Source organism: Staurois parvus, unplaced genomic scaffold, assembly GCF_062004578.1.
Source record: "Staurois parvus isolate SC_StPar_1 unplaced genomic scaffold, SC_StPar_1.0 ptg002225l, whole genome shotgun sequence".
NCBI lineage: Eukaryota > Metazoa > Chordata > Amphibia > Anura > Ranidae > Staurois > Staurois parvus.
Window position 1 is genome coordinate 294 of NW_028320021.1, and position 144,179 is coordinate 144,472.

Genomic DNA, 144,179 nt, shown 5'->3' on the forward strand with positions numbered 1-144,179 from the left:
GCTTTTGGAGAAACTTTTGTAACCCTTTCCAGCTTCATGCAAGTCAACAATTCTTGATCGTAGGTCTTCTGAGAGCTCTTTTCTGTGAGGCATGGTTCACATCAGACAGTGCTTCTTGAAACCAGTAAACCAGTGTGTTTTTTAAGGGCAGTACAGCTGTCAGCAACACATCCAATATCATCACACTGATTGGAGTCAAGGTTGGCTCACTCCTGGCTCCAATTAGCTCTGGGAGAAGTCATTAAGCTAGGGCTTCACATACTTTTTCCTCCCTGCACTGTGAATGTTTACATGTTATGTGCAATTAAACCATGGCAACATCTAATGTTTGTGTAGTATTATGTTCAGCAGACTGTGTTCTTCTATTGTTGTGACTTAGATGACGTTCAGAGCACATTTTATGCCCGATTCATGCAAAACTCCACGTAATCCCACGGGGTTCACATACTTTTTCTTGCAACTGTACATCCTTGATGTAATTAAAGGTTTCACTCGTATTCCCCCCTTTCCCTTCTTTCCTAGAGCCTGGCAACGCATCAGAAAGGAGGAAACCTAGTCTTTGGTCATGTCCATGGGTTCCAGACTTCAGGCAAAGCATCAGAAATGTGGAAACCCAGTCTTTGGTCGTGTCCATGGGTTCCAGGCTTCAGGCAAAGCATCAGAAAGGAGGAAACCCAGTCTTTGGTCATGTCCATGGGTTACAGACTTCAGGCAAAGCATCAGAAAGGAGGAAACCCAGTCTTTGGTCGTGTCCATGGGTTAGAGACTTCAGGCAAAGCATCAGGAAGGAGGAAACCCAGTCTTTGGTCATGTCCATGGGTTCCAAGCTTCAGGCAAAGCATCAGAAAGGAGGAAACCCAGTCTTTGGTCATGTCCATGGGTTACAGACTTCAGGCTAAGCATCAGAAAGGAGGAAATCCAGTCTTTGGTCATGTCCATGGGTTCCAGACTTCAGGCAAAGCATCAGGAAGGAGGAAACCCAGTCTTTGGTCATGTCCATGGGTTACAGACTTCAGGCAAAGCACCAGAAAGGAGAAAACCCCGTCTTTGGTCATGTCCATGGGTTATAGACTTCAGGCAGTCATTCCAAGTAAAGGATTCTCAACAAAATATTAAAAATTTTATTTATGATTCTATTCATTTGTCCAATTACTTTTGGTCCCTTGAAAAAGGGGGGATGGCTACTCTTAAGAGCTGTAATTCCTAAACCCTTCCTCCGATTTGGATGTACATACCCTCAAATTACACCAGAGAGTGCACACTGTCCACCCATATTCATTACAGAACTATAGCTTGAATATGTTTTGACAAATACCTGAAAAAAATCTAAAATTGTGCCTGTGTCCAAATACATATGGACCTAACTGTAGGTGCAAGGCATGGGTTGTGTATAGGGTTAAAGCATCTATTGCCAGCATCCCGTGGATTTTCAGAATACCCTCCAACCAAATGTTGATTAAAGTGATCACATCATAGCAGTAATACCACTAAGTTTCAGGGCCACACAGGACCTCTTCATCAGGCATGTGATATCATGTCATATAAAGGGGTCCTGCATGGCCCCAAAACATTTTTGTTGCTGCGGTGATGTGATCATTTTAATGGTTGAACATTATTCTGAAGATTGATGCGGTGATGATGTATGCTATTTGTGTTGACATGAGTTCCCAGCTAGTAGCTGTTACAGCACTCACTTGCTTTCCAGAAAAATGTGTGATGGGAATATTCTACTTGATATGTTTAGGGTTAGGGAATTGGTTTAGAGGTTAAAAGTGGTTAGTGTTGGGCTGAGGGTTATGCTGGCCATACACTCACCGGCCACTTTATTAGGTCCACCTGTTCAATTGCTTGGTAACACAAATTGTTAATCAGCCAATCGCATGGCAGCAACTCAATGCATTTAGGCATCTAGACCAGTGGTGGGCAACCTTTTTTTTCAACTGAGCCAAATCTCGCCAAAACCATGATTGAAATTTATTTTGAGAGCCACATTTTTAAAACTGAAAATACATCTCCCATATAGTAATTCATCCCCCATAGTAATTCATCCCCCATATAGTAATTCATCCCCCATAGTAATTCATCCCCCATATAGTAATTCATCCCCCATAGTAATTCATCCCCCATATAGTAATTCATCCCCCCTATAGTAATTCATCCCCCATAGTGTAATTCATCCCCCATAGTAATTCATCCCCCATAGTAATTCATCCCCCATATAGTAATTCATCCCCCATCGTAATTCATCCCCCATAGTAATTCATCCCCCATAGTAATTCATCCCCCATATAGTAATTCATCCCCCATATAGTAATTCATCCCCCATATAGTAATTCATCCCCCATAGTAATTCATCCCCCATATAGTAATTCATCCCCCATAGTAATTCATCCCCCGTATAGTAATTCATCCCCCGTATAGTATTTCATCCCTCATATAGTATTTCATCCCCCATATAGTATTTCATCCCTCATATAGTATTTCATCCCTCATATAGTATTTCATCCCTCATATAGTATTTCATCCCCCCATATAGTATTTCATCCCTCATATAGTAATTCATCCCCCATAGTAATTCATCCCCCGTATAGTAATTCATCCCCCGTATAGTATTTCATCCCTCATATAGTATTTCATCCCCCATATAGTATTTCATCCCTCATATAGTATTTCATCCCTCATATAGTATTTCATCCCTCATATAGTATTTCATCCCCCCATATAGTATTTCATCCCCCATATAGTAATTCATCCCCTATAGTAATTCATCCCCCATATAGTAATTCATCCCCCATATAGTAATTCATCCCCCATAGTAATTCATCCCCCATAGTAATTCATCCCCCATATAGTAATTCATCCCCCATAGTAATTCATCCCCCGTATAGTAATTTATCCCCCGTATAGTATTTCATCCCCCCATATAGTATTTCATCCCTCATATAGTAATTCATCCCTCATATAGTATTTCATCCCCCACAGTACTATTCCCCCCCCTTCTAGTAAGCCAAGTCCCCCGTATCAATTCACTTACCTTTGCTCCGCGCGTTCCTCTCGCTGTCTTCCTGCGCCGTTCGGGTCTTCAGGGCGGACTGTGAGAGGAGCCTAGCTCCCCTCCCCTCACGTTCGTCATGCTGCCCCGCCTACACACATCCTGACAGCCACATCCGCGGGCCGGATTAAAAGGTCCGCGCGGACTTTTGGGGCGGCCGACCGAGAGGAGGCAGGGGTGCGGCCGACCGAGAGGAGGGAGGGGAGCGGGCGCCCGACACACAGAAGAGCCGCATTAGAGTGGGTAAAGAGCCGCATGTGGCTCGCGAGCCGCGGCTTGCCGACCACTGATCTAGACAACTTGCTGAAGTTCAAACTGAGCATCAGAATGGGGAAGAAATGGGATTTAATTGACTTTGAACGTGGCATGGTTGTTGGTTCCAGACGGGCTGGTCTGAGTATTTCAAAAACTGCCGATCTACTGGGAGTTTCACGCACAACCATCTCTAGGGAAATCGAGACTCATCAGACCAGGCAACGTTTTTCCTTCTTCTTCTGGTGTCCAGTTTTGGCGAGCCTGTGCGAATTGTAGCCTCCGTTTCCTGTTCTTAGCTGACAGGAGTGGCACCCGGTGTGGTCTTCTGCTGCTGTAGCCCATCTTCTTCAAGGTTCCATGTGTTGTGCGTTCAGAGATGGTATTCTGCATACCTTGGTTGTAACGAGTGGTTATCTGAGTTGCCTTTCTATTATCTGGAACCAGTCTGCCCATTCTCCTCTGACTTCTGACATCAACAAGGCATTTGCCTCCACACAACTGCCGCTCACTGGATCATGCCAATCACATGGCAGCAACTCAATGCATTTAGGCATCTAGACAACTTGCTGAAGTTCAAACCGAGCATCAGAATGGGGAAGAAAGGGGATTTAGGTGACTTTGAATGTGGCATGGCTGTTGGTTCCAGTCGGGCTGGTCTGAGTATTTCAAAAACTGCTAATTTACTGGGATTTTCACACACAACCATCTCTAGGGTTTACAAAGAATGGTCCGCAAAAGAGAAAATATCCAGTGAGCGTCAGTTGTGTGGACGAAAAATGCCTTGTTGATGTCAAAGGCCAGAGGAGAATAGGCAGACAGGTTGGAGATGACAAAAAGGCAACAGTAACTCACATAATCACTCATTATGACCAAGGTATGCAGAATACCATCTCTGAGCGCACAACATATCGAACCTTGAAGCAGATGGGCTACAGCAGCAGAAGACCACACCGTGTGTCAGTGTCCTCATCTTCTGATGGCTCCTTCCAGCAGGATAATGCATTATGTCACAAAGCTCGAATCATCTCACACTGGTTTCTTGAACATGACAATGAGATCACTGCACTCCAATGATCTTCACAGTCACCAGATCTCAGTCCAATAGAGTACCTTTGGGATGTGGAGGAACGGGAGATTCGCTTCATAGATGTGCAGCCCACAAATCTACAGCAACTGCGTGAAGCTATCAAGTCAATATGGGCCAAAATCTCTGAGGAATGTTTCCAACAGCTTGTTGAATATTTGCCAAGGAGAATGAAGGCAAAAGGAAGTCCAGCCTGGAACTAGGAAAGTGGACCTAATAAAGTGGCCAGTGAGTGTACATGGCATGGACGGTCCTGATTTTTTGACTGGCACTAAAATGATTTTGATGGATAGCCACCCCATTGTAGGTCATTTGGTTATTAGTAGAGATGAGCGAATCGAATCAGGCGAAGTGGAATTCGTTTCGAATTTCAGGAAAAATTCGATTCGCATCGAATCCGAATTTTTGCCAACTTCGGATGGTCGAATCGAATTTTTCCTGATCGGCCGTTTTCATCCCTTCTACAGCCGGCAAAAATGTCCCTGCAGAGAGCTCCGCTATTTCTGACAGCTGTCTGACAGTTCCTTCACATTTCCAGCGGTTGAAACATTGTATCTATTTGTTTCCATTTAGGATACAGATGTTTTTATTAGGAAACAAATAGATACAATGTTTCAATCGCTGGAAATGTGAAAGAACTGTCAGAGAACTGTCAGAAATAGAGGAACTCTGCATATACACTTTTTGCTTTACTGGAATTATTCTTATTTTCATTCTTCTTCTTCTTATTTTCATTCTTCTTTTCATTCTTTTCATTCTTCTTTTCATTCTTTTCATTCTTCTTTTCATTCTTCTTCTTATTTTCATTCTTCTTTTCATTCTTTTCATTCTTCTTTTCATTCTTCTTCTTCTTTTCATTCTTCTTTTCATTCTTCTTGTCATTCTTTTCATTCTTCTTTTCATTATTTTCATTCTTCTTTTCATTCTTCTTCTTATTTTCATTCTTCTTTTCATTCTTCTTTTCATTCTTTTCATTCTTCTTTTCATTCTTCTTCTTATTTTCATTCTTCTTCTTCTTTTCATTCTTCTTTTCATTCTTCTTCTTCTTTTCATTCTTCTTTTCATTCTTTTCATTCTTCTTTTCATTCTTTTCATTCTTATTTTCATTCTTCTTCTTATTTTCATTCTTCTTTTCATTCTTTTCATTCTTCTTTTCATTCTTCTTCTTATTTTCATTCTTCTTTTCATTCTTCTTTTCATTCTTCTTCTTCTTTTCATTCTTCTTTTCATTCTTCTTTTCATTCTTCTTCTTATTTTCATTCTTCTTTTCATTCTTTTCATTCTTCTTTTCATTCTTTTCATTCTTCTTCTCATTCTTTTCATTCTTCTTTTCATTCTTTTCATTCTTCTTCTTCTTCTTTTCATTCTTTTCATTCTTCTTCTTCTTCTTTTCATTCTTTTCATTCTTCTTCTTCTTCTTCTCCTTCTTCTTCTTTGGCCCCGTGACTGCCCAAATGAGTGAAGTGTGCGGTGATTCTAAGATCGACGGCACTCATCTGCATGTCATACTGACTGACAGTATTATTTCTCTTCCCCAGCAGACTCCAAGGGCATTTAAATTAAAGGTACAGTGTTCTGCACTAATATAAAGGCTCTCTGAAGCCTAGAAACCCTTTTTATAAGTTAAATTCGCAGCGAATATATTCGAATCGAATTGAATTTTTTCGGAAAATTCGGCAAATCAGGCGAATCGAATTTTTGAAAAATTCGCTCATCTCTAGTTATTAGAAACTAGTAGACATTTGCAGTCAAAAGTTGACTGAAGGCTACAAACTTACCAAAAATGCCTAGTTTATGGTTAGAATTATGGTTGTGCCGGTGCAACAGTTTTGTGCTAAGAATTTGGTTAGAAATGTTTAGGTTTTGTTTGAGGGTTAGAAATCAGGAGCAGGTGTAAATCTTTAAAATGAGAGGTTGCATTTTAGGGCTAGATTAGGAATCGTGCTACAGTTGGGGGCTGGGGATACATTCAAGGGTCTAGGTAAAGGGTTAGACGATAGAGGTAAGTCAAGCGTTAGAATGAGAGATAGGAAACAGCAGTTGGTTGAGGGTTAGGGTTGGATTCACTGGAGATTGGGAAGCAGATCTTGACTGAGGATGAGAGGTTGGAGGTTACAGTTAGGTTTAGAGTCAAGTATTTAACCACTTGACCTCCAGAGGATTTACCCCCCTTAATGACCACGCCTCTTTTTGCTACTCGGCGCTGCACTAATTCAACTGATAATTGCGCGGTCATGCAGTGCTGCACCCAAATGAAATTTATGTCCTTTTTTTCACACAAATAGAGCTTTCTTTTGGTGGTATTTGATCACCTCTGCGCTTTTTATTTTTCACACTATAAACAAAAAAATACCAAAAATTTTGAAGAAAAACAATATTTTTTACTTTCAGCTATAAAAAATATATAGTAAACTCAAAGTTGGTTATAAATTTAGGCCAAAATGTATTCTGCTCCATGTTTTTGGTAAAAAAAATCCCAATGAGTGTATATTGATTGCTTTGTGTGACAGTTATAGCGTCTACAAACGATGGTATAGATACTGCAATTTACGCCATTTTTCTGCTATACAGCGCTGCGCTAGTTTAACGGACAATTGCGCGGTCATGCAATACGGTACATAAATGAAATTTACATAATTTTTTTTCACACAAATAGAGCTTTCCTTCGGTGGTATTTGATCGCCGTTTTTGCGGTTTTTATTTTTGCGCTATAAAAAAAAAGGCTGACAATTTTGAGGAAAAAAAAACAATATTTTGGACTTTTTGCTATAAAACATGTCCAGTAAAAAAAAATTAAAAAATCAAATTTAGTCATAAATTTCTGCCAAAATGTATTCTGTGACATGTCTTTGCTAAAAAAAAACCCAATACGTGTAAATTAATTGGTTTACGTGAAAGTTATAGCGTTTACAAATGGCGGGAAAGATACTGGGATTTTTAATTTTTTTTTATACTAATAATGGCGGCGATCAGTGACTTATGGCAGGACTGCGGCAAACATTCTGACACTGGGGGGGGGAACTGACTTGGGGTCACTGACAACCCCAGTGACACCAATACAGTGATCAGTGCAAAAAAAAACACTGACACTGTACTAATGGCACTGGGGATTAAGGGGTTAACTTTATTATTTACTGAAAGGGTTATCTGTGTGAGGGGAGTGTTTTACTAGGGGGCGGGGGTGTACTGCACAGGGGACAGCTGATCAGGAGAGATAACCTCTTCTCTCTGGCTCAGCATGTCAGGAGCTGTCAGGGAACTGACAGAGAGCAGAGCTATTGCAGCCCTGCTCTCTGTCAGTGATTGCCGCTAATCACCGGGACACAGCCGGTAACGACCGGCTGTGACCCGACGACTGACATCCGCGGCCGTGATTGGCGGGAAAGGTTTTAAAACGTGGTTTTTCTCAGCCGTGCCACCCTGCCACCGTGTTTCTACAGTGGCTGGGCGGCATGTGGTTATACAGGTGCTTTCTGCCTGCTCTTCTGCCTTAAATGTATGGAGGCCAGGCGCTGGAAAAAAAAAAATTAAGAGAAAGCTGCAAATGAGCTCCTCCAAGCTCTTAGAGGTATAAGCCTACAAGTTATGATATGCAGGCTTGGGTAGTAAAACATAACTGTTTTTTTATGGGGGAACTGGAGGCTCTGCAGCAAGCTAGGGGGAACTGCAAGGTGATGAGTGGCACTGTAGGAGGTTGGGTGGGTGGGTGGGTGCTGTGGGCATCTAGGGGCACTGTGGGAGACTGAAGGGCACTACAGGCCCAAATGGAAGGTTGAGGAGCACTATGGGAGCTACAGTAGGAGGCATTGTGGGACATTAGGGAATCTGCAGCTGGCTGAAGGTCCAGAAGAAGGGAAGCAAAGGCCTTGCATTTGAAAACCTCTTATCGAGAGAATAAATACCTTGTGACTCTTTAGCATCATCTGGAAGGCTGGAAGCCAGCTCACTGCCCTGTTTGCTGATGTTCTCCACAGCGACTCCCAGTTTCTCCAGCTCAGCTTGAACTTGAGAGTTTTCTTGCAGCTGTTCCCGAATCCGAGAGGGCTCCCCGCGCACAGATGTAGAGATCTGCATCCGGTCCCTGAGCCGCTCCAAGCTCTCCGACATCATATCTATTCTCTCGCTGATCTATAGGGAAGGGTACAAAACTTGGCTGCTTACTTTATGGCTATGGAGAACCACACATTAGATAGGTAGAACACAAGTCAGACATACCAGACAGTTCTGGAAAGAATTAGGTTTTTGGTTGGTGTTGGGAGATTATTGCAGAAAATGAAGAAAACTGCACAGACAACTGACCTGGCTGTATCGGGGAACGGTATCCTCAAGGACAGCAGCTGCTTGGCGGACAGCCTCCCGAATGGCACAATACCGCTTTTCTGCATTCTCAAATCTCTGCTGGAATACAGAACTCTCCTCTGGACACAACTCAGACAGCTTACAGGCGACTCGGTGTAGTTTGGTGACAAGCGGTTTATGTTCAGCAACCACCTCCCGCAGAGCCTGGTACAATGACCAACAAACAGAAGTAAATGGCTCTATGTTTTGGATGTATTCAGTCTATAAACCAACAACTATGGGTATACCGTTGGATAAATGGCTCTATATTTAGGATGTATCCGGTCTATAAACCAGAGGCTCTGGATGGACAGTTGGATAAATGGCTCTATATTTACGATGTATCCAGTCTATAAACCAGAGGCTCTGGATGAACAGTTGGATAAATGGCTCTATATTTACGATGTATCCAGTCTATAAACCAGAGGCTCTGGATGGACAGTTGGATAAATGGCTCTATATTTAGGATGTATCCAGTCTATAAACCAGAGGCTCTGGATGAACAGTTGGATAAATGGCTCTATATTTACGATGTATCCAGTCTATAAACCAGAGGCTCTGGATGGACAGTTGGATAAATGGCTCTATATTTAGGATGTATCCGGTCTATAAACCAGAGGCTCTGGGTGCACAGTTGGATAAATGGTTTTATATTTAGGATGTATCCAGTCAATAAACAAGAGGCTCTGGATGGACGGTTGGATAAATGGTTCTATATTTAGGATGTATCCGGTCTATAAACCAGAGGCTCTGGATGGACAGTTGGATAAATGGTTCTATATTTAGGATGTATCCAGTCAATAAACAAGAGGCTCTGGATGGACGGTTGGATAAATGGTTCTATATTTAGGATGCATCCGGTCAATAAACAAGAGGCTCTGGATGGACGGTTGGATAAATGGCTCTATATTTAGGATGTATCCGGTCTATAAACCAGAGGCTCTGGATGAACAGTTGGATAAATGGCTCTATATTTACGATGTATCCAGTCTATAAACCAGAGGCTCTGGATGGACAGTTGGATAAATGGCTCTATATTTAGGATGTATCCGGTCTATAAACCAGAGGCTCTGGGTGCACAGTTGGATAAATGGTTTTATATTTAGGACGTATCCGGTCTATAAACCAGAGGCTCTGGATGGACAGTTGGATAAATGGTTCTATATTTAGGATGTATCCAGTCAATAAACAAGAGGCTCTGGATGGACGGTTGGATAAATGGTTCTATATTTAGGATGTATCCGGTCAATAAACAAGAGGCTCTGGATGGACAGTTGGATAAATGGTTCTATATTTAGGATGTATCCAGTCAATAAACAAGAGGCTCTGGATGGACGGTTGGATAAATGGTTCTATATTTAGGATGTATCCGGTCAATAAACAAGAGGCTCTGGATGGACAGTTGGATAAATGGTTCTATATTTAGGATGTATCCAGTCTATAAACCAGAGGCTCTGGATGGACAGTTGGATAAATGGCTCTATATTTAGGACGTATCCGGTCTATAAACCAGAGGCTCTGGATGGACAGTTGGATAAATGGCTCTATATTTAGGATGTATCCGGTCTATAAACCAGAGGCTCTGGGTGGACAGTTGGATAAATGGCTCTATATTTAGGATGTATCCGGTCTATAAACCAGAGGCTCTGGGTGGACAGTTGGGGAAATGGATCCCGGGAATGGGCAGGTTGTATGTTGTAAGGGTTACCCTTCCAGGAAGGACAGGTTGTATATTGTAGGAGTCATCCTCCCAGGAAACGGCAGATTGTATATTGCACCCATGAACATCACCCCATACTGTACATCAGGGGTCTCGCTCTCACCTGCAGTCTCTCTTGCTGCTCCCTGAAATCTCCAGAGAGGCCGCAGTTTGGAGATCTTTGCGGAAGGTCAGACTCTGTCTCTTCTATCCAGGGCAGTAGCTCCTCCTCGGCTTCTGAAAACTGGGCAAGCATGGCGAGGGTGTGCTCCAGGGCAGCAGGCGAGGAGGTCACCTGGGCTGCTATCTGGGGACACTTATCCTTCAGGGACTCTAGAGATGCCTGCGGGGGGCAGGGGGGCACAAACAAGACAAATTTCATGAAGTGTTATTCCCATCCAAATCAATCACACAATGTAATGTCAGAAAACATCTTCTTGTGAAAAACACTTTGATTGGATGAGAGGTGAGTGGATGACATCATGATCTACACCAATCAGAGATAGCCTTGTATTCATTCATAAAAATACAAGGCTTCTGTAGAATCTTGAAATAACATTCATCTACAACAGAGCCTTATCCTAGACCCCCTCCTGAACCATAACTGGCCACATGCCTCCAACAAAGGGGGGAAGGTGAAAAGTATCCTGCCATGGGGGGACCCCCCTGGCAAAGCACTCTATTGATTAGGACAAAGGCCTCTTCCCCACAGCCCTGTCCCGGTGCTTGAGAGGGTCTGTGGACCCAATCATGATGCCAGATGTCCATTGACAGAGGAAAAACCTGCCACCAAGCCAACCACGTCATATATGGCCAATTATGTCATGGGGATCTCCACGATGAGGAAGATAGGAAGAGGCAAAAATAACCGTGTTGACATTCATCCCTTAAGAACATTGCTGAGGGCTGTGCCAGTCTGTGCCACATGGTAGACATAAAATGGGGTAAGAGTTGGCTTTAAATACGGTCCTTTCAAAATACACTATAACCTTCATATTAGTGGAAAAGACCAGATGGAACAAAGGTGGGAAGAATGGAGATTCTGGGTATTTACATCCATAACATCACCCCCCGCTATATCACCAACCTTATCTGCAGATATCACCCAAATTGTCCTCTCCACTCCTTCCAAGACATCTTTCTATCTAGCTCCCTTGTTACCTCCTCCCATGTTGGCCTCCAGGTCTTTTCCAGAACCTCTCCCATCCTCTTGAACTCCCTACCCTAGTAAAAACTCATTTATTCAGGAAAGCCTATAACACCTCCACCTAAAAAGCCATACTTGAGCCACCTCTATCAGATCATCCTCTGCAGCTGTTACCTTTTGTCCCATCTCCCTTTAGATTGTAAGCTCCATGAGTGGGGCCCTCCTATGTCTTCTGTATTGAGCTGTATAGTAATTGTACTGTCCCCCTTTATATTGTAAAGCTCTGCACAAAAAATCCTGTATTATAATAATAATTTACACCTTCCTCACCTGCAGCCTCTCCTGGGTGGCCCTCGGGCACAGAGTGAGAAGAATGTCGGAGATACCCAAGAGCCTTTCAGTGATGCCACAGTGTTGTAGAACATCCACCGCCAGCAGCTGTCAGAGGGAGAGAAAAAGCCATTGCTTTGGTCCAAGCATGTACATAGAAGATGATGTTCCCCCCTATAACCTGTAACAACTTCCCTGCAGACTCGTCCCAGGCCTGCCCACCTTCCTCACCTTATGATCTCTCATCTGCGCCTGTAGGGTCTCCACATCCAGCGTGACTCGGTTCAGCTCCTCCAGGCGTCGCTCAGCGTTTCGAAGATGAGATAACTCGGTCAATACAACCTGATCCAGCTAAAACCAAGATGGAGAAAGTCAGGACAGTCATAACAAGAAGGTGAACCCCCCTTACTAGTTAATGGTCACCCACCTTTTCCTTGTCGCTGTTGCTCAGCATGCTGCGTTCTCCATCACCTTCCCCACTCGCAGAAGACGCCACCTTCTCCATACGGCCCAGCCACAAGGAAATGTCCTCCTGGGAAGGGTCCAGGTGTTCTGTGCCTGCAATGTTTGTTCTGTTCGCTGGAGCATATCACCAGCGCTCTGAGCTACGATAATATACCGGACCCGCAGAGCATCCATCTTTTCTTGGCAAAGCTGAGATTCTTCTCCTAAAAGTTGTTACATGGAAGATATGAGATCCCACCACTCAATAATAACCCCTAACCAAGAGCAACCTGAACACTCCTCAATTATAGATTGCACCTCTATAACATAGAGCATCCCCCCAAAACAAAACCCCACTAACACAGAGCACACCTCTTTAAAAAGAGCCTGTGACAAGGTGATGCAAACCAGATTACTCGTGCAGATACACTCACCGGCCACTTTATTAGGTAACACACTAATCAGCCAATCACATGGCAGCAACTCAATCCATTTAGGCATCTAGATGTGGTGAAGACAACTTGCTGAAGCTCAAACTGAGCATCAGAATGGGGAAGAAAGGGGATTTAAGTGACTTTGAACATGGCATGGTTGTTGGCGACAGACAGGCTGGTCTAAGTATTTCAAAAATTGCTGATCTACTGGGATTTTCATGCACAACCATCTCTAGGGAAATTGAGACTCCTCAGACCAGACAATGTTTTTCCAATCTTCTGGTGTCCAATTTTGGTGAGCCTGTGCGAATTGTAGCCTCCGTTTCCTGTTCGTAGCTGACAGGAGTGGCACCCGGTGTGGTCTTCTGCTGCTGTAGCCCATCTTCTTCAAGGTTCCATGTGTTGTGTGTTCAGAGATGGTATTCTGCATACCTTGGTTGTCATGAGTGGTTGTCTGAGTTGCCTTTCTATTATCTGGAACCAGTCTGCCCATTCTCCTCTGACCTCTGACATCAACAAGGCATTTTCCTCCACACAACTGCCGCTCATTGGATATCTTCTCTTTTTCGGACCATTCTCTGTAAATCCAAGAGATGGTTGTGCGTGAAAATGTCAGTATTTAAGCAGTTTTGGAAATGCTCAGTCCAGCCCGTCTGGCACCAACAACCATGCCACGTTCAAAGTCCCCTTTCTTCCCCATTCTGATGCTCGGTTTGAACATCAGCACGTCGTCTACGCCACATCTAGATGCCTAAAGGGATTGAGTTGTTGCCATGTGATCGGCTGATTAGCAATTTGGGTTACCAAGCAATTGAACAGGTGGACCTAAAAAAAAGTGGCCAGTGAGTGTAGGTGTGTGAAGGCTCTCATATATTTCATACATCCAGGTCATGGTAAATCTAGTAGTACTTGGTCAGGTTCAACTGGACTTGTTCTGTATTGTCTAAGACTGAGCTACTCAGTTCTATTCAGTGTCAGGAAGATCCCCCAACATTTAAATTCACACAAGGAGCACCAACACCTTCATCCAATCACCATGGAATGTGGAGATGTTGATTGTCCAAGAACAGGATGCTTGCAAATGCTACAAAACTTCTCCAACATTACAGAACAAGTCCAGTTGAATCTGACCAATAACTTCTAGTCACTCCTGAAGATAGTTAGTCATCTCATGGTGGCTCCATACCCCCACGGCCACCAACAGGAAGATCCCCCAACATTTATATCCACACAGGGAGCACCAACACCTTCATCCAATCACCATGGAATGTGGAGATGTTGATTGTCCAAGAACAGGATGGGAGGTATGAAAGTTGTGGAACCCTTCTGTTCTAGTTCCATCATCCCATCCTTGGTGTCACAAAGTCAAGATAGGTGTTAATTCATTGACTTAGCTGGCTAGAGGGTTGAATTGTTTATACATTGTGTGGATATAATTGTTGGCGTATGTTCCTGAGACTGATTGAAATTAAATAAGTGGCTTGAAAATGCTACAAAACTTCACCATTACAGAACAAGTCCAGTTGAATCTGACCAATAACTTCTATTCACTCCCGAAGATAGTTAGTCATCTCATGGTGGCTCCATACCCCCACGGCCACCAACAGGAAGATACCCCAACATTTATATCCACACAGGGAGCACCAACACCTTCATCTAATCACCATGAAATGTGGAGATGTTGATTGTGCCAGGAAGATCCCCCAACATTTATATCTACACAGGGAGCACCAATACCTTCATCCAATCACCATGAAATGTGGAGATGTTGATTGTGTCAGGAAGATCCCCCAACATTTATATCCACACAGGGAGCACCAACACCTTCATCCAATCACCATGAAATGTGGAGATGTTGATTGTGTCAGGAAGATCCCCCAACATTTATATCCACACAGGGAGTACCAACACCTTCATCCAATCACCATGAAATGTGGAGATGTTGATTGTGTCAGGAAGATCCCTTAACATTTATATCCACACAGGGAGCACCAACACCTTCATCCAATCACCATGGAATGTGGAGATGTTTATTGTCCAAGAACAGGATGGGAGGTATGAAAGTTGTGGAACCTTCCTGTTCTAGTTCCACCATCCTATCCTTGGTGTCACAAAGTCAAGATAGGTTTTAATTCATTGACTTAGATGGCTAGAGGTATGAATTGTTTATACATTGCGTGGATATAAAAGTTGGCGTATGTTCCTGAGACTGATTGAAATTAAATAAGTGGCTTGCAAATGCTATGAAACCTCTCCAACATTACAGAACAAGCCCAGTTGAATGTGACCCTTAATTTCTATTCACTCCTGAAGATAGTTAGTCATCTCATGGTGGCTCCATACCCACATGGCCACCAACAGGAAGATCCCTCAACATTTATATCCAACACAAGGAGCATCAACACCTTCATCCAATCACCATGGAATGTGGAAATGTTGATTGTGTCAGGAAGATCCCCCAACATTTATATCTACACAGGGAGCACCAACACCTTCATCCAATCACCATGAAATGTGGAGATGTTGATTGTGTCAGGAAGATCCACCAACATTTATATCCACACAGGGAGCACCAACACCTTCATCCAATCACCATGAAATGTGGAGATGTTGATTGTGTCGGGAAGATCCCCCAACATTTATATCCACACAGGGAGTACCAACACCTTCATCCAATCACCATGAAATGTGGAGATGTTGATTGTGTCAGGAAGATCCCTTAACATTTATATCCACACAGGGAGCACCAACACCTTCATCCAATCACCATGGAATGTGGAGATGTTGATTGTCCAAGAACAGGATGGGAGGTATGAAAGTTGTGGAACCCTTCTGTTCTAGTTCCATCATCCCATCCTTGGTGTCACAAAGTCAAGATAGGTGTTAATTCATTGACTTAGCTGGCTAGAGGTTTGAATTGTTTATACATTGTGTGGATATAATTGTTGGCGTATGTTCCTGAGACTGATTGAAATTAAATAAGTGGCTTGAAAATGCTACAAAACTTCACCATTACAGAACAAGTCCAGTTGAATCTGACCAATAACTTCTATTCACTCCCGAAGATAGTTAGTCATCTCATGGTGGCTCCATACCCCCACGGCCACCAACAGGAAGATCCCCCAACATGTATATCTACACAGGGAGCACCAACACCTTCATCCAAGCACCATGAAATGTGGAGATGTTGATTGTGTCAGGAAGATCCCCCAACATTTATATCCACACAGGGAGTACCAACACCTTCATCCAATCACCATGGAATGTGGAGATGTTGATTGTGTCAGGAAGATCCCCCAACATTTATATCCACACAGGGAGCATCAACACCTTCATCCAATCACCATGGAATGTGGAAATGTTGATTGTGTCAGGAAGATCCCCCAACATTTATATCTACACAGGGAGCACCAACACCTTCATCCAATCACCATGAAATGTGGAGATGTTGATTGTGTCAGGAAGATCCCCCAACATTTATATCCACACAGGGAGCACCAACACCTTCATCCAATCACCATGAAATGTGGAGATGTTGATTGTGTCAGGAAGATCCCCCAACATTTATATCCACACAGGGAGCACCAACACCTTCATTCAATCACCATGAAATGTGGAGATGTTGATTGTGTCAGGAAGATCCCCCAACATTTATATCCACACAGGGAGCACCAACACCTTCATCCAATCACCTTGGAATGTGGAAATGTTGATTGTGTCAGGAAGATCCACCAACATTTATATCTACACAGGGAGCATCAACACCTTCATCCAATCACCATGGAATGTGATGATGTTGATTGTGTCAGGAAGATTCCCCAACATTTATATCCACACAGGGAGCACCAACACCTTCATCCAATCACCATGAAATGTGGAGATGTTGATTGTCCAAGAACAGGATGGGAGGTATGAAAGTTGTGGAACCTTCCTGTTCTAGTTCCACCATCCCATCCTTGGTGTCACAAAGTCAAGATAGGTGTTAATTCATTGACTTAGATGGCTAGAGGTATGAATGGTTTATACATTGTGTGGATATAAAAGTCGGTGTATATTCCTGAGACTGATTGAAACTAAATAAGTGGCTTGTAAATGCTACAAAACTTCTCCAACATAACAGACAAGTCCAGTTGAACGTGACCAACAACTTCTAGCAGGGGCGGACTGACAACTCATGGCGCCCCTGGGCAATAGGGGATCATGGGGCCCCTGTGTCCTTGCCCACACTCAAACCACACCCAAAAAAGCCTATGAAAGGTACCAGGGACATCTCATAGGGCCCCCTACTGACCCCCACTGAGTTCCCCAATGGTCAGTCCGCCCCTGACTTCTAGTCACTCCTGCAGATAGTCATCTCATGGTGGCTCCATACCTCCATGGCCACCAGTCACATGTGCAACTGTTGACACCAAATCATATGCAAACTTCCCAATATGCTGGAACCACGCACAGTTCTCTCATATCCCACAATGCAGCACCTAGTGTCTGAAGGACATGCCTGAGCACCATGATATGAGGGTTTGTTTCACCCCTTGTTGCAGTGGAAGAAATAACGCAACCAATTTTATTTGGCAGATAACATCACAAAGGTATAAATACTTTGGGGTCTATATTGTGTCTAATATGTTTTTTTCCTATGATAGTCAGCTCTGTCTAGTGGCCATAAAGAGATATTTTCCCGAATTACTTCAATCAGGAAAATACCGATTTATGGCCACTAGATGGAGCTGGGGATTATAGGAAGTAAAAATATTAGACACATTACGGGGGATTATTTGTGATTTTTGTTATTTTTTTTTGTTATCATTTCACTAGAATTGACTAAACCAGACAAAACCTGAAGAAAGAACTTTCCACAAAGCAGAGTATTTTTTTTTTTTTGTTACTTTTGGCCATTTTGTCTACCGGTAAGTAACTTTTTTTCTCTTCATTGGGACATTACCACTTTCCATGTAGAACCTTATTCTGTGTTCTTTACAGTTCTGTTCTTCCTAACACACAGATTGTTAGCTCTGCAGTCCAGTGACACTGGAATCCCCTTTGGACATCATCTGCTCCAATCAGTGACCCTCTGGTTGTACACTTGCTGTCAGTGCTATCATGGGAAACATCTGCTGATGATTGCAGGATGAATCCCTGACTTCTTCCTGAATGTATCTTCTGCCTGGAAAAGTCAACGGGGCTCAGGAGGTGAACCCAGCAGCCAATCAAAATTCCTCTCTTACGTCTATCAGCTTTCACACTGGTCTACATTTCCTCCCGGTCGGTCCATTTACCTGATATCAGTTCCAGGATCACCTGACCCTTCTCTAGAACCTTCTCCAGATCTCCCGGCTTGCTCTGGATTTCCCTGCACAGGTCCTGGAAGGAGGAAAAGATTAGTAATTGTGTCATGACAGTTTCGTTGCCTGAAATGTCTGCATATAGATTCTGTATACTGTATATAAATGACAGTATATACAATAGGTTAGCCTGAGGTCAACAACTGGTTTCTTAACCACTTCCAGTCCGGACACTTTCCCCCCCCTTCCAGTCCGGACGCTTTCCCCCCCTTCCAGTCCGGACACTTTCCCCCCCTTCCAGTCCGGACACTTTCCCCCCCTTCCAGTCCGGACGCTTTCCCCCCCCTTCCAGTCCGGACGCTTTCCCCCCCTTCCAGTCCGGACGCTTTCCCCCCCCTTCCAGTCCGGACGCTTTCCCCCCCCTTCCAGTCCGGACGCTTTCCCCCCCTTCCAGTCCGGACGCTTTCCCCCCCCTTCCAGTCCGGACACTTTCCCCCCCTTCCAGTCCGGACACTTTCCCCCCCTTCCAGTCCGGACACTTTCCCCCCCCCTTCCAGTCCGGACACTTTCCCCCCCCTTCCAGTCCGGACGCTTTCCCCCCCCTTCCAGTCCGGACGCTTTCCCCCCCTTCCAGTCCGGACGCTTTCCCCCCCTTCCAGTCCGGACGCTTTCCCCCCCTTCCAGTCCGGACGCTTTCCCCCCCTTCCAGTCCGGACGCTTTCCCCCCCTTCCAGTCCGGACGCTTTCCCCCCCTTCCAGTCCGGACGCTTTCCCCCCCTTCCAGTCCGGACACTTTCCCCCCCTTCCAGTCCGGACACTTTCCCCCCCTTCCAGTCCGGACACTTTCCCCCCCCCTTCCAGTCCGGACACTTTCCCCCCCCCTTCCAGTCCGGACACTTTCCCCCCCTTCCAGTCCGGACGCTTTCCCCCCCCCCTTCCAGTCCGGACGCTTTCCCCCCCCTTCCAATCCGGACGCTTTCCCCCCCCTTCCAGTCCGGACGCTTTCCCCCCCCCCTTCCAGTCCGGACGCTTTCCCCCCCTTCCAATCCGGACGCTTTCCCCCCCTTCCAGTCCGGACACTTTCCCCCCCTTCCAGTCCGGACGCTTTCCCCCCCTTCCAGTCCGGACACTTTCCCCCCCTTCCAGTCCGGACACTTTCCCCCCCCCTTCCAGTCCGGACACTTTCCCCCCCTTCCAGTCCGGACGCTTTCCCCCCCCCCTTCCAGTCCAGACGCTTTCCCCCCCTTCCAATCCGGACACTTTCCCCCCCTTCCAGTCCGGACGCTCTCCCCCCCTTCCAGTCCGGACACTTTCCCCCCCTTCCAGTCCGGACACTTTCCCCCCCTTCCAGTCCGGACACTTTCCCCCCCTTCCAGTCCGGACACTTTCTCCCCCCCTTCCAGTCCGGACACTTTCCCCCCCCCTTCCAGTCCGGACACTTTCCCCCCCTTCCAATCCGGACACTTTCCCCCCCTTCCAGTCAGGACACTTTCCCCCCCCTTCCAGTGCGGACACTTTCCCCCCCTTCCAGTCCGGACACTTTCCCCCCCTTCCAGTCCGGACACTTTCCCCCCCTTCGAGTCTGGACACTTTCCCCCCTTCCAGTCCGGACACTTTCCCCCCTTCCAGTCCGGACACTTTCCCCCCTTCCAGTCCGGACACTTTCCCCCCCTTCTAGTCCGGACACTTTCCCCCCCTTCCAGTCCGGACACTTTCCCCCACTTCCAGTCTGGACACTTTCCCCCCCTTCCAGTCCGGACACTTTCCCCCCCTTCCAGTCCGGTCACTTTCCTCCCCCTTCCAGTCCGGACACTTTCCCCCCCTTCCAGTCCAGACACTTTCCCCCCCTTCCAGTCCGGACACTTTCCCCCCTTCCAGTCCGGACACTTTCCCCCCTTCCAGTCCGGACACTTTCCCCTCTTCCAGTCCGGACACTTTCCCCTCTTCCAGTCCAGACACTTTCCCCCCTTCCAGTCCGGACACTTTCCCCCCTTCCAGTCCGGACACTTTCCCCCCTTCCAGTCCGGACACTTTCCCCACTTCCAATCCGGACACTTTCCCCCCTTCCAATCCGGACACTTTCCCCCCTTCCAATCCGGACACTTTCCCCCCTTCCAATCCGGACACTTTCCCCCCCTTCCAGTCCGGACACTTTCCCCCCCTTCCAGTCCGGACACTTTCCCCCCTTCCAGTCCGGACACTTTCCCCCCCTTCCAATCCGGACACTTTCCCCCCCTTCCAGTCCGGACACTTTCCCCCCCTTCCAGTCCGGACACTTTCCCCCCCTTCCAGTCCGGACACTTTCCCCCCCTTCCAGTCCGGACACTTTCCCCCCCTTCCAGTCCGGACACTTTCCCCCCCTTCCAGTCCGGACACTTTCCCCCCCTTCCAGTCCGGTCACTTTCCCCCCCTTCCAGTCCGGACACTTTCACCCCCTTCCAGTCCGGACACTTTCCCCCCCTTCCAGTCCGGACACTTTCCCCCCTTCCAGTCCGGACACTTTCCCCCCCTTCCTGTCCAGGCCAATTTTCAGCTTTCAGCGCTATCACACTTTGAATGACAATTGCGCGGTCATGCAACACTGAACCCAGATTAATTTTTTAGCATTTTTTTGAGACAGATAAAACTTTATATTGGTGGTATTTATTCATCGCTGGGATTTTTATTTATTTTTTGCTATTTAAATTAGAAAGTCCAAAAATTAAAAAAAAAAAGTGTTTTTCTTATAAAATTTTGCAAATAAATAATATTTCATCATAATTCTTGGCCAAAATGTATTCCGTTATATTTTTAGTAAAAAAAAAAACCAAATTAGTATATAACCAAAAATTATAATTTAAAAAAATTTTTTTTACATTTGTTATTTTTTTTATATTATTATTTATTTATTTTTTGTTGTTTTACATACTGTCACCCTAGCAGTACAGTGTCACTTGTGGGGGTGATGAAGATTTTTTTTTTTTTTCTTACATTGATTGCTATTATACCCATAAAGGCTGTAAGAGCAATCATTTCTCCTCTCTGGCTGCATTCTTGCAGCCATTGAGAAATACTGTGTGAGCTGTGATTGGTCACAGCTTGTCACATGGTACAAGGCTGTTGTGAATAGCCCTGTACCATGTGATCTCTGTGATCATTCACAGATTTCACACGTAGTAAGCAATGATGTCAGAAGTTACATCTCGCTTACTACTATTCATGTGATCACTGATTGGCCAATCAGTGATCACATGATCGGGACCTCGGACAGAGGTCCGTCCCACAATCGGTGTTCCACTGTGTCCAGGGAGCGCGCACAAGCAGGGGGTGGAGAAGCTGTTTATAAACGGCTGGACGGGAAGTGGTTAAATCCTCCCCCAGCCTTCCCTTCAGTCTTGCCCAGTTGTACCGGCTCCTCCCCTGGACTGAAATGGCTTAGTCCGATGTCCCTGCATACTGTGAGCTTTTCACAATGTGCATTAGAAGCTGCAGAAAGTCAGAGTCTGCCTCAATTCCTGGCTGGAGAACGTCCAGCATCATCTAGGCCTTTCCTCCCCATCCTGGCTGCCCCTGGCCTCTGGCCTGCCCCTTTCATTGAATTTCAGTTCTTTCACTTATGTAAGCTCAGCATCACATGTGGATGTTACATAGGGTGCTCTGCATGAAGACTCCCTAGGAAATGCCCACTCCTCCAGACTGACACCCACCCATCAAGTCATATCGATATTTGCAAAGCTCCTCCCAAGAGCCAGCCCACTGCTTGCATCAGAGCTGAGGGCTTCTGAGAAGAGTACTGAGGCTGGGTGCTGTGATGCTTTCAGGAAGCTATGTACAGCACCCTGCCGGCCCCTCCCACCAGCCAAGATCTGCCTGTGTTCAACAGTGAAGCACAGAGACCCAGTGGTGACATCATAGAGAATTACAGAGACCCAGTGGTGACATCATAGAGAATTACAGAGACCCAGTGATTACATCATAGACAATTACAGAGACCCAGTGGTGACATCATAGAGAATTACAGAGACCCAGTGATAGCATCACTGGATCTAAAATAACATAGGAAAATTAAAATGGAAAGGTTTTATTTAATAAAATTAGTATCATGTTGATGGGGGAGGGGGGGAACAAGTTCAAGTTGAAATCGTTTCCCATGGTCAGTCGACTGTTCTGGAGTTGCGGATGTTGTGTTTAGCGGAGCAGGAAATACCTGGACTTCTATATGGGCGTCTTTTATTTGGTTCATGGATCTGTTGGTTCGCCAGAGCTCTGCCAGTCGCCTCTCAGTGGCACTCAGCCAATCGTAGAAGGTGTCCAGAGATTCCTGGAAGTTCTGGGCGGCGGGGGTGATCCTCTCTAACTGACGGTGCCTGTGAAGACAGAGGATAGCCATAACCACTACAGATACTGAGAATTCCACCCGGCATCCAGGACAGGAGAAGTGGGACTGTGCAGAGTCCATCCATACAGAATAAGGACAGATACCGAGAATGACACCCGGCATCTGGGACAGGAGAAGTGGTACTGTGCCTTGAAAAAGTCTTCACACCCCTTGAAATGTTCCCCATGTTGTTATGTTACAACCAAAAACATAAATGTATTTTATTGGGATTTGATGTGATAGACCATCAGAAAGTGGCCCATACAGTAATTGTGAAGAAAAATGATAAATGGTTTTCAAATTTTTTTTACAAATAAATCTGTGAAAAGTGTGGCAGCATTTGTATTCAGCCCCCTTTACTCTGATACCCCTAACTAAAATCTAGTGGAACCAATTGCCTTCAGAAGTCACCTCATTAGTAAATAGAGTCCCCCTCTGTGTCATGTGATCTTAGTATAAATCCAGCTGTTCTGTGAAGCCCTCAGAGGTTTGTTAGAGAACATTAGTGAACAAACAGCATCATGAAGGCCAAGGAACAAACCAGACGGGTCAGGGATAAAGTTGTGGAGAAGTTTAAAGCAGGGTTAGGTTATAAGAAAAAATCCCAAGCTTTGACCATCTCACAGAGCTCTGATCAATCCATCATCCGAAAATGGAAAGAGTATGGCACGACTGCAAACCTACCAAGACATGGCCATCCACCTAAACTGACAGGCCGGGCAAGGAGAGCATTGATCAGAGAAGCAGCCAAGAGGCCCATGTGAACAGGAGCTGCAGAGATCCACAGCTCAGGGGCGAGAATCTGTCCTCAGGACAACTATTAGTCGTGCACTCCACAAATCTGGCCTTTATGGAAGAGTGACAAGAAGGAAGCCATTGTTGGAGGAAAGCCATAAGAAGTCCCATTTGCAGTTTGTGAGAAGCCATGTGGGGGGCACAGCAAACATGTGGAAGAAGGGGCTCTGGTCAGATGAGACCAAAATTCAACTTTTTGGCCTAAAAACAAAACGCTATGTGAGGGGGAAAACTAACACTGCACATCACCCTGAACACACCATCCCCACTGTGAAACATGGTGGTGGCAGCATCATGTGGTGGGGATGCTTTTCTTCAGCAGGGACAGGGAAGCTGGTCAGAGTTGATGGGAAGATGGATGGAGCCAAATACAGGGCAATCTTAGAAGAAAACCTGTTAGTCTGCAAAAGACTTGAGACCGGGGCGGAGGTTCCCCTTCCAGCAGGACAACGACCCGAAACATCCAGCCAGAGCTACAATGGAATGGTTCCGATCAAAGCATCTTCATGTGTTAGAATGGCCCAGTCACAGTCCAGACCCAAATCCAATGGAGAATCTGTGGCCAGACCTGAAAATTGCTGTTCCCAGACGCTCTCCATCCAATCTGACAGAGCTTGAGGGATTCTGCAAAGAAGAACGGGCAGAAATGTCCCTCTCTAGATGTGCAAAGAGACATCCCCAAAAAGACTTGCAGCTGGAATTGCAAAGGGGGTCCTACACAGGGGTGGACTGACAACTCATGGGGCCCCCGGGCAATAGGGGATCATGGGGCCCCTGTGTCCTTGCCCAAACTCAAAAAAGCCTATGAAAAAGGTACCAGGGGCATCTCATGGGGCCCCCTACTGACCCCGGGCCCTCGGGCAGTGCCCGAGTTTCCAAATGGTCAGTCCGCCCCTGATCCTACAAAGTATTGACTCCGGGGGGCCGAATACAAATGCCGCCACACTTTCCACAGATTTATTGGTCACAAATGTTGAAAACCATTTCTCATTTTCCTTCCACTTCACAATTATGTGCAACTTTGTGTCGGTCCATCACATCCAATCCCAATAAATACATTGTAACATGACAAGATGGGGGGGATACATTGTAACATGACAACATGGGGGGGATACATTGTAACATGACAACATGGGGGGATACATTGTAACATGACAACATGGGGGGGGATACATTGTAACATGACAACATGGGGGGGATACATTGTAACATGACAACATGGGGGGGGATACATTGTAACATGACAACATGGGGGGGATACATTGTAACATGACAACATGGGGGGGGATACATTGTAACATGACAACATGGGGGGGATACATTGTAACATGACAACATGGGGGGGATACATTGTAACATGACATCATGGGGGGGGATACATTGTAACATGACAACATGGGGAACATTTCAAGGGGGAGGAGAAGGAATACATTGTAACATGACAACATGGGGGGGTACATTGTAACATGACAACATGGGGGGGATACATTGTAACATGACAACATGGGGGGGGTACATTGTAACATGACAACATGGGGGGGATACATTGTAACATGACATCATGGGGGGGGGGTACATTGTAACATGACAACATGGGGAACATTTCAAGGGGGAGGAGAAGGAATACATTGTAACATGACAACATGGGGGGGGTACATTGTAACATGACAACATGGGGGGGGATACATTGTAACATGACAACATGGGGGGGGGGATACATTGTAACATGACAACATGGGGGGGGGTACATTGTAACATGACAACATGGGGGGGGGATACATTGTAACATGACAACATGGGGGGGATACATTGTAACATGACAACATGGGGGGGATACATTGTAACATGACAACATGGGGGGGATACATTGTAACATGACAACATGGGGGGATACATTGTAACATGACAACATGGGGGGGGATACATTGTAACATGACAACATAGGGGGGATACATTGTAACATGACAACATAAGGGGGGATACATTGTAACATGACAACATGGGGGGGATACATTGTAACATGACAACATGGGGGGATACATTGTAACATGACAACATGGGGGGGATACATTGTAACATGACAACATGGGGGGATACATTGTAACATGACAACATGGGGGGATACATTGTAACATGACATCATGGGGGGATACATTGTAACATGACAACATGGGGGGGATACATTGTAACATGACAACATGGGGGGATACATTGTAACATGACAACATGGGGGGGATACATTGTAACATGACAACATGGGGAACATTTCAAGGGGGAAGAAGACTTTTTCAAGGAGCTGTACAGAATAAGAGGAGAACCCGAGATTTACACCCGGCATATGGGACAGGAAAAGTGGTTCTGTTCAGAGTCCATACAGGTCCTGATAACTCTCCTTGTGGGGGAGATTTGGACCCTGATAGCTCTCTATGAGCCCCTCACCCACCTCTCGTCAGCCTTCTGGATCAGGTTGTCCCACCGATGCTGCAAATCCAGGAGGGGCGCTCTCTGCTCAGTCGGCTCGGCGCCCTCTATGGGAAGGGGCTGAGATGGCGATCTCTTACCCATCAGAACTCGCTCTATCCGGGGCCTCCTCTCCTGCAAGAGGCGCTGCAGAAGCTGTGAAGAATAAAAAGGGGAAGGGGGTCACCAGGACGGCAGGAGGGATGACAAGGCAATACCAATTCTTGATCACTAAGTGCCCTCATACCACCTTCCCTGCCTTACCCAATGCATACTAAGGTCAGAGGGCACTGTGCCAGCAGGTGTCATAATGATGCCTGGGTGTGAAGTGTCAGATGGAAGCTGCCGCTCCTAGGCTCCAGGGTTGAATGGCATCCGGAGCAGGGATGTTGTAAACAGAAAAGCTTTGCTTGGTAAAATGTAATATATGATCTTAGATTGTCAGCTTCTATATGAGTTTCATCGCATGTGAGCATTGTGTCTTCTACATAGGTGGTGGTCAGCTTGCTACAGACAGGAGGCCTCAGTTGTTGCCCCTGATGTCACCAACAGACTGTCAGAGACTGAAGAAATACTACATGAGATGGTAAGAGACTGCAGACAGGATACAGGAGATGGTCAGAGACTGCAGACATGATACTAGAGATGGTCAGAGACTGCAGACATGATACTAGAGATGGTCAGAGACTGCAGACATGATACTAGAGATGGTCAGAGACTGCAGACATGATACAGAAGTTGGTCAGAGACTTCAGACATGATAGAGGAGATAGTCAGAGACTACAGACATGATACAGGAGATGGTCAGAGACTACAGACATGATACAAGAGATGGACAGAGACTGCAGACATGATACAAGAGATATTCAGAAACTGCAGACATGATACAAGAGATGGTCAGAGACTACATACATGATACAAGAGATGGTCAGAGACTACAGACATGATAAAAGAGATGGTCAGAGACTACAGACATGATAAAAGAGATGGTCAGAGACTGCAGACATGATAGAGGAGATGGTCATAGACTGCAGACATGATACAGGGGATGGTCAGAGACTGCAGACATGATACAGAAGATGTCAGAGACTGCTGACATGATGCAAGAGATGGCCAGAGACTGCAGACAGGATACAAGAGATGGTCAGAGACTGCAGACATGATACTAGAGATGGTCAGAGACTGCAGACATGATACAGGAGATGGTCAGAGACTGCAGACATGATACGGGAGATGGTCAGAGACTGCAGACCTGATACGGGAGATGGTCAGAGACTGCAGACATGATACAGAAGATGTCAGAGACTGCTGACATGATGCAAGAGATGGCCAGAGACTGCAGACATGATACAAGAGATGGCCAGGGACTGCAGACATGATACTAGAGATGGTCAGAGACTGCAGACATGATACAGGAGATGGTCAGAGACTGCAGACATGATACAGGAGATGGTCAGAGACTGCAGATAATGGTACAGGAGATGGTCAGAGACTGCAGACATGATACAGGAGATGGTCAGAGACTGCAGACATGATACAGGAGATGGTCAGAGACTGCAGACATGATACAGGAGATGGTCAGAGACTGCAGACATGATACAGGAGATGGTCAGAGACTGCAGACATGATACAGGAGATGGTCAGAGACTGCAGACATGATACAGGAGATGATCAAAGAATGCAGATATATTACAAGGGATGGTGAGAGACTGCAGACATGATACAGGAGATGGTCAGAGACTGCAGACATGATACAGGAGATGGTCAGAGACTGCAGACATGATACAGGAGATGGTCAGAGACTGCAGACATGATACAGGAGATGATCAAAGAATGCAGATATATTACAAGGGATGGTGAGAGACTGCAGACATGATACAGGTGTGCTTGATGACATGCTGTAGATGACTGTCAGAGACTGGGAACGTGTTACATAAGACTGCCAGAGACCGCTGTGATTAGTCTCTTTAGAGATCAATGCTTCCATTACTGACTTTGCATAATCAGTATTAAAGGGCCAGACGCAGCCCTTGGCTCATAGGTGGGCAACCAGTGCTCTACACAATCAGAAATGATAATGGAAAGACAACATTTGAGGGGTTCCATTGTGTCAGTTCCCTGTCCTCTGTCTTGTTCCGTGCTCTCTCTGGATGGGATCGGATGGGAAGGACACATCGTCGTTCTGGGGATGGACCATCTCACCTTCTGCTCCTGGAGCTGGGCCTTCACCACCTTGGCCTCAGATGATGGAGGTTTCTGGGCGTCAGTCAGCTCTTCCATCTCCAGTACCCAGCCATGAATGGTGTCCAGGGTCTCCGGCAGCTCCGGCAAGGCAAGTGCATGCTGGGAGTATAAACACAGAGGCATCATCATATGCTCAGGGGAAGCCATGTTCTTTGTACCTGGACTACAAACCCAGTAAATCTCATTCTGGTTCATTGAAGGAACCCTCTAATTCCAATAATGAACACTGGCTGCATATAAAATAAACAGAGGGTATAGATAAGAATCCCCGCCCTTTTAAAATAATCACATTTTGTTGTTTTGCAGCCTAAATTGAAGACAGACACAGTTTTTGTTTTATTCTTCATTATAACTTATAACATCCAAGTGAAAGATATAACACAAAGAAAAAGAAAAAAAAACAACAACACAGAATCCTTGGAAAAAGGATCCCTCCCCTCCTAAAAATGACTTGTAACCTCACTCAGGTGTAGCTAATCACCTTCTCAATGGCCATTTGACTTTCAGCCAGGGGCGGACTGACCATTTAGCCACTCGGGCATTGCCCGAGGGCCCGGGGTCAGTATGGGGTCCCATGAGATGCCCCTGGTACCTTTCATAGGCTTTTTTGGGTGTGGTTTGAGTGTGGGCAAGGACACAGGGACCCCATGATTTCCTATTGCCCGGGTGCCCCATGAGTTGTCAGTCCGCCCCTGTTTTCAACTGTGATTATTTTGATTAGCTCAGCATGAAAAGAGCTTTCCTGGAGCATTTCAGTCCCTATTAGTGCAACTGAAGCAAACAATCAACTATGGGTGGCAAGGCACTGTCAAAAGATCTCCGGCATAAAGTTGTGGACAGACACAAGTCAGGGGATGGATCCAAAAACATTTTGAAAGGCTTTATCAATGCCTAGAAGCAGAGTGAAGTCTATTATTGAGAAGTGGAAGGTATTTGGTACAACACAGACTCTCCCTGGATCAGGACGTTGCTCCAAACTGGATGAAAGAGCCAGGAGGAAACTGGTCAGAGAGGCTAGCAAGAGGTCTACAGCAACTCTGAAGCCGTGTCAGGAACTGATGCCCAAAAGTGGTCATTGTGTGCAAGTGGCAACAATATCACAAATCCTCCACAAGTGTGGCTTGTATGGAAGGGGTGCAGGAAAAAAGCCGTTCCTCAAGAAAGGCCAAATGGAGCCACCACTGAGCTTTGCCAAAACGCACCTTGAAGGTTCTGAGGTCACATGGAGAAAGGGGTTCTGGTCAGATGAGACTAAAATGGAATGATCCAGCCCAGGGGTGGACTGACCATTTGGAAACTCGGGCACTGCCCGAGGGCCCGGGGTAAGTGGGGGGCCCCATGAGATGCCCCTGGTACCTTTTTCATAGGCTTTTTTGAGTTTGGGCAAGGACACAGGGGCTCCATGATCCCCTATTGCCCGGGGGCCCCATGAGTTGTCAGTCCACCCCTGATCCGGCCTCAACACTAAATGATATGTCTGGTGGAAATCCATTCCAGCTCACCATCCAAATCCCACCATTCCTACAGTAAGCATGGAGGGGGGGGGGATATCCTGTTATTGGGGAGGCGGGGAATATCCTCTTATGGGGGTTTCTATGCAGCAGAGACTGGAGCACTTGTCAGGATAGAAGGAAAAATGGATGGGGAAAAATCCTGTCACATTCTAGAGGAACATCTGCTGCCTTCGCCCAGAAAGATGTCAACGGGAAGAAGGTTTATCGTCCAACATGACAACGACCCAAAACACACAGCAAGAATTAGAGCACAGTGGTTGGAGGAAGAAAAGGTGAATGTCCTTTCATAGCCTAGTCAGAGCCCAGACTTGAACCCCATTGAAAATCTGTGGAATGACGTGAAGATTGCAATCCACAAACGGTGACCATCGAATTTACCTGAACTTGAGCAGTTCTGGAAAGAAGAGCGGGCAAATATTGCAAAGTCCAGATGTGCAAAGTTAGTAGAGACAAATCCCAACAGCCTAAAAGCTGGAATTAAAGCAAAAGGAGGTTCAACAAAATACTGACACCAGGGGGGTGATTCTTTTTCCAACTCAGTGATTCTGTTTTTTTTTTTTTTTTACTTTATTTATTTATTTCTGGTGTTCTCGCTTTCACTTGGATGTTATAAGTTGCTGGATAAAACAAGAACTGTGTCTGTCTTTATTTCTTTGGTATGGTTGGGATGCTTAATTAACAACAAAACGCCACCATGAGATCAAAGTTCCCTCTCCAGCTTTTCGAGGGTGAAAATACCAGGTTGTGTTTCGGGTGGTGTGATCTCGCAGTGGAATATTCTGGCAAGGAAAAAGGGGCCGAGTCTATAGAAATGGGGAAACTCATATTTATAGAATTAATCTCGCTGGATTATCTCCACTGGAATGGAAATATGGGGATGGTGAACAGGCCTCCGTGTGATGTATGTCGTTGATGCTACATATTGCACGGTTCATTACATACCGTCTTGCTGAAGGTTTCCCATTGTCCCACCCGGTTGTACGCATCCGTCTGAGCCGCCTGGCTGTTTGGTACCTAGGAAAGGAATGGCACAATAGTCATACATCTGGGATTAGGGGATTATTGTGAAGGGCAGAGGGTATACTAGAAGTTATCTCATTAGGACATTATTGTGGAGGGTGGAAAATATATTAGAGGTTCTAGGATTGGGAGATTATTGTGGACAGTGGAAGATATATTAGAGGTTCTAGGAATGGGAGATTATTGTGCAGGGTGGAGGATATATTAGAGGTTCTGGGAATAGGAGATTATTGTGCAGGGTGGAAGATATATTAGAGGTTCTGGGAATAGGAGATTATTGTGGAGGGTGGAGGATATATTAGAGGTTCCGGGAATAGGAGATTATTGTGGAGGGTGGAGGATATAGTAGAGGTTCTGGGATAAGAAGAATATTATGGAGGATTGAATAGAAATTGTGGGATGAAAGTCGTTTACATAAAGCACTCCAAAACCACTTTGATTTAATTATGCGTGAAGCATCACGGCCTGGAGGCCATACCTAGGAAACGAAAACATGGAATGCTGTCGAGCCTTATGTATGGTCAGCCGTATCCCCAATCAACTTGTCTAAACCCATCTATTTTTTACTGTCAGTCCACTCAAAGATAACATTTTAGTTAAAGAAAGAAACCGGTGCCTTAAGCCACCGGCTCACTCCAGTGATCAGATTTCCTGGGTCTCTTTCCACCACCCAGTTGTTTGGTGATGACTTGAGATGACTTGGCATGAGGTCTTGAAAGGTTCAAGCCCACCATGAGGACTTTCAACTCCTCCTGTTGCATTCTCCTCAACATACAATAAATCCAGAAGGAAGAAAAGGACCCTCTTCTAACAATGTCTCCCAATGTTCAGACCTTGAAATGTTCTCCCCAAAAAGGTCTCTAAGAGACAGAGGAAACCATGAGGCCAGTGAACTCTTCAGAATCCATTAAATAGGTGATGTCAGGTTTAGGTGACTGGTGACCTCTGAACTCTCTGGTGTTATGCTTCCTACTTTATTCTGCGCAGGTTGAATCGTGTTCATCTACTTACCACCCTACTAGGACAGACAGGAGAATAGAGAACACCCAACTACCTTCTATTAATCTCAATGTCTTTTTGTTGTAGTGCATGGGAACCCATCAGTGATTGATTCTTAGAACATCATATACTGAGAAATGTTCAGTACGGAGAAATCAGGAACCTTTCTTGGTCCACAGTTCTCAGATATAGTTCTATGGATGAGCCCTAGAGGTGAAATACTGTATTGGTTTGTAGCTCAATGTATGAACAACACAGACCTCTAGAAAGCAGAAAAAAAGTCCAAATTTAACAATCAATCTGTCAAGCCAGGAAGAGTCGGGGACTCATTACTTACCTCTAGGGCCCCAGTACCAGGATCACTGTTTTGTTTTTAGAAAACAAGAAAGCTCTATATGATCTTGATAAAGGAAAGTATTATTTTTATACTGATACTTTTGGTTACATTTTGGGGGTTAACCAAGCGTTAGGAATTAGGTTAGCTTCGGGTTGGATCTAGTGTACCTAAACCTCCAAAAAAACCAAACATGTAATATACTGCAACTCACTAGTACTTAGATGTGGTGACAGCATTAGTTTCCTTTTTTTCAGGCTATGTATATTTTCAGCAAGTACAGGAAATACCCGTAGAACCTGCCAAAAATGAAGCGTCCTCCTCACTTCCCGTGAGCTGAACCGAAAGCACAAACAATGCTATCTCCCTTCTGTAAACTGCTAGTACCTCCACCTCCCGATGTAATGGGTAGTAAAACATCGTACACACGTCTAGTTTTTTTTCATTCAACGAAAAAAAAACCTGACAGCCCAGGAGGAGCCGCTGTACTAACTATCCAATGTTAGTACAGCGATTTCCCCCGCTGTGCTATTGTGTTCTGAAAGGTTGGATGGCCCCCCTGCCAGAACACTCCGGTAAGTCATTGGTGTTGAACGTACTGATTGGGAAACAGTCGGCAGACCTTTTTCAGTCATGCCCCTTTGACAGAAGCCAGCCGAATGGCCAGCTTCTGTCTTGCCAGATGCCCTACACATGGGTCGAATGTCGCCCGGTTTCTACTGAACTGGCTGATGCCATCCGACTTTTGGGCCTGGGTCTTAAGACCTTTATGTGAAGTCCAGCCTGTTTGACAACCATGTCATCTTCCATAGCTATGTTGGAGTGAGTGTAGCCACCCAGACACAGGAATTGTGTTAATTTCAGGATCAACAGGTAAAAATAAAGAAAAAAAGCCTAAAAAAAAAAAAAAAGAATGAAGCCAACAGATCTAAGGACAGGTAAAAGTTCAATCTTCTCAATTTTTATTCTTGGGTTTGAAGGCACTTAATTGGTAGATTTAGCTCTGGGGCCTTGTCACGCTGGGGATACTGACATTGCTGACATCTAACCATTGGCCTAAAAACATTTAATTGCTGCTTTAGCTCATGGACTCATTCCAACTCTAACTTGATTCTGCAGAAATTTACCGTGTGACAAAGTGGCATCTTGCTAGTTCGGCCAATAAGGGAGCGAAGGTGAAGGTACTCTAGGTAATTGTGTCACCTGGAGGCAATAGTGGCAGTACCTTTCATTATTTAATTTATGTAGATCATAAATAAAGAAATATAAAAGTTGACTCCCCGTGCCATCGTTGCGGTTTAATCTGGTATAGCCTCAAATAAACTTTATTTAAACCCCACAGAAAGTAGACACTCTGCACTCCATGATTGTCCACCATCCCCTTAAGCCATGGTGCCAAGTCTACAGAATAGCTATGAGAAGTTCCCTAAAACTTCAGTCTAGTACATTACCAGTCTGTATATCTAGACAAGGAACAAGCTGAGCTAAGCTATACGTTTCTAAAAGTTATTGTGGGTGATAGATATGTCCTGCCAGCTCCACAGAAAACAAGAGTTTCTAAAGTAGGATAAGGCAATATTCCTGTTTGCTGACAACATCCATGGATTGGGTTGTTACTGATGGTAAGAAGTTGTCATTGGAAGGCCAGAACTAAACCAGAGAGTGTGGCCCATGGCTAAGAAATAGATATTAACCTCAGCGAGCTCCCCGCCATAGTCCGTCAGCACTTTCACTGTCCTAGTGACGATGGGTTCCCCACCCTTCTCTCCTGATGGGAACTGAGTCACCTCCACTATCTCGGTGACAATGGTCTCTGTGACTTCAGTGACTTCTGTCACCTCCCTGGTGGCAAGTGGTTTCCAGGACCAGCTTCCCCCAGAAGATCTCTGCAAGGTCCCTCTCTGAGGAGTCCACACATTCCCCACATGGTCCGGTGTGGACCTTGGGGATCCACCCATGATGGCTGCCTTGGGCACGTTGGCATCTGCATTGTTCTGCTTGGGCAGAGGCTCATGGCTTCTGCTGGAGGCCGGAGCGACGTTCAGTTCTTTCTCATTGGGTTTCTTGTCGGGTGGAGCGACGCTGGGCTCCACATTGTTCCTCACACTTTGGAAGTCTACCACAGACTCCTTCTTCATACAACATTCCTTGAGAAAGCGCTCGGATTTCTTGCCCCTTTCCCCCAGGCAGCTGGGCCTGCTGACGGAATTACCCATGACACAGGGCAAGAGAGCCACGCAAAAGGGTCAGACATCAGGAAGGACGGGCCAAACCTGGAAAATAAAGAGTAAGGTACATTAGCGTCTAAGAAAACAGATACATCTACCCCATCAGCAAAGGGGTTACTTTATCTGACTTAAAGAGGAATGAGTAATGTGATTTTTGCTTAAAATTGATTTTGCAACCAAATTACTAATTTGGGAGAAATTTTGTCAAAAGTTGTCTACAAATCCACCATGTGGACTATTAAGGTCAAACTTGCTTAACAAAAGCAAAGCCATGTAACTACCATGTCTACTCTGACATGGTGATAGGCAACTGTCTCGAATAAAAGGAAGTCAACGTTGACCATGACCTTAATACTAACCCTACCACAAGCCGTAATGGTAACCTTAGCTCTAACCCCCACCATTACCATTTTGTTTATAAACAAAATCATGTGATTGCCACATCAATGCTGACATGGCAGTCACATGACTTTCTTCAGGATCTGGATTTGGGTTTGTGGGTCGAAGGGCTTGCTTTCCACATCAATTTGAAATGTTTTTGAGATCATTCATTGACCTGCGGTTGACATGCTTCTGAGCTACACCAGCCTGCTTTAAGATCCCTTTGCATTTCCATAGACTTGCATAGGGGAAGAAGTAGTTCTAGCACAAACGTCTGTCGGATAATGCATCATTTCACCTAGAAAACTGTTGCAATTACAAATGTTTCAGCATTCTCATGTTCATTTCTTTTGTTTGTATCGGTATGACACAAAAAAGTGGAGAAACAAAAAGCCAAATCTGACACATTCCACGCAAAACCCCAAAAATGGACTGGACAAAATTATTGGCACCTTGTAAGAAATAATTGCATTCCAAGTTTGTGATGCTATTGGAATTTGTAATTAAACTCCCCTGTATCCATGACCAGGAGCTGACAATATAGAATGCACGCAACCAGTTAAAATGGTGAAAAACCAACACAACCTTTCTGTTGGGTGTCTCTGTGTGCCACGTGGAGCATGGAGAAGAGAAAGAGCAGAAAAGAATTGTCTGTGGATTTGAGAACAAAAATGGTGGAAAAGCATGGACAATTTCAAGGTTACAAGTCCATCTCCAGAGATCTTCATGTTCCTGTGTCCACTGTGTGAAACATTGTCAAGAAGTTTACAGCCCATGGCACTGGATCTAATCTCCCTGGATGTGGACGAAAGAGATAAATTGATCAAACATTGCCAGGAAGGATTGTTGGAATGGTGGATAAAGAACCTCAATCAACTTCCAGACAAATTCAAGCTGACCTCCAGGCACATGATTCAACTGTGTCCGCTCGCACTATACACTGCCATCTGAATGAAAAGGGACGCTATGGTAGGAGACCCGGGAGGACCCCACTGCTGACACAGAGATATGGGAGGAGACCCAGGAGGACCCACTGCTGACCCAGAAATATGGTAGGAGACCCAGGAGGACCCCACTGCAGATACAGAGATATGGGAGGAGACCCAGGAGGACCCACTGCTGACACAGAAATTTGGTAGGAGACCCAGGAGGACCTCACTGCTGACACAGAAATATGGTAGGAGACCCAGGAGGAGCCCACTGCTGACACAGAAATATGGGAGGAGACCTAGGAGGACCTCACTGCTGACACAGAAATATGGTAGGATACCCAGGAGGACCCCACTGCTGACACAGAAATATGGGAGGAGACCTAGGAGGACCCCACTGCTGACACAGAAATATGGTAGGAGACCCAGGAGGACCCCACTGCTGACATAGAAATATGGTAGGAGACCCAGGAGGACCCCACTGCTGACACAGAAATATGGTAGGAGACCCAGGAGGACCCCACTGCTTACACAGAAATATGGTAGGAGACCCAGGAGGACCCCACTGCTGACACAGAAAACATATTGGAAGACAGATTGGAGTTTGCCAAAATTTACCTGAGGAAGCCAAAATCCTTTCGGGAGAATGTGCTGTGGACAGACAAAACGAAATGGCAGCTTTTTGGTAAAGCCCATCATTCTACTGTTTGCAGAAAAAAGAAATGAGGCCTTTAAGAAAAGAATCTAGTTCCTCCAGTGACACATGGTGGAGGTTCACTAATATTTTGGGGTTGCTTTTTCTGCTTCAGGCACTGGATGTCTTGACCGTGTGCATGGCATTATGAAATCTGAAGACTACCAAAGAATTCTGGGGTGCAATGTAGGGCCCAGTGTCAGAAAGTTGGGTCTTCTACAGAGGTCATGGGTCTTCCAGCAGGACAATGACCCAAAGAACACGTCATAAAGTCCCCAGAAATGGTTTCAGACAAAGCGCTGGAGAGGAGTGAATTGGCCAACAATGAGTCCAGATCTCAATCCCAAAGAGCTCCTGTGGAGAGATCTCAGAACAGCAGTTGGGAACAGGAACCCTTCCAATCTGAGAGACCTAGAGCAGCTGGAGAAAGAAGAGCGCTCCAAAATTCCAGTAGAGAGATGGAAGAAACTCATTGCTGACCAGTTCAGTCCTCTCCTCTTCCAGAACCATCAATGAGTTTCTTGGAGCAGTTGGAGAAAGAAGAGCGCTCCAAAACTCCAGTGGAGAGGTGGAAGAAACTCATTGCTGACCAGTTCAGTCCTCTCCTCTTCCAGAACCATCAATGAGTTTCTTCCACCTCTCTACTGGAATTTTGGAGCGCTCTTCTTTCTCCAACTGCTCCAGGTCTCTCAGATTGGGAGGGTTCCTTTCCCCAACTGCTGTTCTGAGCAGGGGCGGACTGACAACCCATGGGGCCCCGGGCAATAAGGGATCATGGGGCCCCTGTGTCCTTGCCCAAACTCAAAAAAGCCTATGAAAAAGGTACCAGGGGCATCTCTTGGGGCCCCCTACTGCCCCCGGGCTCTCGGGCAGTGCCCGAGTTTCCAAATGGTCAGTCAACCCCTGGTTCTGAGATCTCTCCACAGCAGTTCTATGGGATTGAGATCTGGACTCATTGCTGACCAGTTCAGTCCTCTCCTCTTCCAGAACCATCAATGAGTTTCTTCCACCTCTCTACTGGAATTTTGGAGTGCTCTTCTTTCTCCAACTGCTCCAGGTCTCTCAGATTGGAAGGGTTCCTTTCCCCAACTGCTGTTCTGAGATCTCTCCACAGGAGCTCTATGGGATTGAGATGTAGACTCATTGCTGGCCAGTTCAGTCCTCTCCTCTTCCAGAACCATCAATGAGCCCAGATCTCAATCCCATAAAGCTCCTTTGGAGAGATCTTAAAACAGCAGTTGGGAAAATTAACCCTTCCAGTCTGAGAGACCTGGAGCAGTTGGAGTAATAAGAGCGCTCCAAAATTCCAGTAGAGAGGTGGAAGAAACTCATTGATGGTTCAGGAAGCCATTGGTTTCAGGGTTTTTTTCTAAGGGGTGTGCTATCAAATATTACATTGAAGGTGCCAATAATGTAGTCCAGTCCATTTTTGGAGTTTTGGGTGGAATGTGTCAGATTTGGCTGTTTGTTTCTCCACTTTTATGTGTCATACCGATACAAACCAAAGAAAGAAACATGAGAATGCCGAAACATTTGTAACCACAACAATTTTCTGGACAAAGTGGTGATCTATCTGACAGAAATGGTGGGGGGGGGACAAGATTTCTGGCCATGACTGTACATCAGATCATAGACAACAAAGACAAGCATACATACTTCATAAAGATGAAGTTCAACAGCTATAAAATATTTACAATGAAAAGTGTGGATACATTTTTCAGATTGTTGGGTTTGCATCAGTCCACAGGTGAAAGTAATGAGCATTGTGGCGTTGGGGCAGGACCTTCTTCCTATGGCGGACCCCACATGCGCACGTCGGTCTGTGCCAGGACGTCTCAATCAGATCCTGCTGGGACTGGAGAGCTGTCAAGATGGGGACTGTTTTGTCTGCCGGATTAAACGGTCAATAGGTCTGCGGATTAGAGCCTGGCAGGAGTCTGATGACAGAGGACGGAGGAAAGGAGCGCAGACGGAGACACACCTGCTCTATACAGGAACAAGGTCGCCTTATCCGCCGAGGCCAGGGGCCAAATTAACTCCATTCATTTAATCGCAACGCGTTCATAGATTATAAACTTCATTCACGATTCAGAATTATTTCATAAAACCCAAACTGTGCGGAAATATTTTTTTTTTTTTTTTTTGTAAAATGAGTTTTTCTTTGGTAGGTTAGATCCATTTTTTTGTGGCTTTTTATATACTTGTAATTTTTAATTTTTCAATATTTATTGAAGAGAAACCTCTAATACGCAGATTTATTTACTTGTATAATAAAGAAGTCCTAACTAGGTCTTTCGTCTACTGGGGCCAGATACAGATCGATATACTGAAACAACAGCAAATATATAGCAGGAATCAAATCAAATATAAGAGTGGGCTAAATCAGCATATACAATGTCCATACATCAAATATGTGAAAGTCCAAAAAAATTTGATACATACAAAAAAATCCATACATCAAATATGTGAAAGTCCAAAAAATTCATGTGACAAATATAACGAACTTTGTGAATAATCCACCACCAAATCAATCAAATGCACTCACCAGAGCTAAGTGCTGATCAGATTATAGACCAGCCTTAGCGCTTTTGCTCTGGGAGTGTAGTCACCAACAAACTCCAGACTTTCGATGTAATACTCTGCAGTATCAGAATTCAGCTGATATTATTATTATTATTATTATTATACAGTATTTATAAAGCGCCGATAGTTCGCTCAGTGCTGTACATTACAAAGGGGGACAGAACATGTGACAGAACAATACCAATACAATGCAAAACATGAGGGGATCGAGGGCCCTGCTCCTTGGAGCTTACAATCTAGGAGGGAGGGGATGGTGGCACAGGAGGAGATAGCTGTGGGGGATGGAGTGGTAGGAAGAGTGGAGGAGGTCGGCAAGTTAGCAGGGGGTGGGGTAGGCTTCCCTGAAGAGATGGGTTTTCAGAGTGCGCCTAAAGGAGAGGAGAGTAGGTGATAATCTGATGGGTTGGGGCAGGAAGTTCCAGAGGATGGGTGACACCCTGGAGAAGTCCTGGAGGCAGGCATGGGAGGAGGAGACTAGGGAACTAGAGAGAAGGAGGTCTTGTGAGGAGCGGAGTGTGCGTGTTGGGCGGTACTTGGATATTAGGTCGGTGATGTAGTTCGGGGCAGTATGGTGGACGGCTTTGTACGTCAGTGTTAGGATTTTGAATTTGATCCGTTGCGCAATCGGAAGCCAGTGGAGGGATTGGCAGAGGGGGGTGGAGGACACTGAGTGGAGGCCAGTGGAGGGATTGGCAGAAGGGGGTGGAGGACACTGAGTGGAGGCCAGTGGAGGGATTGGCAGAGGGGGGTGGAGGACACTGAGTGGAGGCCAGTGGAGGGATTGGCAGAGGGGGGTGGAGGACACTGAGTGGAGGCCAGTGGAGGGATTGGCAGAGGGGGGTGCCAGAAACGGAGCGGTTGGAAAGGTGAATGAGTCTGGCAGCCGTATTCAGGATCGACTGAAGCGGGGATAGCCAGCGGCGAGGCAGGCCAGTGAGGAGGGAGTTGCAGTAGTCGAGTCGTGATATGATGAGGGAGTGGATGAGCTGTTTAGTGGTTTCTGGGGTTAGGAACGTGCGGATTTTGGCGATGTTGCGGAGGTGGAGTCTGCATGAGTTTGTTAAAGATTGGACTTGGGGCTGGAAGGATAGGTTGGAGTCCAAAATGACACCAAGTATTCTGGCCTGCGGGGGCGGGTTTGATGGTGGCGTTGTTGGACATGATGGAGAAGTCAGTGGGGGGTGGTGTCCGGGCTGGAGGGAAGACAAGAAACTCTGTTTTGGAGAGGTTCAGTTTAAGGAAGTGGAGCGACATAGATACCCTTCTATCTAGGCAGGGAATGAGGAGGAATACTCTGCAACCACTCTTCTGTGAGTGGACAATCACCACGGCTTCATATACATCAGGACCATATTCAAAAATAAAGGAGAATATAATGGTGCAGCATGTTTAACCAGCATCTATTTATTAAAATATAAAATCCACTCACAAGTGAGGTGTCTAGCTGACACCGGCATCAAACGCTTAGGCACAGAAGGAATTACCGCTCCGTCTCCTCAACTGTCACTCGACATTAGCAGGGGACGTCCTGACATCAGCATCCGACAAGCCACACCCTACGCGTTTCGCCACCACAAAACCGGTACCACCCCATGAGGACGTCGTGGTGACGAAACGCGTAGGGCTTGTCGGATGCTGATGTCAGGACGTTCCCTGCTAATGTCGAGTGACAGTTGAGGAGACAGAGTGGTAATTCCTTCTGTGCCTAAGCGTTTGATGCCGGTGTCAGCTAGACACCTCACTGGTGAGTGGATTTTATATTTTAATAAATAGATGCTGGTTAAACATGCTGCACCATTATATTCTCCTTTATTTTTGAATATGGTCCCGATTGTATATGGAGCCGTGGTGATTGTCCACTCACGGAAGAGTGGTTGCAGAGTATTCCTCCTCATTCCCTGCCTATATAGAAGGGTATCTATCAGCTGAATTCTGATACTGCAGAGTATTACATCGAAAGTCTGGAGTTTGTTGGTGACTACACTCCCAGAGCAAAAGCGCTAAGGCTGGTCTATAATCTGATCAGCACTTAGCTCTGGTGAGTGCATTTGATTGATTTGGTGGTGGATTATTCACAAAGTTCGTTATATTTGTCACATGGATTTTTTGGACTTTCACATATTTGATGTATGGACATTGTATATGCTGATTTAGCGCACTCTTATATTTGATTTAATTTGCTTTTCCATGTTTTGTGGAGTTGGAGTTTCTGCTGTATAGTTTGAAGGGTGTGGCGCTTTTCTAAATACCAATTTGTTATATAGCAGGAATCGTTTTCTCTCGGGGCTTCAGTAATAGATAATTTGCTAAAAAAAATTGTTAAAGCAAAACTAAAATAAAAATATGACTCAGCTGGTGGAGCCGTTTTGTTTTATCTGAGACCCCCATAATCTACACCCTGTTCCAAATTATTATGCAAATTCTATTTAAGATGAAATATTTTGTTTTTCAGTGTAACTCATGGATGGCATTGTGTGTCAGGGCTCTTTTGATCACTGAAAACAATCTGGGACACCTGTGATAATTAGATTGGCCGGTGAGCCCAATTGAAGGAAAAACTACTAAAGGACGGCGTTCCACATTATTAAGCAGAGCGCCATTTTCAAGCAATATGGGGAAGAAAAAGGATCTCTCTGCTGCCGAAAAGAGTGAAATAGTTCGATGCCTTGGACGAGGTATGAAAACATTCGATATTTCAGGAAAACGTCAGCGTGATCATCGCACTATGAAGAGGTTTGTGGCGGATTCAGAGCACAGACGGGTTGGTGCAGATAAAGGCACATTGAGGAAGATTTCTGCCAGATCCATGCATCGGATCAAGAGAGCAGCTGCTAAAATCCCATTACAGAGCAGCAAACAGATATTTGAAGCTGCTGGTGCCTCTGGAGTCCCACGGACATCAAGGTGTAGAGTCCTCCAGAGTCCTGCAACTGTGCAGAAACCTTCTATTCGGCCACCACTAACCAATGCTCACAAGGAGAAACGGCTGCATTGGGCAGAAAAATACATGAAGACTCATTTTCAAACAGTCCTGTTCACTGATGAGTGCCGTGCAACCCTGGATGGTCCAGATGGATGGAGTAGTGGATGGTTGGTGGACGGCCACCCTGTTCCAACAAGGCTGTGACGTCAGCAAGGCGGTGGTGGAGTCATGTTTTGGGCCGGAATCATGGGAACAGAGCTGGTCAGCCCCTTTAGGGTCCCCGAAGGTGTAAAGATGACCTCTGCAAAGTATGTAGAGTTTATGACTGACCACTTTCTTCCCTGGTACAGAAGGAAGAACTATGCTTTCCGTAATAAAATCATCTTCATGCATGACAATGCACCATCTCATGCTGCAAAGAATACCTCTGCATCAATGGCTGCTATGGGGATAAAAGGAGAGGAAGTCATGGTGTGGCCTCCATCCTCCCCTGACCTCAATCCTATTGAGAACCTTTGGAGCATCCTCAAGCAAAAGATCTATGAGGGTGGGAGGCAGTTTACATTCAAACAGCAGCTCTGGGAGGCTATTCTGACAACTTGCAAACAAATTCAAGCAGAAACTGTCCAAAAACTCCCAAGTTCAATGGATGCCAGACTTGTGATCTGCTATCAGATAAGGGCTCCTATGTTACAATGTAACGTGACCGCTTCAAATGGTTACAAAGTTACAATGTTGGGAAAAGTTTGAAATAGCTTTTGATTTCAGTAAATCTGCTGCAAACACAACAAATGACAATTTTCAGTTCTTTACAACCTAGAAAGTGTTTGGAAACTTCCTGTGCGGAATAATCCGGAACACAAATCCTGTTATCATTAGGAGGTTTGTTCAATAAAATGTGAATTGTCCTCTTCTAGTTGTCACCTGAGAATTCTGCCGACTGATATTTACATCAATTATTGAGGGAAATGAGAAAAATATAATCTGCAGAATAATTTGGAACACGTTGTAGTCTTGATAGCCCATTGATCGCCAGTAGATTCCGGTGACAACTCATTCTACAATGAAATTGCAGATCAGTCGTTGTCACCCCACAGGGGCATGTACTTTTAAATGGATATTAAGTAAAGCTAGGTTCAGACCTTTCGCATGCCAAAATCGCATGCTTTCCCAATAAGCAGAGAAACGCACTGCCCTTTAGCAGATGCGCGGTGATGCCACGAATTGTTCATGGCACCCCCACACACCTGTGTGCATTTTTGCACTAGGACGCAGCGCTATGCGGTCCCTTGCAGTGCAAAAAAAAATCCAGGGACTTCTTTTCCATGTTTCTGGCATGTCCCATATGGAAGAGAAATATATTTTTAATATATTTCGAAGAAAAAAATTATACATGCGACATATATTTCCAATATATTGGCCTACACGAATATACCGTATTTTCTGGCGTATAAGACGACCCCCTACGTTTCCTGCTAAAATGTAATGTTTGGGCTATACTCGCTGTATAAGACTACCCCTCTTCCAATGCACACCAGTGGGAAGAATAGTGCCCCATCATTGGTGTCAGTGGGAGGAATAGTGCCCCATCATTGGTGTCAGTGGGAGGAATAGTGCCCCATCATTGGTGTCAGTGGGAGGAATAGTGCCCCATCATTGGTGTCAGTGGGAGGAATAGTGCCCCATCATTGGTGTCAGTGGGAGGAATAGTGCCCCATCATTGGTGTCAGTGGGAGGAATAGTGCCCCATCATTGGTGTCAGTGACAGGAATAGTGCCCCATCATTGGTGTCAGTGTGAGGAATAGTGCCCCATCATTGGTGTCAGTGGGAGGAATAGTGCCCCATCATTGGAGTCAGTGGGAGGAATAGTGCCCCATCATTGGTGTCAGTGGGAGGAATAGCGCCCCATCATTGGTGTCAGTGACAGGAATAGTACCCCATCATTGGTGTCAGCGGGAGGAATAGTGCCCCATCATTGGTGTCAGCGGGAGGAATAGTGCCCCATCATTGGTGTCAGTGGGAGGAATAGTGCCCCATCATTGGTGTCAGTGACAGGAATAGTGCCCCATCATTGGTATCAGTGGGAGGAATAGTGCCCCATCATTAGTATCAGGGGGAGGAATAGTGCCCCATCATCGGTGTCAGTGGGAGGAATAGTACCCCATCATCGGTGTCAGTGGGGGGTGGAATAGTGCCCCATCATTGGTGTCAGTGGGGGGGGGGAGGAATAGTGCCCCATCATTGGTGTCAGTGGGAGGAATAGTGCCCCATCATTGGTGTCAGTGGGGGGGGGAGGAATAGTGCCCCATCATTGGTGTCAGTGGGAGGAATAGTGCCCCATCATTGGTGTCAGTGGGAGGAATAGTGCCCCATCATTGGTGTCAGTGGGAGGAATAGTGCCTCATCATTGGTGTCAGTGGGAGGAATAGTGCCCCATCATTGGTGTCAGTGGGAGGAATAGTGCTCCATCATTGGTATCACTGACACCAATTACACTTGCTGACCTCTGTTCTCGTATGGTGCTGCTGCAGTCAGCATATGTGGTTGCAGCAGCACCTCTACACTGCACACTTACCGGCCACTCCTTCACTCGATTTTCGCGAGGCCGCTCGGCTCCACCCCCTCGTCGGTGATTGGCCGCCTGTGTGCCTTTCCTAAGCTACAGTTCTGGCGGCCAATCACCGGTGAGGAGGCGGAGCTGAGCAGCCACGCGAACATCCAGTGGCCGAACTGAAGGAGCAGCCGCGCTTCCTGGACCGGATCGTTGTGGGACTGGAGCCAGGTAAGAAACAGCAGCCCCTGCCCACCCCTGTACTTAGTGTCCCTTCCATTGAAAGGGGGGGGGCGGTGGCGGCACCGCTCCGCCCCCCTAAAAAGTGTCAGTATGCCGTATACCGGCGTATAAGACGACCCCCGACTTTTGAGAAGATTTTCAAGGGGTAAAAAGTCATCTTATACGCCGGAAAATACGGTATTTTAACATGTATTCCAAAAATGTAAATTAAATGTATTCCAAAAATGTCAATTAAAATATATTTTACAAAGGCACATATTTAAAAATATATTTTTCGCAATATATTTTCCAGCTATTTTTGAACATCTAAAAAAATTCATTTAAACATAGATTTTTTAAATATACTCGTAAATGCATTCCAAATTACACTTTGATATACAGTTGCAAGAAAAAGTATGTGAACCCCTTGGGATTACGTGGAGTTTTGCATGAATTGGGCATAAAATGTGCTCTGAACGTCATCTAAGTCACAACAATAGAAGAACACAGTCTGCTGAACATAATACTACACAAACATTAGATGTTGCCATGGTTTAATTGCACATAACATGTAAACATTCACAGTGCAGGGAGGAAAAAGTATGTGAGGCCCTAGCTTAATGACTTCTCCCAGAGCTAATTGGAGCCAGGAGTGAGCCAACCTTGACTCCAATCAGTGTGATGATATTGGATGTGTTGCTGACAGCTGTCCTGCCCTTAAAAAACACACACCTGTTTTGGGTTTACTGGTTTCAAGAAGCACTGTCTGATGTGAACCATGCCTCGCAGAAAAGAGCTCTCGGAAGACCTCCCATCAAGAATTGTTGACTTGCATGAAGCTGGAAAGGGTTACAAAAGTATCTCCAAAAGCCTTGATGTTCATGTGTCCACGGTAAGACAGACTGTCTACAAATGGAGAAAGTTTAGCACTGTTGCTACTCTCACTAGGCGTGGTCGTCCTGTAAAAATGACTGCAAGAGCACAGCGCAGAATGCTGCATGAGGTAAAGAAGAATCCCAGAGTGTCAGCTAAAGACCTACAGAAATCTCTGGCACATGCTAACATTTTTGTTGACACATCTACAATAAGGAAAACATTAAACAAGAATGGAGTACATGGGAGGACACCACGGAGGAAGCCATTGCTGTCCAAAAAGAAGATTGCAGCACGTTTGAAGTTTGCAAAAGAGCACCTGGATGTTCCACAGCACTACTGGCAAAATATACTGTGGACAGATGAAACCAAGATTGAGTTGTTTGGGAAGAACACACAACACTATGTGTGGAGAAAAAAAGGCACAGCACACCAACATCAAAACCTCATCCCCACTGTGAAACATGGCGGAGGGAGCATCATGGTTTGGGGCTGCTTTGCTGCCTCAGGGCCTGGACGGATTGTTGTCATTGATGGGAAAATGAATTCCAGAGTTTATCAAGACATTTTGCAGGAAAACGTACGACCATCTGTCCGCCAACTGAAGCTCCGCAGAGGATGGGTGATGCAACAGGACAATGACCCAAAGCATACAAGTCATTCAACAAAACAATGGCTGCAACAGCACAGAATACGCCTTCTGGAGTGGCCCAGTCAGAGTCCTGACCTCAACCTGATTGAAATGCTGTGGCATGACCTTAAGAGTGCGATTCACACCAGACATCCCAAGAATATTGCTACACTGAAACAGTTTTGTGAAGAGGAGTGGTCCAAAATGACTCCAGATCGTTGTGCAGGTCTGATCTGCAACTACAGGAAACGTTTGGTTGAGGTTATTGCTGCCAAAGGAGGGTCAACCAGTTATTAAGTCCAAAGGTTCACATACTTTTTCCTCGCTGCACTGTGAATGTTTACATGTTATGTGCAATTAAACCATGGCAACATCTAATGTTTGTGTAGTATTATGTTCAGCAGACTGTGTTCTTCTATTGTTGTGACTTAGATGACGTTCAGAGCACATTTTATGCCCAATTCATGCAAAACTCCACGGAATCCCAAGGGGTTCACATACTTTTTCTTGCAACTGTATATTGCGGCATGTGTTCTTAATATATTTTTTACAATATATTCACAAATATATTGAAATATATTTTTTAAATATATTGAATATGGCCAAAATTGTAGTATCTGAAATACAGTGGGGCAAAAAAGTATTTAGTCCCCACCAACTATGCAAGTTCTCCCACTTACAAAGATGAGAGAGGCCTGTAATTGGCATCATAGGGAGACCTCAACTATGAGAGACAAAATGAGAAAACAAATCCAGACAATCACATTGGCTGATCTGGAAAGAATTTATTTGCAAATTATGGTGGAAAATAAGTATTTGGTCACCTACAAACAAGCAAGATTTCTGGCTCTCACAGACCTGTACCTTCTTCTTTAAGAGGCTCCTCTGTCCTGCACTCATTACCTGTATCAATGGCACCTGTTTGAACTTGTTATCAGTATAAAAGACTCCTGTCCACAACCTCAAACAGTCACACTCCAAACTCTACTATGGTGAAGACTAAAGAGCTGTCGAAGGACACCAGAAACAAAATTGTAGACCTGCACCAGGCTGGGAAGACTGATTCTGCAATAGGCAAGCAGCTTGGTGTGAACAAATCAACTGTGGGAGCAATAATTAGAAAATGGAAGACATACAAGACCACTGATAATCTCCCTCGATCTGGGGCTCCACGCAAGATCTCACCCCGTGGGGTCAAAATGATCACAAGAACGGTGAGCAAAAATCCCAGGACCACACGGGGGGACCTAGTGAATGACCTGCAGAGAGCTGGGACCAACGTAACAAAGGCTACCATCAGTAACACACTACGCCGCCAGGGACTAAGATCCTGCAGTGCCAGACGTGTCCCCCTGCTTAAGCCAGTACATGTCGGGGCCCGTCTGAAGTTTGCTAGAGAGCATTTGGATGATCAAGAAGAGGATTGGGAGAATGTCATATGGTCAGATGAAACCAAAATAGAACTGTTTGGTAGAAACACAACACGTCGTGTTTGGAGGAGAGAGAATGCTAAGTTGCATCCAAAGAACACCATACCTACTGTGAAGCATGGGGGTGGCAACATCATGCTTTGGGGCTGTTTCTCCACAAAGGGATCAGGATGACTGATCCATGTACAGGACAGAATGAATGGGGCCATGTATCGTGAGATTTTGAGTGCAAACCTCCTTCCATCAGCAAGAGCATTGAAGATGAAACGTGGCTGGGTCTTCCAACATGACAATGATCCCAAACATACCGCCCGGGCAATGAAGGAGTGGCTTCGTAAGAAGCATTTCAAGGTCCTGGAGTGGCCTAGCCAGTCTCCAGATCTCAACCCCATAGAAAACCTTTGGAGGGAGTTGAAAGTCCGTGTTGCCCAGCGACAACCCCAAAACATCACTGCTCTAGAGGAGATCTGCATGGAGGATGGGCCAACATACCAGCAACAGTGTGTGCCAACCTTGTGAAGACTTTCAGGAAACATTTGACCTCTGTCATTGCCAACAAAGGATATATAACAAAGTATTGACATGAACTTTTCATATTCACCAAATACTTATTTTCCACCATAATTTGCAAATAAATTCTTTCCAGATCAGCCAATGTGATTGTCTGGATTTTTTTTCTCATTTTGTCTCTCATAGTTGAGGTCTCCCTATGATGCCAATTACAGGCCTCTCTCATCTTTTTAAGTGGGAGAACTTGTACAATTGGTGGGGACTAAATACTTTTTTGCCCCACTGTATATGTCAATATATTTGGGAAGAATATATTAAGAATGTATTTTTAATATATATTTAAAATATATTTTTATTCCATGTGGGGTAGGGCAGGCCATTGAAATGAATAGGCTGCCCTACACGCAATGCGGAAAACAATTGTCCACGCTCGGTTGCACTTGTAGGTGTGAATCAGACCTAAGAGACAAACAAATGAAAACCCAACGCCGGCTAACAACTTCTAAGTAGTGATGAGCTTGGTTTCAGACCAGGGGCGGACTGACAACTCATGGGGCCCCCGGGCAATAGGGGATCATGGGGCCCCTGTGTCCTTGCCCAAACTCAAAAAAGCCTATGAAAAAGGTACCAGGGGCATCTCATGGGGCCCCCTACTGACCCCGGGCCCTCGGGCAGTGCCTGAGTTTCCAAATGGTCAGTCCGCCCCTGGTTCAGACATACTGTAGGTTCGGTCCGAACTCACGGTAGGCCAATTGTAGAAGGAAGCGATTAGTGCCAGACCAGTCAGCTGCAGGGAGGGGATTCCCTGCCCCTGCAGCTGCCTATAGACATAAGGGTGGAGATGGTTGTGACATCATTGCCCTCCCATATGGAAGAAAAATATATTTGAAATTTTAAAAAAAATAATAATCTTCCCAAATATATTGACATATATTTGAAATGCTACAATTTTGGCAGTATTCAATATATATATACTGTATGTTGAAATGCGTTGGAATTATATAATAATATGAAAATATGATTGGTTCTGTTTATGTTTTTCCTGGCAAAAAAGCTGTTTCCTGATTTATATGTTGAAGCTGTTTTTGTTTAATGTTATATATATACTGTATGTTGAAGTGAGTTTTTATTACAAAATATATGAAAAATATTTTTAAAAATACATTTCAAATATATTGTATGTCTTTATAAATACAAATTTTGGCCATATTCAATATATTTCAAAATATATTTCAACATAAATATATTTACCTCCCAGCACTGTCCCTTGGTTCCACCCCCTACCCACCTCCCAGCACGGTCCCTTGATTCCACCCCCTACCCACCTCCCAGCACGGTCCCTTGATTCCACCCCCTACCCACTTTCTAGCACTGTCCCTTGGTTCCACCCCCTACCCACCTCCCAGCACGGTCCCTTGATTCCACCCCCTACCCACCTCCCAGCACTTTCTCTTGGTTCCACCCCCTACCCACCTCCCAGCACTGTCTCTTGGTTCCACCCCCTACCCACCTCCCAGCACGGTCCCTTGGTTCCACCCCCTACCCCCCTCCCAGCACGGTCCCTTGGTTCAACCCCCTACCCACCTCCCAGCACTGTCCCTTGGTTCCACCCCCTACCCACCTCTGAGCACAGTTCCACCCCCTACCCACCTCTGAGCACAGTTCCACCCCCTACCCACCTCCCAACACTGTCCCTTGGTTCCACCCCCTTACCCACCTACCAGCACTGTCCCTTGGTTCCATCCCTACCCACCTCCCAGCACAGTCCCTTGGTTCCACCCCCTACCCACCTCTGAGCACAGTTCCACCCCCTACCCACCTCTGAGCACAGTTCCACCCCCTACCCACCTCTGAGCACTAGTCCTTGGTTCCACCCCCTTACCCACCTCCCAACACTGTCCCTTGGTTCCACCCCCTTACCCACCTACCAGCACTGTCCCTTGGTTCCACCCCTACCCACCTCCCAGCACAGTCCCTTGGTTCCACCCCCTTACCCACCTCCCAGCATGGTCCTTTGGTTCCACCCCCTACCAACCTCCCAGCACGGTCCCTTGATTCCACCCCCCTACCCACCTCCCAGCACTGTCCCTTGGTTCCACCCCCTACCCACCTCTGAGCACAGTCCCTTGGTTCCACCCCCTACCCACCTCTGAGCACTAGTCCTTGGTTCCACCCCCTACCCACCTCTGAGCACAGTCCCTTGGTTCCACCCCCTACACACTTCCTAGCACTGTCCCATGGTTCCAACCCCTACCCACCTCCCAGCACGGTCCCTTGGTTCCACCCCCTACCCACCTCCCAGCACGGTCCCTTGATTCCACCCCCTACCCACCTCCCAGCACGGTCCCTTGGTTCCACCCCCTACCCACCTCCCAGCACTGTCCCTTTGTTCCACCCCCTACCCACCTCCCAGCACTGTCCCTTTGTTCCACCCCCTACCCACCTCCCAGCACAGTCCCTTGGTTCCACCCCCTACCCAGCTCCCAGCACAGTCCCTTGGTTCCACCCCCTACCCAGCTCCCAGCACTGTCCCTTTGTTCCACCCCCTACCCACCTCCCAGCACGGTCCCTTGATTCCACCCCCTACCCACCTCCCAGCACTGTCCCTTTGTTCCACCCCCTACCCACCTCTGAGCACAGTCCCTTGGTTCCACCCCCTACCCACCTCTGAGCACTAGTCCTTGGTTCCACCCCCTTACCCACCTCCCAGCACTGTCCCTTGGTTCCACCCCCTTACCCACCTCCCAGCACTGTCCCTTGGTTCCACCCCCTACCCACCTCCCAGCACAGTCCCTTGATTCCACCCCCTACCCAGCTCCCAGCACTGTCCCTTTGTTCCACCCCCTACCCACCTCCCAGCACTGTCCCTTTGTTCCACCCCTACCCACCTCCCAGCACAGTCCCTTGATTCCACCCCCTACCCAGCTCCCAGCACTGTCCCTTTGTTCCACCCCCTACCCAGCTCCCAGCACTGTCCCTTTGTTCCACCCCCTACCCACCTCCCAGCACTGTCCCTTTGTTCCACCCCCTACCCACCTCCCAGCACAGTCCCTTGGTTCCACCCCCTACCCAGCTCCCAGCACAGTCCCTTGGTTCCACCCCCTACCCAGCTCCCAGCACTGTCCCTTTGTTCTACCCCCTACCCACCTCCCAGCACTGTCCCTTGGTTCCACCCCCTACCCACCTCCCAGCACGTTCCCTTGATTCCACCCCCTACCCACCTCCCAGCACAGTCCCTTGGTTCCACCCCCTACCCACCTCTGAGCACTAGTCCTTGGTTCCACCCCCTTACCCACCTCCCAGCAGTCCCTTGGTTCCACCCCCTTACCCACCTCCCAGCACTGTCCCTTGGTTCCACCCCCTACCCACCTCCCAGCACAGTCCCTTGATTCCACCCCCTACCCAGCTCCCAGCACTGTCCCTTTGTTCCACCCCCTACCCACCTCCCAGCACTGTCCCTTTGTTCCACCCCTACCCACCTCCCAGCACAGTCCCTTTGTTCCACCCCCTACCCAGCTCCCAGCACTGTCCCTTTGTTCCACCCCCTACCCACCTCCCAGCACTGTCCCTTTGTTCCACCCCCTACCCACCTCCCAGCACAGTCCCTTGATTCCACCCCCTACCCAGCTCCCAGCACAGTCCCTTGGTTCCACCCCCTACCCAGCTCCCAGCACAGTCCCTTGGTTCCACCCCCTACCCAGCTCCCAGCACGGTCCCTTTGTTCCACCCCTTACCCTTTTTTTTTAATGTATTAAATACGGCCAAAATTGTAGTAATTCAAATATATGTCAATATATTTGGGAAAATATTTTTAAAATATAATAAAAATATATTTTTCTTCCATGTTGGTATTCTCATGCTGCCCACATCATACCTTCTAGAAAAGCTCGGTCCATAGTTGCATACCTCCCAACTTTTTGAGATGGGAATGGGGGACACCTATCAGCAAATATATATAGGCATAGGACACCCCCCCCCCCCCCAACCATTTGGCCTCCAGAGGATTTACCCCCTTCCCTGACCAGGCCATTTTTTTGCGTTATGGAGCTACGTTACTTTAACTGACAATTGCGCGGTCATGCAACGCTGCACCCAAATGAAATGTACGTCCTTCTTTCCCCCACAAATGGAACTTTCTTTTGGTGGTATTTGATCACCTGTGTGTGTTTTTATTTTTTGCGCTATAAACAAAAAAAAGACCAACAATTTTGAAAAAAAAAAAACAATATTTTTGACTTTTTGCTATAACACATGTCCAGCAAAAAAATTTAAAGTATAAAATTTCTTTAAAAAATTAGGCCAAAGTGTATTCTGCTCCATGTCTTTGCTAAAAAAAAATATGTGTAAATTAATTGGTTTACGTGAAAGTTATAGCGTTTACAAATGGCGGTATAGATACTGGAATTTTTATTATTATTTTTTTGTACTAGTAATGATCAGTGACTTATAGCGGGACTGCGGCGGGCATTCTGACACTGGGGAGGGGGGGACTGACTAACTGCCAATGACATCCCCAGTGACACCAATTCAGTGATCGGTGCTAATAAAAAGCACTGACACTGTACTAATGGCACTGCGCAGGAAGAGGTTAACATCTGGGGCGATCAAAGGGTTAACTGTGTGCGATTTACTATGTAGACATGCTGCTTTGTATACAAAGCAGCATGTTCGTGCTGACAGGGGAGAGGAGAGACCCATGTTGTTTACACACAGACCTCCTCCCTGTCAGCTCCTCCCACGATCACCGAGTCCCGGCAGAAAATCGGCGGCCAGGACCTGGTGACTGACATGCCGAAGAGCCAATAGCGGCGCGGGTAGGGAGCACGCGCGCTCCCTACCCCTAGATGCAAATCACGTATATATATGTGATTTTGAGCATCGCTGCCGCCCTGTAGAAGTTCTTTTGCTAAAGGGCGGTCTAGAAGCAGTTAGAGGAGAATTATCCAAAAAAAATGAGTTAAACCCACAAATGCTTTTTTTAACCATTACTACTTTTACTTTATACTGGCTTTTGAGGTTTTCAACCACTTGCCATCCGGCCGCTGTATATAAACGGCCGGACGGTGGCAGTTCATAAATGGCACCTGACGTTTTGGACTGTGCGTGCTCCCTGGGAGCGCGCAGCACCACGATCCGGCGCCCTCTGTGTCCTCCAGACACAGTGGAACGCTGATCGTTGGGCGGGACCCCTGTGCGAGGTCCCGATCATGTGATCACTGATTGGCCAGTGCAGAGTAGTAAGCAAGATGTCACTTCTGACATCATTGCTTACTATGTGTGAAATCTGTGAATGATCACAGAGATCACATGGTACAGGGCCATTGCTAGAGTGACAGTATGTAAAAAAAAAAAAAAAACATAAATAATAATATCAAAAATTTTAAAAAAATGTAACATTTTTTTAAAAAAAATTATAATTTTTGGTTATAAACTAATTTGGGTTATTTTTTTTTTTACTAAGAAGATAACGGAATAAATTTTGGCCAAGATTTATGATGAAATATTATTTATTTGCAAAATTTTATAAGAAAAACACTTATTTAAAAATGTTTGGACAATTCATTTACATAGCAAAAAAAAATAAAAATCCCAGCGGTGAATAAATACCACCAAAATAAAGCTTTATCTGTCTCAAAAAAATGCTGAAAAATTCATATTGGTACAGGGTTGTATGACCGCGCAATTGTCATTCAAAGTGTGACAGCGCTGAAAGCTGAAAATTGGCCTGGACTGGAAGGGGGTGAAAGTGTCCGGACTGGAAGGGGGTGAAAGTGTCCGGACTGGAAGGGGGTGAAAGTGTCCGGACTGGAAGGGGTGAAAGTGTCCGGACTGGAAGGGGGTGAAAGTGTCCGGACTGGAAGGGGGTGAAAGTGTCCGGACTGGAAGGGGGTGAAAGTGTCCGGACTGGAAGGGGTGAAAGTGTCCGGACTGGAAGGGGGGGAAAGTGCCCGGACTGGAAAGGGGTGAAAGTGTCCGGACTGGAAGGGGGGAAAGTGTCCGGACTGGAAGGGGGGGAAAGTGTCCAGACTGGAAGGGGGGGAAAGTGTCCGGACTGGAAGGGGGGGAAAGTGTCCAGACTGGAAGGGGGGGAAAGTGTCCAGACTGGAAGGGGGGGAAAGTGTCCGGACTGGAAGGGGGGGAAAGTGTCCAGACTGGAAGGGGGTGAAAGTGTCCAGACTGGAAGGGGGTGAAAGTGTCCGGACTGGAAGGGGGTGAAAGTGTCCGGACTGGAAGGGGGGAAAGTGTCCAGACTGGAAGGGGGTGAAAGTGTCCGGACTGGAAGGGGGTGAAAGTGTCCGGACTGGAAGGGGGGAGAAAGCGTCCGGACTGGAAGGGGGTGAAAGTGTCCGGACTGGAAGGGGGGGAAAGTGTCCGGACTGGAAGGGGGGAGAAAGCGTCCGGACTGGAAGGGGGGGAAAGTGTCCGGACTGGAAGGGGGGAGAAAGCGTCCGGACTGGAAGGGGGGGAAAGTGTCCGGACTGGAAGGGGGGAGAAAGTGTCCGGACTGGAAGGGGGGGAAAGTGTCCAGACTGGAAGGGGGGGGAAGTGTCCAGACTGGAAGGGGGGGGAAGTGTCTGGACTGGAAGAGTGTGAAAGTGTCCGGACTGGAAGGGGGGGAAAGTGTCCGGACTGGAAGTGGGGAAATTGTCCGGACTGGAAGGGGGGGAAAGTGTCCGGACTGGAAGGGGGTGAAAGTGTCTGGACTGGAAGGGGGGGAAAGTGTCCGGACTGGAAGGGGGGAAAGCGTCCGGACTGGAAGGGGGGGGAAAGTGTCCGGACTGGAAGGGGGGGAAAGTGTCCGGACTGGAAGGGGGGGGAAAGTGTCCGGACTGGAAGGGGGGGAAAGTGTCCGGACTGGAAGTGGTTAACCATTACTATTCCTTTATATTGGCTTTTGAGGTTTTCAAATGCAGCAATTAAGAAATTAGATGAAAGATTTAGCACTTGGAAACACTTTATTAAAGATAAATAGTGCATTTTACATACAACTATATAGATCATACCAAAATGAGGGACAAAAGAGGAGGAAAGTGGGACAGATGGACTTTGTTCCAAATAAGGGACGGTCCCTCGAAATCAGGGACAATCCCACAAAATCAGGGACAGTCCCTCGAAATCAGGGACAGTCCCTCGAAATCAGGAACAATCCCTCAAAATCAGGGACAGTTGGGCGCAGGGGCGGACTGACCATTTGGAAACTCGGGCAATGCCCGAGGGCCCGGGGTCAGTAGGGGGCCCCATGAGATGCCCCTGGTACCTTTTTCATAGGCTTTTTTGAGTTTGGGCAAGGACACAGGGGCCCCATGATCCCTTATTGCCTGGGGGCCCCATGAGGGGAATCCCAGCAGGGTGATCCATTAGGGAGGCCAAATGCTCCAGAAGGACTACATGGCACAGCAGCCCTTCCTCTGTAGTCCTATGTGCAGGATCTCCAGCTCTGAGCCCTCCCCCTGGTATTTATGTGGCTTACAACTAAGGGCAGGACTCAAGAAAACCCAGGAAGGACCTGAGACCCAGTTAAAGTGTTACTAAACCCCCAACAGTCCAATCAGTGTGTAGATGCAGTAAAGCGTGCTGGTTATACTCACTGTGGGACCTAAGGGGTTATTCCTCTGCATTGGGTAAAAACCGCTATTTGATCCTGATTGCTCTGTTCCTCCTCTTGTTTAAGCAACCACCTCATATCTCCTTATAAGACAGAATGAACCGTAGGCATTTAGTGCATGCTCAGTTTGGTATGTATTGCTAGGGAGGTTTTTTTTTTTTCTTTGGGAGAGTGCTTGTGATCAGCACAGGACCAATCAGCACTGTTCAGGCAGAGGTCAGGGATTCTGTATCCTCCTAGAGGACAATAAAAACTTCTACAAGTTTTAAATGGTACTCTGCTGGACACTGATAGAAGTTGCAAGACTGCTATATACTGCTAATGAGAAAAGGGATTTATATTTACTAAAATAATTGCATTTCCATGTTGTGTGTACTGTGGGAGAGCGGATATAGTGAATGCGGGGTCTGGGGAGACCAGATATAGTGAATGTGGGGTCCGGGGAGAACGGATATAGTGAATGCGGGGTCCGGGGAGAGCGGATATAGTGAATGCAGGGTCCGGGGAGAGCGGATATAGTGAATGCGGGGTCTGGGGAGAGTGGATATAGTGAATGCAGGGTCCGGGGAGAGCGGATATAGTGAATGCAGGGTCTGGGGAGACCGATATAATGAATGCGGGGTCCGGGGAGACCAGATATAGTGAATGCAGGGTCCGGGGAGACCAGATATAGTGAATGCAGGGTCCGGGGAGAGCGGATATAGTGAATGCGGGGTCCGGGGAGAGCGGATATAGTGAATGCAGGGTCCTGTGAGACCAGATATAGTGAATGCAGGGTCCGGGGAGACCGGATATAGTGAATGCGGGGTCCAGGGAGAGCGGATATAGTGAATGCGGGGTCTGGGGAGAGCACATATAGTGAATGCAGGGTCCTGTGAGACCAGATATAGTGAATGCAGGGTCCGGGGAGACCGGATATAGTGAATGCGGGGTCCTGTGAGACCAGATATAGTGAATGCAGGGTCCTGTGAGACCAGATATAGTGAATGCAGGGTCCTGTGAGACCAGATATAGTGAATGCGGGGTCCGGGGAGAGCACATATAGTGAATGCAGGGTCCGGGGAGAGATGATATAGTGAATGCAGAGTCCAGGGACACCGGATATAGTGAATGCAGGGTCCGGGGAGAGCGGATATAGTGAATGCAGGGTCCGGGGAGAGCGGATATAGTGAATGCGGGGTCTGGGGAGAGCGCATATAGTGAATGCAGGGTCCGGGGAGAGATGATATAGTGAATGCAGAGTCCGGGGAGACCGGATATAGTGAATGTAGGGTCCGGGGAGAGCGGATATAGTGAATGCCGGGTCCAGGGAGAGCCGATATAGTGAATGCGGGGTCCGGGGAGAGCGGATATAGTGAATGCGGGGTCCGGGGAGAGCGGATATAGTGAATGCGGGGTCCGGGGAGAGCACATATAGTGAATGCAGGGTCCGGGGAGAGATGATATAGTGAATGCAGAGTCCAGGGACACCGGATATAGTGAATGCAGGGTCCGGGGAGAGCGGATATAGTGAATGCAGGGTCCGGGGAGAGCGGATATAGTGAATGCGGGGTCTGGGGAGAGCGCATATAGTGAATGCAGGGTCCGGGGAGAGATGATATAGTGAATGCAGAGTCCGGGGAGACCGGATATAGTGAATGTAGGGTCCGGGGAGAGCGGATATAGTGAATGCCGGGTCCAGGGAGAGCCGATATAGTGAATGCGGGGTCCGGGGAGAGCGGATATAGTGAATGCGGGGTCCGGGGAGAGCGGATATAGTGAATGCGGGGTCCGGGGAGAGCGCATATAGTGAATGCGGGGTCCGGGGAGACCAGATATAGTGAATGCGGGGTCCGGGGAGAGCAGATATAGTGAATGCGGGGTCCGGGGAGAGATGATATAGTGAATGCAGGGTCCGGGGAGAGATGATATAGTGAATGCGGGGTCCGGGGAGACCAGATATAGTGAATGCAGGGTCCGGGGAGACCAGATATAGTGAATTCAGGGTCTGGGGAGACCAGATATAGTGAATGCAGGGTCCAGGGAGAGCGGATATAGTGAATGCAGGGTCCAGGGAGAGCGGATATAGTGAATGCAGGGTCCGGGGAGACCGGATATAGTGAATGCAGGGTCCAGGGAGAGCGGATATAGTGAATGCGGGGTCTGGGGAGAGCAGATATAGTGAATGCGGGGTCCGGGGAGAGCGGATATAGTGAATGCAGGGTCCGGGGAGAGCGGATATAGTGAATGCGGGGTCCAGGGAGAGCGGATATAGTGAATGTGGGGTCTGGGGACAGCGGATATAGTGAATGCGGGGTCTGGGGAGAGCGGATATAGTGAATGCGGGGTCCGGGGAGAACAGATATAGTGAATGCGGGGTCCGGGGAGAGCGGATATAGTGAATGCGGGGTCCGGGGAGACCATATATGTGAATGCAGGGTCCGGGGGGACGGATATAGTGAATGCGGGGTCCGGGGAGAACAGATATAGTGAATGCAGGGTCCGGGGGGCCGGATATAGTGAATGCAGGATCCAGGGAGACCAGATATAGTGAATGCAGGGTCCGGGGAGAGCGGATATAGTGAATGCGGGGTCTGGGGAGACCGATATAATGAATGCGGGGTCCGGGGAGACCAGATATAGTGAATGCAGGGTCCGGGGAGACCAGATATAGTGAATGCAGGGTCCGGGGAGAGCGGATATAGTGAATGCAGGGTCCAGGGAGAGCGGATATAGTGAATGCAGGGTCCTGTGAGACCAGATATAGTGAATGCAGGGTCCAGGGAGACCAGATATAGTGAATGCAGGGTCCGGGGAGAGCAGATATAGTGAATGCAGGGTCCGGGGAGACCGGATATAGTGAATGCAGGGTCCGGGGAGAGCGGATATAGTGAATGCGGGGTCTGGGGAGAGCACATATAGTGAATGCAGGGTCCGGGGAGAGAGGATATAGTGAATGCAGGGTCCGGGGAGAGCGGATATAGTGAATGCAGGGTCCGGGGAGAGCGGATATAGTGAATGCGGGGTCTGGGGAGAGCGCATATAGTGAATGCGGGGTCCGGGGAGACCGGATATAGTGAATGTAGGGTCCAGGGAGAGCGGATATAGTGAATGCGGGGTCCGGGGAGACCAGATATAGTGAATGCGGGGTCCGGGGAGAGCGGATATAGTGAATGCCGGGTCCAGGGAGAGCGGATAGAGTGAATGCGGGGTCCGGGGAGAGCGGATATAGTGAATGCGGGGTCCGGGGAGAGCGGATATAGTGAATGCGGGGTCCGTGGAGAGCGGATATAGTGAATGCGGGGTCTGGGGAGACCAGATATAGTGAATGCGGGGGTCCGGGGAGAGCGGATATAGTGAATGCGGGGTCTGGGGTGAGCGCATATAGTGAATGCAGGGTCCGGGGAGAGATGATATAGTGAATGCAGGGTCCGGGGAGAGATGATATAGTGAATGCGGGGTCCGGGGAGACCAGATATAGTGAATGCAGGGTCCGGGGAGACCAGATATAGTGAATGCGGGGTCCTGGGAGACCATATATAGTGAATGCGGGGTCCGGGGAGACCAGATATAGTGAATCCAGGGTCCGTGGAGACCAGATATTGTGAATGCAGTGTCCATGGAGACCGTATATATAGTGAAAGCGGGGTACGGAGAAAGCAGAAATAGTGAATGCAGGGTCCGGGGAGAGTGGATATAGTAAATGCGGGGTCTGGGGTTTAGTAACACTTTAACCTCTTCCCATCCTGGGCAGCCTGAACTGTCTGCATAACTACACTATTCATTTAGTACAACAGCAGAAATACATTCAATGGCACCCCTTAAGCATTTGCTTGCACAGAGCATTCACTCTTGTCATCACTAAAAGGATAAGTTCACCTTTCGATGAAAAGTAATAAATGCACATTTTTTTATTGCAGGTAAAAAATTAGCATTTATTATTTTTTACTGCAGGAACCTGGAAAGCATTGCACCAGTGATCAGCAGATTGCAGGTGCCATGCAGGTCTCCTGCAGACCTGTCAGTATATCTGCTTGCCCATACGAGACGTACTGACAGGAAGATTCAATGAACTGCCACGACGCTCCACCGTGGTAGTTCATTGAAAACTGCAAGCCGACAGCCGCTAAGGCTCATTCCAGTGACGCGGCCGGGCGGTCGGTTTCTTAACTACTTGCCAACCGGATGACGGCTACAATACGGCCGGCCAGTTCTGGGTGGGCGTCATATGACGTCCTCCTAGAACACGCTCGGGCGTGCACCCGGCGATCTCTGTGATCGCTGTGTACTATGGACACAGCTGATCACGTGATGTGGTAAAAGGCCAATCACAGCGGCCTTTTACCACGTGATCAGCCGTGTCCAATGACACGCTGATCACCGGGAAATGCAATTGCCGGTTCTCGGCTGCACTTTCCTCACACTGTCAGATCGTGATGAAAGTACTTCTGAGAACTGGCAGTTGTCAGAGGAGGGATCGGCACCGATCATCAGGACACTGATGATCAGTGCCTTGATGATCGGTGCCCAGCAGTGCCATCCACCAGTTCCGCCCACCTGTGCCCAGCAGTGCCATCCACCTGTGCCCAGCAGTGCCACCCACCTGTGCCCACCAGTGCTACCCAGTAGTGCCACAAACCTGTGCACAGAAGTGCCACCTACCTGTGCCCACCCACCTGTGCCCACCCACCTGTGCCCACCAGTGCCACCCACCAGTGCCCATCAGTGCAGCCCAGCAGTGCTGCCAGTAAGTGCCACCAGTCAGTGCCCATTGGTTGTACCAGTCAGTGCCCAGCAGTTGCGCCAATCAATGCCTAGCAGTGCCACCTGTCAGTGCTGTCTATCAGTACTCATCATCAGCGCCACCTATCAATGCCGCCTATCCGGCCCACCTCATTAGCGCTAACTATCAGTGCTGCCTATCCATCCCACCTCATTAGTGCTGCCTATCAGTGCCGCCTATCCGGCCCACCTCATTAGTGCTGCCTATCAGTACCGCCTATCCATCCCACCTCATTAGTGCTGCCTATCAGTGTCGCCTATCCATCCCACCTCATTAGTGCTGCCTATCAGTGTCGCCTATCCATCCCACCTCATTAGTGCTGCCTATCAGTGCCGACTATCCATCCCACCTCATTAGTGCTGCCTATCAGTGCCACCTATCCCTCCCACCTCATTAGTGCTGCCTATCAATGCCACCTATCCGGCCCACCTCATTAGCGCTAACTATCAGTGCTGCCTATACATCCCACCTCATTAGTGCTGCCTATCAGTACCGCCTATCCATCCCACCTCATTAGTGCTGCCTATCAGTGTCACCTATCCATCCCACCTCATTAGTGCTGCCTATCAGTGTCGCCTATCCATCCCACCTCATTAGTGCTGCCTATCAGTGCCGACTATCCATCCCACCTCATTAGTGCTGCCTATCAGTGCCACCTATCCCTCCCACCTCATTAGTGCTGCCTATCAGTGCCGCCTATCCATCCCACCTCATTAGTGCTGCCTATCAATGCCACCTATCCGGCCCACCTCATTAGCGCTAACTATCAGTGCTGCCTATACATCCCACCTCATTAGTGCTGCCTATCAGTGCCGCCTATCCGGCCCACCTCATTAGTGCTGCCTATCAGTGCCGCCTATCCGGCCCACCTCATTAGTGCTGCCTATCAGTGCCGCCTATCCATCCCACCTCATTAGTGCTGCCTATCAGTGCCGCCTATCCATCCCACCTCATTAGTCCTGCCTATCAGTGCCGCCTATCCATCCCACCTCATTAGTGCTGCCTATCAGTGCCGCCTATCCATCCCACCTCATTAGTGCTGCCTATCAGTGCCGCCTATCCATCCCACCTCATTAGTGCTGCCTATCAGTGCCGCCTATCCGGCCCACCTCATTAGTGCTGCCTATCAGTGCCGCCTATCCATCCCACCTCATTAGTGCTGCCTATCAGTGCCGCCTATCCATCCCACCTCATTAGTGCTGCCTATCAGTGCCGCCTATCTGGCCCACCTCATTAGTGCTGCCTATCAGTGCCGCCTATCCGGCCCACCTCATTAGTGCTGCCTATCAGTGCCCATCAGTGCTGCCTCATCAACGCACATCAGTGAAGGAGAAAAATTACCTGTTTGAAAAATTGTATAATAGAAACAAACTTTTTTTTTTTTCAAATTTTTTGCACTTTTTTTGTTTATAGCGCAAAAACTAAAGTGCCCAGCGGCAATTAAATACCACCAAAAGAAAGCTCTATTTGTGAGAAAAAAACGATAAACATTTCATATGGGTACAATCTTGCATGACCGCGCAATTGTCAATCAAAGTGCGACAGCACTGAAAGCTGAAAATTGGCCTGGTAAAGAAGGGGGTAGAAGTGCCCGGTAGGCAGGAAGGGGGTAGAAGTGTCCTGTAGGCAGGAAGGGGGTAGAAGTGCCCTGTAGGCAGGGAGGGGGTAGAAGCGCCCGGTAGGCAGGAAGGGGGTAGAAGTGCCCGGTAGGCAGGAAGGGGGTAGAAGCGCCCGGTAGGCAGGAAGGGGGTAGAAGCGCCCGGTAGGCAGGAAGGGGGTAGAAGTGCCCTGTAGGCAGGAAGGGGGTAGAAGTGCCCTGTAGGCAGGAAGGGGGTAGAAGTGCCCTGTAGGCAGGAAGGGGGTAGAAGTGCCCGGCAGGCAGGAAGGGGGTAGAAGTGCCCGGCAGGCAGGAAGGGGGTAGAAGTGTCCTGTAGGCAGGAAGGGGGTAGAAGTGCCCGGCAGGCAGGAAGGGGGTAGAAGTGCCCTGTAGGCCGGAAGGGGGTAGAAGTGTCCTGTAGGCAGGAAGGGAGTAGAAGTGTCCGGTAGGCAGGAAGGGGGTAGAAGTGTCCAGTAGGCAGGAAGGGGGTAGAAGTGTCCAGTAGGCAGGAAGGGGGTAGAAGTGCCCTGTAGGCCGGAAGGGGGTAGAAGTGTCCGGTAGGCAGGAAGGGGGTAGAAGTGTCCTGTAGGCCGGAAGGGGGTAGAAGTGTCCGGTAGGCGAGGGGTTAAAAAAATTTGACAACTAGCAGGGGATCTTCTCCCCCCCCGCTAGTTGTCAAAAAGGTGGCCATGCGGGTCCGCGTCAAAGTGGGGAATTGGCGGGGAGCGGGGGGCCGGTGCTTTCATAACATGTTACATGTTACACACTGAATATGGGTGTACATGTCAGGAAAGGTGAACTTCAAGGTGACTAATTTTGTTCAAAACTCTTACAATTTCTTCCAGCCCAGCTCTGAATGGCAGACATCTTGTGCCTAGAACACGGACATGACAATATAACGAGAAAACCACAATCGCAGATCGAATATCGTTCAGATAAACTTTCCAACCTGCTCAACATTTCCGTGTCACTTCATTCTCAATCAATCAACACTTTAAGCCCACTAACCATCAGAAAATCAAACGAGGGTTCCGAAAACGAAATGTTTTGGGCAAAATTTTGCTAGTAGATGGCCGGAACGTCTTTTTGTTTGGCAGAGAATACAAAGTATTGCTTCATCAATTTGCTCCCCCCCCCTATAAACAATACTTTCAACTTGAGAAGAGACTTTTCTCGAAACGGTGTCAGTTGTCTCCTCTACTTTTTGCTGATCCTTTCACCAATCTTTAGAGATAATATGGAAGATTTCTACACTTGTTATGAGGGATATTTCACAAGGGGCAGCACAGTGGCTAAATGGTTAGCCCTTCCGCCTGGCAGTACTAGGGTTGTTGGTTCAAATCCCAACCACGGCACCACCTGCCTGGAGTTTGCATGTTCTCCCTGTGCCTGTGTGGGTTTCCTCCAGTTTCCTCCTATATTCCAAAAACATGCTGGTAGGTTAATTGGTTCCTGTCTAAATTGTCCCTCGTATGTAAGTTGGGGACCTTAGATTGTACACCCTTTGAGGGTTTGGGACTGATGTGATCAGGGCTGGACAGACAACTCATGGGGCCCCCAGGCAATAGGGGATCATGGGGCCCCTGTGTCCTTGCCCAAACTCAAAAAAGCCTATGAAAAAGGTACCAGGGGCATCTCATGGGGCCCCTTACTGACCCCGGGCCCTTGGGCAGTGCCCGAGTTTCCAAATGGTCAGTCCGCCCCTGGTCCTATAAAGCATTGACTCCGGGGGGCCGAATACAAATGCCGCCACACTTTTCACAGATTTATTGGTCACAAATGTTGAAAACCGTTTCTCATTTTCCTTCCACTTCACAATTATGTGCAACTTTGTGTCGGTCCATCACAGCCAATCCCAATAAATACATTGTAACATGACAACATGGGGGGGGGGATACATTGTAACATGACAACATGGGGGGGGGGATACATTGTAACATGACAACATGGGGGGGATACATTGTAACATGACAACATGGGGGGGATACATTGTAACATGACAACATGGGGGGGATACATTGTAACATGACAACATGGGGGGGATACATTGTAACATGACAACATGGGGGGGGATACATTGTAACATGACAACATGGGGGGGGATACATTGTAACATGACAACAAGGGGGGGATACATTGCAACATGACAACAAGGGGGGGATACATTGTAACATGACAACATGGGGGGGATACATTGTAACATGACAACAAGGGGGGGATACATTGTAACATGACAACAAGGGGGGGATACATTGTAACATGACAACATGGGGGGGATACATTGTAACATGACAACATGGGGGGGATACATTGTAACATGACAACATGCGGGGGATACATTGTAACATGACAACATGGGGGGGATACATTGTAACATGACAACATGGGGGGGGATACATTGTAATATGACAACATGGGGGGGATACATTGTAACATGACAACATAGGGGGGATACATTGTAACATGACAACATGGGGGGGGATACATTGTAACATGACAACATGGGGGGATACACTGTAACATGACAACATGGGGGGGATACATTGTAACATGACAACATGGGGGGGATACATTGTAACATGACAACATGGGGGGATACATTGTAACATGACAACATGGGGGGATACATTGTAACATGACATCATGGGGGGATACATTGTAACATGACAACATGGGGGGGGATACATTGTAACATGACAACATGGGGGGATACATTGTAACATGACAACATGGGGGGGATACATTGTAACATGACAACATGGGGGGGATACATTGTAACATGACAACATGGGGAACATTTCAAGGGGGAGGAAGACTTTTTCAAGGAGCTGTACAGAATAAGAGGAGAACCCGAGATTTACACCCGGCATATGGGACAGGAAAAGTGGTTCTGTTCAGAGTCCATACAGGTCCTGATAACTCTCCTTGTGGGGGAGATTTGGACCCTGATAGCTCTCTATGAGCCCCTCACCCACCTCTCGTCAGCCTTCTGGATCAGGTTGTCCCACCGATGCTGCAAATCCAGGAGGGGCGCTCTCTGCTCAGTCGGCTCGGCGCCCTCTATGGGAAGGGGCTGAGATGGCGATCTCTTACCCATCAGTACTCGCTCTATCCAGGCCCTCGGGCAGTGCCAGAGTTTCCAAATGGTCAGTCCGCCCCTGGATGTGACTGTGTTTTATACATATACCATACATGTAAAGCGCTGTGTAAATTGATACATTGTAAAAAATAAATATCTTTGTATTTGGACATTGGGTTCTCCAACCGTAGGAAGACACAGATGTCCCTGGAAAAAGATCTTCTGGATAAAGGTGGAGTCGCTGTGCATAGTACTCATAACACCCTCCGAGAATGTGAGGGACGGATAATGGAAGACCAGAACCTCCAAGAACGGCAGCTGCTCTCTTTGTCACTGAGTTTTGCTTCGTTAGTTAACTTCCATTATAGCAGAGGAAGAAGAGAGGAGCCATCTGTCAGGCACAATGCAGGGCAGCTCACGGCGGGCATGCTATGGGCACATCGGCATCTGGGCAAAACTGGCGCTGAGCAGAACGCCAGGACTCACATAAATCTTCAGTGCCGTAATTCAGGGAGAAGAGGAAACATCTCAGAACACAATTCAGACGGCAGATGGGAAAATTTGGTGTGAAGAAAACAAATTCTGATTAGTTGCTCGTTCCCAGACATGGAAGCCAACAAGATGGCAATTATCACAATTATCAGAAAAAGAGATTTCCTCCTGAGATGCAGAATATCACCGTTATAGCACTGATTACATGTCTGGGTTACTTATTTAGTGAAACTTTACATTTTATAACCAAAAGTATCTCAATACTTGACCTTCCCACCTACACAATATTGCCAAACGTATTGGTCGGCCTGCCTTTCCACGCACATGACCTTTACTGGCCTCCCAGTCTTAGTCCGTAGGGTTCAATATTGAGTTGGCCCCGCCCTTTCCACGCACATGACCTTTAATGGCCTCCCAGTCTTAGTCCGTAGGGTTCAATATTGAGTTGGCCCCGCCCTTTCCATACACATGACCTTTACTGGCCTCCCAGTCTTAGTCCGTAGGGTTCAATATTGAGTTGGCCCCGCCCTTTCCACACACATGACCTTTACTGGCCTCCCAGTCTTAGTCCGTAGGGTTCAATATTGAGTTGGCCCCGCCCTTTCCACACACATGACCTTTACTGGCCTCCCAGTCTTAGTCCGTAGGGTTTAATATTGAGTTGGCCCCGCCCTTTGCAGCTATAACAGCTTCAGCTCTTCTGGGAACTGCCAAACCCAGACACGGCCATCGGATTGCCAGACAGAGAAGTGTGATTGGTCCCTCCAGAGCACACATCTCCATTGCTATAGAGGCTTCACCTCTTCTGGGAAGGCCGTCCACAAGGTTTAGGAGGGTGTCTATGGGAAGGTTGGACCATTCTTCCAGAAGCGCATTTGTGAGGTCAGGCACTGATGTTGGACCAGAAGGCTTGGCTCGCAGTCTCCGCTCTAAGGTGTTCTATGGGGTTGAGGTCAGGACTCTGTGCAGGACAGTCAAGTTCCTCCACCCCAAACTGGCTCCTCCATGTCTTTATGGACCTTGCTTTGTACACTGGTGCGCAATCATGTTGAAATAGGAAGGGGCCATCCCCAAACTCTTCCCTCAAAGTTGGGAGCATGAAATTGTCCAAAATGTCACCTTAAGAGTTCCCTTCACTGGAGTTAGTCGACCAAGTCCAACTCCTGAAAAACAACCCCCCACTATAATCCTCCCTCCACCAAACTATGCACTTGGCACAAGTACCATTCTCCTGGCAACTGCCAAAGCCAGACATGTCCATCGGATTGACAGAGAAGCGTGACTAGTCACTCCAGAGAACACGTCTCCATGCTCTAGAGTCCAGTGTGCTTTACACCATGGCACTCGACACTTTGCATTGCACTTGGTGATGGAAGGCTTGGGTGCAGCTGCTCGGCCATGGAAACCCATTCCATGAAGCACTTTATGCATTTTTGTTGTGCTAATCTGAAGGCCAGCAAAGAGACATATGAATAGGGGAGGGTCACTATTCTAGTAGAGCTCTTGGATGGTCAGGTCCACCATAACATACCACTAAGCCTCTCCTCCAGAGACAATGTCAGACCACAGTAGGAAGCGGTCCCACTATACAGAGCTCTTCCCTACATTAGACACCATGGGACAACTACAGGTTGGCAATAAGACGTAAGTGGGCCTGGGGACATTCATTAGGACATGCTCCGTCCAAAGGAAAGTAGTTCAGATGTAGCTTTAAAGCTTTCATCCATACTGAGCCATTAAAGGAAATAAAAACTGGTGTTTTCTGTGTGCGTCAAACTCCTATATAAATGCTAAATCTGCCCCTATGCTGAGTATTTGAACCTAAGTGGATGGCTCGAGGAAGGTAGCACTCTCTTCCACACAACCTTGGTCTGTTGCCTTTTTTCAGATACAACCTCCTGTACAGTCTCCATATCTTTGGTGACCTCCTCTCCAGGAGAAGATGCCCTCTATGCCCTTAGATTTAAACAGCCGTGACTTTTTGAAAAATTATTCATATTTAAAGGCTGTGCCCCATCACAGGCATTTTGGGGAGCCATTCACAATGGATGACATGCAGAGCACCCACAAATGGAGTGTGCTTTGCGAAAATTCATACCTTTTTGCATTGCAATGGTATGAATGGGCCTCCTAATGGTGAACCCTCCTCCTATACTTAGCCAACCTGAGAAACCTCTAATGCTTGGCATTGATTTACAACGTTCCCTGCAGGCACTGCCGTGGCTCACAAACACGCAAGGATAGTGGTTGTCTTCCAACGAGCCATTTAAAACTTTTAGTATTACAACACTACCCCCTTAGGGGCCGCTGGATTTGAATTGGGTCCCATTATGCTCTGCAGGGGCAGGCAACATGTATTTTCACATATTGCACACTGGAGACAGTCCTTGAGCTTGGTTTTTGGTTTTTATTAAGGGGTTAGACTTGGATAGGGTCTAGGGCAGTGTTTCTCAACTCCAGTCCTCATGGACCCCCAACAGGTCATGTTTTCAGGATTTCCCTCAGATGAAACAGCTGTGGTAATTACTAAGGCAGTGAAACTGATCAAATCACCTGTACAAAATAATGGAAATCCTGAAAACATGACCTGTTGGGGGTCCATGAGGACTGGAATTGAGAAACACTGGTCTAGGGGTATATGGGATGCCCAAGGAATTGTAGAATTTGAGGACAACTCCTTAGCAGCTATGTACAAAGATTTGTATCAGCAAAGGTTTGTTCTTGAAGAGCATCAAAGGCTCTTAGGTGTACCTCCTCAGCAGGGGCGGACTGATCATTTGGAAACTTGGCCACTGCCTGAGGGCCCGGGATCAATAGGGGGCCCCATGAGATGCTCCTGGTACCTTTTGCATAGGCTTTTTTGCGTTTGGGCAAGGACACAGAGGCCCCATGATCCCCTATTGCCCGGGGGCCCCATGAATTGTCAGTCCGCACCTGCTCCTCAGACAGGAAGGCGACATGTATTTTCACATATTGCACAAAGGAGTCATAAAACAGTCCTTGAGCTTGGTTTTGTGGTTTTTATTAAGACGTTAGACTTGGATAGGGTCTAGGGGTATATAGGATGTCCAAGGAATTGTAGAATTTGAGGACAACTCCTTAGCAGCTATGTACAAAGATTCGGAATCGGCAAAGGTCTGTTCTTGAAGAGCATCAAAGGATCTTGGGTGTACCTCCTCAGACTCAGGATGATTCCATCTTTTCACCCAGCTGCAGCTTTTACCCCCTCTGAGGTAGTGGAGATCCTCTTCTCCAGCAACCTGCCTGTAGGTAGGCTCCTCTCCACGGGGCCCCCTCCCAGGCTCCACACTCCAGCCTTCCTCAATCCATCTTCCACCCAACACCACACACCCCTCCCCCCTCCCCAGGCTCTGCCACATTTGAGGTTTCCCTTGGTCATCATGCCCAGCCTCCTGCCAGGGGATTGGCCAGGGTTCCTTCAAACATGCAGATCTGGGCCTCCTCCACTCCTCTTCTAGAAAGCTCTCAGGTTTCTGGAAGGGTGGGAGGGCTCCAGAAGCCCTGACCTGTTAGAACCTTCCAGCCTGTCCTAAGGTAACCTCACTACCTCACTCCCCAGGCTGACTCATCCCCAGACTGCTACTCAGCCTCTATTTATCAAAAACTAACTAACCTGGAGGGCATTACAGTATACAATTCCTAAGAACAGGGAGCACAATATTACTGCTATAACTACTATTAGCCAGAAAAGCCACCTTTGAGTGCCTTCACTTCATTACTAGAGGCTCTCATTGGACAGGGGAAAGGCAGGTGGGTGACGCTTATTCCTGGAGTCTAAAAGTGATGTCACCATCTACAAAGTGAAACTAGTTTCAGAGGGGTGCACACATGAGGGTTTACTGGCAGGCCTCCTAGGCAACCTTGTGACAGGTTCACTTTAATATAAAATTATTCAGGATTACAGAAGTCAATCCAAGCAGGAGCACCACCACCATCCCACAACCCATCATCTGCTGTGTCTTCTCCGGCCCACCACCCAAAATGTCCACCATACATAAAATGTGTCCCACTCCTGATATTCATCATCCAATCCCTCACCTGAGAGGTCAGTCCCTCATGGCAGCAGTTTGCTCATTGTGGGAGTCAGGGAATGAGGATCACAGATTGTTCATGGCCTGAGTCAGAGGACAAGGATCACAGATTGCACATAGCTTGAGTCAGAGGACAAGGATCACAGATTGCCCATAGCTTGAGTCAAGGGACAAGGATCACAGATTGCCCATAGCTTGAATCAGAGGACAAGGATCACCAATTGACAATAGCTTGAATCAAGGGACAAGGATCACAGATTGCCCATAGCTTGTGTCAGAGGACAAGCATCCCAGATTGCCCATAGCTTGTGTCAGAGGACAAGCATCCCAGATTGCCCATAGCTTGAGTCAGAGGACAAGTATCACAGATTGCCCATAGCTTGAGTCAGAGGACAAAGATCACAGATTGCCCATAGCTTGAGTCAGAGGACAAGGATCACAGATTGCGGATGGCCTGAGTCAGAGGACAAGGATGAACCTACCCTTTCCAGAACATTGGCTCCTTCCCTTCATAGCAGTGACCATACCCCCTCCCTCCTTACAGCTTCATCTGAAGTATCAATCATAGAGAGATTGCCTGAAAGGAGACAACTGCTGCGGAGTCCTTGGATGACCCCGAGTGCTCTGTGTATTCATTGTCTATTTGTAAAATGAAATACATCAGCGGCTGTCCACTTGAAAGGTAATGGGGGCCGCAAACGTGGCCCCTAATGTTTCCAAAGGGCCACGTATAATATTCATTACATGCAATGCTACAGAAAGCTGTCACGCACTGAAGACTTACTAGAGGAACTTTCAGAGATTGTTCTACCGGATTGGCTGAAGGCTGAAGTCATGCTATAGGAGGCCGTCGGAGACTTGGGACATGTTGCATTATACGGTGGGCAGGTTCCTTTAGAGCAGTGTTATTAGTCAATAATCCCCTGTAGTCATCCTAACTTTTTGAAAGGGAAGCTCCACATAAAAGTGATATTTCAGTTATAGGTGGAGACTGGTTGGTTGCCATTGTCTGGAACCACCAATAATGAGCTTTTCTTTCTCCATAATAGTGGCATAGGAGCCTGTACATTGTTGAGTTGGCGTGTTCCTATGCTCTCCTCCGTCAGTCGATTCTGTATCTGTAGCTCCGTGCCTCTCAATATATTGAACATTAAGGCAATGGCGTCCCCAGGTAGGTGTGGGGGGTGCGGCCCGCACTGGGTGACACCGACCGCACGGGGTGACACCGGACCTGCTCCACGAAAAGGTAAGTTGTAAAGAAAGCTGACGATCCCTGCAGGATGGATTGGATTTGACCTCCTTCAGACCCGCATTTGACCTCCTTCAGACCCACGTTTGACCTCCTTCAGACCCGCATTTGACCTCCTTCAGACCCACATTTGACCTCCTCCAGACCCGCATTTGACCTCCTTCAGACCCGCATTTGACCTCCTTAAGACCCACATTTGATCTCTTTCAGACCTGCATTTGACCTCCTTCAGACCCGCATTTGATCTCTTTCAGACCTGCATTTGACCTTCTTCACCCGCATTTGACCTCCTTCAGACCCGCATTTTACCTCCTTCAGACCCACATTTGACCTGCTTCAAGTGGGGTTTGCATTCCCCTAGACTTGTGTGGGAATGCCAACTGTCCCGTATTTGTTGGGGACAATCCCACATCCTGGCCCTCAGTCCCTCTATGCAGCCAAACTGTGTCTTGGGCCATGTCCCAGAATCACAGTATCAACTTTATTTGAGTTTCTGCACATTTTATGAGGGGTGTAGGGGACTGAGGTCACAATTGGGTAACCCCCTGTTATATAAAAGCAAACTTTGAGTGGGACCGACCTGTCATGGATGATGGGCAGCTCCACATATTTACAGTTAAAGCGGAGCTCCTCACAAAAGTGGAAACTCCACTTATCTGCCTCCTCTCCCCCCTCCGCTGCCACATTGAGCACCTTTTGGAGGGAGGGGGGACCAGGTACCTGGTTTTGACAGGTACCAGCTCCCACTTTCAGCATAGTCCACCGCAGTGAACTGAGCCAGAGGTTGCCCCCCGCAGCCCTCTGAGACACTTCAGTAGGAAACCAGCTGTGAAGCCCCAACACTTCACTGCCGGTTCACCTTAGTCAAGATGGCGGCGCCAGCACCCAATAGCTGATTGAAGAATCAGCTCAGGGTGAGGACACCACTGGATACCTAGACAGGTAAGTGCCCTAATATTAAAAGTCAGCAGCTACAGTATTTGTAGCTGCTGACTTTTATTTTTTTTTTACTTTAAGATCTGGGTGGAATCTGGATTGGCAGTCCTTGCATATCTAGATGTGGTGCCTGGGTGGGACCAACCCGTAAAGTAGGCGTAATGGGCATTGCCCACATATTTAGAGACAGGGTCAGGGCAGCAAAAACCCATAAAGTAGGCAAAATGGGCAGTCCTTGCATACGTAGAGATCTGAACGGGACCACCCATCAAGTATAAAGTATGTCACCAGCACACCAAAGATCTCTAGAAAGGGTCAGATGCTGGTCAGAAGGTCAACTGCACCACGAAAGAAGAAGGTCAGCAGGAGATCAACTACAGGTCAAATACAGGTCAGTAGGAGGTCTGCTGGTCAGAAGGAGGTCAACCCGAGGTCATATACCCATCAACCCATCAAGTATAAAGTATGTCACCAGCACACCAAAGATCTCTAGAAAGGGTCAGATGCTGGTCAGAAGGTCAACTGCACCACGTTGAAAGAAGGTCAGCAGGAGATCAACTACAGGTCAAATACAGGTCAGTAGGAGGTCTTCTGGTCAGAAGGAGGTCAACTGCAGGTCATATACCCATCAACCCATCAAGTATAAAGTATGGCACCAGCACACCAAAGATCTCTAGAAAGGGTCATATGCTGGTCAGAAGGTCAACTGCACCATGTCAGAAGGTCAGCAGGAGATCAACTACAGGTCAAATACAGGTCAGTAGGAGGTCTGCTGGTCAGAAGGAGGTCAACTGCAGGTCATATACCCATCAACCCATCAAGTATAAAGTATGGCACCAGCACACCAAACATCTCTAGAAAGGGTCAGATGCTGGTCAGAAGGTCAACTGCACCACGTCGAAAGAAGGTCAGCAGGAGATCAACTACAGGTCAGTAGGAGGTCTTCTGGTCAGAAGGAGGTCAACTGCAGGTCAAATACCCATCAACCCATCAAGTATAAAGTATGGCACCAGCACACCAAAGATCTCTAGAAAGGGTCAGATGCTGGTCAGAAGGTCAACTGCACCACGTCAGAAGAAGGTCAGCAGGAGATCAACTGCAGGTCAAATACAGGTCAGTAGGAGGTCTGCTGGTCAGAAGGAGGTCAACTGAAGGTCAAATACAGCTGTTAATAAATTCTGAAGGATCTCAAAACGGTCTTAAATTGGTATCAAATGCAAGCCGCCATTGCCCTGGACACAAGTCCAAACAATGCCACTATGTTACCGGTCAGACATGGGTCTTTGGTATCACCAGTTACACCACCCACAGCAAATGAAGGAAAGTACACAACACGGCTCTACAAATTAACAACAATGCTGATCCACCAATCTGGGTGCTGCCCAGTGGGCTGCCAAGAAAAGAAGTATATTTTAAAAGGAAATGACCATTTTGCAAGGTAACTTTGGAAAGTGAATCGTGTGAATGAACACTTTGTATCACATTGGGGTTCATGCAAGACATCCTCATTCACGCAATCCCATTGCCAGCCTCTGTGATGGTGGTTTGGCCTTTAGGATGGACACTGGATCACCACAATATCTCGGAGCAGGAATATCCCACACCTATCCCGGCAGATCACCGAGAAGACTCAACCAGGAAGGGCCTACAGACTATAGATATCGTTCACCAATTAGGCCATAAATGGTCTGATTGGACGAACATTCTCTTATGTCCATAGATATGTCCACAGACCGGAAGTATGAATAGCTCATACTCCGTCCGCCTCTTCTGGACCATCTGTCACCTCTAATGCAGGCCATAGACGGGTCAAAAATCGGCTGATTTTTCGGCCAAACAAAAAAATCGGCCAATTTTCGCACCGTTAGTGGGTTAATTGGTCGGCCGTTTTTCGGGGTTTTGGCACATTTTTTTTATCGGTCAAGTTGGAAAAACCACGGCTGATTTTGACGATCGGTCGATTTTCCCGGCAATGATGGGAAAATTGGCCGATTGTTTTACCAATAAAAAATCTGCTCATGAGCCGTGACCTGCAAGAAGAAGAAAAAGAAGAAGAGGAAGAAAAGAAGAAGAAGATGAAGAAGAAAAAAAAGAAGAAAAAGAAAAGAAGTAGAAGAAGAAGAAAAAAAGAAGAAGAAAAAGAAGAAGAAGAGGAAAAAGAAGCAGAAAAAGGAGAAGAAGAGGGAAGAAAAGAAGAAGAAAAAGAAGAAGAAAAAGAAGAAGAAGAAAAAGAAGAAGATGAAGAAGAAAAAGAAGAAGATGAAGAAGAAAAAGAAGAAAAAGAAAAAGAAGAAGAATTCCAGTCCGCTATTATATTTTATATGAAAGTCTTGCGGTTGCAACAATGTATCCATTTGTATCCGAATAACAACATCTGTATCCGAAATGGATACAAATGGATACATTGTTGCAACCGCAAGACTTTTCATATAAAATATAATAGCGGAGCTCTCTGCAAGGGACAGAAGTAAAAATGCCGGCCGTAGACGGGACGAAAATCGGCCGATTTTTTTTACTGTTGGTGGTAACGTTGGCCGATTGAACGACCAATTTTTCATTTTTTTCTTAAAAAAAAACGCCGGTTTTAGACCCGTCTATGGCCGGCATTAGTCCTAATTTATAAGAAGGGCGAATGTGACCATTCTCTAGCCGCTTATTTGCTGTTGTTTCTGCATGCTGTCCAATGTGATCCATCCTCAGTAGGCAATGGTGTCATTTCCAGGAGGTATCTCCTCCACATCCACCACCATTCCATTCCCACCATACCATTCACGCTGCACATTTGTCAGTTTATTAATACGGAGAATGTATTCGGTGAATGTGTGACGGATGTGATGAAATGTCCCTGGATTCACCCAAGTGCTATAAACAGGCAGCTTTGTTCCCGGAATTCCTTTATACCCCTCCAGCCTATTCTCTCCGTTCTCTTTGTGTGAGGAGCGAGCTTTATAAATGACATTCCTTCTACATGACACTTGTGACCTGGTCAACAGCGAGGACTGGGAGGGGGGAATCGGCTTTACTCTACAGGAGACCGTACAGGTGCCCAGGAACCATGGCTGCTCCACCAACAACTAAGATCCGGTCATAGACGGAGCGATTTCCTGCAGTCAAGGGTTGTAGGTATGAAAGTCGCTCGATTCCCCCATCAACAGTGGGAGTCAGTGGGAGGTGGGAATCGGATTTACTCTACAGGAGACCGTACAGTTACCCAGGAACTATGGCTGATCCACCAACAACTAAAAGCCGGTCATATATGGAACAATTTTCTTTCCTGCAGTCAAGGGTTGTAGGTATAAAAGTCGCTCGAGGATGGAATCGGCTTTACTCTACAGGAGACCATACAGGTGCCCAGGAACCATGGCTGATCCACCAACATCTAAAAAAAGGTCATAGAAGGAGCGATTTCCTGCAGTCAAGGGTTGTAGGTATGAAAGTCACTCGATTCCCCCATCAACAGAGTCAGTGGGAGGGGGGAATCGGATTTACTCTACAGGAGACCGTACAGTTGCCCAGGAACCATGGCTGATCCACCAACAACTGAAAGCCAGTCATAGATGGAGCGATTTTCTTTCCTGCAGTCAAGGGTTCGATCAACTTGGGTAGATTCAGTCCGCCCATACATGACTCAAATCCCGGCCAGTTCAGCAGGGGAGATTTGAACCATCTATGGGCACATGAAGGCTCCATGCTCACCGGCTTTACAAAAAATGCTTCTTCTAGAGGAGTTTCACTTTTTACCTGTAGAAGCGGCTCGGTGTTCTCCTCCGTGTCCATCAGGGAGATTAGAGGCTTATTGTATGCTCAGTGTTTAGAGGCAGAAAAACTCTTCTGTCTTGCGTCTTTGAGAGCGATTGTCTGACAGAAAAACGATAAACGCTCCTAAATGCCTGTACAAAAAGCTCTGTATGAGCATTTTTTTTCTGTTAAAAGAACTGCTGAGTGTGATTTATAGATCTGAGTGCTGTGGAGCCACAGCCTCCCTCCAGCCTCACTGACTTCCAGCCTCACTCACAGCTCTCCTTGTGGCCTCCCTTAAAACCTCACACAGTCTCCTTCACCACTTCACTCACAGCCGGCTTCACTGCCTCTCAACCTCACTGACAGCTTCATTGCCTCACATGCAACCTCACTCAAAGCTGTGCTCACAGCCTCCCTGCCTTGATCACAGCTTCGCTCACAGCCTCCCTGTCTCACTCACAGCCTCCATGCTTTGCTCACAGCCTCCTTGCCTTGCTCACAGCCTCCCTGCTTCACTCAAAGCTGTGCTCACAGCCTCCCTGCCTTGATCACAGCTTCGCTCACAGCCTCCCTGTCTCACTCACAGCCTCCCTGCTTTGCTCACAGCCTCCCTGCTTCACTCACAGCTTTGCTCACAGCCTCCCTGCCTTGTTGACAGACTCCCTCACAGACTCCCTGCCTCAATCACAGCTTTGCTCACAGCCTCCCTGCCTTGCTCACAGACTCCTGCACAGCCTCTCTGCCTCGCTCACAGCCTCCTTGCCTTGCTCACAGACTCCCTCACAGGCTCCCTGCATCGCTCACAGACTTTCTCACAGCCTCCCTGCCTCGCTCACAGACTCCCTCACAGTCTCCCTGCCTCGCTCACAGCTTCACTCACAGACTCCCTCACAGCCTCCCTGCCTTGCTGACAGACTCCCTCACAGCCTCCCTGCCTCACTCACAGCCTCCCTGCCTCACTTACAGCTTCACTCATGGCCTCCCTGTCTCGCTCACAGACTCCCTTACAGCCTCCTTGCCTTGATTACAGCTTCACTCACAGCCTCCCTGCCTCACTCACAGACTCCCTGTCTCACTCACAGCCTCCCTAACAGCCTCCCTGCCTTGATCACAGACTCCCTGCTTCACTCACAGCTTCGCTCACAGCCTCCCTGCCTCAATCACAGCTTTGCTCACAGCCTCCCTGCCTCGCTCACAGACTCCCTCACTGCCTCTCTGCCTCGTTCACAGCTACGCTCACAGCCTCCCTGCCTCCCTCACAGCCTCCCTGCCTCGTTCACAGCTTCGCTCACAGCCTCCCTGCTTCACTCACAGAATCCCCCACAGCCTCCCTGCCTCGCTCACAGACTCCCTCACAGCCTCCCTGCCTCGCTCACAGCCTCCCTCACTGATTCACGGACAACCTCCACCACTGCCTCCCTCACTGCCTCACCCACAGCTTCTATCACAGCCTTGCAAACAGCCTCCCTCACAGCCTCCTTCCAGGTCCCGCTCAGCTTCACTCATGGCTTCCCTGACAGCCTCAGCCAAGGCCTCCCTCACTGCCTCCTTCTAGGCCTCACTCAGCTTCACTCACAGCCTTCCCACAGACATGATAAGAGAAACACATCAACCATGAACCATAGGCCAGCAAGAAGACCAAATGAATGGATCCACCAGCTGCCCATACACCTTACAACCCAATCAAGATTTCTTTCAATTGCAACTGATCTTTGTCTGGTTGGTCGCACTGTGCATGGTGATATTTTCAATCAGCCATTTGGGAACTCAGACACTGCCCGAGGGCCCTGGGTCATTAGGGGGCCCCATGAGATGCCCCTGGTACTTTTCATTGGCTTTTTTGGGTATGGTTTGAGTGTGGGTGAGGACACTGGGGCCCCATGATCCCCTATTGCCCGGGGCCCCATGAGTTGTCAGTCCGCCCCTGGTACAGCCTCCTTTAGGTTTACCAAAATGACGTCATTTGAGGACCGACCTAAACAGTCCATCTATTTTGTAAAAAAATCTGGCATGCCTTCACGTCACAGTCAGTGTAGATCGATAGGAGATTGTACAACCTGATTGTATGGTATCCGGTCAGTTAGACACAAAATCGATTGTATAGTTTCGGTAAGTTCTCCTATTACACAGCCCTAAGCTCACCTCGCACATTACAATCTGATTGTACAATCTTCTATACGTCTCCCAACAATTGTGTAGTGCAAAGGCCTCCCTGATTGGATACAAGTGAATTGGATCGATTACATGGGTCCTCCTAGGACATAGTTTTGGTCAATCAAAAGTTGATTGCACAAAGATTGTATGGCCAGACCAGGGGCGGACTGACCATTTGGAAACTCGGGCACTGCCCGAGGGCCCGGGGTCAGTAGGGGGCCCCATGAGATGCCCCTGGAACCTTTTTCATAGGTTTTTTGAGTTTGGGCAAGGACACAGGGGCCCCATGATCCCCTATTGCCGGGGGGCCCCATGAGTTGTCAGTCCGCCCCGGGACCAGACTAACATGTTTGGTGACTGTACAATCAGATTGTACCATGTGTGGTGAGCTTAGGGATTTTCAATGACAGATATTGATGAGACGAAGCAGGGAACTCATTGATCGAGTAAAATTGATAACCAATCGCCATCGTTCCCTGTCTGGGGTAGTGAACTGAATTTTTTACGTGAAAAATCAAACAAAGGGGGTGTGCGAGGAGCAGCCAACAACCGTCACCAAAAATGATGACACTGAAAAACGTTGTACCCCGCCACCCAGGGAACGGTGCAGCTTCCACCATGGCGCAGTCACATGGTATTCAGGACATTGCTCATTGTATTATTACCGCCCCCCCAGACCGACCACGAAGCACCTCCAACCAATCACCTTCTTAGCTGCCTCCAGACACGACTTTCAAAAACTTGTTTACGTCCCTCTTGTCATCTCACTGACCATTTGTCACTTACTACATCCAGGCTCCTCCGCAGCGCCGCGCCAACGCACCCCGGCAGACAGAACGCCCAACCAATGACTCGGAAATCCGGCCACTCCTCACCCAAGCAGCGTCTGGCGCCAGATGGCGACCAATAGAAGCAGCAGAAGAATTTTCGGAGAAAGCCGTAGAGTGACATATTACCGAAGCGTTTGTGTGAATGAGCGTAGGGGGGTGTGTCATGGGGGGGATGTCACGGGGGTGTCACTCATTTCCATAACCACGCAGCAGCCACATGCATATTGCATGCCCATTATAATGCCAACCTGTGTGCAGATATGGCGGCAGGCGGGCGCACTTCGCACAATCGCCATCGGAAGATTCACGATTTGGGTAAAACAAAAAACCCTCCAAAAAAAGAAAAAAAAAAGCCTTTTGTTGTAAAATTTCGCAACGCAGGCTCTTCGATGTGCGTTATCTCGGAAAAACGTGGGATTTTTTTTTGCTCTTGTAACAATTTTGCAACATTTGTGACAATTTTGTAACATTTTCAACATTTGTATCAATTTTGTATCATTTTCAACATTTGTATCAATTTTGTAGCATTTGTATCAATTTTGTAACATTTGTATCAATTTTGTATCATTTTCAACATTTGTATCAATTTTGTAATATTTGTATCAATTTTGTATCATTTTCAACATTTGTATCCGTTTTGTAACATTTGTGTCAATGTTGAATCATTTTCAATATTTGTATCAATTTTGTAACATTTGTGTCAATTTTGTATCATTTTGAACATTTGTATCAATTTTGTAACATTTGTATCAATTTTGTAGCATTTGCACTGTTTGTGTCAATTTTGTGTCAGTTTTGTAACATTTGTGTCAATTTTATATCAGTTTTGTAACATTTGTGTCAATTTTGTATCATTTTCAACATTTGTGTCAATTTTGTAACATTTGTATAAATTTTGTAGCATTTGTGTCAATTTTGTATCATTTTGAACATTTGTATCAATCTTGTATCATTTTCAACATGTGTATCAATTTTGTAACATTTGTATCAATTTTGTAGCATTTTCAACATGTGTGTCAATTTTGTAACATTTGTATCAGTTTTGTAACATTTGTGTCAATTTTGTATCATTTTGAACATTTGTATCAATCTTGTATCATTTTCAACATTTGTATCAATTTTGCAAAATGTTCAACATTTCTATCAATTTTGTAACATTTGTATTAATATTGTATCGTTTTCAACATTTGTATCAATTTTGTAACATTTGTATCAATTTTGTAACATTTTCACCATTTCTATCAATTTTGTATCATTTGTGATTTGTAACATGTTTTTGTAACAATTATTCAAATAATAATTCTTGAAATAATAATATAAAAATAAATAGTCAGTAAATGAGGAGAATCATGCGGAATCAGCAATTACCTTCACATCGGAGGGCTGTGCGTTCAGCTTGGCGGACTCCTTTATAAGAGGTGGCGGTGAGGCGGCCTTCAGTCTCTCGGGGGGTGTTTGGCCTCTCAATGCCGCACCTGCTGCTGCTGCGGGGTGGTCCAGCCGTTTCACCATCTTTGCAGCCCGCAGACACCGTTCTGCATCCGCCTCCGACATCCAAACTTTGTCCAGGAGCTGCACGGCCGTGCCATGATCCCCTGGGGGGGGGGGGGGTCCCTTCTCCAAGGTGGATGGAGGATCAGGAGGGAGGCTGAGGGTCCAGGGGAAGGTTTTCTCCCGCTCACGCTGAAACTTTATGTGCCAGTCAGTCTGTGTGTGAGAAGCACGCGGGTTTGTATTGTTCTGCCGCCTCTTTATTCTGCTCTGCTGGAGTGAGGGGAGGAGGGGACAGCGCTGAATGCCGCTCGGAAGGATCAGAAACATGAATAGACTGTCAGCTCCTCAGGCCAGGGGGTGCACAATCACAGTGCTAGGGGAGGACCAGACACAATGCCCGCAGAGGGGGGGCAGGTGCTTGGTGGGAATCGCTCAGAATCAGCGCATGCCTGGTGAGCGCAGAGCGCTTTATTAACAATACCTGTCAGTTCATCCGCAATGTTCTAGCTGCAAGGATGGCAGAAATCATTTCCATCGTCTTTTACAGGATTGACAATAAAGATTTATACATAAAGATCTGAAGAGATACACGCAACCAGGGGCGGAATGACAACTCATGGGGCCCCTGGGCAATAGGGGATCGTGGGGCCCTTGTGTCCTTGCCCAAACTCAAAAAAGCCTATGAAAAAGGTATCAGGGGCATCTCATGGGGCCCCCTACTGACCCCGGGCCCTCGGGCAGTGCCTGAGTTTCCAAATGGTCAGTCTGCCCCTGCATACAACTGCCGGGCCGAACAGGGACCCGGCACTTCAAATTGAGGAATATGTACAGTATACCTGCCGGGCAGAACAGGGACCCTGCACTACAACTCCAGGAATACGTATACCTGCTGGGCAGAACAGGGACTATGCACTACAACTCCAGGAATACGTATACCTGCCGGGCAGAACAGGGACTATGCACTACAACTTCAAAAATACAAATACAGTCAGGTCCATAAATATTGGGACATGGACACAATTCTAACATTTTTGGCTCTATACACCACCACAATGGATTTGAAATGAAACAAACAAGATGTGCTTTAACTGCAGACTGTCCGCTTTAATTTGAGGGTATTTACATCCAAATCAGGTGAACGGTGTAAGAATTACAACAGTTTGCATTGGACCTGACTGTACCTGCCAAGCAGAATAGGGACCCTGCACTACAACTCCAGCACACACCTGATTGTGTTCATATGTACATTAATAGGGGAGCAAATTCAAACATAAACACTATTATATTTGTAGATACAGGTATCTTTGTTCCTTATTGACCTTCCCCTCATTCACTTTTCTTCCCTTCTCTCTCCTCCCCTTCCCTCCCTGCTCTCTCCTTCCCTTCCCTTCCTGCTCTCTCCTTCCCTTCCATTCCCTTCCGTTCCCTTCCCTTCCCTTCCTGCTCTCTCCTTCCCTTCCATTCCCTTCCATTCCCTTCCCTCCCTGCTCTCTCCTTCCCTTCCATTCCCTTCCCTCCCTGCTCTCTCCTTCCCATCCCTTCCCTCCCTGCTCTCTCCTTCCCTTCCCTTCCCTCCCTGCTCTCTCCTTCCCTTCCATTCCCTTCCCTCCCTGCTGTCTCCTTCCCTTCCCTCCCTGTTCTCTCCTTCCCTTCCATTCCCTTCCCTTCCCACCCTGCTCTCTCTTTCCATTCCCTTCCCTTCCCTCCCTGTTCTCTCCTTCCCTTCCATTCCCCTCCCTTCCCTTCCCTCCCTGCTCTCTCCTTCCATTCCCTTCCCTTCCCTCCCTGCTCTCTCCTTCCCTTCCCTTCCCTCCCTGCTCTCTCCTTCCCTTCCATTCCCTTGCCTTCCCTGCTCTCTCCTTCCATTCCCTTCCCTCCCTGTTCTCTCCTTCCCTTCCATTCCCTTCCCTTCCCTCCCTGCTCTCTCCTTCCATTCCCTTCCCTTCCCTCCCTGTTCTCTCCTTCCCTTCCATTCCCCTCCCTTCCCTTCCCTCCCTGCTCTCTCCTTCCATTCCCTTCCCTTCCCTCCCTGCTCTCTCCTTCCCTTCCATTCCCTTCCCTTCCCTCCCTGCTCTCTCCTTCCCTTCCATTCCCTTGCCTTCCCTGCTCTCTCCTTCCATTCCCTTCCCTTCCCTCCCTGTTCTCTCCTTCCCTTCCATTTCCTTCCCTTCCCTCCCTGCTCTCTCCTTCCATTCCCTTCCCTTCCCTCCCTGTTCTCTCCTTCCCTTCCATTTCCTTCCCTTCCCTCCCTGCTCTCTCCTTCCATTCCCTTCCCTTCCCTCCCTGTTCTCTCCTTCCCTTCCCCTCCCTTCCCTCCCTGCTCTCTCCTTCCATTCCCTTCCCTTCCCTCCCTGCTCTCTCCTTCCCTTCCATTCCCTTGCCTTCCCTGCTCTCTCCTTCCCTTCCCTTTCCTGCTTTCTCTTTCTCTCCCCTTGTCTTCTCATTCCCTTGCATTCCCTTCACTGCTCTTTCCTTCCCTTCCATTCCCTCCCCTTTACTGTTATCCTCTTCCCTTCCCTCCCCTTCCCTGCTCTCTTCTACCCCCCTCACGTCTTCCCTTCCCTCCCCTGCTCTCTCCTTCCCTCCCCTTCCCTTCTCTGCTCTCTCCTTCCCTCCCATTCCCTTCCCTTCCCTCTCCTTCCCTCCCATTCCCTTTTCTTCCCTTCTCTGCTCTCTTCTTCCCTCCTCTTCCCTGGTCTCTCCTTCCCTTCCCTTCCCTGCTCTTCCCTTCCCTCTCCATTCCTGACATCGCTTGCTGTTCCTTCCCTGCTCTTCCCCCTCCTTTCCTGCCCCCCCCTCTCCTTCTCTCTCCCCTCCTGATGTCTCTGCTCAGGGCTGTAGATAAGGGGGTACCAGCAGTCCTCCTGTACAGGGCCCAGGCAAGCAGGGGGGCCCAGGCAGCTGGGTGGACCGAGTGTGGGCAGTTACTGGAACCGATCCCCTGTATGGCTCTCTCTGCAGCAGCTGAAAACCGACTTGTTCTCTCCCTCCCGCCGGCTTTCAGCTGCTGCAGAGACAGCCATACAGGGGATCAGTTTTAGTAATTCCCCCCCCCCCACAGCACCCATCACCCTCCCTGTGCACCATACCTTTCCCCCTCCTGCCCATGCCCCCCTGTGTGCCCCCACCCCATGCAGAGCTGCCACTGGCAACTACTAGCACACAATGGGAGCCTTCAGGATGGAGAGTGGGGAATAGTCCGGTAAATATGTCACATTTACCAGCCCCTTTCCTTTCTTGAATGAACACAATACCAATCACTGACTGTGTTCATTCATAACTGAAGCATAGTAAACTGTGTTTTCGGAGGAGGGGGGGCCATGTCAGGTTGGCTGTATGGGGCCCCGTGATTTCTAACAGCAGCCCTGTCTCTGCTCTTCCATTCCCTCTCCAATCTCCCCCCTCCTTTCAGTTTTCTCCCCTTCCCATTCTTCTACTCTTCCTGTAGGGACCGTTCTCCTCTGACTCCAGGGATCATTCTGTCCTGATTCCAGGGACCGGTCTGCTCTGACTCCAGGGACCATTCTCCTCTGACTCCAGGGACCATTCTCCTCTGACTCCAGGGACCATTCTCCTCTGACTCTGGGGACTGGTCTGATCTGACTTTATAGATTGGTCTGCTCTGATTCCGGGGACCATTCTGCTCTGACAGTGCTCTGACTCTGGGGACCGGCCTGCTCTGACTCCAGGGACTGTTCTGCTCTGACTGTGAGAACTACTCTGCTGACTCCGGGGACTGTTCTGCTCTACCTCCAGGGACTGCTGTGACTCCGGGGACTGTTCTGCTCTGACTCCGGGGACTGTTCTGCTCTGACTCCAGGGACCATTCTGTTCTGTCTCCGGGGACTGTTCTGCTCTGACTCAAGGAACCGGTCTGCTCTGACTCGGGACCAGCCTACTCTGACTCTGGGGACCGGTCTGCTCTGACTCCGGGGACTGTTCTGCTCTGACCCCAGTCCAGGGACCATTCTGCTCTGACTCCGGGGACAAGTCTGCTCTGTCTCTGGGGACTGTCCTGCTCTGACTCCAAGAACTGTTCTGCTCTGCCTCCGGGGACTGCTCTGCCTCCGGGGACTGTTCTGCTCTGACTCCGGGGACTGTTCTGCTCTCACTCCAGGGACTGCTCTGACTCCGGGGACTGTTCTGCTCTGACTCTGGGGACTGTTCTGCTCTCACTCCAGGGACTGCTCTGACTCCGGGGACTGTTCTGCTCTGACTCCGGGGACTGTTCTGCTCTCACTCCAGGGACTGCTCTGACTCCGGGGACTGTTCTGCTCTCACTCCAGGGACTGCTCTGACTCCGGGGACTGTTCTGCTCTGACTGTGGCGACTGCTCTGACTCCGGGGACTGTTCTGCTGTGACTCTGGGCACTGTTCTGCTCTGACCCAAGTCCAGGGACCATTCTGCTCTGACTCCGGGGACTGTTCTGCTCTGACCCCAGTCCAGGGACCATTCTGCTCTGACTCCAGGGACAAGTCTGCTCTGTCTCTGGGGACTGTCCTGCTCTGACTCCAAGAACTGTTCTGCTCTGCCTCCGGGGACTGCTCTGACTCTGGGGACTGTTCTGCTCTCACTCCAGGGACTGCTCTGACTCCGGGGACTGTTCTGCTCTCACTCCAGGGACTGCTCTGACTCTGGGGACTGTTCTGCTCTGACTCCGGGGACTGTTCTGCTCTCACTCCAGGGACTGCTCTGACTCCGGGGACTGTTCTGCTCTCACTCCAGGGACTGCTCTGACTCCGGGGACTATTCTGCTCTGACTCCGGGGACTGTTCTGCTCTCACTCCAGGGACTGCTCTGACTCCGGGGACTGTTCTGCTCTCACTCCAGGGACTGCTCTGACTCCGGGGCTGTTCTGCTCTCACTCCAGGGACTGCTCTGACTCTGGCGACTGCTCTGACTCCGGGGACTGTTCTGCTGTTACTCTGGGCACTGTTCTGCTGTGACCCAAGTCCAGGGACCATTCTGCTCTGACTCCGGGGACTGTTCTGCTTAAACTCTACTTTGACTTTGCATTCTATATACCAGAACTGGACACATACAGAACTGTCCAGCATCCTGGAAGATTTCCAGTCCTGGAAGATTTTGTCTGTGTAATCAGTTGTCAGTGAACACAAAGATGGCTCCATACACTGTCAGGTCCTCATTCCATCATCGTACAGATCAGATCGGCCTCCTCTGAGCGGTCAGTGAGAGCGGCTCTCCCACGAGGGGACCTACACTTGTCTTGAAGGTGCAGGCACCACAGTCTGGCCAGTCCTGGAACAAGCATGTAGCCAGTGAAGTATAAAAAGTCTGGATTCTGAGGCCAGGACCAGGGGCGGACTGACAACTCATGGGGCCCCTGGGCAATAGGGGATCATGGGGCCCCTGTGTCCTTGCCCACACTCAAAGCACACCCAAAAAAGCCTATAAAAAAGGTACCAGGGGCATTTCATGGGGCCCCCTACTGACCCCGGGCCCTCGAATGGTCAGTCCGCCCCTGGCCAGGACCATACAACACCAATCAGCAGCATGGCCTTCCTCCAGTCATACCGCTGCCCCTGTCCCCCAATGCCCCCCCCCCCCTGCATTGTCACCCGGGCTTCCATTGGAGACCACAAGTGGCTGTTTGGGCACACATTGCACAGACGTGGTCCCCTGTTGTCACCATCCACCCCGAGAAATGCCATGCAGCCATCAGTAGACTCCATGCAGATAAGAAGTGGCTGCAAAGAGGCTGCAGGAGATCAGAAGTGCTAAGATGTAACAAAGGATCAAAGAAGAGGAGGAGAAGGAGGTGCAATGAGGCGGAGTTACACCTAATTGGGCATACTAGGGCAACTGGGAAGAGTTCTGATTGGCTCTCTGAGTGTATAGAAAGTCCTGCAGACTCTGGAGACATCTGAAAAGCATCGGATAGAAGAGGAAGTATATTTCGGAGAAGGGGTGACTGACCATTCAAGCACTCGGGCACTGCCCGGGGGCCCAGGCTCAGTAGGGGGCCCCATGAGATGTCCCTGGTACCTTTCATTGGCTTTTTCATAGGCCCTTTTGGGTGTGGGCGGGGACACAGGGGCCCCATGATCCCCTATTGCCCGGGGGCCCCATGAGTAGTCGGTCCGCCCCTGTTCCGGGGTGTTAAATGTTACCCTGTATATCAGAGTCCCGTCCGGTCCCAGTGGTGGCGGCTGCATTGGTTTTCATTTGCCCTTTATTTTCAGCAGGTGATCCTGCCAGTAACACACTTCCTGTGCTAGGGTGACAACACTATATTGTGTTTATGGAGGAGCAGCCTTGGCTTCAAAGGGAAGGACTACAGAACGCCTCCCCCTCTCTGCATCGAATTACCATAGATGGGATGTGTTCTGTAGTCCACAGAGAGAACTGTGTGACTGATATGCCTGGAGCGCATATAGAGAGCACAGGAAGTTGTCAGCTCATTACGTTCCCTGTCAGGATCAACAGAATTCTGACAGTTACTTGTCACTTATTCACTGACCACCAATGTAAGGGGTCACTTCTACACTGACCACCAATGTAAGGGGACACATCTACACTGACCACCAATGTAAGGCGTCACTCCTACACTGACCACCAATGTAAGGGGACATTTCTACACTGACCACCAATGTAAGGTGTCAGTTCTACACTGACCACCAATGTAAGGGGTCATTTCTACACTGACCACCAATGTAAGGCATCATTTCTACACTGACCACCAATGTAAGGCGTCACTTCTACACTGACCACCAATGTAAGGGGACACTTCTACACTGACCACCAATGTAAGGTGTCACTTCTACACTGACCACCAATGTAAGGTGTCACTTCTACACTGACCACCAATGTAAGGTGTCACTTCTACACTGACCACCAATGTAAGGTGTCACTTCTACACTGACCACCAATGTAAGGGGACACTTCTACACTGACCACCAATGTAAGGGGTCACTTCTACACTGACCACCAATGTAAGGTGTCACTTCTCCACTGACCACCAATGTAAGGGGACACTTCTACACTGACCACCAATGTAAGGGGTCACTTCCACACTGACCATCAATGTAAGGTGTCACTTCTACAATGACCACCAATGTAAGGGGACACTTCCACACTGACCACCAATGTAAGGGGACACTTCTACACTGACCACCAATGTAAGGGGACACTTCTACACTGACCACCAATGTAAGGGGACACTTCTACACTGACCACCAATGTAAGGGGACACTTCTACACTGACAACCAATGTAAGGTGTCACTTCTACACTGACCACCAATGTAAGGTGTCACTTCTACACTGACCACCAATGTAAGGTGTCATTTCTACAATGACCACCAATGTAAGGTGTCACTTCCACACTGACCACCAATGTAAGGGGACACTTATACACTGACCACCAATGTAAGTTGTCACTTCTACACTGACCACCAATGTAAGGCGTCACTTCTACACTGACCACCAATGTAAGGTGTCACTTCTACACTGACCACCAATGTAAGGTGTCACTTCTACACTGACCACCAATGTAAGGTGTCACTTCTACACTGACCACCAATGTAAGGGGACACTTCTACACTGACCACCAATGTAAGGGGTCACTTCTACACTGACCACCAATGTAAGGGGTCACTTCCACACTGACCACCAATGTAAGGTGTCACTTCTCCACTGACCACCAATGTAAGGGGACATTTCAAAACTGACCACCAATGTAAGGGGTCACTTCTCCACTGACCACCAATGTAAGGGGACACTTCTACACTGACCACCAATGTAAGGGGTCACTTCTCCACTGACCACCAATGTAAGGGGACACTTCTACACTGACCACCAATGTAAGGGGTCACTTCTACACTGACCACCAATGTAAGGCGTCACTTCCACACTAACCACCAATGTAAGGTGTCACTTCTACACTGACCACCAATGTAAGGGGACACTTCCACACTGACCACCAATGTAAGGTGTCACTTCTACACTGACCACCAATGTAAGGTGTCACTTCTACACTGACCACCAATGTAAGGTGTCACTTCTACACTGACCACCAATGTAAGGGGACACTTCTACACTGACCACCAATGTAAGGGGACACTTCTACACTGACCACCAATGTAAGGTGTCACTTCTACACTGACCACCAATGTAAGGGGACACTTCTACACTGACCACCAATGTAAGGGGTCACTTCTACACTGACCAGCAAGGTAAGGGGTCACTTCTACACTGACCACCAATGTAAGGCGTCACTTCCACACTAACCACCAATGTAAGGTGTCACTTCTACACTGACCACCAATGTAAGGGGACACTTCTACACTGACCACCAATGTAAGGGGACACTTCTACACTGACCACCAATGTAAGGTGTCACTTCTACACTGACCACCAATGTAAGGTGTCACTTCTACACTGACCACCAATGTAAGGTGTCACTTCTACACTGACCACCAATGTAAGGGGACACTTCTACACTGACCACCAATGTAAGGTGTCACTTCTACACTGACCACCAATGTAAGGTGTCACTTCTACACTGACCACCAATGTAAGGGGACACTTCTACACTGACCACCAATGTAAGGTGTCACTTCTACACTGACCACCAATGTAAGGGGACACTTCTACACTGACCACCAATGTAAGGGGTCACTTCTACACTGACCAGCAAGGTAAGGGGTCACTTCTACACTGACCACCAATGTAAGGCGTCACTTCCACACTAACCACCAATGTAAGGTGTCACTTCTACACTGACCACCAATGTAAGGGGACACTTCTACACTGACCACCAATGTAAGGGGACACTTCTACACTGACCACCAATGTAAGGTGTCACTTCTACACTGACCACCAATGTAAGGTGTCACTTCTACACTGACCACCAATGTAAGGTGTCACTTCTACACTGACCACCAATGTAAGGGGACACTTCTACACTGACCACCAATGTATGGGGTCACTTCTACACTGACCACCAATGTAAAAGTGACACTTCTACACTGACCGCCAATGTAAGGGGACACTTCTACACTGACCGCCAATGTAAGTGGACACTTCTACACTGACCACCAATGTAAGGGGACACTTCTACACTGACCACCAATGTAAAAGTGACACTTCTACACTGACCACCAATGTAAGGTGTCACTTCTACACTGACCACCAATGTAAGGTGTCACTTCTACACTGACCACCAATGTAAGGGGACACTTCTACACTGACCACCAATGTAAGGGGACACTTCTATACTGACCACCAATGTAAGGGGACACTTCTACACTGACCACCAATGTAAGGGGACACTTCTATACTGACCACCAAACCACGTGTTTGAATATGCTAGAACAATGCACATCAGTTTGCCACTTTTGGGGTTTGATACAATGGCGCGGGGAGCGCCGTGTGCGTCTTTTTGGCACGTTTGGTGATTGCTGATTCATGAAACGCTCCGGGTGAATGCAGCCTGATCCACAATGAACACTGCGGGTTGCGGGTTGCGGGTTGCGGGTTGACGTTGCGCTGAATTCTCAGCCACGTCCCGCCATCTTTAGGCACCTACTTCGTTTTTAGATGAGATAAATATTGGAAGCGGGAAAAATCATCTTTTTTTATCAGAATTTTTTGGAAAAATTTATTAAACTTGTCTTTCATTTTTTTTTTCTGCAGGCAGTTTTTGGCGACGGCGAGAAGGTTCTGGAAGGAAGCCCGTGCGTTTTAGGGCGAGCGTCTCCTTAGAACAAAGGACAGCGGCGGAGCGGGATTGGCTCGAGCCTCTGGCGGCAGACACGGGAATCTCCAGCAGGTGGAAATGTCAGGATATGGGGGGTGGGGGGGTGCAGGAAACGCACATTGTTCGCCTGTTAGTAATTCCGGTGGATTAGTTCCTGACGCTTTGGCTGGCGGAGTGGTGCGGGGAGGGCCGAGGGGCGATGCGAGGACCAAGGATGGCATGACACCCAGACGGGGCTCCGGAGGATTCCTTTCTGCTCAAGGAGGGAGGTGGGGCCGCAAGGAGTTTTCTTCACCCCCCCACTCATGCTTCTTAAACCCCTGCGAGTTTCCTTGACAACCGAGGGGACATGGTGGCATCAGATGAGTAAAACCGACTCCCCTCCACAATGGTCCTCATAGGGGGATGGGAAGGAGCAGACCCGCGTCTCCATATCGCCAAATTCCACCGACACAGACCACACTGACAACCAGAATATCATACATCAGTGCCGCCAAATATATATAATGTCCCCCCATCAGTGCCGCCAAATATATATAATGTCCCCCCATCAGTGCCGCCAAATATATATAATGTCCCCCCATCAGTGCCGCCAAATATATATAATGTCCCCCATCAGTGCCGCCAAATATATATAATGTCCCCCCATCAGTGCCGCAAAATATATATAATGTCCCCCCATCAGTGCCGCCAAATATATATAATGTCCTCCCATCAGTGCCGCCAAATATATATAATGTCCCCCCATCAGTGCCGCAAAATATATATAATGTCCCCCCGTCAGTGCCGCCAAATATATATAATGTCCCCCCATCAGTGCCGCAAAATATATATAATGTCCCCCATCAGTGCCGCCAAATATATGTAATGTCCCCCCGTCAGTGCCGCCAAATATATATAATGTCCCCCATCAGTGCCGCCAAATATATATAATGTCCCCCCGTCAGTGCCGCCAAATATATATAATGTCCCCCCGTCAGTGCCGCCAAATATATATAATGTCCCCCCATCTGTGCCGCCAAATATATATAATGTCCCCCCATCTGTGCCGCCAAATACATATAATGTCCCCCCATCAGTGCCGCCAAATACATATAATGTCCCCCCATCAGTGCCGCCAAATACATATAATGTCCCCCCATCAGTGCCGCCAAATACATATAATGTCCCCCCATCAGTGCCGCCAAATACATATAATGTCCCCCCATCAGTGCCGCCAAATACATATAATGTCCTCCCATCAGTGCCGCAAAATACATGTAATGTCCTCCCATCAGTGCTGCTATCAGTGCTCCCTGTGCAGGGCCCGTCCTGAATAATGTCCTCCCATCAGTGCCGTTACCAGTGCTCCCTGTGCAAAGTCCACCCTGTATAATGTCTTCCCATCAGTGCCACTATCAGTGCTCGTTGTGCAGGGTCCATCCAGTATAATGTCCTCCCATCAGTGCTCCCTGTGCAGGGTCCGTCCTGTATAATGTCCTCCCATCAGTGCCGCTATCAGTGCTCCCTGTGCAAGGTCTGTCCCGTATAATGTCCTCCCATCAATGCTGCTATCAGTGCTCCCTGTGCAGGGTCCGTCCTTTATAATGTCCTCCCATCAATGCTGCTATCAGTGCTCCTTGTGCAGGGTCCGTCCTGTATAATGTCCTCCCATCAGTGTCGCTATCAGTGCTCCTTGTGCAGGGTCCGTCCTGTATAATGTCCTCCCATCAGTGTCGCTATCAGTGCTCCCTGTGCAGGGTCCGTCCTGTATAATGTCCTCCCATCAGTGTCGCTATCAGTGCTCCCTGTGCAGGGTCCGTCCTGTATAATGTCCTCCCATCAGTGCTGCTATCAGTGCTCCTTGTGCAGGGTCCGTCCTGTATAATGTCCTCCCATCAGTGTCGCTATCAGTGCTCCTTGTGCAGGGTCTGTCCTGTATAATGTCCTCCCATCAGTGTCGCTATCAGTGCTCCCTGTGCAGGGTCCGTCCTGTATAATGTCCTCCCATCAGTGCTGCTATCAGTGCTCCTTGTGCAGGGTCCGTCCTGTATAATGTCCTCCCATCAGTGTCGCTATCAGTGCTCCCTGTGCAGGGTCTGTCCTGTATAATGTCCTCCCATCAGTGCTGCTATCAGTGCTCCTTGTGCAGGGTCCGTCCTGTATAATGTCCTCCCATCAGTGTCGCTATCAGTGCTCCTTGTGCAGGGTCCGTCCTGTATAATGTCCTCCCATCAGTGTCGCTATCAGTGCTCCCTGTGCAGGGTCCGTCCTGTATAATGTCCTCCCATCAGTGCTGCTATCAGTGCTCCTTGTGCAGGGTCCGTCCTGTATAATGTCCTCCCATCAGTGTCGCTATCAGTGCTCCTTGTGCAGGGTCCGTCCTGTATAATGTCCTCCCATCAGTGTCGCTATCAGTGCTCCCTGTGCAGGGTCCGTCCTGTATAATGTCCTCCCATCAGTGCTGCTATCAGTGCTCCTTGTGCAGGGTCCGTCCTGTATAATGTCCTCCCATCAGTGCTGCTATCAGTGCTCCTTGTGCAGGGTCCGTCCTGTATAATGTCCTCCCATCAGTGTCGCTATCAGTGCTCCCTGTGCAGGGTCCGTCCTGTATAATGTCCTCCCATCAGTGCTGCTATCAGTGCTCCTTGTGCAGGGTCCGTCCTGTATAATGTCCTCCCATCAGTGTCGCTATCAGTGCTCCTTGTGCAGGGTCCGTCCTGTATAATGTCCTCCCATCAGTGTCGCTATCAGTGCTCCTTGTGCAGGGTCCGTCCTGTATAATGTCCTCCCATCAGTGTCGCTATCAGTGCTCCCTGTGCAGGGTCCGTCCTGTATAATGTCCTCCCATCAGTGCCGCTATCAGTGCTCCCTGTGCAGGATCCACCCTGTATAATGACCTGCCATCAGTGCTACTATCAGTGCTCCCTGTGCAGGGTCTGTCCTGTATAATGTCCTCCCATCAGTGCTACTATCAGTGCTCCCTGTGCAGGGTCTGTCCTGTATAATGTCCTCCCATCAGTGTCGCTATCAGTGCTCCCTGTGCAGGGTCCGTCCTGTATAATGTCCTCCCATCAGTGTCGCTATCAGTGCTCCCTGTGCAGGGTCCGTCCTGTATAATGTCCTCCCATCAGTGCTTCCTGTGCAGGGTCTGTCCTGTATAATGTCCTCCCGTCAGTGCCGCTATCAGTGTCATGCGATTTCCATTGCAACCTCGGTGCCACTTGGATGCAGCATTGTCTGTGCTCGTTGCACAATTGTTGCACTGATAACATGAAGATACGACTTTCATGCGACTTTTGAGCGTTTACAGTGCAGCCTATGGCACTCCAGTCGCATCAAAGTAGCGCCGTTTTAAAAATCGCCGAGACTTTGAGTCGCCTAGACTTGAGCGGCTTCCATTGACATACATGGGGCGGGTCCAAAGTCGCTTGGCACGTCGCAGAAGTGTGAACGGAGCCCGATGCTGGATGTCCTCACCTATCACAGTGCGCATCGCTGCGTCCCATGATGCATTTATGACACAGTGCGCACTGACAGACGTGAAAACGCACGCATCGCGACGCCTTTCCACGCATTTTAATGGGAAAACGCATCGAGCAAAAGGAAGAGAGAAATATAAATCTCTCCACCCCATCACTGCAAGCAATGCGTCCTGCTGTTCACACTGATGCGGAATTTGTGGCGTTTTCAGTGCGAATTCTGCACCACATCAGAATCGCACCCCGTTCTTGTGAACCGCTGCGGGTGTGTATGTTATGTTAACAACGCCCCAAAATTGGTCCGCAAAACGCGGTGCGATGTGCAGAATCGGATCCCATAGGTGTGAATACCCGTGCGATCTGATTCTAGTGTGGACCCAAAAAAAGGTTCCTGCACGTTTTTGGTGCGATTAGAACCATACAAAATGTACGACTGCGATCGCACCGCACACAGATCACATGTGATTGGCAGAGGGATGCGGTGCGGTTCCTGTGTGAATCACATGTGATATGCCGCACCGCATGTACAGTTGTGTCCAAAATTATTCAACCCCCAATGCTGTAAAGGGGTTTAGGGACTATAGTGTACATTTGGAATTGTATTCAGAATCAAATCCTACAAGGACGTTGTAACTACCCAAATGCAACTAAAATGACATCAATTGTTTATGTAATACAGTAGTAAATGGTTCTTATGTGGTTTCTTCATTGCCACAATTATTCAACCCCTTAAAGACTACCACTCTGAAGAACAGAGGTTCATACAGGTGCTTTCCATCAGGTATTGAAAACACCTGTGGATGTCACCGAGCAGCAATCAAGCATAATAAGCACCAATTAGGCAGCTTTAAAATGACTGTGATACTCAGCTCCTTCTAGACATTTACTGGTGTGGTTACAAACATGGTGAAGGCAAGAGAATGGTCCAGGAAGACAAGAGAAGAGGTGATTTCTCTTCACAGGAAGGGCAATGGCTATAAGAAGATTGCAAAGATGTTAAACATACCAAGAGACACCTTAGGAAGCATCATTCGCAAATTCAAGGCAAAGGGCACTGTTGAAACGCTACCTGGTCGTGGCAGAAAGAAGATGCTGACTTCGACTGCTGTGCGCTACCTGAAGCGTAGAGTGGAGAGAAGTCCCCGTGTGACTGCTGAGGAACTGAGAAAAGATTTGTCAGATGTGGGTACAGAAGTTTCAGCCCAGACAATAAGACGCACACTGCGTAATGAAGGCCTCCGTGCCAGAACTCCCAGGCGTACCCCCTTGCTGTCTCCAAAGAATAAGAAGAGTCGACTGCAGTATGCCAAAAGCCATGTGGACAAACCACAAAAGTTGTGGGATAGTGTTCTGTGGACTGATGAAACAAAATTAGAACTGTTTGGGCCCATGGATCAACGCTATGTTTGGAGGAGGAAGAACAAGGCCTATGATGAAAAGAACACCTTGCCTACTGTGAAGCATGGTGGAGGGTCAATCATGCTTTGGGGCTGTTTTGCTTCTGCAGGTACAGGGAAGCTTCAGCGTGTGCAAGGTACCATGAATTCTCTTCAGTACCAGGAGATATTGGATGGAAACGTGATGCAGTCCGTCACACACCTGAGGCTTGGGAGACGTTGGACCTTTCAACAGGACAATGATCCCAAGCATACCTCCAAGTCCACTAGAGCATGGTTGCAGAGGAAAGGCTGGAACATTTTGGAGTGGCCATCGCAGTCACCAGACTTAAATCCGATTGAGAACCTCTGGTGGGACTTAAAGAAAGCAGTTGCAGTGCGCAAGCCTAAGAATGTGACTGAACTGGAGGCCTTTGCCCATGAAGAATGGGCGAAGATACCCGTAGATCGCTGCAAGACACTTGTGTCAAGCTATGCTTCACGTTTAAAAGCTGTTATAACTGTAAAAGGATGCTGTACTAAGTACTAAGATTGAATGTCACTTGGGGGTTGAATAAAACTGATAATGCTGTGAGCACAGAAAAGACATTTGTGGTTATTTCATTATAACTGTTATGTTATATTTGTCTGACCTACAAGTGCCTCTTTAATGTAAATGTAAGCAAGATGACTGAATGATCAAAAGCAATGTCAAACTGGCCAAAACACTCAATTTCAGTGGGGGTTGAATAATTTTGGACACAACTGTATGTGAACTCAGTGTTTTAGGCCATGTTTGCGATGTACCGCCCTTTCCTTTGAATGGCTTGCACCACCACAACGCATGATAACTTACCACCAGGGCTTTTTATTTTCAGTGCGGACACGGGGGGGGGGGGACAGTTCCTGAACCTCCAGCACTGAATTCTGGCTGCTTTGGGATCTATTGTTGCAGGAGGGGATCTATTTTTACATGGGGTTCTATTGTTGCTGAGGGGTTTTTTTTATCATTTCTGGTGGGGGTTCTATTGTTGCTGAGGGGGGTTATATCATTTCTGGTGGGGATTCTATTGTTGCTGAGGGGGGTTATATCATTTCTGGTGGGGGTTCTATTGTTGCTGAGGGGGATCTATCATTTCTGGTGGGGGTTCTAGTGTTGCTGCGGGGGGGTTTTACATTTCTGGTGGGGGTTCTATTGTTGCTGAGGGGGTTATTTCATTTCTGGTGGGGGTTCTATTGTTGCTGAGGGGGGTTATACCATTTTTGGTGGGGGTTCTATTGTTGCTGAGGGGGTTATATCATTTCCGGTGGGGGTTCTATTGTTGCTGAGGTGGGTTATATAATTCCCGGTGGGGGTTCTATTGTTGCAGAGGGGGGTTATATCATTTCCGGTGGGGGTTCTATTGTTGCTGAGGAGTGTTCTATCATTTCCGGTGGGGTTCTATTGTTGCTGAGGGGGGTTATATCATTTCTGGTGGGGGTTCTCTTGTTGCTGAGGGGGTTATATCATTTCCGGTGGGGGTTCTATTGTTGCTGAGGTGGGTTATATAATTTCCGGTGGGGGTTCTATTGTTGCGGAGGGGGGTTATATCATTTCCGTTGGGGGTTCTATTGTTGCGGAGGGGGGTTATATCATTTCCGGTGGGGTTCTATTGTTGCTGAGGGGGGTTATATCATTTCTGGTGAGGTTCTATTGTTGCTGAGGGGGGTTATATAATTTCCGGTGGGGGTTCTATTGTTGCTGAGGGGGGTTATATCATTTCTGGTGGGGGTTCTATTGTTGCTGAGGGGGGTTCTATTGTTGCTGAGGGGGGTTCTATCATTTCAAGTGGGGGTTCTATTGTTGCTGAGGGGGGTTATATCATTTCCGGTGGGGGTTATATTGTTGCTGAGGGGGGTTTTATCATTTCTGGTGAGGTTCTATTGTTGCTGAGGGGGGTTATATAATTTCCGGTGGGGGTTCTATTGTTGCTGAGGGGGGTTATATCATTTCTGGTGGGGGTTCTATTGTTGCTGAGGGGGGTTATATCATTTCCAGTGGGGGTTCTATTGTTGCTGAGGGGGGTTATATAATTTCCGGTGGGGGTTCTATCGTTGCTGAGGGGGGTTATATCATTTCTGGTGGGGGTTCTATTGTTGCGGAGGGGGGTTATATCATTTCCAGTGGGGGTTCTATTGTTGCTGAGGGGGGCTATATCATTTCCGGTGGGGGTTCTATTGTTGCTGAGGGGGGTTATATCATTTCTGGTGGGGTTCTATTGTTGCTGAGGGGGGTGGTATCATTTCCGGTGGGGGTTCTATCGTTGCTGACGGGGTTTCTAGCATTTCTGGTGGGGGTCCTATTGTTGCTGAGGGGGGTTATATCATTTCTGGTGGGGGTTCTATTGTTGCTGAGGGGGTTCTATCATTTCTGGTGGGGGTTCTATTGTTGCTAGGGGTGTCTTAAGTTTCTAGGTTGCTGGGTTGCAGGGTTTATTAATGTTGGCTGTTGGGAAATCTGTTGTTGCTGGTGGGGTATTGTTGTTGGGGTGGATCTATTGTTGCTGGGATTAATCTACTGTTGAGGGAGGGGTCTATTGTGGCTGTCAGAGGTGGGTAGGTGGTGGAACCAAGGAAGGTGCTCAGAGGTTATTAGGGGTGGAACCAAGGGACGATGCTCAGAGGTGGGTAGTGGGTGGAACCAAGGGAGGGTGCTCAGAGGTGGGTAGGGGGTGGAACCAAGGGAGGGTGCTCAGAGGTGGGTAGGGGGTGGAACCAAGGGACGGTGCTCAGAGGTGGGTAGGGGGTGGAACCAAGGGACGGTGCTCAGAGGTGGGTAGGGGGTGGAACCAAGGGATGGTGCTCAGAGGTGGGTAGGGGGCGGAACCAAGGAACGGTGCTCAGAGGTGGGTAGGGGGCGGAACATCGATTGGACAAGACAACCATGCCCCAGCCGAGCAATGCCAAAGTGACCAAAGTGGACGGGTTGTAGGGGATGGAAGGAAATCGCACGGGGCCAATCGACGGCCTTTTTCATAGGCTTTTTTGGTTGTGGTTTGAGTGTAGGCGAGGACACAGGGGCCCCATGATTTCCTATTTCCCGGGGGCCCCATGAGTTATCAGTCCGCCCCTGGTTGCATGCGTTCCCACAGATGTGAATGGGGCCGTAGTGCATTTGGGGGGTGGGGAACCATAGAAGTCAACAGCAACGCATCAAGACGCATATATGATCGTCGCCGGCAGCTTGGCCAATGGCTGATCAGGGGCGGACTGACAACTCATGGGGCCCCCGGGCAATAGGGGATCATGGGGCCCCTGTGTCCTTGGCCAAACTCAAAAAAGCCTCAGAAAAAGGTACCAGGGGCATCTCATGGGGCTCCCTACTGACCCCGGGCACTAGGGCAGTGCCCGAGTTTCCAAATGGTCAGTCCGCCCCTGAGGCCGATGACCCCATCCACTCCAAATTCCGAATCGCAAAAAAAACGCACCAAGGACGCAGGGCGGCCCCTTATTGTGGGCGGAGATGGCAACGGGCCTGCAGAGCTACGCGGGGCGAGTTGTGACGGGAAAAGTCCGGCTCCTGCGCTGCGACTTTCAGATGGCGGATCGGCGCGGGACCAAATGCCTTCCGAGGCTCCTAGAGACCAGCGACAGGCGGGGGGGAGGGGAGGACATAAATTGTGGCCCCCCCCAGGCTGTGTACACAATCTGCCGCCGCTGCGAAGGTTATTCCTGCCATTAGCCCCGCATGACAGGCGCCATTGTCCGACCACCATCACACAACCTGAGCCATTGTCCTGCCTGCCACCACCGTGACCCCCCCACCCCCCACCATCCACCACTTTATTGGAGCGTCCGGGAAACGCAGAGCGCGAAGACGAGAAAACGGGCACAAAGGGGGGGCCGGCCCAACAAAACAGGGAATGGGGGGGGGGCGCAGGTTGAGGGAAGGGTCACATTGTAATGACAATCTCCATTCATTCTACTCAGGACGGGAAAATGCGCCGCGGCCTGCCGAGCGACTTCACCGGCGACCCGCCGCTTTAATGAATCGCGCCTTTTAGCTGTCAGACCCCCGGGAAAGGGGGGGGATTTAATAGCCGTTTCCTCAACGTATTGATTGTTGGCCCGAGGAATCGGTGGCCAGAGCGAGGATTTTCAGCGCGGGGCGTATTTCACAAAGACGCAGATCTCTCAGTCCGCTGAATTAACAGCCAATTTAGTCGCCAATTTTCTGCGATTTGTGGGCAATTTCATGTGATTTGTAGGTAATTTCCTGCGATTTGTGTGCAATTTTGTGCGATTTGTAGGCAATTCCGTGCGATTTGTGAGCAATTTCATGCGATTTGTGGGCAATTTCATGCAATTTGTAGGAAATTTTGTGCGATTTGTGGGCAATTTTGTGCAATTTGTGGGCAATTTCATGCAATTTGCGGGCAATTTCGTGCAATTTGCGGGCAATTTCATGCAATTTGTGGGCAATTTTGTGCAATTTGTGGGCAATTTCATGTGATTTGTGGGCAATTTCAGTGCAATTGTTGGGCAATTTTGTGCGATTTGTAGGCAATTTCAGCACGTTTTGTGGCCAATTTCCTGCGATTTGTGTGCAATTTTGTGCGATTTGTGGGCAATTTCGTGTGATTTGTGGGCAATATTATGTGATTTGTGGGCAATTTCATGCAATTTGTGGGCAATTTTGTGCAATTTGTGGGCAATTTTGTGCGATTTGTGGGCAATTGTGTGCGATTTGTGGTCAATTTCGTGCGATTTGTGGACAATTTCTGCGTGATTTGTAGGCAATTTCATGTGATTTGTGGTCAATTTTGTGTGATTTGTGGGCAATTTTGTGCGATTTGTGGGCAATTTCGTGCAATTTGTGGGCAATTTTGTGTGATTTCTGGGCAATTTCAGCACAATTTGTGGCCAATTTCCTGCGATTTGTGTGCAATTTTGTGCGATTTGTGGGCAATTTTGTGCGATTTGTGGGCAATTTTGTGCAATTTCAACCCAATCTTGGGGCAATTTCAGAGCGATTTGTGGTCAATTTAGTGCGATTTGTGAGCAATTTCGTGCTATTTGTGGGCAATTTCGTGCGATTTCCGAAAAATCGTCACTTGTGAAGATGTTAAACGATTTCTTGTGATTTGCAGTGCGATTTCCATTCTATTCTATGCATGTGAAATCGCAATAAAACTGCAGAAAAAGCCAGCCTCCGATGCGTTTTTTGTGGCTTTTTGCAGAAACGCACTACAGTCCATGTAACATGGCTTTCTATGAAACACGTCCACGCGGTTTTGAGCTGCTGCGTTTTTGGAAAGGGTCGGGAACTTTTTTAAGGGACGGGTCACACTGTACACTATAGAAACGCAGTCCAGATGCGTGCCGGATGTGTTTTTGTGCGGTTTTGATGCATTTTTGACGCATTCAGTGCAACTTGGTTGGAGCCGCACCGATTTCTATAGTAGCACATGCACTACTTTTGGTGCGATTTTCATACACGCCTGTGTCGCGTCTTGCAAACTGCACCTGAAATCTGCATGTCACCCAACTTTGAATTCGTGCGACTTCGCTGTAAGTCGCACAATTTCAAAGTTGGGCTTGATGTGACCGGGGGGGGGGGAGGGGGGGGCGAGGCTCTGTTCACACCTACGCAGTTTGCTTTTTGTCCATTTTGCAGTGCTTTTCGCAGTTCGTTTTGCGTTTTTCTGTATGCATTTTTATGCGTTTTTGATGCATTTTTACCATGTTTTGTTCAGCTCTTTTTTTTTAAAGGGCCGGTTCACACTATAGAAATGCAGTCTGGATGCGTTTTTGCATGCGCATTTTGTATGTGTTTTTGGCGTGTTTTTGATGCGTTTTGGACACATTTCAGTGCGTTTTTTTATGTATTCCAGTCCACTTTTTCCCTTATCTTTTTCTTCAATTTAAATAGGGACATGTGCATTCCGGTGTGTTTTTGATGCGGTTTGGTGTGCTCCGGTGCATGTTTGATGCGTTTGTGCGTTCCGGTTCGTTTTTGGTGCGGTGTGGTTCACACTATAGAAACGCAGTCCAGATGCATTTTTGCATGAACATTTTTTAGGCATTTTTAACGTGTGTTTGATGCGTTTTGGATGCATTCCAGTGCGTTTTTATGCGGTCCCGTTCATTTTTTCCTTACCTTTTTCTTCAAAGTAAATAGGGACGTGTGCGTTCTGGTGCGTTTTTGGTGCGGTTTGGTGTGTTCCAGTGCATTTTTGGTGCGGTTCACACTATAGAAACGCAGTCCGGATGCGTTTTTTCATGAACGTTTTTGATGCGTTTTATATGTGTTTTTGATGCGGTTTTGACACATTCCAGTGCGTTTTTTACACGTAAAAAAATGCATCAAATCACGCCAAAAAGGCACATGCAAAAACGCATCTGGAATGTGTCAAAAACGCATCAAAAACACATATAAAACGCATCAAAAACGTTCATGAAAAAACGCATCTGGACTGCATTTCTATAGTGTGAACCGGCCCTTAAAAAAAAAAGAGCTGAGCAAAACGCGGTAAAAATGCAGGAAAAATGCGGTAAAAATGCGTCAAAAATGCATCAAAACACACCAAAAACGCATCAAAAACATACATGCAAAAATGCATCTGGACTGTGTTTCTATAGTGTGAATCGGCCCTTAAAAAAAAAAGAGCTGAGCAAAACACGGTAAAAATGCACAAAAAACACATGCAGAAAAATGCAAAACAAACTGCGAAAAGTACTGCAAAACGGACAAAAAGCAAACTGCGTAGGTGTGAATGGAGCCTCACCCCCCCCCCCCCCCCCCCCCGGTCACATTTGTTATAATCCCACTAACAGTTGAGCGTGGAATATTTAGTAGCCAGGAAATGTCACGGATGGACTTATTGCCCAGGTGGCCACCTATCACGGGACCACGCTTGGAGTCACTGAGCTCCTGAGAGCGACCCATTCTTTCACCAATGTTTGTAGAAGCCGTCTGCATGCCTAGGGGATGGATTGTATACACCTGTGTCCATGGAGGGGATTGGAACACCTGAATCACACGATATGGAGGGGATTGAAACACCTGAATCACATGATATGGAGGGGATTGGAACACCTGAATCACATGATTGGGAGGGGATCGGAACACCTGAATCACATGATTGGGAGGGGATTGGAACACCTGAATCACATGATATGGAGGGGATTGGAACACCTGAATCACATGATATGGAGGGGATTGGAACACCTGAATCACATGATTGGGAGGGGATTGGAACACCTGAATCACATGATATGGAGGGGATTGGAACACCTGAATCACATGATATGGAGGGGATTGGAACACCTGAATCACATGATATGGAGGGGATTGGAACACCTGAATCACATGATATGGAGGGGATCGGAACACCTGAATCACATGATTGGGAGGGGATCGGAACACCTGAATCACATGATTGGGAGGGGATCGGAACACCTGAATCACATGATTGGGAGGGGATCGGAACACCTGAATCACATGATATGGAGGGGATTGGAACACCTGAATCACATGATATGGAGGGGATTGGAACACCTGAATCACATGATTGGGAGGGGATTGGAACACCTGAAGCACATGATATGGAGGGGATTGGGACACCTGAGTCACATGATATGGAGGGGATTGGAACAGCTGAATCACATGATATGGAGGGGATTGGAACACCTGAATCACATGATATGGAGGGGATTGGAACACCTGAATCACATGATTGGGAGGGCGGGGCCAATACTTTGGCACTCTAGTGTATATAATGGGGAGTGTTCCCTATAGAAGCCCCTCAGCCGTCCTCCTGGGATGTATTCTCTGAGCTGCACACAAAGTATCACTTGGTACATTGGAGGAGACGTCTCAGAGATGCGGAGAATTCCTCCCCCTGCCCCGCGATGAGCGGGTTGTTGTATCCCGTCCTGAGCTGTCCGTCACCCCATTCAGCATCCAGCGAAGGGGGGGGGGGGGCCACGCCGTCCATTCACAGCTCTAAGTGTGACCTCACCCCTCGTACCCCAGGGAAGGGGGAGGGTAATCACTGTGACTTGTTTACAAAAAGAAGATTCGATGACAATGGGACCAGACCGACTACCTCTACTATACACGAGCAGGAAACTCACACAATGGCGGTCGGTGTGGGAAAAACAAAATGATGAAGATCAGCTCAGAGCAAATAAATAAATGTGTGCGTGTTCATAGGAGAAATGACAAATACAGTATACAGCTCTAACAGGAAAGAATCCTTCCTGTCCTCTGAAGACAATCGGATCAATGCCTGTGTTTTATGACAGTAAATATCCACTAATATTTGATTTCCTTCAGGAGAACGTCCAACCTTTGAAACCATCTACCAGGGGCGGACTGACACCTCATGGGGCCCCCAGGCAACAGGGGATCATGAGGCCCATGTGTCCTCGCCCTCACTTAAACCACACCCAAAAAAGCCTATGAAAGGTACCAGGGGCATCTCATGGGGCCCCCTACTGACCCCGGGCCCTCGGGCAGTGCCCAATAGCCCAAATGGTCAGTCCACCCTTGCCATCTACTGCAGTTGCAGGAACTGATTTCTGTGGAAGACTAGGTCGTGTTTTTACAGCTCCAACCGTAGAGAACCCTTTTTACTGCTGGAGATTCATACTCTTTCCTTATAGCACCTTCACTTCTTTCGTGGTGACTTTTGAGCAGGGGCGGACTGACAACTCAAGGGGCCCCCGGGCAATAGGGGATCATGGGGCCCCTGTGTCCTCGCCCACACTCAAACCACACCCAAAAAAGCCTACGAAAGGTACCAGGGGCATCTCATGGGGCCCCCTACTGACCCAGGGCCATCGGGCAGTGCCCAATAGCCCAAATGGTCAGTCCACCCCTGCGGGCCCCCAGGCAATAGGGGATCATGGGGCCCCTGTGTCCTCGCCCACACTCAAACCACACCCAAAAAAGCCTACGAAAGGTACCAGGGGCATCTCGTGGGGCCCCCTACTGACCCCGGGCCCTCGGGCACTTTGTATGTTTGTAGTTTTCCATCCAAGCCATACTAATAACATGCAATTCGAATATAAACTGGAAGATCTGATTGTTCATCTGCTACTGATCGCATTTCAGAAGATCCATTCATCAATCACCATTTACCTCCAGTGTACAGGGCGTAAGGCCCCTAGTGGGCGTCTTGGGAATTAGGTGGGAGGAGCCTATGAGCGCAGGGGGCAGCATCTCTCTGGATCGTATGAGGAGCCCCCAGCCTGCCTGTTGGATTCTTATTAATTGTATGTTGTGGAGAATGCAACGGGAGGATTGGGAACACCTCACTGTCAGTGGGACACCCAACACCATAGTAGGGACACCAAACGCCCTATTGTGGGGATGCCCTATGTTGGGAACATCCAGCACCCTACAGTAGAGACACCCAACAACCCATCTTGAGGAAGCCCCACTCTATGGTGGGAACATTCTATAGCGTGGATAGTTGTGGAGAATGCAACAGGAGGATGGGGAACACCTCACTGTCAGTGGGACACCCAACACCATAGTAGGGACACCAAACGCCCTATTGTGGGGATGCCCTATGTTGGAAACATCCAACACCCCATCCTGGTGAAACCCAACACACTATGTTGGGAACATCCAGCACCCTACAGTAGAGACACCCAACAACCCATCTTGAGGAAGCCCCACTCTATGGTGGGAACATCCTATAGTGTGGATAGTTGTGGAGAATGCAACAGGAGGATTGGGAACACCAAAGTGGGACAGTTCAAAGCTGGAGGAGACACCCAACACCATAGTAGGGACATTCAATGCCCTATTGTGAAGATGCCCTATGTTGGGAACATCCAAAACCCTATAATGGGCGCACCAAACACCCCAACTTGGTGAAACCCAACACCCAGTGCTGGGAACATCCAGCACCCTACAGTAGAGACACCCAACAACCCATCTTGAGGAAAACCCACTCTATGGTGGGAACATCCTATAGCATGGATACCTTAGAACAAACCAGGACCAAACACCTTATAAGATCCAGCACCTCTCTGGATCTTATGAGGAGCCCAGAGTCTCCCGGCTGGATTTTTATTAATTGTATGTTGTGGAGAATGTAACAGGAGGATTGGGAATGCCTCACTGTCAGTGGGACACCCAACACCATAGTAGGGACGCCCAGTGCCCTATTGTGAGGATGCCCTATGTTGGGAACATCCAACACCCCATCTTGGTGAAACCCAACACCCTATGTTGGGAACATCAAACACCCCATCTTGGTGAAACCCAACACCCTATGTTGGGAACATCAAACACCCTATAGTAGAGACACCGAACACCCCATCCTAAAGAAACCCCACTCTATGGTGGGAACATCCTATAGCATGGACACCCAACACCTTATAAGATCCAGCACCTCTCTGGATCTTGTGAGGAGCCCCCAGTCTCCCTGCTGGATTTGTATTAATTGTGTGTTGTGGAGAATGCAACAGGAGGATTGGGAACACCTCATTGTCAGTGGGACAGTCCAAAGCTGGAGGAGACACCCAACACCATAGTAGGGACATCCAATGCCCTGTTGTGGAGATGCCCTATGTTGGGAACATCCAAAACCCTATAATGGGCACACTAAACACCCCACCTTGGTGAAACACAACACCCTATGTTGGGAACATCCAACACCCTACAGTAGAGACACCGAACACCCCATCCTAAAGAAAACCCCACTCTATGGTGGGAACATCCTATAGCATGGACACCCAACACCTTATAAGATCCAGCACCTCTCTGGATCTTGTGAGGAGCCCCCAGTCTCCCTGCTGGATTTGTATTAATTTTGTGTTGTGGAGAATGCAACAGGAGGATTGGGAACACCTCATTGTCAGTGGGACAGTCCAAAGCTGGAGGAGACACCCAACACCATGGTAGGGACATCCAATGCCCTTTTGTGGAGATGCCCTATGTTGGGAATATCCAACCCCCTATAGTGGGAACAGCAAACACCCCATCTTGTGTAAACCCAACACCCAATGTTGGGAACATCCAACACCCTACAATGGAGACACCCAACACCCCATCTTGAGGAAACCCCACTCTATAATGGGAACATCCTATAGCGTGGGCACCCAACACCTTATAGTAGAGATACCCAAAATCCTATAGTGGGGAAACCCAATGCTCTATGGTGAGGGCACCCAATACTCTGCGGCAGGATCACCCAAAACCTGATGGCAGGTGGTAACAGAACTATGAATTATGGCAGGGAGTCTTCACTTCTGAAGATGGATGGGATGGCCACTGACCTGGACCAAAGGTCAGATGAAAGGGATGAGTACGAAGAGTGCAGAGTATTTCTCTGTGGGTCAGATATATCAATGAATTTGGTGATTAGTGAGACATTGGTGGAAAAAACAACACTAGAACACCAACCTCGGCACATACCTCTAGGAGTTCCCCATCGGTGAGGTCCGGGAGTGACGTCTCCATCATCTGCAGACAAAGCCAGAGAGATCTCACCTGGTCCTGCACCTCCATCCTCCACACCCTCCACAGTTCCCTCTGCCTGGGAAAAGAAGACAGGACAAAGTAAAAACTTGTATGGGGGCAGTTTCTGTAAACATCTGAGTTCCACCAACAACCATCTACAATTTGACCTGCCCTATAGAGACTGTACCTAGAACCATGTTCAACATAACGTTTACTCCAGCCATGTTAGGAAGGACTGTCAGCTTGAGAGTCAGCTTGAGATTGTTGCACGTTTCAGAGACTGTTCCAGCGTTACAGGAGACTGCTGTAATGTTACATAAGATGGTTACATTGTGATAACTATAATGTTACACAAAGTTGTAACAGAATCAAGTTACATGAAACACAATGTAGCGCCCCTGCTGTGATCGCCAGAAGAGAGATGCATGGTGGGTACCTTGTACATTACTGGTTCTGCAAGGTTTTATCTTTTTTTAGACTCATTTTACATAATGACCCCCAAATCCTCTGAAGGATTCCAACTTTATCCCACCCATGGGCAGACTGACCATTTGGAAACTCAGGCACTGCCCGAGGGCCCGGGGTCAGTAGGATCTCAGAACAGCAGTTGGGGAAAGGAACCCTTCCAATCTGAGAGACCTGGAGCAGTTGGAGAAAGAAGAGAACTCCAAAATTCCAGTAGAGAGGTGGAAGAAACTCATTGATGGTTTTGGAAGAGGAGAGGACTGAACTGGTCAGCAATGAGTCCAGATCTCAATCCCATAGAGCTCCTGTGGAGAGATCTCAGAACCAGGGGTGGACTGACCATTTGGAAACTCGGGCACTGCCCGAGGGCCCGGGGTCAGTAGGGGACCCCATGAGATGCCCCTGGTACCTTTTTCATAGGCTTTTTTGAGCTTGGGCAAGTACACAGGGGCCCCATGATCCCCTATTGCCCGGGGGCCCCATGAGTTGTCAGCCCGCCCCTGATCCCACCCCAGGGTTTCCCATATCGCAGACGTTTTGTTTTCTGCTCCATCTCTGAGACTGCTTGTAGGAAGTTGTGAATCCTTTAGGGCTTGGTGCCACCCCCTAGGTACCAGGCAAAGGGTCTGGCAGTCATTTTCTCAGGCTTTCTGGAGTAGAAAAGGTTCAGTGGGAGGAGTTACAGAGAGAGAAGGGGTTGGAAGACATGGTGAGAAGTTTTCCCCAGAGCTTGCCTTCCCCCTAGGTTGGGCAATGTGACTTTATGTACCTGTATGGTGTAAACTGTTAAGGGCGAAAGATTTAATGCCCAACTACCAAGAATTAGAAAAATCTACTCTTTCGCGGGGGTCCTCCCCACTGCAAAGGTTAAATGCTCATTATGTCTAGGGATGCTGGAGTATGGAGTAAAGAGCTAACATCCTGGACTCCAGCATGGTCCCTCAAGCTCGCCCCTACCATGTACAAGACTGTGTGAACAGCCTTGAGTTTTAGGTGATGATACTGAGGGACCATCCACAGATCAGACCTTTGGGAAGAAGAGGGAGCACCAGGCATAGTTGGAGAAAGGCTAAGTAACAATGCCTGTTCCTGAACATAATGAACATTTAACCCTCAGCAGTATGGGAGGCTTTTACGGAAAGGTATAATCCATCTGGAGCTATGGAGTGGACAGTATCTTGAAATGGGAACCTTCCGGAACAACTGTGCAATGGTGAGCACCACCAACCTTTGTAAGAAAACCTTACTCAAGCCATTTTTCTGGGAAGACTCTGTAAGAAGGATCTAATATGTTTGCCAATGAGCTTCAGTCGTTGAAATGCAACCACGACCAACTGGACATTCCGTGACAGTATGAGCTAGGATGAAGAGTGTAGAGGTATTCTAATTAAAGAAAGGTGCTTGGGACCATGGTGGTGGGCTGTAATAATCGTGCCTATCCTATGACCTTACATTTGAAGGCTGAGTGTTGGGTGTTCCTCTCTTGGCCTGTTCTCTTGGGGGACTGTAATTTGGCAGCTTCCATAAGCAGGAATGCCGCTAAGTCTCTCTGTGTATAGTGAAGGACCAAGGGTAGCCACCTATGGACTGAGGAAGTTGCCCTGGGAGAAGTTAGCTCAATCCTAGGACCATACAGCTGTGGACTGAGCCTTGGCAATGGCTCGTGTTTACAGCGGGATGAAGATAGGTTGCAGATATATATTGTAAGTATGGAAACCTTACTCAAGCCAGTTTGCTGGGAAGACTTTGTAAGAAGGATCTAATATGTTTGCCTATGAGCTTCAGTCGTTGAAATGCAACCACGACCAACTGGACATTCCGTGACAGTATGAGCTGGGATGAAGAGTGTAGAGGTATTCTAATTAAAGAAAGGTGCTTGGGACCATGGTGGTGGGCTGTAATAATCGTGCCTATCCTACGACCTTACATTTGAATTCTGAGTGTTGGGTGTTCCTCTCTTGGCCTGGTCTGGGGGACTGTAATTTGGTAGCTTCCATAAGCAGGAGTGCCACTCTCTGTGTATATGGAAGGACCAAGGGTAGCAACCTATGAACTGAGGAGGTTGCCCTGGGAGAAGTTAGCTCAATCCTAGGACCATACAGCTGTGGACTGAGCCTTGGCAATGGATCGTGTTTACAGCGGGATGAAGATGGGTTGCAGATATATACTGTAAGTATGGAAACCTTACTCAAGCCAGTTTGCTGGGAAGACTCTGTAAGAAGGATCTAATATGTTTGCCTATGAGCTTCAGTAGTTGAAATGCAACCACAACCAACTGGACATTCCGTGACAGTATGAGCTGGGATGAAGAGTGTAGAGGTATTCTAATTAAAGAAAGGTGTTTGGGACCATGGTGGTGGGTTGTAATAATCGTGCCTATCCTACGACCTTACATTTGAAGCCTGAGTGTTGGGTGTTCCTCTCTTGGCCTGTTCTCTTGGGGGACTGTAATTTGGCAGCTTCCATAAGCAGGAATGCCGCTAAGTCTCTCTGTGTATAGTGAAGGACCAAGGGTAGCCACCTATGGACTGAGGAGGTTGCCCTGGGAGAAGTTAGCTCAATCCTAGGGCCATACAGCTGTGGACTGTAAGAAGGATCTAATATGTTTGCCTATGAGCTTCAGTAGTTGAAATGCAACCACAACCAACTGGACATTCCGTGACAGTATGAGCTGGGATGAAGAGTGTAGAGGTATTCTAATTAAAGAAAGGTGCTTGGGACCCTGGTGGTGGGCTGTAATAATCGTGCCTATCCTATGACCTTACATTTGAAGGCTGAGTGTTGGGTGTTCCTCTCTTGGCCTGGTCTGGGGGACTGTAATTTGGTAGCTTCCATAAGCAGGAATGCCGCTAAGTCTCTCTGTGTATAGTGAAGGACCAAGGGTAGCCACCTATGGACTGAGGAGGCTGCTCTGGGAGAAGTAAGCTCAAGCCTAGGACCATACAGCTGTGGACTGAGCCTTATTATAAACAATGGCTCGTGTTTACAGCGGGATGAAGATGGGTTGCAGATACATACTGTAAGTATGGAAACCTTACTCAAGCCAGTTTGATGGGAAGACTCTGTAAGAAGGATCTAATATCTTTTCCAATGAGTTTCAGTTGTTGGAATGCAACCAGAAGCAACTGGATGCTCTGGAGTTTATTTACTAAAACTGCAAAATCTGGGGCAGCTGTGCATGACAGCCAATCAGATTCTAACTTAAATTTGTTCAATTAAGCGTTGGCAATAAAACCTGAAAGCTGATTGGTTTCTATGCAGAGCTTCACCAGATTTTGTACTCTCCAGTTTTATTAAATCAACCCCTCTGTGTCAGTATGAGCTGGGATGAAGAGAAGAGAGGTAGTCATAAAAACATGCTTGGGACCATGGTGAAGGCCTGGAGTAGTCAGTACCTGTCCCATGATCTTATTACGGAAGGTTGAGTGTTAGATATTACTCTCCTGACCAGGTCTTATGGAGGTATGAGCAGGTCTTATGGAGATATGACTAGGTCTTATGGAGGTATGACCAGGTCTTATGGAGGTATGACCTGGTCCTATGGAGGTATGAGCAGGTCTTATGGAGATATGACTAGGTCTTATGGAGGTATGACCAGGTCTTATGGAGGTATGACCTGGTCCTATGGAGGTATGAGCAGGTCTTTTGGAGGTATGACCAGGTCTTATGGAGGTATGATCTGGTCTTATGGAGGTATGACCAGGTCTTATGGAGGTATGACCAGGTTTTATGGAGGTATGACCTGGTCCTATGGAGGTATGACCTGGTCTTATGGAGGTATGAGCAGGTCTTATGGAGGTATGACCAGGTCTTATGGAGGTATGATCTGGTCTTATGGAGGTATGACCAGGTCTTATGGAGGTATGACCAGGTTTTATGGAGGTATGACCTGGTCTTATGGAGGTATGACCTGGTCTTATGGAGGTATGGCCAGGTCTTATGGAGGTATGAGGGACTGTAGTTTGGAAGCTTCCCTAAGTGGGAATCTGGATATGTGTATATGAGAAGACCAAGAGAAGCAACCTATAGGAGAAGCGACCACAATCCCCGTGTTGTGTGGAAGGAAAAGCTGTGGACTGAGCCTTGATCCATCTACTTCTGGGCAGAACTCTGTGGTATGATCATTGCAGCCACAAAGGGAAGCTGGCATTTCACTTGGTTCACATAGATGGACCTATCAACCACTGTTTGGTCTTGGATGTGCCCAACTCGCAGCATCTACATCTGAGTGTTCAGGCACAGGAAGGTTCATTACTACCGGAAAGATTGGCCAAATCACTCAGAGATTGGAATGGACCCAGACAGCTCATGGATGGCCCTTCTAAGTATGGAGTCAGACTTTAAACACACACACAGGGTGATTATCTGCAGATAAAAGTTGTTTGAGATCTTTTCGGACTTCCCTTGCAGATATCTATTTGAGCAGACCCCGGTTGAAAAAAAACACCAGTCCAACTTGTGTGGGTGTGTGTATTTATGTTTCTATCACTTCCCATATCCCTGTATATTGTGTTCATTAAGATGCCCATCTCTTCTCCAGGGGGAATAAGTTTAATGCTTGCAGTCGTTCCTCGTAATTGAGGTCCTCCAGCCCCCTATTCGTTATCTTGCCCTTCTCTGGACTCTCTCCAGTTCCAGCACATCCTTCCAGAGGATTGGTGACCAGAACTGGACAGCACACTCCAGATGTGGCCAAACTAGGGTTTTACAAAGTGGTAGAATTATCGTTTTATCTAAATCCCCTTTTTATTGTATGCTAATAGTCTGCTAGCCCTGCTTGATTCAAGTCGGTATTGCATGCTATTGCTGAGTCTGTCATCTACTAGGACCCCCAGATCTTTTTTCCATCCTCCATTCCCCCACATAGGGCCAGATTTAGACCTTGGGGTGCTCGGGGCACTTTGGGTTCTCCTTATACACAGAGTTGGCTTACACTCTCAATGGCAGTCACACATTTTCAAAATGCACGACACAACGTCATTCTGTGGTCACGCAGCCATAGGCCACCTTCCTTAACCCCTCGCCCTCCAGAGGATCCCCCCCCCCCTTCCTGACCAGGCCATTTTTTGCGTTAAGGCGCTGCGTTACTTTAACTGACAATTGCGCGGTCATGCAACACCGCACCCAAATGGAATTTACATCCTTTTTTCCCATAAATTGAGCTTTCTTTTGGTGGTATTTGATCGCCTCTGCGGTTTTCATTTTTTCGCTATAAGCAAAAACAGATCGACAATTTTGAGAAAAAAAACAATATTTTGGACTTTTTGCTATTAAACACGGCCAGTAAAAAAATGTAAAAAATCAAATTTTGTCATAAATTTAGGCCAAAATGTATTCTGCTCCGTGTCTTTGCTACGAAAAATCCCAATACGTGAAAGTTATAGCGTCTACAAATGGCGGTATAGATACTGGGATTTTTTTTCCTTCTAGTAATGGCGGCAATCAGCGCCTTTTAGTGGGACTGCGGCGGGCATTCTGACACTGGGGGGGGGGACGAACTTGGTGTCACTGACATTCCCAGTGACACCAATACAGTGATCAGTGCTAAAAAAAACAGCACTAACACTGTACTAATGACACTGGGCAGGAAGGGGTAAATTTGAGGAGCGATCAAAGGGTTAACTGTGTGCTGGGAGTGTTTTATATAGGGGGCGGTGTCTGTGTGCTTCACTGTAATCACACTGCTTTGGATGGCTGTGCTGTGTAGTGTGTTCGAGCTGACAGGGAGGAAGATTGTTTGTAAACAAAACAGTCTTATTTATTTCAGGTACTTATATAGCGCCATCAGTTTTACGCAGCGCTTTACATACATATTGTACATTCACATCAGTCCCCGCCCCTGAGGAGCATACAATCTAAAGTCCCTAACTTACATACACATACTAGGGACAATTTAGACAGGAGCCAATTAACCTACCAGCATGTCTTTGGAGTGTGGGAGGAAACCAGAGTACCCGGAGGAAACCCACGCAGTCACAGGGAGAACATGCAAACTCCAGGCAGGTGGTGCTGGGGTTGGGATTCGAACCAGTGAGCCTAGTACTGCCAGGCGGAAGTGCTAACCATTTAGCCACTGTCAGCAATCGCCGGACGCCAGTGAGTAATCACCGCCCGGGACCCGGTGATTGACATCCGCGGCACGCGCGCCCTACCCGGAAATGCAAAATCACGTATGTATCTGTGATTTTGCACACCCGTACCGCCGTGTAGCAGTACATCTGCTATACGGCGGCGGGTAAGCGGTTGAGAGTGTAAAGCATTCTACGTACATGTCGCTTAAGCTGCCAAAATGTGTTTTGAAAATGATACAATATATCAGTCCAGAGTAAAAACATTTACAGATGATGGGCGGCAAAATATTATTTCGATACATTTAATAAAAGAAAGTAATTTTTATCATTATATATTTTTATGTTATTGTATTATTATTTTTTTTGTAGTATTTTATACTCATTTTTATATTATTTTATATTATTTTTGCATAGAAAGGGGAGGGCCCTTCTGTCAGGGGGGCCCAGGGCAGTTGTCCCTTTTGCCCCCCTTTATAAATCTGACACTGCCCCCAGAGGTTCTCCCCCCAGCATGTAACTTGCATTCATGTTTTTAGTTCCCAAGTGCGTCACTTTACATTTCTCAACACTAACCCTCATTTGCCGCGTAGTTGCCCGCCCCATTATTTTATTGAGGTCTTCCTGTAAAGTTTCTTTTTCGCGCTGTGAAGTTATTGCCATTGGTGATTGTCGGCAATCGCCGGACGCCGGCGAGTAACCACCGGCAAACACTGAGATTGAAATATTTGTTCCAAACTTTATATTGTTTATAAACAATTTAAACAGGACTGGTCCCAGGACAGAGCCTGGAGTACCCCACTTACCCCTCCAGACCATTCAGAAGATGCGCCATTTATCACCACCTTCTGGACGCACCCCCTGCAACCAATTTTCTATCCAGGTATACACAGGGGTGTCCCTAGGGTTGGTGTCATCCGGTGCGGTAACACTTGGTGACACCCCCTCCGATGATCCCCACAGAATGGATCGGATCTGCGGATTGAGCATAATGGATCGGACTCTGATCCATTATGTTCCCCAATCCGCAGATCTGATCCATCCTGCGGGGATCGTCGGCTTTCTTTACAACTTACCTTTCCGTGGAGCGGGTCCGGTGTCACCCCATATAGGTTGCATGCCGACGATCCCCACAGGATGGATCGGATCTGCGGATTGAGCATAAGGGATTGGAGTCCGATCCATTATGCTCCCCAATCCGCAGATCCAATCCATCCTGCGGGGATCGTCGGCATGCAACCTATACGGGGTGACACCGGACCCTCTCTACGAAAAGGTAAGTTGTAAAGCAAGCCGACGATCCCCGCAGGATGGATCGGATCTGCGGATTGGGGAACATAATGGATCAGAGTCCGATACATTATGCTCAATCCGCAGATCCGATCCATCCTGCAGGGATCATCGGCTTTCTTTACAACTTACCTTTTCGTGGAGCGGGTCCGGTGTCACCCCGTGCGGAAGGTGTCACCCTGTGCGGAGCGCACCCCCCGCACCTGCCGCGGGACGCCCCTGGGTATACACACTGCCTGGATAGAAAACTGTGTACTATGTTATCGCATTATTCATTAGATTTGGAAGGAGTGGGAAAATTGGAACTGCTATCAGGTTTTGTTACTGTCTCATGAAAATGCAAAGTATGGGAAAGCTATGGCTAACTTTTCATCAATGGGTGTGTCCATGCTGGAACTTCCCCCACTTCCTGTTCCAGAGGCAACATTTCCCGGACAGGAAGTGAGGAGAAAACTGTTTAATGGGGTCAGAGAGCCCAAGTGAGCTCCATCCCCAAACTGCGAGATAGGCAGCAGTGCTTACTGCGCTGTCCAGTGCTGATAGTGAAGGGCTGGTGGTAGTGTTGGGACAAGGTCCTTCAGCACCCAAAGCAAAAAGGCCCAAATGCACTCCCTTCTAGGGGCTGATTTTCCATTTTTCTGGCCTTAGAACACACACTATATTGCCCGCAGTATTGCTCGGCCGGTCTTTCCACACACATGAACTTTAATGGCCCCCCAGTCTTAGTCCGTAGGGTTCAATATTGGGTTGACCCCGCCCTTTCCACACACATGACCTTTAATGGCCCCCCAGTCTTAGTCCGTAGGGTTAAATATTGAGTTGGCCCCGCCCTTCCCACACACATGACCTTTAATGGCCCCCCAGTCTTAGTCCTTAGGGTTCAATATTGAGTTGGCCCCGCCCTTTGCAGCTATAACAGCTTCAACTCTTCTGGGAAGGCCGTCCACAAGGTTTAGGAGGGTGTCTATGGGAAGGTTGGACCATTCTTCCAGAAGCACATTTGTCAGGTCAGGCACTGATGTCGGGGGAGGAGGCCTGGCTCGTAGTCTCCGCTCTAATTCATCCCAAAGGTGTTCTATGGGGTTGAGGTCAGGACTCTGTGCAGGACAGTCAAGTTCCTCCACCCCAAACTGGCTCCTCCATGTCTTTATGGACCTTGCTTTGTGCACTGGTGGGCAGTCATGTTGGAACAGGAAGGGGCCACCCCCAAACTCTTCCCACAAAGTTGGGAGCATGAAATTGTCCAAAATGTCTTGATATGCTGATGCCTTAAGAGTTCCCTTCACTGGAACTAGGGGGCCAAGCCCAACCCCTGAAAAACAACCCCACACCATAATCCCCAATCCACCAAACTTTACACTTGGCACAATGCAGTCAGAAAAGTACCATTCTCCTGGCAACTACCAAACCCAGACACATCCATCGGATTGCCAGACAGAGAAGCGTGATTGGTCACTCCAAAGAACATGCCTCCACTGCTCTAGAGTCCAGTGGCGGCATGCTTTACACCACGGCATCCGACGCTTTGCATTGCACTTGGTGATGTAAAGCTTGGATGCAGCTGCTCGGCCATGGAAACCCATTCCATGAAGCTCTCTGCGCACTGTTGTTGGGCTCATCTGAAGGCCACACCAAGTTTGGAGGTCTTTAGCTATTGACTCTGCAGACAGTTGGCGACTTCTGTGCATTGTGCGCTTCAGCATGCGCTGACCCCGCTCTGTCATGTGACGTGGCCTACCACTTGGTGGCTGAGTTACTGTTGTTCCCAGTTGCTTCCACTTTGTTATAATCCCACTAACAGTTGAGCGTGGAATATTTAGTAGCCAGGAAATGTCATGGATGGACTTATTGCCCAGGTGGCCACCTATCACGGGACCACGCTTGGAGTCACTGAGCTCCTGAGAGCGACCCATTCTTTCACCAATGTTTGTAGAAGCCGTCTGCATGCCTAGGGGCTTGATTGTATACTCCTGTGTCCATGGAGGGGATTGGAACACCTGAATCACATGATATGAAGAGGTGTCCCAATACTTTTGGCAATATAGTGTGTATAACCACATGTTCGCCTCTGGACATAAATGGGGAGACCACCATCCTCTCTTCAACACGTACATCCACTGAGGTGGACACACGTGCATTGAGGGGTTAGGAATGATCTCAGCCTGTTCTCCAGCATGGAAAATTCCTAAAGCCCAGAAGTTACCTGTGGCCAGAATCGCCTTGTTTGGGGGTGTCTGGTGTGTGTGGGGCCCCAAAGTGGTCCGGTGATTTCATTGACAAAACTGCTGAAACTAGTATTCTCAGCCCCTGTCTCTGGCATGGCATTCATGGGGTGGGACAGCACGTGTTCATGGTGGGACGGAGATGATGAACTTGCCAGCAGACGTCTGTCACTGCAAAGACAGACGGCGATCCATCCCATAATCCTCGTGTTGTTTTATACAATCTCTTTGTGCCTTCTGTCACTCCTAATGCTTCTAATCTGCCCATAATCTCTTCACATTGTCCTTTGTATGAATTCGGGCCATGCTGCTCTCCTTTACCGGACACACCGTGGGCAGACGATAGACGTCATGTTGCCAGCTATTAGGTCCAGGATTGGAAAAAGGAGCTTCTGTGGCCCTCAGGAGCCTAATAAAGTCCATTGCATCTTGAAAACCCATCAAAAACCACCTTAACCCATTGACTCTAAAGCATTTCGCAGAAATGGCAAATTTTCACAAAATGTCCCTGATTTTACCCCAAAATTTTCTATGTGAAAGTGGTCATGTTTGCTCCTCCCTAGTTAGAGCTAATTTCAGGTAAAAAAAAAAAAATATTTATCTTCAGTGTACTATGTTGGGGCTGATTCATTAAATCCAGAGAGATGAAGCTCAGAGTCCAACAATGGTGTTCAACCTTTCATCTGCCCCGCTGCAGCATTTCTCTATGGCTGAGGGCAGCTGGAATTCAGTCTCTTGGTGACCCCTGCTGGGTAAATAACATAATAACCTTCAGATAAAGGGAACAGCTGACCAACAGTTGGCCATAGATGGGGCAACTGTTGCAACTGACCCAGCTGACCAACAGTTGGCCATAGATGGAGCAACAGTTGGCCATAGACGGAGCAACAGTTGGCCATAGATGGGGCAACTGTTGCAACTGACCCAGCTGACCAACAGTTGGCCATAGATGGGACAACTGTTGCAACTGACCCAGCTGACCAACAGTTGGCCAGAGATGGAGCAACAGTTGGCCATAGATGGGGCAACTGTTGCAACTGACCCAGCTGACCAACAATTGGCCATAGATGGAGCAACAGTTGGCCATAGATGGAGCAACAGTTGGCCATAGATGGGTCAACTGTTGCAACTGACCCAGCTGACCAACAGTTGGCCATAGATGGAGCAACAGTTGGCCATAGATGGAGCAACAGTTGGCCATAGATGGAGCAACAGTTGGCCATAAATGGGGCAACTGTTGCAACTGACCCAGCTGACCAACAGTTGGCCATAGATGGAGCAACAGTTGGCCATAGATGGAGCAACAGTTGGCCATAGATGGGGCAACTGACCTATGAGAGGAGTCCTTACTGCCCTAAGGTTTGGGTGAGCCACTTGGAGACTGGATTGGACCCAGACGGCTCTGTGTATGGATTCAATTTAAAAATGGCCACACATGGTATTTACCTGCAGATAAAAGATCTTTTCCGCCATTTGAGCGAACAGCGCAGAAGATTTGATTGCCTGAGAGCATGTCCATGGTACTGGGGACAGTTGTATCTATAATGAGGGGGATTTACTAAAACTGGAGCTCACAGAATCTGGTGTAGCCAAGCGGCTTCCAGTATTTATTGCCAAAACGTCATTGAACAAGCTGAAGTTAGAAGCTGATTGGCTCCCATGCACAGCTGCACCAGATTCTGAGCGATCCAGTTTTAGAAAATCTCCACTAATGAGTCACGACATTATTTATATGTATATGGAGGGGGGAGGATGGGACCTCTGAGCTTTTGTTGCCAGTCTGTGGTCCCATTGAGGAAATGGGACCAATGAAAGACTATGGCTGGCTTTTCATCGCAGGGTGTGTCCATACTGCAGCTTTCACATTATTTAAAATGAAAGTGTCCCCTCCCCCCCCCAAGAGAAACTGATAGAACTCCTCCATCCACCAGGATGTCCCCCTCGCTAATAGTACCCTCCCTACGGATAACTTTATAGTACCCCCCTCCCTCAGAACAAGCTAATAGTAACCCATCCCCCCCATTTCCCAAGAGAATATGAAAGTCTCCTAGCCCCTGGAGAAGCTGATGTGCCCCCTTCCCTCCAGAGAAGCTGATTGTACCCCCCTCCTCTAGAGAAGCTGATTGTACCCCACTCCTCTAGAGAAGCTGATTGTATCCCCCCCCCCAGAGAGGCTGATTGTACCCTTCCCCTCTAGAGAAGCTGATTGTACCCCCCCCCCCCCCCCAGAGAATATAATTGTACCCCTCCCCTCTAGAGAAGCTGATTGTACCCCCCTACCCGGAGCAGTTGACCCAATCCCCCCCTCCCCCCAGAGAAGCTGATTGTACCTCCAGGCGAAGCTGATAGCTCCCCTCCTTCTAGAGAAACTGATTGCATCCCACTCCTTCCAAAGAAGTTAATTGTACCACCTCCGTCCAGAGAAGCTGATTGTAACCCCCTCTACCCAGAGAATTTAATCGTATCCCCCCTTCTCCCCCCCCGAGAAGCTGACTTTGCACCCCACCCCCCTAAAAGCTGATTGTACATCCACTCCCCCAGGAGAATCTGAAAGTCCCCCCTCCCATTGGAGAGGCTGGTTGTATCCAATCCTGCCAGATAATCTGTTTGTAACCCCCTCCCCCAGGAGAAGCTGATAGTACCCCACCCCCAGAGGGAGCTAAAAGCACCCCCAACCCACTGCCCCTCCTCATTTTCTCCCCTAAAAGAAAGTGATAGTATCCTCCCTCCCCAGGGGAAGCTGATAGACCTCCCTCCCCCCTGAGAAGCTGATAGACCGCCCCCCAGAGAAGCTGATAAACCTCCATCCCCTCAAAGAAGCTGATAGACATCCCTCCCCAGGGGAAGCTGATAGACCTTCTTTCCCCTAGGCCAGAGGTTCTCAACCTGTGGGTCGTGACCCCTTTGGGGGTCGAACGACCCTTTCACAGGGGTCGCCTAAGACCATCAGAAAACACATATTTCCGATGTGTAAAGAGCAGCTACTGTATTGAAAGCAGCTACTGTGTAGAAAGCAGCTACTGTGTAGAAAGCAGCTACTGTGTTAAAAGCAGCAGTAATGGAGGTAAAACGACACTCATGAATTATAATTACTGGGTAAAGAATTTTATGGTTGGGGGTCACCACAACAGGAGGAACTGTATTAAGGGGTCACGGCATTAGGAAGGTTGAGAACCACTGCCCTAGGAGAAGCTCATAGACCTCCCTCCCCCAGAGAAGCTGACAGATCTCCCTCCCCCCAGAGAACCTGATAGATCTCCTTCCCCAGAGAAGCTGATAGACCTCCCACCCCCCCAGAGAAGCTGGTAGACCTCCCTCCCCCAGAAAACCTGATAGACCTCCCTCCCCCAGAGAAGCTGATAGACCTCCCTCCCCCCCAGAGAAGCTGATAGACCTCCCTCCCCCAGGAGAAGCTGATAGACCTCCCTCCTAAAGAGAAGCTGATAGACCTCCCTCTCCCTAGGAGAAGCTCATAGACCTCCCTCCCCCAGAGAAGCTGACAGACCTCCCTCCTAAAGAGAAGCTGATAGACCTCCCTCTCCCTAGGAGAAGCTGATAGACCTCCCTCCCCCAGAGAAGCTGATAGACCGTCCTCCCCCCAGAGAAGCTGATAGACTTCCCTCCCCCTAGCAGAAGCTGATAGACCTCCCTCCTCCTAAGTGAAGCTCATAGACCTCCCTCCCCCAGAGAAGCTGATAGACCTCCCTTCCCCTAGGAGAAGCTGATAGACCTCCCTCCCCCTAGGAGAAGCTGATAGATCTCCCTCCCTCTAGCAGAAGCTGATAGGCCTCCCTCCCCCTGGGAGAAGCTGATAGACCTCCCTCCCTCTAGCAGAAGCTGATAGGCCTCCCTCCCCCTAGGAGAAGCTGATAGGCCTCCCTCCCCCTAGGAGAAGCTGATATTGCTCCATTTCCAAACCTACCCAACATAAATATTAACTGTGGCGGACAGACAGTCCCACCCCCTCCCCACGACTTTTTTTCGTTTTTCTTTAATTTGTTAATACAGAACCTGGTTAGGGAGGGGAGTGACACCCATGAGTTACTAACAGACATTCTATAGCAAAGGACGTCTCTAATAGTCCACTGTTATAAGGGGAGGAGAAATGTACCTCTCAGCACAATGGTTCCCCTATCTCCCCCAGGGCTCTGGATAAGTGGCAGTTCCATTCGGGGTGGAGCTACGGCCCTTTCCAGCTCAATACTTATAATGTACGATGACTGTGTGCCGGCCTGGAGCTCATATGATAGGGCAGGACAAAATCAACTGATAACAGAATGAGGCTGCGAATGCTCTGTTCTCAGGGTTCATACTCCCTGTTCATTCTGTGTTTGTCTCTCCGGTGGCACAGAACAGGACAATGCATTATATAAAGGGAATACGACAACTGGCAGGTAACATGGTAACATACCATATGAAACTATCTAACATCTTTAATAGTATTTGGTGGGCTTCTCATAAAAATGTGACATCATCAGCAGCTTGTTAGATTACCTTTGCTGCTCTGTAGTGGGAGCCTCGGCCCTCATCCCAGGAGGAGGAAGAAGATTCAGAGGAAGACTCTGCAATAAAAGATAGGAGTACAATAAAGGGCAATGAATGTCTGAGTCTTCCACAGTTCATCCCATGCGGTACCGGCAAGGCTGCGGTTAGGAACCACGGGGCCCCATACAGCCAACCTGACATGGCCCCCCCCCTTCCCGAAAATATAGTTTACTATGCTTCGGTTATGAATGAACGCAGTGAGTGATCGGTACTGATCACTCGTGTTCATTCAGGAAAGGGCTGGTAAATGTGACATATTTACCGGACCCTTCCCCCACTCTCCATCCTGAAGGATCCCATTGCCGGTGGCAGCACTGCATGGGGTGGGGACACTCAGGGGGGCCTGGGCAGCAGGGGGAAATGTATGGTGCACAGTGACGGTGATGATTGTGGTCGCGGGGGGGGAGCAATTATTGGAACCGATCCCCTGTATGGCTCTCTCTGCAGCAGCTGAAAGCCAGCGGGAGGGAGAGGAGAAGAAGCCGGCTTTCAGCTGCTGCAGGGAGAGCCATACAGGGGATCAGTTCCAGTAATTGCCCCCCTGCTGTGCCGATCACCCTCCCTGCCCACACTCGGTCCACCCAGCTGCCTGGGCCCCCCTGCTGGCCTGGGCTCCGTACAGGAGGACTGGTGGTACCCCCTTATCCACGGCCCTGGGTACCGGCATCCAGAGAGCTCCATGCCTGGCTGTCACATCTGCTTGGGATTGCACAATCTTAATCCGATTGAACACAAAGGAACAATTTACAACCTTATGATGTGTTTTGTCACATAATATCGTTTATTGCATTAACCCCCCCCCCCCTTCCTGACCAGGGCATTTCTTGCGATACGGCGTGGCGTTATTTTAACTGACAATTGCGCGGTCATGTAACGCTGCACCCAAATGAAATTTACGTCCTTTTTTTCCAACGAATTGAACTTTCTTTCGGTGGTATTTGATCGCCTGTGCGGTTTTTATTTTTTGCACTATAAACAAAAAAAGACCGACAATTTTAAGAAAAAAATATATTTTTGGCTTTTTGCTATTAAACATGTCCAGTAAAAAAAATTAAAAAAATCAAATTTCGGCATAAATTTGGGCCAAAATGTATTCTGCTCCGTGTCTTTGCTAAAAACAAAAATCCCAATACGTGTAAATTAATTGATTTATGTGAAAGTTAGAGTCAGGTCCATAAATATTGGGACATGGACACAATTCTAACATTTTTGGCTCTATACGCCACCACAATGGATTTGAAATGAAACGAACAAGATTTGCTTTAACTGCAGACTGTCAGCTTTAATTTGAGGGTATTTATATCCAAATCAGGTGAATGGTGTAGGAATGACAACAGTTTGCATATGTGCCTCCCACTTGTTAAGGGACCAAAAGTAATGGGACAGAATAATAATCATAAATCAAACTTTCACTTTTTAATACTTGGTTGCAAATCCTTTGCAGTCAATGACAGCCTGAAGTCTGGAACGCATAGACATCACCAGACGCTGGGTTTCATCCCTGGTGATGCTCTGCCAGGCCTCTACTGCAACTGTCTTCAGTTCCTGCTTGTTCTTGGGGCATTTTCCCTTCAGTTTTGTCTTCAGCAAGTGAAATGCTCAATCGGATTCAGGTCAGGTGATGGACTTGGCCATTGCAGAACATTCCACTTCTTTGGTTGCTTTTGCAGTCTGCTTTGGGTCATTGTCCATCTGCACTGTGAAGCGTCCAATGAGTTGTGAAGCATTTGGCTGAATATGAGCCGATAATATTCCCGAAACACTTCAGAATTCATCCGGCTGCTTCTGTCAGCAGTCACATCATCAATAAATACAAGAGAAGCAGTTCCATTGGCAGCCATACATGCCCACGCCATGACACTACCACCACCATGCTTCACTGATGAGGTGGTATGCTTAGGATCATGAGCAGTTCCTTCTCCATACTCTTCTCTTCCCATCACTCTGGTACAAGTTGATGTCGGTCTCATCTGTCCATAGGATGTTGTTCCAGAACTGTGAAGGCTTTTTTACATGTCGTTTGGCAAACTCTAATCTGGCCTTCCTGGTTTTGAGGCTCACCAATGGTTTCCATCTTGTGGTGAACCCTCTGTATTCACTCTGGTGAAGTCTTCTCTGTTGGTTATGTGTTATAGAAGACACTGGTAGTGATAGCAGAATTCAGACTTTACTTGTGTGGCTTAAGTTACAAACATACAGAGCACATTTCTCAGCAGACATATATTACTTCCTGAAGAGATGATAGAGAAGAGGAACAAACAAGTTTTCAGATATACACAACTAGCAACCTTTAGTGTACAGTGCCATCTACTGGTCAAGTGATATTAACACACAATACTATATATAGTACATTATAGTACATGCTGTTGCATTCCCAACACCCCTTCTCAACGGCATGTGCATAATTATATGACATTTAGTCTCTTTTGTAGTTTGCATACAAGGTTCTTTTCTTTCTCAAATCCTGGTGGCTGTTCCATGTACAGATCCTCCTTGATGTCTCCATACAAAAAGGCAGTTTTGACATCTAGATGCTTTACTTGCATTCCCTTTCCGGCAGCAATACTAAGGAGTGTTCTTATGGTAGAATGTTTCACAACTGGAGCAAATGTCTCATCGTAATCTTCTCCAAATTTCTGGGAGTATCCCTTGGCAACTAATCTTGCTTTGTATCTATAGATATTCCTTCTGTATCATATTTCACTTTAAAAGTCCATTTGCTTCCGATGGTTTTGCAACCAGGAGGGAGTTCTGTTAGTGACCAAGTTTTATTTTCTTGAAGTGATTTTATTTCTTCTTCAGCTGCTTTTCTCCACTGATCGGCTTCCCTTCTCGGCAAAGTTTCTATGTCTTCCCAGGATGTTGACTCCTGTGTTTGATGTGTTTTAGCAGCGTATGATAACCTGCGGGGTGGTATCCCTTTTGTCATTCGTGAGGATCTTCTGATTTCTTGTTGTTCAGTGGGTTCTATTGGCTCGTTGATTGTAAGTTCCACTTCTTGTTCTGGCTCTTGTCCTGCTTCGCATGGGTCAGTGTCTCTTGCCGATTCAGCGTGTAAATCCTCTCCACATTTTTCAAGAATTGTATTATCTGATGCTTCACTTTCATTAAAATAAACACTGCGGCTTACTGTGACCTTGTTGGTCTTTGGACAAAGGATTCTATATCCCTTCCTCTGCTCACTGTAGCCCACCTGTCAGGGATCTCCTCGATCCCTGCCGCGATGGTCCCGGCGCAGGCGCACTGCTCCACCTAGTACACGGGCACTAGGTCCGGGCCGGCCGCGGCGTTCGAGCTCGCGCATGCGCAGTAGAAGCCGCGGCCGCCCGCTGGGCACCAATGGCAGCGCAGGGCGGGATATTTAAAGGTCCCTGAGCTGTCATTTCGTTGCCTTCTGGTCTTACCTGCTTCCTGTGTTCCTGTACCTGTGCCTAGTAAGTTATTGACCCGGATTGCTCTTGACCTTGCTGATTTCTCCTGCCCAGACCCCTGCTTGCCTGACCTCTCTCCCTGGATGCCCCTTATTAGATCTGATCTACTGTTGCTGACCTGGCGTGTGACCCAACGATTCTCTGCCTGCTCCCTTGTACCTTACCGTCCTCTACCTTACCGACTCGGCCTGTCTGACTACGCATTTGCTCAGCCATCCATCCATCCAATCGGGCTCACCCGACCTCCTCACATCTGGCTCTCCCTGGTTGGAACCCCTGGCGAACACCCCTACCACTGACAGGTGTGCTCAGTAGAGGCGACCTGGTCTCGGGGTACTACAAGTCCATCCCCACCATCAGGGGCCCTGGTGAACAAGTACCCTGGGGCTTAGACTCCGCGCTCTGGGCACGCCTGACCAGTGGAGTGCTGGTGGTGCCGCTCGGCGGTCCCTCACACCACCAGAATGCCTTCTATGGCTTTGTTCTCCAACTTGGAGCGTTTCTGACTTAGAATGCGGGCATATGCTTTACAGCCGAACACTCTGATGTGTCCTACGTTAGGTTTTGATCCATTCCACATTTCATATGGTGTACTCTCAATAGCTTTTGATGGGAACCTGTTTTGTAGGTATGTTGCAGTCATTATTGCTTCTCCCCAGTATTTGTTAGGTAAGGCAGCGTCCGTAATCATACATCTTGTCATTTCTACAAGAGTGCGATTCTTTCTTTCCGCTACACCGTTTTGCTCAGGAGTGTATGGTACGATTGTTTGGTGTATAATACCTTGTTTCTTTAGGTATGATTCCATCTCTTTATTCATATATTCCCCTCCATTGTCAGTGCGTATTATTCCAGGTTTCCTTTGAAACTTGTTGCTTGTCATAGCTACAAACTCTTGAAGTTTTTCTAATGTCTCACTTTTGTGCTTCATTAGATACGTTATTGTGTACCGGGAATAATCGTCGATGAAAGTCAGTAAATATCTGTTCCCGCCAGGTGTGATGGTTTTCATTGGTCCGCACACATCACTGTGTATCAGTTCCATGGGTTTAATGGTTTTACTCTGACTGGTCTGTAGAAGAGAGGTTCGGGTGGCCTTTGCTTTGATGCAACACGTGCACTTGCTGAGTGTGTGGCAAGGCAATATATTCATGTCTTCTGATAGACCTCTCTTTGCAAAGTCCTTTATAGCTTCTGGGTTTCGATGCCCCAATCTTCTATGCCACACGTGGATGCACTTGTTCATGTGGTTATGAGTTGCCTCATTGGCCTTCTTGCTTTCAGTGATGATTTTGTACAGATGTTCATGTAACCTTCCTCTTGCTAGAATTTGCTTTCCATTTTGAATTGTGCATTCATCACCTCTGAACTGGACAGTGAGTCCATTGCTTGCAAGGGTTCTAACTGATAGGAGGCTTCCTTCTAGGTTGGAACATATAGAACATTCTTTACAAGGATGCTCTGCTTGCCCCCTGATGGCGTTTTGCAGTTCAGAATCCCTGGACCTTTACCTTCCGCTGTAATACTTTTCCCCATTTGCTAGGAAGACTTTATCTTTTACACTAAAATCAATTTCTGTGAAGAATGTCTTGTCGCTTGTCATGTGACTTGTTGCCCCTGAATCAATGTACCATCCATGTGGGGTACTATTCTGAGTCACTTTAAAAGTACCACTCCATGATCCACTTTCATTGTCTTTCATGACCGCTTTAGCTCTTTCTCTTGTAGGTAGCTCCCGCTTTCGCTGCTCAGCTTTCCAGATTGAACAGTTCTTTTTCAGGTGACCGGCCTTTTTGCAGCGAAAACACACCCTGGTTTCTTTGCTTTGTGTTATGCCTTCATGCACCTTCAGAGCTGCCTCTGGTCTCTCGTTCTCTTCACTATGCAAATTTTCCTTTCTTCTGCTGTATTCATCAATTAATTTTCCCTTAACATATTCTAGCGTCAGTTCAGTTTCCGGTCTAGTTTCTAGAGCATTTATAAGGGCTCTGTATGATTCTGGAAGGCTGCACAGAAGTATTGGCACAACATGGTTGCTTTTTAATTCTTCACCTATTGCACCCAGCTGGTCCACAATTTCTAGCATAGCATTTACATGTTCACCCATTTCCGGCCCTTTTTCCAGCCTCATCTTATACAGTTTGCGCAGCAGATATAGTTTACTGTTTAGGTTTGCACGTTCATGCAGTGTTTGTAATGCAGTCCATATACCTTTAGCTGTGTGTTCTTTCCTTATATGAATGAGTTGATCGTCCTCCACTAACAGGCTTATGACTGCTTTTGCTTGCCTGTTTTTTCTGTCCCATTCTTCCGGGTTGTCATTGGGTCTGTCCCATTCTTCCGGGTTGTCATTGGGTCTGTCCCATTCTTCCGGGTTGTCATTGGGTCTGTCCCATTCTTCCGGGTTGTCATTGGGTCTGTCCCATTCTTCCGGGTTGTCATTGGGTCTGTCCCATTCTTCCGGGTTGTCATTGGGTCTGTCCCATTCTTCCGGGTTGTCATTGGGTCTGTCCCATTCTTCCGGGTTGTCATTGGGTCTGTGTGTATCTAGTACCGGCCACAAGTCATCTTTGGATAACAGCATTTCAAGCTTAAACATCCATAGCTGGTAGTTGGTATTGTTGAGCTTTGCTATTGTAAACTTCATATCTGAAGCACTTGCCATCTTTCAGTGAATTGGTAGGATTGTAAATGCAGCACTTACTTGCTTGTAGTTTTCCTTTTTCCAGTGTCTGGAGCTGGGCCCATAACCTGTTGGTTATGTGTTATAGAAGACACTAGTAGTGATAGCAGAATTCAGACTTTACTTGTGTGGCTTAAGTTACAAACATACAGAGCACATTTCACAGCAGACATATTACAGACACATTACTTCCTGAAGAGATGATAGAGAGAGGAACAAACAAGTTTTCAGATATATACACAACTAGTAACCTTTAGTGTACAGTGCCATCTACTGGTCAAGTGATATTAACACACAATACTATATATAGTACATGCTGTTGCATTCCCAACATTCTCTTGATTGGTGACTTTGACACACATACACCTACCTCCTGGAGAGTGTTCTTGATCTGGCCAACTGTTGTGAAGGGTGTTTTCTTCACCAGGGAAAGAATTCTTCGGTCATCCACCACAGTTGTTTTCCGTGGTCTTCCGGGTCTTTTGGTGTTGCTGAGCTCACCGGTGCGTTCCTTCTTTTTAAGAATGTTCCAAACAGTTGTTTTGGCCACGCCTAATGTTTTTGCTATCTCTCTGATGGATTTGTTTTGTTTTTTCAGCCTAATGATGGCTTCACTGATGGTGACAGCTCTTTGGATCTCATCTTGAGAGTTGACAGCAACAGATTCCAAATGCAAATAGCACACTTGAAATGAACTCTGGACCTTTTATCTGCTCATTGTAATTGGGATAATGAGGGAATAACACACACCTGGCCATGGAACAGCTGAGAAGCCAATTGTCCCATTACTTTTGGTCCCTTAACAAGTGGGAGGCACATATGCAAACTGTTGTAATTCCTACACCGTTCACCTGATTTGGATGTAAATACCCTCAAATTAAAGCTGACAGTCTGCAGTTAAAGCACATCTTGTTCGTTTCATTTCAAATCCATTGTGGTGGTGTATAGAGCCAAAAATGTTAGAATTGTGTCCATGTCCCAATATTTATGGACCTGACTGTATATATATATATATATATATATTTTTTTTTTTTTTTTTAATTTTTTAATTTTTATTTTTTTTTAATTTAAATATATTGAATCCGGCTAAAATTGTAGTAATTTAAATATATGTCAATATATTTGGGAAGAATATTTTTAAAATATATTTTAAATATTTTTTTTTTCCATGTGGGAAGGGCTCATTCATATGTGCAGTGGCCTTCGCATCCCCTCTAAAAAACGATCTATGGGGGATCCTTCTTTAGAGGATGTTTGACAGGTGGCTAGGAAGTGATATTCCCCTTCCATGTCGCCTGTTTTAACCCTGAGAAGGCTGAACCGCCATAATAAATATGCACTTCATGCATGCAGCATGGCCTCATTCACTAGAAGAAACATTTCATTGCAGCTGTAGCCAGGGGTGGACTGACAACTCATGGGGCCCCCGGGCAATAGGGGATCATGGGGCTCCTGTGTATTCATCCACACTCAAACCACACCCACAAAAGCCTATAAAAAGTATCAGGGGCATCTCATGGGGCCCCCTACTGACCCCGAGTGGTCGAATGGCCAGTCAGCCCCTGGCTGTAGCACATGTGCAACCCTGAATGTTTTTTTGTCTGCGTTTGGGAGCCTGCTTTTACCGCCCCCTAGCCACCTGTGTGAGCAAACCCAAAAGCAGCCCATAGATTAGTCTTTTTTTTTTTTCGTTGAACCAAAAAAATGACTTGATTCTCCCATCCACGCACTCGATGTAGATGGGGGAATCCTCCCCACTGAGCCGTTGTATTCTGACAATGGGGAGACTTCCCCGCCATCAAAATACTCTGATCACCACTGCCGGCTATAGCCTGCGGACGCTGATCAAGCGGGGAAAAAACAGAGAGGGAGGTTGTACAGAAGTCGATCTTTATTTCAGGTACTTATATATCACCATCAATGTACGCAGCACTTTACATATATATTGTACATTCACATCAGTCCCCGCCCCCGAGGGGTGTACAATCTAAGGTCCCTAACTTACATTCATACATACACATACTAGGGCCAATTTAGACAGGAGGCAATTCACCTGCCAGCATGTCTTTGGAGTGTGGGAGGAAACCGGAGTACCCGGAGGAAACCCGCACAGGGAGAACATGCAAACTCCAGGCAGGTGGTGCCGTGTTTGGGATTTGAACCAACGACCCGAGTACTGCCAGGCAGAAGTGCTAACCACTTAGCCACTGTGCCCATATATGGATTAACATTTGACCGATCCCTGCTGACCCAGACGAATTTCAATCCATGTATGGCAGGTTGAAGGCTTGGCTCACAGCAGCTGCAACCAAACGCAGGTGCGTTTCTGCACTTTTCTGTGCGTCACGTGCAGGGGGCCCATTCATTTCAATGGCCCACCTTACACCCAAGAAACTGCAGGTATGCATCCACTCCTAGGGGTATCCGGGGACCATGAAAGATTCGATCACTCGCCCCTTAGCAGGAGCTCACCCCTCCATAGACACCCTCTATAAACCTTCCAGCAATGAGCTCCACCACAGACTCCGCTCAACTCATTCATTACCAGGAGACGTCCCCAACAGTCCAGAAATGGAGGGCCTTTTAACCGTTTACTTACCAGTTTGCCAGTGACAACAACAGTGACAACTTTAGTCATCCTGATCCCAGGTGACTCAGTTCCATTCGCTAGTTAGGGGGAGGATGAGTCCAGGTGGATCCGTATCTTGTACCTCCATAGGGGTTGCCAAAAGTCCTGCATCCCCATCCAGTACCCAGGGCCGGATCTAGCCTATCTGGTCTGGGGGTGCAGTGAAAAAAGTCAGGGGGCAAAATGCCAACACTGTGTGTGAGTCACTGAGAGTCTGCCACACAGCGTCACGGCCTGGGAAACACTAGTATGTATCAGGCTGACAGAGAACCTGTCCTCCTTATATCAGATGTCCCTACCAGAGTCCCTCTTTAACTCAGGAGTCCTCATCAGAGTCCTTCTTTATATTTAGTTCCCATCATCTTGCCCCCTTACATCGGGTGTCCCTATGAGAGTACCTCCATCAGAGTTCCCCCTTACATCAACTGTCCCCAACAGAATGCCCCCTTACATTAGGGTCCCTTATCGGAGTTCCCCCTTATATCAGGGTCCCTATCAAACTGCCCCCTTACGTCAGGGGTCCCCAACAGAGTACCCCCCCCCCGTACATCAGGTGTCCCCATCAGAGTGCCCTCTTACATCAGTTGTCCCATTAGAGTCCCCATCAGAGTGCCCCCTTACATCACGTGTCCTATCAGAGTCCCCAACAGAGTGCCCCTTTACATCAGGTGTCCACATCAGAGTGCCCCCTTACATCTGGTGTCCCCATCAGAGTGCCCCCTTACATCAGGTGCCCTTTCTGAATCTACATCAGAGTGCCCCCTTACATCAGGTGCCCTTTCTGAATCTACATCAGAGTGCCCCCTTACATCAGATGCCCTATCTGAGTCCCCATCAGAGTGCCCCCTTACATCAGGTGTCCCATCAGTGTCCCCATCAGAATGCCCCCTTAAATCACGTGTCCTGTCAGAGTCCCCATCAGAGTGTTCCCTTACATCAGGTGTCCTCATTAGAGTGCCCCCTTACATCAGGTGTCCTATCAGAGTCCCCATCAGAGTGCCCCCTTACATCAGGTGCCCTATCTGAGTTCCCATCAGAGTGCTCCCTTACATCAGGTGTCCCATCAGTGTCCCCATTAGAATGCCCCCTTACATCACGTGCCCTGTCAGAGTCCCCATCAGGGTGCCCCCTTACATCAGGTGTCCCCATCAGAGTGTCCCCTTACATCAGGTGCCCTATCTGAGTCCACATCAGAGTACCCCACTGCTGGCAGGAACAGGGGTGGCATTAATTCTCCGTGTCCCTTGCCTATCATTGGCATCCCACCTAGGGGGACCTCTAGTGGCTCCTAAGGCACCTACACTGCCTATCAATCCGACTGGTCCTGGATCAATTATATTCACTTACCTCTGGCTCCATCTTGTGGCCAGAAAGGGGAACTACACTGGACACTACTGTGCCTATACTCTATAGAGATAAAAAAAAAAAAAAAAAAGATTTAGCACAAAGGAGAAGGAGATGTTGGCTGTGTAAATACTGTTAGTGAGCTTCAGGTCAGAAAAAAATATTTTCCTTCTCTGAAGAAAAATTCTTAAAAAATATTTTGCCTTCCTCTAGAACAGGGGGGTCTCCAAACTACAGCCCGCTACAAGGTTTTATCTGGTCCACAGCTGATGTGCACAGTATCTGCTTCTCCCCATCCCCCCAACAGTATGGGGGGGGGGGGGCTGTTATGTAATGGGGACATTGTTGGGGATGGGATACTGATGAAAAGGTGGACTCTGATGGGGATCCTGATGTAATGGGAATTCTGATGGGGGCTCTGATGTAAGGAAGGACTCTGATGGGAGCTCTGATGTAAGGGTGGACTCAGATAGGGATCCAGATGTAAGGGTGGACTCTGATGGGAGCTCTGATGTAAGGGAGGACTCTGATGGGAGCTCTGATATAAGGGAGGACTCTGATGGAAGCTCTGATGTAAGGATGGACTCAGATAGGGATCTGGATGTAATGGGAATTCTGATGGGGGCTCTGATGTAAGGGAGGACACTGATGGGAGCTCTGACGTAAGGGTGGACTCAGTTAGGGATCCGGATGTAAGGGTGGACTCTGATGGGAGCTCTGATGTAAGGGTTGACTGTGATGGGAGCTCTGATGTAAGGGAGGACTTTGATGGAAGCTCTGATGTAAGGGTGGACTTAGTTAGGGATCCGGATGTAAGAGTGGACTCTGATGGAGCTCTGATGTAAGGGAGGACTCTGATGGAAGCTCTGATGTAGGGTGGACTCAGATAGGGATCCGGATGTAAGGGTGGACTCTGATGGGAGCTCTGATGTAATGGAGGACTCTGATGGTAGCTCTGATGTAAGGGTGGACTCTGATAGGGATCTGGATGTAAGGGTGGACTCTGATGGGGATCCTGATGTAATTGGGAATTCTGATGGGGGCTCTGATGTAAGGGAGGACTCTGATGGGAGCTCTGATGTAAGGGTGGACTCTGATGGGGATCCGGATGTAATGGGAATTCTGATGGGGGCTCTGATGTAAGGGAGGACTCTGATGGGAGCTCTGATGTAAGGGAGGACTCTGATGGGAGCTCTGATGTAAGGGTGGACTCAGTTAGGGATCTGGATGTAAGGGTGGACTCTGATGGGAGCTCTGATGTAAGGGAGGACTCTGATGGAAGCTCTGATGTAAGGGTGGACTCAGATAGGGATCTGGATGTAAGGATGGACTTTGATGGGAGCTCTAATGTAAGGGAGGACTCTGATGGAAGCTCTGATGTAAGGGTGGACTCTGATAGGGATCCTGATGTAATGGGGAATTCTGATGGGGGCTCTGATGTAAGGGTGGACTCTGATGGGGATCTGGATGTAAGGCTGGACTCTGATGGGAGCTCTAATGTAAAGGTTGACTCTGATGGACACCCTGATGTAAGGGTGGACTCAGTTAGGGATCCGGATGTAAGGGTGGACTCTGATGGGAGCTCTGATGTAAGGGGGACACTAATGAGGATCCTGATGTACGGGTGGAATCTGATGGGGGTTCTGATGTAAGGGTGGACTCTGATGGGAGCTCTAATAAAAGGGTGGACTCTGATAGGCACCCTGATGTACGGGTGGACTCTGATTGGAGCTCTGATGTAAGGAGGACACTAATGGGGATCCTGATGTAAGGGGGGACTCTGATGGGAGCTCTGATGTAAAGGGGACTCTGATGGGGACCCTAATGTAAGGGGGGGACTCTGATGGGGACCCTGATGTAAGGGGTATTCTTATGTGGACACTGATGTATGGGGGAAGTTTTGCTGATGGAGACTCTGGGACTCTAGACCAGGGGGGATCTCCAAACTACAGCCAACTATAAGGCTTTATCCAGCCTGCAGCTGATGTGTTTCTCCCTCTCCCCCTCAACAGTAAGGAGGGACTCTGATGTAATGGGGACATTAATAGGGACACTGATGTATGGGGGAGGGGGGCACTGATGGGGACTCTGATGGGAAAGAATAATTGTATTTTTGTTTGTTTGGAATTTCTTTGCTTTGATTTACTGGAATTCTTCCTCTATTATTCTCAGTCATTTCAGAAACAAAAAAATGATTCCTTCATATTTATACCTCGGATCTCGCCTGAGGCGTCACAGGCGGCGCGGTTCTGCAGACACTTTTATGGGCGTCAGGCGGTTTTGTTTTTTTAACAGCTTCCAAAAGCCCCTCCATGTGATCCTATGTGCCAATCCACACAGACTTCTAGTGGCAGTAAAGGGGCTGTAATAGCCGTGACTTCCAGCACAGGGCTGTCTGAATGCATGGGCACTCCTGGGCACTGATCAGGGGCCCCGGGTGCATTGGGGGTCCCATGATAATTTTGCATTACATCGTACTTGCCAACTGCCCTGGATTTGCCGGAACAGTTACAACTTCTACTAAGCTGTCCCAGGATGGCCGTGACCCAGAACCTGTATTGTGCCCTCCTGATCCCAGTATTGTGCCCTCCTGACTGCCCCTGTACTGTGCCCCCCTGATCCCAGTATTGTACCCCCCTCATCCCAGTATTGTGCCCTCCTGACCCCCCCCCAGTTTTGTGCCCTCCTGACTCCCCCCGTACTGTGCCCTACTGATCCCAGTATTGTGCCCTCCTGACCCCCCCCCAGTTTTGTGCCCTCCTGACTCCCCCCGTACTGTGCCCCCCTGATCCCAGTATTGTACCCCCCTCATCCCAGTATTGTGCCCTCCTGACCCCCCCCCCCCCAGTTTTGTGCCCTCCTGACTCCCCCCGTACTGTGCCCTACTGATCCCAGTATTGTGCCCTCCTGATCCCAGTATTGTGCCCTCCTGACCCCCCCCCCCCCCCAAGTACTGTGCCCCCCTGATCCCAGTATTGTTCCCTCCTGACCCCCCCCCCCCCCCAAGTACTGTGCCCTCCTGATCCCAGTATTGTGCCCTCCTGACTGCCCCTGTACTGTGCCCCCCTGATCCCAGTATTGTGCCCTCCTGACCCCCACCCCCCAGTATTGTGCCCTCCTGACCCTCCCCCCCCCCCCCATACTGTGCCCTACTGATCCCAGAGTATTGTGCCCTCCTGATCCCAGTATTGTGCCCTCCCCTGACCCCCCCCCAAGTACTGTGCCCTCCTGATCCCAGTATTATGCCCCCCTGATCCCAGTATTGTGCCCTCCTTAGTGAGGTCAGGAACCCCCCTAAGGGCCCCCGTATCAGTGTTGACCATCAATGGTATAGAGTAGTAGCCAAAACTGCTGGAGACTGTGAGAGGTCGAACATGTTCTTCAGCACTGCTACTGATCACCAGGAGGTGGCGATGTCTGACCATTTTTGAATGAAACCCACCAACATAGAAAGATACAGATAGTACAGCATAGAACTCACATTCCATTTTCTAGAATTGCCCTCCATTCTATGGAGATTACAATGGATTATATAGACATCACACTCCATTCTATGGAGATTACAATGGATTATATAGACATCACACTCCATTCTAGAGATTTTACAATGGATTATATAGACATCACACTCCATTCTATAGATTTTACAATGGATTATATAGACATCACACTCCATTCTAGAGATTTTACAATGGATTATATATACATCACACTCCATTCTAGAGATTTTACAATGGATTATATAGACATCACACTCCATTCTAGAGATCTTACAATGGATTATATAGACATCACACTCCATTCTATGGAGATTACAATGGATTATATAGACATCACACTCCATTCTATAGATCTTACAATGGATTATATAGACATCACACTCCATTCTATAGATTTTACAATGGATTATATAGACATCACACTCCATTCTAGAGATTTTACAATGGATTATATAGACATCACACTCCATTCTAGAGATCTTACAATGGATTATATAGACATCACACTCCATTCTAGAGATCTTACAATGGATTATATAGACATCACAATCCATTCTATAGATCTTACAATGGATTATATAGACATCACACTCCATTCTAGAGATTTTACAATGGATTATATAGACATCACAATCCATTCTATAGATCTTACAATGGATTATATAGACATCACACTCCATTCTATAGAGATTACAATGGATTATATAGACATCACACTCCATTCTATAGAGATTACAATGGATTATATAGACATCACAATCCATTCTATAGATCTTACAATGGATTATATAGACATCACACTCCATTCTAGAGAGATTACAATGGATTATATAGACATCACACTCCATTCTAGAGATCTTACAATGGATTATATAGACATCACACTCCATTCTATAGATTTTACAATGGATTATATAGACATCACACTCCATTCTATAGAGCTCATACTCCAACACACAGAACACACAGCCCACACTATAGAGCACATATTCTGTTCTATAGAGCTCAGATGTCATTCTGTAGATTTCACAATGCATTCTGTAGAGCTCAGGTTCCTTCCTATAGAGCTCACATTATATGCTATAAAACTTACACTCTATGACATTCATCAGGCCATTCCTGGTGGGTGATGTTGCCTCCCCCGGGGGGTGGGGGGGGGGGGGGGTGGGTAGGTATGGTGTCACAGCCTATCCGACAATATTATTATGGTGTCATGGTGGAGTAGACATTGGGTTTATGGTTTTCCCAGGCATAGGTTTCACATTCTGGATTATCATCTGAGGAATTTGTGACTTCAGCTCTGATTTGTTCTGGTCATGACACAGAGAACACTGGAGGACCTCAGATAACAAGAGGCAATGTGCATCTTACTTGACCCCTCCCCCCGGGATAACACTTCCCATGAGGCCTAGAGGTCAGCTGAGTCCGCCCACAGATGGGCCAATCATCCCTGGCAGGACCTGGGTACTATAGAACAATGTGTCTTCTTCATCAGTCCAAGTGGAAGAATGTCACCAGCACACCAAGGAATTCTCAGCCTGGAGATCTGTTGAGTCCACCCATAGATGGGCCAATCATCCCTAGCAGGACCTGGGTACTATAGAACAATGTGTCTTCTTCATCAGTCCAAGGGGAAGAATGGCACCAGCACACCAAGGAATCTTCAGCCTGGAGATGTGCTGAGTCCACCCATAGATGGGCCAATCATCCCCTGGCAGGACCTGGGTACTATAGAACAATGTGTCTTCTTCATCAGTCCAAGGGGAAGATTGTCACCAGCACACCAAAAAAATCTTCAGCCTGGAGATCTGCTGAGTCCACCCATAGATGGGCCAATCATCCCCTGGCAGGACCTGGGTATTATAGAACAATGTGCCTTCTTCATCAGTCCAAGTGGAAGAATGTCACCAGCACTCCAAGGAATCCTCAGCCTGGAGATCTGTTGAGTCCACCCATAGATGGGCCAATCATCCCCTGGCAGGACCTGGGTACTATAGAACAATGTGTCTTCTTCATCAGTCCAAGGGGAAGATTGTCACCAGCACACCAAGGAATCTTCAGCCTGGAGATCTGCTGAGTCCACCCATAGATGGGCCAATCATCCCCTGGCAGGACCTGGGTACTATAGAACAATGTGCCTTCTTCATCAGTCCAAATGGAAGAATGGCACCAGCACTCCAAGGAATCCTCAGCCTGGAGATCTGCTGAGTCCACCCATAGATAGGCCAATCATCCCCTGGCAGGACCTGGGTACTATAGAGCAATGTGCCTTCTTCATCAGTCCAAATGGAAGAATGGCACCAGCACTCCAAGGAATCCTCAGAAGGGTCCAAAGCTTTATTTAGTGGTCACATTATATATACAGCGGCAACGTTTCGGAGCCACGCAGGATCCCATCGTCAGGCAAGTGACACTCTTTTCTCCCAGCGTCATATGCCTGATGAAGGGGTCCTGCGTGAGGATTCCTTGGTGTGCTGGTGACATTCTTCCCCTTGGACTGATGAAGAAGACACATTGTTCTATAGTACCCAGGTCCTGCCAGGGGATAATTGGCCCATCTATGAGTGGACTAAGCAGATCTCCAGACTGAGGATTCCTTGGTGTGCTGGTGACATTCTTCCCCTTGGACTGATGAAGAAGACACATTGTTCTATAGTACCCAGGTCCTGCCAGGGGATAATTGGCCCATCTATGAGTGGACTAAGCAGATCTCCAGACTGAGGATTCCTTGGTGTGCTGGTGACATTCTTCCACTTGGACTGATGAAGAAGACACATTGTTCTATGGTACCCAGGTCCTGCCAGGGGATGAGTGGCCCATCTATGGGTAGACTAAGTAGATCTCCAGGCTAATTCCTTGGTGTGCTGGTGACATTCTTCCCCTTGGAATGATGAAGACATTGTTCTCTAGTACCCAGGTCCTGCCAGGGGATGAGTGGCCCATCTATGGGTAGACTAAGTAGATCTCCAGGCTGAGAATTCCTTGGTGTGCTGGTCACATTCTTCTCCTTGGACTGATGAAGAAGGCACATTGTTCTATAGTACCCAGGTCCTGCCAGGGGATGATTGGCCCATCTGTGGGTGGACTCAGCAGATCTCCAGACTGAGGATTCCTTGGTGTGCTGGTGACATTCTTTCACTTGGACTGATGAAGAAGACACATTGTTCTATAGTACCCAGGTCCTGCCAGGGGATGATTGGCCCATCTATGAGTGGACTAAGCAGATCTCCAGACTGAGGATTCCTTGGTGTGCTGGTGACATTCTTCCACTTGGACTGATGAAGAAGGCACATTGTTCTATAGTACCCAGGTCCTGCCAGGGGATGATTGGCCCATCTATGAGTGGACTAAGCAGATCTCCAGACTGAGGATTCCTTGGTGTGCTGGTGACATTCTTCCACTTGGACTGATGAAGAAGGCACATTGTTCTATGGTACCCAGGTCCTGCCAGGGGATGAGTGGCCCATCTATGGGTAGACTAAGTAGATCTCCAGGCTAATTCCTTGGTGTGCTGGTGACATTCTTCCCCTTGGAATGATGAAGAAGACACATTGTTCTATAGTACCCAGGTCCTGCCAGGGGATGATTGGCCCATCTATGGGTGGACTCAGCAGATGTCCAGACTGAGGATTCCTTGGTGTGCTGGTGCCATTCTTCCACTTGGATTGTCTGCGGTTCCCAGCCCTTGTTCACTGCAGCACCCAACACTACTTAACAGCCATTTACAGGAACACGTGCATTGGGAAGACTTTGTGTGGATCGTCTTCATCAGTCCTCCCCCAACAGGTCATGTGTTCAGGTCTTCTATTACCTTTCACAAGTGACTTTATTAGAGTTATCCTGTCTTAAGGTTATCCTGAAAACATGTCCCGTTGGGGGAACCTGTAGACTGGAACTGAGGAACACCCCCTTCCCCCAAGCCCCTACAAGACTTCAGAATCTGTGCCACTAGCCACAGATCCCCTTTGCAGGATGTGCAGTGAGGAGTATTTGCTGTCATAGTGTAGATTTATTGCTCTGAGCTTCTAGTCATCCCGGCCAGCACTGAAATCAATCCTGTATACCTAATGCAGTCTTCCTCAGGCTGTCTCCTCAGCTAAAACCTGTTGCTACTCTTTCAGCACTGGATCCCTGTGACCGTGGAAGGGCTTAGAATTAACACTGAGGTCCTTGGATCTGAGAGGCTGATAAAGTCTGGAGAGCTACAGAGGACAGGGCAGGTAGCAGGATGATTCATGTCAAAAGTTTATTCCCTGCACTGTTTCCCCTCCCCCTTGCTCCCTGACAACTCTCTGACTTTGCTGACAGCTCCCCGGTTACCGGTGCTTCATTTGGACGTTCTTTATGTGACGTTTAAGAACAATAGGGAGGTCACTGGAGAACCCTATCAAGATCTATGATCCAGAGTCCATCCATGGTTCTAAGGCAGAAATAAACCTTTTGGGAATGTTGGGTCCTCCCGGAGTCTTTGCGAGGGGGGGGGGAGCTAAGCCTCAGAGTCACTGCTGGGAGGGGGGAGCATGGTGAACTGGTCTTCTAAGGCTAGCCATACATGGCTTAATTTTTAATTTCAGGCTGTATGAAAAAAAACAAAAACATACAGATTCTCCCATCTACACAATCTAGGCAGATGGGGGAATCCTTCCTGCTGTGTGTCAACTGGACTCCTCTGCTTTCAAAATGCATTGATCAGCGCTGCAGCCTATTGCCAGCGGCGCTGATTGAAGTTTTCCAGCAAGCCTGTCCATCAGCAGTCGATCAGCAGATTGATTGCTCTTGAACAGATCAGAGCCGTAGATGGATAGAAATTCGTCGCTGCTGATCTGGCTGCATTTTGATCAATTTATAGCTGGTTTAAATGAGTTTTTCTCAACTGGGGTGCTATTTGGGTTGCTCTAGGGTGCTGCATGCACAGGACCCAATTTGTCCTGGTTCAGGTGAGGGCAGGCCAGCTGCCAACACCATAGCAACCAATGAAGCTCTAGGACAGGATGCACAGCCCCATATGTTGCTATGGTGTTAGCTAGAGATGAGCGAAGTATTCAAAAATTCGATTCGACTGATTCGGTGAATTCGTGAAAAAATTTCGATTCGAGTCGAATATATTCGCTGCGAATTTAACTTATAAATGGGTGTTTCTAGGCTTCAGAGAGCCTTTATATTAGTGCAGAACACTGTACCTTTAATTTAAATGCCCTTGGAATCTGCTGGGGAAGAGAAATAATACTGACAGTCAGTATGACATGCAGATGAGTGCCGTCGATCTTAGAATCACCGCACACTTCACTCATTTGGGCAGTCACGGGGCCAAAACCAGAGTGTGGAGCCACAGTGTGGCGGTGGAGGCAGCAGCAATGGGAGGCCATACAGCACCCTATGACAAAAATGGAACCCACCAGCAGTGTGAGGAGACCTGAAAGTGGCACATGGCAGAGTGTGGCGATGGAGACAGCAGCAATGGGAGGCCGTACAGGGACCCATGACACACTCTGGACCTGGCAGCAGCATGAGGAGGCGGTACGGGGGCCCATGACACACTCTGGACCTGGCAGCAGCATGAGGAGGCGGTACAGGGGCGCATGACAGATTACGAGCCTGGCAGCAGCAACTTGGACAGGAGGACGTTCAGCTTCTGCACCGTCGGGTGCGTGCTCGCAAACTGTTGTCTCTTGGAAACGGATTCCAAGAAAGACTGCTGACGGAATCCGTGAAGAGGAGTAGCAGAAGAAGGAGCATCTGAACGAGCGGAATATGCCAACAAGCGACAACAGGGGCCCATGACAGATTACGGGCCTGGCAGCAGCATGAGGAGTCGGTACGGGGGCCCATGGCAGATTACGGGCCTGGCAGCAGCTATGGGAGGCCCGTAATCTGCCAGCACCCTATGACAAAAAATGGAACACACCAGCAGTGTGTGAGGAGACCTGAAAGTGGCACATGGCAGAGTGTGGCGATGGAGACAGCAGCAATGGGAGGCCGTACAGGGACCCATGAGAGACTCTGGACCTGGCAGCAGCATGAGGAGGCGGTACAGGGGCCCATGGCAGATTACGGGCCTGGCAGCAGCTATGGGAGGCCCGTAATCTGCCAGCACCCTATGACAAAAAATGGAACACACCAGCAGTGTGTGAGGAGACCTGAAAGTGGCACATGGCAGAGTGTGGCGATGGAGACAGCAGCAATGGGAGGCCGTACAGGGACCCATGAGAGACTCTGGACCTGGCAGCAGCATGAGGAGGCGGTACAGGGGCCCATGGCAGATTACGGGCCTGGCAGCAGCTATGGGAGGCCCGTAATCTGCCAGCACCCTATGACAAAAAATGGAACACACCAGCAGTGTGAGGAGACCTGAAAGTGGCACATGGCAGAGTGTGGCGATGGAGACAGCAGCAATGGGAGGCGGTACAGGGACCCATGACACACTCTGGACCTGGCAGCAGCATGAGGAGGCGGTACAGGGGCCCATGGCAGATTAAGGCCTGGCAGCAGCAATGGGAGGCCCGTAATCTGCCAGCACCCTATGACAAAAAATGGAACACACCAGCAGTGTGTGAGGAGACCTGAAAGTGGCACATGGCAGAGTGTGGCGATGGAGACAGCAGCAATGGGAGGCCGTACAGGGACCCATGAGAGACTCTGGACCTGGCAGCAGCATGAGGAGGCGGTACAGGAGCCCATGGCAGATTACGGGCCTGGCAGCAGCTATGGGAGGCCCGTAATCTGCCAGCACCCTATGACAAAAAATGGAACACACCAGCAGTGTGTGAGGAGACCTGAAAGTGGCACATGGCAGAGTGTGGCGATGGAGACAGCAGCAATGGGAGGCCGTACAGGGACCCATGAGAGACTCTGGACCTGGCAGCAGCATGAGGAGGCGGTACAGGGGCCCATGGCAGATTAAGGCCTGGCAGCAGCAATGGGAGGCCCGTAATCTGCCAGCACCCTATGACAAAAATGGAACACACCAGCAGTGTGTGAGGAGACCTGAAAGTGGCACATGGCAGAGTGTGGCGATGGAGACAGCAGCAATGGGAGGCCGTACAGGGACCCATGAGAGACTCTGGACCTGGCAGCAGCATGAGGAGGCGGTACAGGGGCCCATGGCAGATTACGGGCCTGGCAGCAGCTATGGGAGGCCCGTAATCTGCCAGCACCCTATGACAAAAAATGGAACACACCAGCAGTGTGTGAGGAGACCTGAAAGTGGCACATGGCAGAGTGTGGCGATGGAGACAGCAGCAATGGGAGGCCGTACAGGGACCCATGAGAGACTCTGGACCTGGCAGCAGCATGAGGGGAGGCGGTACAGGGGCCCATGGCAGATTGCGGGCCTGGCAGCAGCCTATGGGAGGCCCGTATCTGCCAGCACCTATGACAAAAAATGGAACACACCAGCAGTGTGAGGAGACATGAAAGTGGCACATGGCAGAGTGTGGCGATGGAGACAGCAGCAATGGGAGGCGGTACAGGGACCCATGACACACTCTGGACCTGGCAGCAGCATGAGGAGGCGGTACAGGGGCCATGGCAGATTAAGGCCTGGCAGCAGCTATGGGAGGCCCGTAATCTGCCAGCACCCTATGACAAAATGGAACCCTGGGCTGGGGCAGGCAGAACCGCCGTATCTTTATCACGGTTTTCCCAGGCCACCGAATGGCGACGCTGCATATGCTGACGCAACGCTGTAGTCCCAACATGGGCCCCCTGGCCACGCTTGACTTTCTGGCCACATAGTCGACATACGGCTACGTTTACTTCCTCGGGCGGCTTGACGAAAAATTGCCACACCGCCGAGTAGGAAACTTTGCCCCCGATACTCCTCACTGGCTGACTGCTACTTCCTCTGTGCACACCGGCACCACTACTGGCCGTGGTGGTAGGCTGCAGTGGAGCTGGTGCTCTACTCCGTGGCCGTTTGCCTCCACTGACACTGCTGCGATCCTGCTGCCTCCTGGCAGCAGCAATGGGAGGCCGTACAGGGACCCATGACACACTCTGGACCTGGCAGCAGCATGAGGAGGCGGTACAGGGGCCCATGGCAGATTAGGGGCCTGGCAGCAGCAATGGGAGGCCCGTAATCTGCTAGCACCCTATGACAAAAAATGGAACACACCAGCAGTGTGTGAGGAGACCTGAAAGTGGCACATGGCAGAGTGTGGCGATGGAGACAGCAGCAATGGGAGGCCGTACAGGGACCCATGAGAGACTCTGGACCTGGCAGCAGCATGAGGAGGCGGTACAGGGGCCCATGGCAGATTACGGGCCTGGCAGCAGCTATGGGAGGCCCGTAATCTGCCAGCACCCTATGACAAAAAATGGAACACACCAGCAGTGTGTGAGGAGACCTGAAAGTGGCACATGGCAGAGTGTGGCGATGGAGACAGCAGCAATGGGAGGCCGTACAGGGACCCATGAGAGACTCTGGACCTGGCAGCAGCATGAGGAGGCGGTACAGGGGCCCATGGCAGATTAGGGGCCTGGCAGCAGCTATGGGAGGCCCGTAATCTGCCAGCACCCTATGACAAAAAATGGAACACACCAGCAGTGTGAGGAGACCTGAAAGTGGCACATGTTTGGGGCATGATTCATGGTGGATTTAGTCAGTTGTGTCAGGAACTGGTGGTTTGAAATCCAGACTAATCCACGCCTGATTCATTTTCACAAACGTGAGTCTCTCCACACTTTGGGTGGACAGTCGTGTCCTCCGCGGAGTTACAATACCTCCTGCCGCACTAAACACGCGCTCCGATGCCACGCTACTGGCCGGGCATGACAGCCTTTCAAGGGCAAATTCAGCTAGTTGGGGCCAAAGGTCAAGTTTCGTTGCCCAGGGGATTGTCTACCTCGGTTGGCAGGGTACTGTCCAAGTAGGCCCAAGCCTGTTGTTTGAGGTCCTGCTCCAGGTCCACCTGCTGCTGCGGCTGGTTAGTAGTTTCCTCACTGCGCTGGTGAAGAAAGCTACTCATCATCGACTGCAGACTGAGGCAGCCGCTGCTGGTGGAGCTGCCACTGCTCCTACCACCCCACCCCTCCCCTGCTGCCATGGCAGCGGAACGCGAGCGCACAGGGCCCACAGTGTCTGAGGATGGACGTTGGCGCAGAAAGGCAGAGACCAACTGACTACATAGGTGGTTTTTATAGTACATTATTTTGGCCTCCCTCTCAGCAGGTGTGAAAAAGGCCACCATTTTTGAACGGTAGCGAGGGTCCAACAAGGTGGACAGCCAAAAGTCATCCCTCTGTCTGATGGTTATTATTCGGCTGTCGCTACGCAAGCAACCAAGCATGCTATGGGCCATTTGTGCCAAGGAATGCGAGGGACTCCCTGCCTCCATCTCCACAGCATACTGCCACGGTGCGTCTGGGTCCTCTGTCTCCTCCTCCTCCTCCTCTACCAGATGCTCCTGCTCCTCCACTCCTGTCCGCTGAGTGGAAAAACCACCCATTTCACTCAATAATTCCTGAGCACCAATGTCCTCCTCTACCTCCTCCTCTTCTTCCTGTCCTGCCCCCACAGGGGTCATGTGGCGTTGAGATCTGTGCGCCACGTCTACCGCACCCTGACCAGCCATTGTTAACAGCATTTGTTCCAGGACGTGCAACAGAGGAATGACGTCGTTCATCCCATAGTCCTGCCGACTCACGAATAGCGTGGCCTCCTCAAAGGGCCTGAGCAAGCGGCAGGTGTCACGCATGAGCTGCCAATGGCTGACATCGAAGTTACACAGGGGAGTACCTTTATCCGCTTGTAACATCAGGAAATCGGTGATGGCCTTTCGCTGCTCGTAAAGGCGGTCTAACATGTGTAGGGTTGAATTCCACCTTGTTGCAACGTCGCAGATCAGGCGATGATGTGGAATTCCGTTCTGCCGCTGCAGCTCAAGGAGGGTGTGCTTTGCGGTGTAGGAATGGCTGAAATGCATGCAAAGTTTACGTGACATTTTAAGGATGTCTTGCAGTGGGATGGTGGATTTTAGGAACCGCTTGACAACCAGATTGAACACGTGAGCCATGCATGGCGCATGGCACAACCTTCCTTGACGCAGAGCAGACACCATGTTCTTTCCGTTGTCGGTCAACATGGTTCCGATTTTCAGTTTGCGCGGAGACAGCCATCTGTCGATTTCTCTGTTCATTACACTCAGAAGTTCCTCCCCTGTGTGACTACGTTCGCCAAGGCATACCAGGTGCAGCACAGCGTGACACCGTTGCGCCCTGCACATGTGATATGCCGGTCGGGTAATGGGA

At 48.2% G+C, this 144,179-nt stretch overlaps 1 protein-coding gene across 1 annotated transcript; it reads right to left on the reverse strand.

The window, feature by feature from the left end:
- Positions 1-7,260: 7,260 nt before the first annotated feature.
- Positions 7,261-105,813, reverse strand: LOC149431526 (microtubule-actin cross-linking factor 1, isoforms 6/7-like). The gene is given in 14 exon segments (XM_089665510.1): positions 7,261-8,519; positions 8,691-8,894; positions 10,553-10,771; positions 11,906-12,013; positions 12,137-12,256; positions 12,333-12,463; positions 12,466-12,573; positions 18,060-18,144; positions 22,252-22,411; positions 25,661-25,833; positions 27,880-28,020; positions 30,378-30,449; positions 33,483-34,061; positions 105,710-105,813. Coding segments are annotated over 13 exon segments (2,355 nt in total). The 5' UTR covers positions 34,005-34,061; positions 105,710-105,813; the 3' UTR covers positions 7,261-8,207.
- Between the last annotated feature and the right edge of the window lie 38,366 nt (positions 105,814-144,179).